This window comes from Macrotis lagotis, chromosome X, assembly GCF_037893015.1.
Source record: "Macrotis lagotis isolate mMagLag1 chromosome X, bilby.v1.9.chrom.fasta, whole genome shotgun sequence".
Lineage (NCBI taxonomy): Eukaryota > Metazoa > Chordata > Mammalia > Peramelemorphia > Peramelidae > Macrotis > Macrotis lagotis.
The window spans coordinates 392,336,409-392,480,587 of record NC_133666.1 but is presented as its reverse complement, the minus strand read 5'-3'; the positions used below and the strand labels follow the sequence as shown (position 1 = coordinate 392,480,587).

General features: G+C 35.2%; 3 protein-coding genes and 1 non-coding gene across 8 annotated transcripts; all 4 read right to left on the bottom strand.

The window, feature by feature from the left end:
• Positions 1-29,651: 29,651 nt before the first annotated feature.
• On the bottom strand, positions 29,652-29,756 carry LOC141503745 (U6 spliceosomal RNA). Its single transcript, XR_012473067.1, has one exon. It is a non-coding gene; the product is annotated as a U6 spliceosomal RNA (small nuclear RNA).
• Positions 29,757-57,502: 27,746 nt separating this feature from the next.
• On the bottom strand, positions 57,503-108,324 carry IMPA1 (inositol monophosphatase 1). 4 transcript variants are annotated; one of them, XM_074208192.1, is made up of 10 exons: positions 108,238-108,324; positions 99,450-103,846; positions 89,408-89,476; positions 88,556-88,689; positions 86,575-86,679; positions 80,555-80,600; positions 75,786-75,894; positions 74,032-74,140; positions 60,697-60,848; positions 57,503-58,997 (listed from the first exon to the last, which is right to left on the bottom strand). In XM_074208192.1, exons 3-10 carry the CDS (start codon positions 89,468-89,470, stop codon positions 58,882-58,884), a joined length of 834 nt encoding a protein of 277 aa, XP_074064293.1. In that variant the 5' UTR covers positions 89,471-89,476; positions 99,450-103,846; positions 108,238-108,324; the 3' UTR covers positions 57,503-58,881. The 4 variants fall into 4 exon arrangements, with proteins under 4 accessions (XP_074064293.1, XP_074064292.1, XP_074064294.1 ...); XM_074208191.1 differs by lacking the exon at positions 99,450-103,846 and having other exon boundaries at positions 108,238-108,314; XM_074208193.1 differs by lacking the exon at positions 108,238-108,324 and having other exon boundaries at positions 99,450-107,603.
• A 4,855-nt stretch (positions 108,325-113,179) lies between these two features.
• On the bottom strand, positions 113,180-116,314 carry SLC10A5 (solute carrier family 10 member 5). The gene has a single exon (XM_074201211.1). It carries the CDS (start codon positions 116,187-116,189, stop codon positions 114,867-114,869), a length of 1,323 nt encoding a protein of 440 aa, XP_074057312.1. The 5' UTR covers positions 116,190-116,314; the 3' UTR covers positions 113,180-114,866.
• A 4,531-nt stretch (positions 116,315-120,845) lies between these two features.
• Positions 120,846-142,073, bottom strand: ZFAND1 (zinc finger AN1-type containing 1). Of its 2 annotated transcripts, none has more exons than XM_074208272.1 (8): positions 141,940-142,073; positions 137,484-137,526; positions 135,394-135,433; positions 132,322-132,449; positions 132,145-132,236; positions 129,415-129,536; positions 128,275-128,430; positions 120,846-128,177 (listed from the first exon to the last, which is right to left on the bottom strand). In XM_074208272.1, the coding sequence occupies exons 1-8, from the start codon at positions 141,992-141,994 to the stop codon at positions 128,010-128,012; spliced, it is 804 nt and encodes a 267-aa protein (XP_074064373.1). In that variant the 5' UTR covers positions 141,995-142,073; the 3' UTR covers positions 120,846-128,009. The 2 variants fall into 2 exon arrangements, with proteins under 2 accessions (XP_074064373.1, XP_074064372.1); XM_074208271.1 differs by having other exon boundaries at positions 120,848-128,180; positions 141,940-142,071.
• Positions 142,074-144,179: the final 2,106 nt, after the last annotated feature.

Here is a 144,179-nt window from a genome sequence, read left to right as displayed (position 1 = left end):
GTAATAAGATGCTTTCAAATAATTTGGGGATGAACTAGAGTCAGAAAGATTCTTTTTTTCTGAGTTCAAATCTGACTTCAGACACTTACTAGCTTTGTGACCGGGGCAAGTCACTTAATCCTGTTCGCCTCAATTTCCTCATCTGTAAAATATGCTTAATAAGGAAATGACAAATCACACCACTTTGTTTGCCGAGAAAACTCCAAATGGGGTCTTGAAGAGTCAGTCATCATCGAAAATGACTGTACAACAATTATTACTTTTACTGGGGTTACTAATACTATCACTACTTCAAATATTACTCTATAACTATTATTACTTTTGCTATTTCTGTTACTACCACTATTATTACTATTATTACAACTGGAAGAAATAGTAATATTAATGGTAGTAGTTAGCAGTAGTTTGTAGTTTTATTTGTTAATAGTGGTTTGTTAATAGTTGTAGTAGTAGCTGTAGAAGTTGGTAGTAGTAATAGTAGCAGTAGTAGCAGTAGTAGTAGAAGTAGTAGAAGTAGTAGTAGTAGAAGTAGTAGTAGAAGTAGTAGTAGTAGAAGTAGAAGTAGTAGTAGTAGTAGAAGTAGTAGTAGTAGTAGTAGTAGTAGTAGTAGAAGTAGTAGTAGAAGTAGTAGTAGAAGTAGTAGTAGTAGTAGAAGTAGTAGTAGAAGTAGTAGTAGTAGAAGTAGTAGTAGTAGAAGTAGTAGTAGTAATAGTAGGTAGTAGTAGTAGTAGTAGTGTTGAACCCAAAGAAGCGAGATGAAGACCAAGCTATGAATTTTGGGGAGTACATTTTATTACCAATGACTATATGGGGATACTTCCTCAAAGCACACAGCACCAAGTGTCCAGAGAACAAGGTTTTTATAGTATTTGGGGGGGGGGGTATTGTGAACAAGCAGGATACAGAAGCAGAGATAGCAGTTAGATATATTTCCTTGTCAGACTGTTACAAACATATGCAGACATATGGCCTAGTATAGATAAGGGGCTATACTAGTACTGAAGAGGGCCAGGGTCCTTGTGTTATGTCTCAACAAGTTTCCCAAGACAGAGGGAGTCATGTACTCATGGGCTTCCCACAGGTTTAAGGGAGTTGAATTTACTATCTCATGGTTCCTACTGCATCTGGGGGAAGGGGAGGCAGTCTTAGGAGGAATCAGGAATCTTACAAATACAGCAAAATGATTAAGGTTAACAAGAGTGCTTTGTGAATCTCAAACAAATTCATAATTTATCTCATGACCCCCAGAGTAAACATTTGAGTCCTGTCAGATTATTCTCAGATCCAACATGTGCCTAGCCAAAGTTATATTTCTGAGGAGTTTCTCAGGGCCCAGGAAGATGTTAAAGGCCCCTTCTGTACAAGGATTACACAAATATTGATATTGTACTTCAGTAGTAGTAGTAGTAGTAATAGTAGTAGTAGTAGTAGTAGTAGTAGTAGTTGTTGTTGTTGTTGTTGTTGTAGGTAGTAGTGATGAGTTAAACTGCAACTTGGTATTGGAGCTTATGCCTGACAAAGGCCTTGAGATTTAGAATACAAACCTAGGAAAAATTCCCCTCTAAGACACAGGCTTGAAAAAAAATTCCTTCCTTCCCATTTGACCTTGTGATAAGGTATGCCTGAGAAGACCTTGTGATATAGAAAAGCATCTCCCATCTATTCCTGAATAGATGAAGGTGCCTTTCTTTATCTAAGTTCCCATCTCATTCTCAGACTAACTCTAAAAGAGAGTTGCCTCTTCCCTTTCAGTCTCTCCCACAGCTTCTGACCCCTTAGCTCACTCCCCTAACCCTTTCGCCCAGGAAAGCAACAGATCAAAGATCTTAACATCTAACTATGTGTTAATTTAATGGGGGTCAGATTTTCCACTTCAACTCATCTTTCTCTCCCTAAGACAGACTTTCAGCTTGACTTGTGTTGACTATCTCATATCACTCCCATTATAAATAATATCAAATAATTAAAACTTGGCTTCAAGGGACTCCTTTTGTTTATAGGGTGTTCTCTCAACTGGACACCAAACCAGGGTACTGTGGCCCTCGAGCAAGGGACTTTAGCCTCCCTTGTCCAAAAAACAAGACCCCCAAATAGCAGTATTGGTAAGTAATAGTAGAAGAGCAGATAGTAGTGAAGCAGTGGTAGTAGTAATAGTTTAGTAGCAGTAGTTGTAGTGACTACTATTATTCTCTACATACTTCTATTTAATAGGCCTTTCTCTGCACACAGATAATATCTTTCTTCATATGTCCTCTATAGTTAATTGGGATATTTATAATATTCAGAATAACTTACTGGCACAAAGTCATTTTTAAAACATATATTGCTGTTACTGAATACAAAGTTCTTGGTTCTGCTCATTTCACTTTTTATTATTTTGTACAAGTCTATCCATGTTTTTCTAAGATCATTGAGCTCATTATTTATTAAAGTTTAGTAGTTTTCCACCATAATGTTCAGCCATTTCACATATGATAGGCATCCCTGAAATTTCCAGTTCTTTGATACCACAAAGAAAGCTGCTATAAATATTTTAGAACATATAAGCTCTTTTCCTTTTTCCCTAATTATCTTAAGAAATTATGATACTGAGGGGAGGCTAAGTGGCGTAATGGATAGAGCACCGGCCCTGGAGTCAGGAGTACCTGGGTTCAAATTCAGTCTCAAACACTTAATAATTACCTAGCTGTGTGGCCTTGGGCAAGCCACTTAACCCCATTTGCCTTGCAAAAACCTAAAAAAAAGTTAAAAAAAAAGAAATTGTGATATTGAATTAAAATTTAATTTAATTTGAAAAGAAAAGAAAAGAAAACACAGAAAGCTTGCAAATCTCCAGCCTATCCCTGGATCATGGAATAACACAATATTCAATACCCCAAGAAAGCAGCAAAGCAATAGGACCAGCCTACACTTTCCCTCCAGAAGTGAGGTATAGTCCAATACTAGCATCAAGTCTAAAGACAGGAAGTAAGAAGGAAGAATCATTACTATTATTTTTACTACTATTACTTACTACTACTACTACTACTACTATCGCTACTTCAAATATTACTCGATTACTATCAGTAATTCTTCTAGTACTGATCATGAATATGAAACTGTTGACCTCCCAGTCGGATACCCTATACTACCAAATCCTTTTCACATAAAGTGCTTTCAACTATCGTGAAAGTGATTTTTGAAAATGAGAAAAATCTTTTAGGCAAACTCTGGGACTAATTAGCAAAGTGATCAATAAGCGATGAACAGGGGCAGCTAGGTAGCACAGTGGATAGAGCACTGAAACTGGAGTCAGGAGTACCTGAGTTCAAATTCAGTCTCAAACACTTAATAATTACCTAGCTGTGTGGCCTTGGGCAAGCCACTTAACCCCATTGCCTTGCAAAAAACCTAAAAGAAAAGTGATGAACAAAAGATTGCTGAGCTATAGATACAGCTCAACTGATGCAAAAATTTTGACTAAGTTTTAATAAAATGTATAGTAACCTGCTGACTTATAAACACACCACTTCTAGATTCTTGAATTTCTGAGTTTGGCATGATCTTACTCTTTTCTTGATTTCTTATTAAAAACAACTTTTGAAAAAACTTCCATCTTCCATTAGGAGAAGAAAAGATATCTTGTCCATACTTTCTATCAAGATCAAGGTGGAATATTCCACAAGAAATAAAGTGTGATGGAATCAAAACTGTGAAGACAAAAAAAACCAAGGAAAGCATTTAGCAGAAATCCAGTAGAGATAGGATACACTTTCCCTTTCATCTTGGATTATTCCCTTGTATCAATCACCAGATATAAGAAAGTAAACTATAATCTGTGCAAAGCATAATCAAAGTCCATTATCACTCACTGTTAAGTATCACTGTTCAGTCATACTTTCAAACTAAATTGAAGGATTAGAAGTTGAAAGTTTGGAAAACCCTCACAAGCTTTGGCATCAAAGCAACATTAAAATCCCACACAATACTATTTGACTTTATTGGAACTGTTTGAGAAACCAATCCCAGAAGAGAGAGATCCTAGAGGTCCCAGGCTCTTTTCTCTCTGTAGTTCTTTTTTTAATTGATATTTTATTTTTCTAAATATATGTTATGAAATTTTTTCAATATTCATTTGTATGCATATGTATATTTTTAAGTTACAAAATTTCCTTCCATCCTCCCTTCAACAACAGTCAGGTTAACATTGTACATACCTATTTTTGATAAACATATTTACAGATAGACATTTTAGGTATAAGGAAATAGTATTAAGGGAAAGAGTTACATAAGAGATAATTTTTATAAAGTGCTCATCAGATTCTAAAGAGTTTTTTGGGGGGTTGGTTTTGTTTTTTTTCCTTCCTCTGGATGTCCAAAGCCAGTCTAATATGATTGCCCTAGCTCTCTGAACTGATCCATAAGGGTTGATCATTTCACAATGATGTTGTTAATGTGTACATTGTTCTCTTGGTTCCCTTCACTCAACATCAGATACTGTAACTCATTCCATGCTTCTCTAGGGTCTGAACATTTATAGTTTCTTATAAAACAATAATATTTCATTGTATTCATAAACCATAACTTGTTTAGCCATTCCCTAATTGATGGGTATCTCGCTGTAGTTCTGCAATCATACCAGGGAGAGTTATCTGCTCCTTTATTTAGGCAAAATGTAATAAATTCAAATGTATTCCCTCTAGGCTGTATTCCTTTAACCAGGTACATTGAAAGTGAATGATGACATTGCATAAATTCCTCCAGAATAATTAAATATGGTTTTCTTCAGCAGGTTTGGGCAATATACTGTTGTGCTAACATAGTTTGCTTCATACTGATTTTATAATAGTAGTTTTTTAAAAAGTCATTTGAGTAATAGGCTATGGGGTAATGAATTATAGTAACCCCATTAGGCTGTAAAATTTGAAAATTTTATTTAAGAAAGACCACCAAATACTAAGCAAGTGCTTTAAAAAATGATAAGCAATATTTAGTATTGTCAACAACTGTTGAGGAAGTGAATTTTAGGAAAGGTATATATATATATATAAATCTCAAGATAACATGCTAAAATCTTAGATCTAAAGTACAAGGGATTTCAGAGACCATCTAGACTTAACTCTTAATTTTCAGCTCAGGACATCTGGGCCTAAGGATCTTGAGAGACTTCCTCAAGATCACACAAGTAGTATGTTTCAGAGGCAAGCAGCAATATCATTCATATGCTATATCCATGTAAAATTAGAGGCAGGAAGGCTTTCCTAGGAAAGACTTTCCTCTAAGAAGACTTTCCTTATTCTTGTCTATTCTCTTCATCCCTTCCATTAGCAATGATCTCTTCTCATTTTATTATCCTGTCTTTGCTAATCTTATCCCTTTCATCCATATAGGAACTAAATAAATATTTGTTGGATTGAATTATTCCCAACTCTATATATCTAACCTTAATTTCTCTCCTGAGCTGCTGTTATCTCTACTCACATATCCTGCCAATACCTCAAACTCATTATGTCCAAAAACTGACTTTCTTAACCTTTTCCCTAAATCTGTCCTTTCCACAAACTCCCTTATAATCCTATTGAAGACAAGAGCATCAACTAATCCTATTATTAGTGGGTACTATCAAACAACCCAAATCTGAAATTTCAAAGTTATTGTTTTACTCTTTTCTCTTCTTAATCCCCTTATAATATGCAATGTTACAATTTTACCTCCAAAATATCTTTCATCTTTGTCCTCTTCTCTTTATTCACATGGTTGCCATACTATTTCTTACCTAATTACCTCTTTCATATTTAACATAGTAATGGTTCTATTTGGGATGAATTTCTTTGTTTTTATTTTTCTTTTTTTTTAAATAATCAAACATTTTTTTCTTTTCCTCTCCTCCACTTAAAAAAGAAAAAAAGAAAAACAGACTAGCTCATAATAAATGAGCATAGTAAAAAAAGAAAAACAACATTCTCATATTGGTCCACAAATGTGTATACCATAATGCATGTTATTTTTTGTCAAGAGACAGATAGCATTCTCCATCAGTGCTCTGAAAATATTATTGATATTTGCATTGATCAGAGTTCTGGAGTCTTTCAAAATCTTTTGTTTTATAATATTGATGTTATAGTATAAATTCTTCTCTAGGGTCAACTCACTTCATTCTGCATCAGTTCAATCAAGTCTTCTCAGGTTTATTTGAAACTGCTCCTCCTTCTCTTCTTTCAACGCAACAGTATTCCATTATGTTAATAACTATAATTTATTCAGCTGGGGGAATGCCCAAAATAACTGTAATTTGTTCAGTTGGGGGAATGCCCAAAATTTTCAATTCTTAGTTCTTTTGCCACTACAAAAAGAGCTACTTTAAATTTTGTGTGTGTGTGTGTGTGTGTGTGTGTGTGTGTGTGTGTGTGTGCACATAGGACCTTTCCTTTTTTTTAATCTCTTTGTGGTTTAGATCAAGTAGAGGTATTACTGAATAAAAGAGTTTATTAACTTTTGGAGCATAGTTATAAGTTGCTTTCCAAAAATATCCCCATAAATTCATAACTCCACCAATAGTGAATCAATAAGCCAAGTTTCCAGGATCCCTTCCAACATTTGCCATTTTCTCATTTTTGTCAACTTTGCAATTCTGATGCTTTGACAAGTATTGAAATGTTATGCAAATGTAAAGATTTCTAGTTATTTTACACCCTGCTTTCAAGGTATTGTCTTCAAAAAATACTTCAAACTATACATCAAAAATAAAATCATAACAATACAACAACAATAATATATTTATGTAGTATTTATCACTTTGCCTAAGGAACCTAGATTTTTCTACCTCCAAATACAACCCACTATCTACAACTCTGTACTATATCTCCTAAGCTTTAAGTAAAAGAGAAAAACCCCCACCCCCTATAGAATCTGATGAGGAAAATAAAATGAACTGGTTTGCTATCTGTACCTAAGTAATGAATTGCTTGTCCTCAAAAGCTTGTTTGCAATCTTCAAATATTTAGTGTATTCACCTCTGGAAGAAGGATTAGTCTTATTTTCTTGGCTTCTATGAATAGGATTAGAACCAATGTGGGAAATAGCAAGAGGCAGATATCAACTCAAGATAGGGAAAGATTTCCTAATAAGTAGAGCTGTCCAAATATTCAATGGGTTGCCTGTAAAATTCTAGTAAGAATTTAAGATTATTTAATATTTTTATGAAGTTTCCATCAAAATGTTCCTGATATTCACAAAGAAGTCAGATACCCATTTGTTGGGAATAATGGAGAAAGGATCCTTGGTTTCTTCAAAGTCAAAGATCATTCTATGAAGCTAGACTTTTGTCAGGCACCCAGCATTAGTATCAAAATAGAATCTAGTAAATCATTAACACCAAAGTGTGAATTATTTTAAATTATTAAATATCTTAAGAGGCTTTTCTTAAAAGGAGAGAGAAAAAAACCAACTTATTTTTATTGCTCTTTTGTTCTTATAATCATCTTCACTAACATATTATATTCTTCTCTCCTTCCTTCCTGGAAAATCATCCCTTGTAAGAAAAAAGATTTTAAAAGGAAGAAGGACAGAAAATGCAATTCAGCAAAATCAACCAATACATCATCCATTTCTGACAGGCTATGCAATATTCTACACTCATATTTCCCTATTTCTGAAAGAAGAGATGGTATATTTTTTTCTCCTCTTCACTGGGAATACTTTACAATTTTAAAGAGAATCAGTAGGAATAAGAATACAAAGAAATTCATAATGTAAAACTTCAGATGCTTTGTCTCATAGGGTTCAGAAAGTATTTCTGGGCCCAGGGCCTTCCCAAGTGCTTCTCAAGTAAGATCCTACTTATTCTACTAGTATGTAAGACCAATTCAGACTTCCCAGATGACTTGTTAGCATACTGTAAGCTTATTCTTACTCAGTCACAATCCCAAACTTTCAGTGAGCAGACCCCTCAACTCTGGAAGGAAGGTATTAATCAGAACTTGAAATAGCTAAGCAACATCCCTATTCCTCTATTATTGGAAAAAACCTTCCCAGACTCTATCTCTAGATGATACATTGGGGTTCTCCCTTGCTAAAGGTTTTAGATCTGAGAGCTGACCTACTTAAGTACTGTTATTCCAGTTAAGCAAGTAGGGAAGCAGAGAATCACAAAGATGTCAGAAGGTGTTAGTTGATTCAGCATAATTCATGAGGAAAGGTTTCTTGTGGTAAATTAATTACTAGGCACTACTACCTCCACTTTACCAGTTCCTGTGCTTAGTGGCAGAGGATTGCTTATTGAGAGATTACTTTTGTAATCCAGATTTCTACATGCAACTTTAATTAGCTTAACTGGGAATTGATGCCAAACTGAAGTCATACTGGGCGTGTAAATGTTCCTGCCTTTCCTACAGTACTAAGTCAGTCTTTTCCAACCATTTCATAAAAAAGCAATGAGAAGTGGTTAGGGGCTACAATGGATAGAGCACTGTCCCTGTAATCAGAAGGACCTGAGTTCAAAAACCAGCCTCAGACACACCTAGCTGTGTAACTTTAGGCAAGTCACTTAACTTCATTGCCTTGCAAAAGAAAAAAACAAACAAACAAACAAAATAGCAATGAGAACATGAAAAATGAAATTTATGAGTTCTTTTTTTCTTGACAATAGAAAAAGATGCACTGACATTTATATTACCCTTGTTCGTTTACAAAACAATGATCCTTTCAATGACTTATATAATTTAAAATCTTTAGCTTTTTAATGTTCCGAAGGCTTCTGTGAGTCACTGCATCATTAAAGACATTGGAAAGATTTTCTAAGACAAAAGGCAATTCCTTCTTTCAAACTAAGTGTGTACAGAATTGACCATTCAATCAGCAAGAATTGATTAAGTATCTGCTATTTATTGTCACATTGGGCTTAGTCTGTGGGAAGTCTAAAGGAAAAGATATAGAAATCACTACAATCACTTTCTGGGCTGGAATCAGAAAGAACTCCATTCAAATTTACCTCTGATAACTTTAATTGGATTACTGGGTTAATCTCTTAGAACCTGTTTTTCATCTATAAAATGAGGATATAGTCAATCAGTCAATAAGAATTTATTAAGTACCTACTATGTTTCAAAGAAAGTCAAAAGACAGTCCCTGCCCTAGAGGAATTCACAGTCTAATGGAGAAGACAACATGCAAATAAATAACAAACAACAAGCTACACACAAGATAAAAAAAAGATATAATCAACAGAGAAAAGCCACCAGAATCAAGAGGGATGGAGATAGGCTTCCTATAGAAGAGTACAAGTTGGGGGACAAGATGTAAGAAGACTGGAAAGGGTAAAGGTTAGGTTATGAAGGGTTTTGAGGAGATAGGGAGCTACTGAGGTTTAAGGAAAAGGTGACATGTTTACACATGGGCTTTAGAAAAATCAATTTGGTGGATTAATGGAAGATGGATTGGTGTGGAGAGAAATTTGAGGAAGATAGATCTATCAGCAGTATTTCATTTATTACATGAACAATGAAATATTACTATGCTATAAATGATAAGGTATATGATGAATAAAGAGAAATATGGAAAGTTCTACATGAAATGATATAGGAGCTTACATGAATTAAGTAGAATCAAGAACATAATATACTCAATAAGTAAACACTACAGGAAAAAAAACACTCCCCTCCTCCCCCCCAGAAACACACACACACACACACACACACACACACACACACACACACACACACACATAAAATCAAGAGTTAATATAAGAAAAATATAAAGGTTAAGCATGACTCATATGATAAAAATGATAAAATGATAAAAATGATACCCACCTCTTCCTGGAGATGAGAGGTCCCCAAGTTTTACACAATGCACATGGTTTCAGACTTTTTCAATGTGTTAATCAATTATATTCATTTTCTTCCTCTTTAAAAAAATATTATTTGTTAAACCTGTAAGGGGGAAAGACAAGATACTGAGATTAACTATGATGGCATAAAAAACAGAAGACATCAGTCTTATTTTTTTTAAAAAAGCCTAAATATATCACTCTCCAGATTTTACTATGAGCCAAGCACTTTGCTAAAGTGCCAAGGATACAAAAAAAAAAACAGCAAAAGCTAGCTACTGCCCTCTGGGATTTTACAATCTAAAGGGAAAGTCAACATGTAGATAGATGATAGATAGATAGATAGATAGATAGATAGATAGATAGATAGATAGATAGATAGATATGTGTGTTTGTGTATATAATAATTAACAGAGAGAAGGCACTAGTATTAAGAGAAGTTAGAAAATGTTTCCTGGAAAAGAGAAGACTTGATGGCACTTAAAGGAAGACAGGAAAGTCATCTCAATGACCATCTCAAAGTCATCTCATCTCAATTGCTTCTAGCATAAAATACAAAGTTCTAAGCTTGATATTAAAAATCCTTCACAATTTAGTTCTAGTGACTTGAGATTCATAGATGCAATTTTTTTCTTTTGAAAGATTCAACATCTGTATGTAAATTTTGGTTTCCATTTATTTATGGCTTTAAGTTTGAGTCTCCTTTGAGATAATCAATTCCATGTTATTTGTCCATCTTTTGAAGAGGAACAATGGCAATTTAAGGTGATGACTTCACTTGTGTAAGAATTGGATTGCAGTGAAGCAGAGCTGCTTAAAATCATCAACCTCACTCTCTCTTCCAAAGACCATTGAAGTTCTGGGATGCCCTGGATAACCTGGGCATCTTCAAAGTCTAACTACATTCTAAGCATTCCATAGTCACCTGCTTCAATCACCTACTTGATCTTTGAAACAAATTGTTCTCATTCACATATTCTACCAAAGGAAGTCTTCACATGCCTGAGATAGACATCCCCCTAATTCACCAATGGTTTTAAGACCTGTCAACTACTCTTAACTTAGTACAGCCCTTCCATTGAGCTAGTTTTTATCACAGTGTGCACATGCTACAACTTCTTGGAGTAACAAATGAGAATTGGGTGAAGGTGAATACCAAAGATGGATGAGCATCCCTGAAAAGGGCATGGCAAATCCTCACAAAAGATATGGTAGTCCTATCGTCTATACTAGTCTATACTTCCCTAATTCTCTACTCAGTGAAAAATTAAATGCCTTTGACGTTATAGATATAATGTATTTGGTTTTTCATTCTCAATAAATGAGGTAGGGGGCAGGAGAATGGAGAGAATTTGGAACTAAAAATACAAATCTTTAAAAAAGTAAATGCCTCAATAATTATTGCTTTTAATATATACTTTAAAATCTGGTAATGCTAAAGCTCCTTCCTATGCATTTTTTCCAGTATTTCCTTTGATATTTTTGACCTCTTGTCCTATATGATAGTAATTATCAAAACTATCTGGTACTGGTTAATAGAAAGATAGATCAATGGAATGGAGTAGAAATACAATTTACAAGTGCAAATGAATATAGCTACATTGGATTTGACAAGTATAAATATTTAAATTTGGGGACTGAGTTCATTATTTGGTAAAAAAAATTGTTGAGAAAACTGGAAAACAATGTAGCAGAAATTGGGCATTGACCAATATCTTACACCATTTACCAAGGTCAAAATGGATACATGACCCAGATATAAAGAGAGAGATCACAAGAAAATTTAAAGAACAGGAATACATTACCTATTAGACTCATGAATAAGTAAACAAGTTATGAATAGACAAGAGATAAAGAGGTGAGATGTGAAATGAATAATTCTGATCACATTAAATTTTAGAGGTTTTATACAAATATTTTTTGTCCAGTTTCTCCCTCCTGTCTAGAATGCATTGTTTACTCAACCTCAGTTTTATCAGGATTCTGAGCTTCCTTCAAGGGTTAGTTCAAATACTACCTTACACAAATTACTGTTGTTGTTTGTCCTTCTTTCTACACTTCGGGGGGTGGGGATGTGAGGCAGTGTGGTTAAGTGACTTGCCCAAATTTACACAGTTGAAGCCACATTTGAACTCAGGTCCTCCTAAATTCAGAGTTAATGTTCTATCTACTATATTACCTAACTGCCCCCTATTTGTCCTTCTTTCTAGATGAGGACTATGACATCAGGGAAGTGATGCCATGACATGCAAGTGAATTGGATTTCTCCTCCAGAACCATCTGAGTCCAATGGACTGGAGACAGTCTTTTAAGGCTGAGGTCTTTCACAGGTCACAGTTTGACAGAGGTAATACCCATCCAGTGACTGAGGTTAGATAAGAGAGAGATGAGATGAAGAGACCAAGAATAACCACTTTTACCTAATCCAAAAAAAGTTAAACTGGGAGGATAAAACTTTCAGGGTTTCTCAGTGATTAAGGCAGGTAAGAAAGGCAAGAAGCAAAGAATCACCTTTACACAATGTTGTCTTCCTTCTAGGATGATTTGTAATATGATGATCCATTCATTGCTGCATATACTGGTAGAATGAAAGTTCCTTGAGGGCAGGAACTGTTCCTCATGTTGTCTTTGTATCTCCAGTGCCTTTTATACTATTTTGAACTTGCAATGGATTTCAGAAGGATAACCAATGATTAGAGCACAGTTACCCCAAACAAACAGACCTATCAATGTGCTATATGCAAATTATACTGTAATATTTTCAATTATGGTATTTTTTCATCATAGCATTCAACAAGAGATTGCGGGATTGGTGCTCTCCACGTCTTCCTTTCTGTTTCTGGGCATCATTGATTATGCAAAAGTACATTCTACTGATCCACTTGTATTCACAAATCACTACTTAACTCACAGAACTTTCACTGTCCTTTTGTATCCCACTCAACTAAGGCTAAACATTTTGGGATATAACAAAAATGCCATCCAGAAATGTAATATTTCTCCTTAGATTGTCTTTATTATCCAAACAGCCATTCCATTAGATCTTTCACTTGAAAAAGCAGAGATCATATTTTCCAAGAGCTCCTAGGAAAAACTTTAAAAAACTTTCTCCTTTCTGCTAATGCACTAAATAATGGATCATAGGGACGAGACAAAGGGACCACAATCAGAAAGTACTAGTCTTAAGCACCATGTGATCCAGTTCTTCATTCTAGAAACAAGGAGAAATATGAATCAAAATAATGTCACTTAGAAACAAAAAGAATCAAATCTTGACCAGTTGTTGCATTTCTTTTTGTGATCAAAGACTTGTTTCATCATGAAAAATATACAAAGAATAATAAATAGTGGAACAAAAAATTAGCCAAAGATATCTTTTCAGAGACATAAAACATCTTCTAAGGAAGCATTTATCATCACCTAGAGCAGGATATTACAAGCAAGTCCTGGGGCCAAGTGACTTCATCTGACTTCCTACCAGTTTCATCAGGTACTCCACATTAATTTTATTGAGGGTGATAGTTTCATGTCTTTTTATCCTCAGTAGTTATTGTCAGACACATTGCACTATCAACAATTACTTCATGTTCTATAGTTGTCACATTGTAACTATGTGGGGAAGGATACTCAGTGGAATGAAATTCAAAATGCACCCAATCAAAATTAGAGATTGTCAATATTTTTTCCCAACTAAAATCTTTTTCCTTTGCCTTGTAGTGATTTTAAAGTGAATATGCACTATGTGCTAGTGGAATACAAACTGTAAAATATCCTGTCAAAATACAAAGACTGGTACAGAAGTCCAACAATGGATGTATGGCTATCATCCAAAGACCAGCCATGTCCTTTAAGAGCCTCATCATCAGAAGGTTGACAACCAAGCAGACAGTCACATATGAAAACATATATTAAAACATAGAGAGATAGCAATCCATTTCTACTCACAGGATGAACTCACAGTCCTTTCATTATATTGCAGTATTCATACTTTAATGATGTTATGCCCTAAATTATTTGAGGATGTTAAAGTTTTTAATGATTTAATGCCTACATTATTCTATTGGACTTATTTGAAATCCTACAGAATTGATATCACAAGATCACAAGTTTTCAGAATAGGAAGGGACTTTGAGATCATCCAATTCTACTGATACTTTGGCAGACATCCTTTTTACAATATCTCAGAGAGGTAATCATTTGACTTATACTTTATGGAACTCTCATGGTAAATAGTCCTTGACCAGGTAAGACAGCCCATTACACTTTTGGATGATTCTAACTAGGGAAAAATGTTTCCTTGTATCAAGGTATAATCTGAATTTCTTCAACTTGAATCCATTACTTCCTAGTTCTGCTCCCTGGAGCCAAGTAAACCAAAACTAACATTCCTTCCAAGTGACAGTTCCTCAAATAAACATTTATTTAGTACTTACTGAAAGCACTGTGCTAGATAGCATGTGAGAAAATAAAGCATTGGATTATAATATATCCAAAGAGTTTATAATACAGTTGCAGAGATAATATAATTGGATTTCAGAATTGTTAAATAGTGTGAGAAAGAAAAGTTCTATAATGATTCAAAGAAGGAGATGCATATATAAAGAAATTATCTTATCCAACAAATATCTGAGCAGGAACAACTCTCACATACTGTTTCACAAAAAGACCTCCAGTGATGGGAAGCACACTGCTTTACAAGACAGTTTACATGCATTTAAACTGATTTTAATGTTAGCAAATTTTTCATTATACTGAATCAAAATCTGTCAATCGAATTTCCATTCATTGCTCTTAGTTCTTTCCCCTTCTATGTGCAAGCTAAACAAATCTTATCCCTTTTTCAATAGATTAAATATTCAAATAGATCTATGAGTTCATCAACTCAGGGGTTCCTTCCCACAATACAGATTACCACCCATTCATGCCTATCTTTTGTGACTCTCATTCATATCCTTCTAAAATTTTGCTACCCAATGTGTTGAAGGTTTTTCTCACTTTCTCTCAAAATGAAGAAGATACTAATGCAAAAACTAGGCTATCTATCTTTTGTGCCTGACATATGGAGAAGCTTATCTTATCTTTCTGCATGTTCTTCAGAACGCCTTACTGGCTCTGTTATACTTTGCTCACACCCATCACAATTATATTCAAATGACAAATTTATTTTTCAAATACTTGAAAACAGTTATCACAATCCCATTTTCTTCTATTCTCTAGACTAGTTTCTTCAGCCATTATTCAATATAATTTCAAGTTCTTTTAAAATCCTGGTCCTCCTCCTAGAAGCAAGAAGAGTTGTCAAGAGCCTTTCTTATGGTATATTATTTCACAATTAGAAACAAGAGGGAAGAGATGTAAATGAAAAATAAGAAGATATAAAGAACGGAATTTTTCTCAGCTTACATTTTCCTTACAACTCAGGTAGTTGTTTCATTTCCTGTAATAATTAGAAATAGAATAAACTACCTGATTCTTAATTCTATGCTATTTTTGGAACAGAAAATTTAATTAATGTTTTTGGTTCTCATGAAATACTATTGACTCCTATTTGTTTGAAGTAGAGCTAAAAGTCTATTAAAAAGCTTCAAATCTTCTTACACTCATTATCATATAATTACAACTACTCTACCTGAATTTCTGTAGTTGATTTTTTGAATCAAAGTATAGGACTTTACATTTTTTCCTCACTAAATTTCCACTTATGAAATTCAATCTATCATTCAATTCTGTTGAACTCTTTGGATCTTGATTTTGTCATCCAATAAGTGGCTATTCCTATGTTTTGTGTCATCAAACAATTTGATGAGCGTACCATATATGCCTTTATACAAATCACTAATAATTTTGAAGAAAATTTATTCCAAAGATAGAACACTAGTACATTCTACTAAAATCTCCCTATGGATTAATATTAATCTACTGATTATTATTCACTGGACCTGGTCCTTTACATAAGCCTACTATCATCCAGCCTATAACTCTCTATCTTGTCCACAAGACTATCAGAAGAGTGTTTATTTTACTGAAATTCACTATTATGTCTAATTCATTCTCAAAGTCTATTCGCTTAGTCTAATTCATTAAATTAATTCTATTGGTCTGATAACATTATCAATGTTATTGCAATAGTGATAGGTTCCATAGTATCAAAAATAAAAAGCTGGTCTCAGAATTAGAACACCTATCTAAACACTACCTCTGTCACCTATTGACTGCTCTGATACTGACTACCTTGTCTTCTTTTAGGTTCTAGCTAGAATCCCACTTTCTGGAAGCCTTCCCTAATCCCTCTTAATTCTAAAGCCTTAGCTCTTATTTTTCCTATCTATAGCTTGTTTTGTATTTGCTTGCATGTTGTTTCTCTCATTAAATTTCAAGTTCTTGAAGGGCAGGGATTCCTGACCCTTATTTTGTATCCCCAGAATTTACCACATAGCTGGAATAGCATAGGGACATAATAAATGTCTTTTGCCTGATTGAATATGATTCTGGGATAATCACTTGATCTCTCAATGCACTAGGCAACTTTTTAAGTCTGTATACTGAAGAATAGTTTCCAGTTTACAAGAGGAAATTTCCTCCCTGAGAATAATATACAGCAATAATATCATATATACATACTCCAGAAAATATTTATCCATTAATGGTCATATTTTGGGCTAATTTTCCAAATAATGTCCTATTCTTTAACACTTAACTCATGCATATCTCCATCTTGCCCAAAAATAGCATTGCCAACAAGTGAATCTCTTACCAAAATCGAGGCATGTTTGAATGAAAAAGAAGTAAGGTCAGATGTGATCTGTTCTTGAACTCATATTAGTTTTTACTGAGCATTACTTCACTTTCTAAGTGTTCACAAACCATTTCTTTAGTAATATATCCTAATTTTTTTACAGAAATTGAAGAGATCCTTTAAGATAACACACTGACAAGGTAGAATTATCCCTGGGAAGCATTCAAAGATCTTCACTTGATAGGAGACCATTGTTGAAAATCTTATTTAGCCAAAAATTACTCATTGCCTCACTCTGACCACCTAGATTAATCACCTTGTTTTAGAACTCACATTACTAGATTCTGTCACATACACCTATTCTACTTTTTTATGGTTTTCTTCTGTCACTGTCCAGATAATGAGATCTCTTGAGCTCTGGCTCTGTTAACTTCATCTTCTATCTGTCATTTCCAGTTTCTGCTAAAAGTCAACTGTCATTCTTTAAATCATTTCTTTTTTTTAATTGTTTTTTGAATTTTACAATTTTCCCCCCAACCTCGCTTCCCTCCCCCCCCCCACAGAAGCGAGTCTGATAGTCTTTACATTGTTTCCATGCTATACATTGATCAAAATTGAATATGTTTAGAGAGAAATCATATACTTAAGGGAAAAAATAACATAAGAGATAGCAAAATTTCATAACATAACTTTTTAAATCATTTCTAAAACGATGTTACAGCATATCCATTCACCAAAATCTGTCTAGCTGGTGAGTTTCTCCTGGTCCTAGACAAAGTAGTGATCACAACAATAATATTAGCATTTACATAGCACTTTAAGGATTACAAAGCATTTTATAAGCATTATTTCATTTTATCCTCATAGCAATTCTGATGGGTAGATGGTATGATTTTCCCCATTTTACAGATGAGAAAACCAAGACACACACAAAAAAACAGTCACATGGCTTATAGGGTCTGAGCCAGAATTAGAACTTGGATTTTCCTGTATCTACTGTCCCACCAAGCTGCCTCTATACCATCTACCTATCTCAAGGTAAAGCACCATCAATTCAATTAAACAAATAATTAACAGTCTGTTTTTATGCACAGCATTGTAATGAACTCTAGGAAAAGAAAAACAAAAGTAAACTGAACAGGTTTACATTCTGTTGGAAATAGAAGTGGAGAGGATAAAATGTGTGTGTGTGTGTGTGTGTGTGTGTGTGTGTGTGTATATAAAGTCTAGTTTAAAGAAAACTGAAAGTAGCACTAACAATTAAGGAAGGCTCCTTGTAAAGGGAGGCACCTAGGTAAAGACCAAACTTTTAGATAAAGAAGAGTATTCCAGGCATGACAATTTGTCATGTCTTTAAGGGAGGAGACGAATGCTAAATTTGACAAAAGGGTAAAAGTTCAATTTGACTGGAAAAAAAGATGGATGAAGGAAAACAGTATTAGGTTATTCCTGTATCTAATGAGATAATGAATGTAAAATCATTCTATAAACCTTAAAGTTCTAGATAAATGTTGGCTGTGGATATTATCATGGAAAAGTAGGTGAAAATCAGATTATAAAGGACTAAATATACCAGGCTAGGAAGAAAGGGGTCATACTAGAAAAGCACATACAAAACTGGAAAAGGAGAGAATTGAAATCTTTGATAAATTAATAGATAGTAAAGGAGAGCTTAATTGATTTAAATATAATAAAATCTCAAGAGTCAAGATTTTTAAAGATAGTAATTATATACTAGAATATCAAAAGGATTTTACAATCTGATCATGCAGTATTGACAATCTTGGAAAAATTGTGATAATCTTAATACTAACAGATTAGAAATAAATACATTGCTCAACAGTCAAAAAGGGGAAACAATTAAGATTTCATGAGCCATAACTTAATGAACTCAATGTCAATTCCTTTAAAAAGAAATATAAATTAGAATGAATTATTAAACAGATAATTTGTGAATACTGAGAAAGGAAAGGGCAAGCACTTGGAGCTAAACTGAATTTACTAAGAATCTGCCAAATTCCTGTTTGTTTCCTGATAGTACTACCTTTAAAATGCCCTTGATCTTTGTGAATAAGATGAAACTATTACATGGTATGTTGGCATACTTATAATAATAGTTGGCAAATAGAGCTTTGGGTTTCACAAAATTTTCTGCATATTTTATTTCATTTAATCTCATAACAACCCTGTGAGATCTGTATTTCAGATATTGTTATTACCATTTTCATAGAATGGGAGAGGGGGGATTAGAAAGGATATTTAGTGGACATCCAGTCTAGCCATATACCCAGTGTAGCCCCTGAAAAAAGGACTTCAGAAACTATCAACCCCAGCTACCTTCCTCATTCCTGCCTTGAAAAAAGAATCACTTCTACAACAATATGTAACATATTTATAGACAATGTCCAAGGACCGGATACTTGCTATTTACCAAGAAAGCCTCATTATACTTTTGGATACATTAACTTGCTAAAAGAAAGTTAGGTGGTTCATTGGAAAATTTGCTAGGACTGCAATCAGTATCACCTTAGTTCCAATTTGACCTCAGACATTTACTAGCTGGATGATCCTGGACAAGTCATTTAAGCATGTTTACCTTAACTGATTGGAAAAGTGGAAATGACAAATCATTTCAGTGTCTTTGCCAAGAAAACCCCATATACAGTATTAAAATGCTATGGTTCGGACAGCTAGGTGGCGCAGTGGATAGAGCATCAGCCCTGGAGTCAGGAGTATGTGAGTTCAAATGCGGCCTCAAACACTTAATAACTACCTAGCTGTGTGGCCTTGGGCAAGCCACTTAACCCCATTGCCTTGCAAAAAAAAATAGTTACAAAGAGTATTACTCACAGTATTTTGGGGGCAGCTAGGTGGCACAGTGAATAGAGCACCGGCCTTGGAGTCAGGAGTACCTGGGTTCAAATCTGACCTCAGACACTTAATAATTACCTAGCCGTGTGGCCTTGGTCAAGCCACTTAACCCCATTGCCTTGAAAAATCTAAAAAAAAAAAAATGCTATGGTCCATGTCAGACACGACTGAATAACAACTTGCTAAAAAGGGTTTTGTTTACATGATGCCTAAATTTGCCTCTTTACAACTTTCACCCAATGGTCCTGGTCCTGATTCTGCCTTCTGGAAGATAGCAGAATAAGTCAACTTCCTTGTCCATGTGACAACCCTCCAGATACTCGAAGAGAATGATTTTGCCTTTGTATTCTCTTCTCTGAGCTAATCATGTTTTGCTTCTTCAGCTAATTTTCATGTGGTCTGTTGTCTTAAGATCTTTCTATGATCTCTATTGTGAAAATTTTCTCTTAACATAAAGCTTCTAACTTGTGAAGCAGAGAAAATGAACTCAGTGGAAGGTCCTAGAAAGGAGAGCTCTCATTCCACTCTGGCATGCTGCTCTTGAAACCTCTCCTGGGAGGTACCACTATGTCTCTCTACACATTAATCACGCATAGCACTTTCACTTTTCCTGGAGTTGATCATTCTCTTTGGACTTCTTCTCACTCTCTATGGGTAGTCAAAGTCCCACTGATCCAGATGCTGAGAAAGAAGCAGACAAAGCAGAATGGGGCTACTTCAGTAAAACATATAACTTTAAAAACATACATGTGTGATTAGATGATATGAGAGATGTAGCTAGAGCTTAGAACATGGGGGAAAAAATTGAGACTTTATTTTCAAGCTAAGTGGGAGCTCTTAATGTGCCACAGAAGCCACAAAAGTCAATGCAAATTTAGGTTTCATTAGTAGAAAAGATCAAGGAAGGTTTCGCGTTTCTTCTCTTATCCACTCTGATTTGATCACATCTGTGATTTCATGTTAGTTTGTGGCACTAGTCTTTTTTTAAAAGAAATATTTTGACAAAAGGGAGCACAGTGAATGGATGAGAAGAGAAGAGTGACTACAAGAATAGTGGAAAACCTAGAAACCATGTTGTTGCTTCTTTTAATTTATTTAATTTAGAAAAGATTTTAGAGTTTAAAGCTATAACACCCTATATCTGTATGATTTTCAGATTCAATTGGTTCAAACTCTTGATGACCCAATTAGAATTTTCTTGGCAGAGATACTGGAATGGTTTGTTATTTCTTCTCCTGCTCATTTTACATATGAGGAAACTGATACAAACAAGGTTAGGTGACTTGCCCAGGGTCACACAGCTAGCAAGTATGTGATACCAATTTTGAACTCAGTTCTTCCTGACTCCAGGTCTGACACTACCACTGTGGCATCTAGTTGCCTTCATATTTTACCCCACTTTTCAAGTGTCTTCACTTTCCCTAATTCATCCTGTCTATAGCTTATTTATATACAGCTGTTTTCATATTGGCTCTCTCCTTAGATTTCAAGCTCCTTGAAAGCAGGGATTATTATTATCTTTTTATATTTCTTTATATACCCAGATCTTAGGATAGTGACTTACAAAATGTAGACACAATAAATGCTTGTTAAATGACTGAATGACTGACTAGAACAATGGGAAAAATCAATATATTTGGTGTTAGATTATCTTTTCTGAATTCTGAATCAACTTTTTGTCTAAGTGACAATAGGGAAGTTATAATTCCATTTCTTGGGCCTTGATTTCCTCATCTGCAAAATGAATAAATTTTATAAGGTTAGTTCTAAAGTCACTTCCATTTTTAAAACACTATGATCCTAGGTAAATTAGTAAGGTTTTATTATTCCCATTTTGCAAAGGAAGAAACTGAGACTTTGGGGTAGTAACTTACCCAAGGTCATTCAAGTAGTTGGTGTCAGAGCCATTGAATATACCATTTTGCTATTGTAAACTTTTAGCTTTCCTTGACAATAAACAGAGAAAAGGGCGTCTGTCCTAGATATCATAGACATTTAAATGATTAAATATATTAAAATTTTAGAATAGTAGATACTTAAATGATCAGTTGTATTTAAGTTTGGAATGTAATCACACAAAGGCATGGTCAGTTCTCCTCTTTACTCAGCCTTAATCCCCATCCACATGGACAAAACTGACAGTAAGGCCCTGATTAATAGTGGATAATTAGAAGCTGGCTCTATGGGAAGAATAATTTTAAAATGACAAGTGGAAGCCATTAGGACACAGAAGGTTGGAATTGCAAAAGTTTCCCTTTGGGCAAAATGGGTATAAAGATTACATGATAGCTGCTCTTATCAAACTGAAAACAAATTCTTATGACACAGAGCCTACTGGCTTGTCCTGGTGTCTCTCCCACACTAAGAAAATCTTTGGAAACAGAAAGAATAATTTAATGTCTGATCTTTCTCAAGGGAAGACTAACATAAAGATTGTCCCTTCACTCACATTCTTCTGCCTTATAAATGCTGGTATTAATATGTAAGTCTGGTCAGAGGAGAGGAATTGTGTCCCCAACCCTCCATAGGAATATGTAGTTAAAAATTTTAGAATCAAACTAATTAATTCTTTTTGTGACTTGAGTTTTGAGTCACCCCTGTCTGTAGTGACCAAGAGGAAATGTCATCCACCCTAATACCCTAACCCCCTTTCCTTCCAAAAACCTTCTGGGCAGAGCTTTCCTGCCTCTTCCCTAAAAACTACTCAATTGTGTCTTTGTTCACAAGAACACAAGAATATTCATGTCTAGATTTTTTCCCCTTAATTCACACTTGTTCCTAGGCATTTCTGATGGGGGCACAAGCTCAAATGGCAATAGGCACCACTAGGAGGGACTCCCTTTCTTGGTCTCCTTTGATGTGTGACTTTATTCTTACCCTTCAACCTGGCTTTACTCTCTCAATTCAACCAGTCAGGGGGAAGAGAACCTCCAGTACAGTGCTGGAATGGTCTTGGAATACAAAGGCAAAAATGAAAGTGTCTTCCTCAAAATCCTGGCACTCTATGAAGTGAATTCATTGTTCTTGAATTTCTCCTTTTCTACTTTCTCCTCCTTTGTATTCTACTACTACCATAGTATCAAAGACTGGATGAGAAAAATCTTGATTTATCCTTACCTGTAGCTCACTAGGATTAAGGTTTGTCCTGGTGATATAGGCTTTATTCTACTTGGAAATGAAGGGGATTGTAGATTCTGAATTAGGTTTAAAGTGAAGCTAAGCAACCAAAATCAAAGCAATTAGCATGAGCCAATCAGGAACATCTCCAAAGGAGAAGACTTTGAATGAGGAATTGTCTGATAGAGAGGGATTTTAGGAAGAGTATTTGAGAGCCACCCTACCTTCTCTTCAGTAACTTTTAAGATCTTTGGAAACTTGGTTCCATGGAGGCTTCTCCTCCACCCATCATCAGGATAACTATCAACAATTGTTTCCACCACATACATCTTCATTCAGGGTCAGTAAGCATATCTTCACAAGAGAACAGAAAGACATAGGAAGCTATACTTACTAACCTTCTTTGTGTTTGTGTTCACTTTGTGATATATATATATATTCCAGGAAAGCAACTGATAGTTTGCAAACCTAGATTCTAGATGTTGCATTATGCCAGATATGAACCTCTCCTGAGAAAGGATCAGTCTTAAAATGTGACCGAAAGTAAGCAGTCTCCTTGTTTAAGGAGGGACCAGAAATAGAAGGAGATGGAGAGGGAAAAGATCAGAACAAAGAATAAGATAGAAACAGTACCATGTCCAGGCAATAATAGTAACTCTGGGGATTGAATCTAGACTTTGAAAAAAAAATTGCAAATCCATTGCAAAATGGATTGCAACACTGCAGGTACAAAGGGTTGCCTGTTTCTTAAGTGACAACCGGCTAGAGAAGGAAGAGGGGAAATTATTCACTCCATTTTCAGAATATTCCTAATGGGCAAACCACCATCCCAAACACCGTGACAACTTTCAGGGGAGTGTATCACTTAGAGCCTACATTCAGGGAATCTACAGTTTCAGTTAAGAGCTCTAGATAATCAAGCAATTGGAAAACTAAATGTTCTTATCTGACTTGATTATAATTTGTCATCTAGTATGTGAAAATAGGAGACACCAACTATTGAAATTTCTTCTGTCATGGTATTTCACAAAAATCATCATCAAATATGTCCCTCAGTCACCAAAGGCTATAGAGAAAAAAAAAAAGGAAGTGGCCCCTACCTGAAGTCCTTCCTCGTCCTCTCAGAAGCTGAGCAAGAGAATGTGTTTCTTTATTTTTAATTGTAAATAGTATTTATTTTTTCAATTACATGTAAAGACAATTTTCAGCATTCATTTTTAATAAGATTGTTGAGTTCCAAATTCTTCTCCCTTATTCCCTCTCTTGCCCTCTCCCCAAGATGGAAAACAATCTGATATAGGTTGTGCACGTGCAATCATGTTAAACATATTTCCACATTAGTTATAGTGAAAGAAAAACAGAGCATAGTTATAGTGAGAGAAACAGAACTAAAGGGGGAAAAAAGCAAACAAAAAACAAATTGAAAATAGAATGCTTCAATCTGCATTCAGACTCTACTAGTTCTTTCTCTAGATGTGGATAACATTTTCCATCATGAGTCTTTTAGAATTGTCTTGAATTATTGCATTGCTGCGAAGTGCTAAATCATGATGTCTCTTAAGAGTAAGATACATAAGGGCAGCTAGGTGGCACAGTGGATAGAGCACTGGCCCTAGAGTCAGGAGTATCTGAGTTCAAATGTGGCCTCAGACACTTTATAATTTCCTAGTTGTGTGACCTTGGGCAAGTCATTTAACCCCATTGCCTTATCCCCCCCCCCAAAAAAAGAGTAGGGTACATGTAAGACCTTGTGAAGCAAAAATATGGATCCTAAAGAAAGTATTATGAGGAATATCCACTGCATTTCTTTAGAGCCATACTGTTAGGTACTTCTTGGTATAATACATACATACATATATTATATATATATATATATATATATATATATATATATATATATATAACTGATATAACTTGAAACAAAACTGTCCTATGAAACTTGAGGAGCTTTATTGAGGAAGGTTATGATATTTACAATGCTTAGTTTTTGCTAGAAGTTCTTAATAAATGCTTTATTCACTCATACAATCATAGACAGGAATAGATTACAGTCAATAATGAAAGTCAATAATTTCATAATTGAAAAGAATCTTACAAGATACCTAGTACAACTGGGACCCAAATAGACTTAAAATAAGATTAAAAATATATAAAGATTCACAATATCAATACTACAAAGACATATAATTTTATCATTCTACCCATGCAGACTATAATTATAAAATAACAATTTTGGAAAATCTTCAGAGACTTAGAGAGGTTAGAAGACTTGCTTACATTCATGCAAGTCTATGTGGCTCAAAAATTCTCAAATTTCTCCAGTTTGGCATATAGTTGGCACTTACATAGGTGCTAGATTACAAAATAACATGCTATCTGAGTTAGAAGAGACCTCTAGCCATCTAGTGTTCAACCTGTACCTGACCAAGAATTCTTTCTATCCAAGTTGTGCTGTTAACTCAATCTTCTTTTTTGTTTTGTTTTTTCTAGGCAATGGGGCTAAGTGACTTGCCCAAGGTCACATAGCTAAGGTAATTGTTAAGTGTCTGAGATCAGGCTTAAACTCAGGTACTCCGGACTACAAAGGCGATCAGGAGGTCAGGAGTATCTGAGCTCCAATGTGCCACCTAGCTGCCCCTAGTTACACAATCTTTATTTGAAAACCTCAGCAAGAGGGGCAGCTAGGTGGCACAGTGGATAGAGCACTGCCCCTGGAGTCAGGAGGCCCTGAATTCAAATCTGACCTCAGACACTTAATACCTAGCTGTGTGGCCTTGGGCAAGCCACTTAACCCCATTGCCTTGCAAAAACTAAAAAAAAAAAAAAAAAAACAGCGAGGACGAACCTCTCCAAGCAATAAAATTCCCTTTTTGTACAGCACTAACTTTATTAGGATGGGCAGGTTGGACTGGCTTTGAATTGAGGAGGACAGGGCTTCAAATCTAGTCTCAGTCACTTGCCACTTACTAGCTGTGTAACCTTGGGCAAGTCACTTAACCTTGATTGCCCTGCATCCATTGTCCTGATTCATATCTGGCCATTGGACCTAGATGGCTTCAGAGGAGAAAGTGAGACTGGTGACTTGGCACAACATCCCCCTCACTCAAATCCAATTCATGTGCTTGTGATGGCATCAGCTCACTGACGTCATGATCTTCTTTGAAAATGAAGGACAAAAAACATTATCAGGAAAGTCACTTAATCCTGTTTATCTCAGGTTCTCCTCTGCAAAAAAAGTGGAAAAGGAAATTACAATCCACTCCAAAGTATGAAGTAATTGGAACTATGGAACAACAAGAACAAAAATCATTAGAATGCTTTTTCCTTGCATTGAGTCAACTCCACAAATTCTAACTCCACAAAGTCTAACTCCACAAATTCTCTTATTTCTCTGCCTATACCTTCTGGGGAAAACTGAACAAATCTAGTTTCCTCAGAGTATCTGGGTCCACTGGTCAGATATGAATCAGGACAACTGGAGCTCTGGATTGAAGGCAATCAGGGTTAAGTGACTTGCCCAACTATTAAGCACCTACTCTTTGTAAAACACTATTCTAAATACTGGAGATACAGAGACAATAATGGACTAGTTAGTCCCTGTCTTCAAGGAGCTAATACTTTAGTGGAAAAAAACTCTGATGTGAAAGTTTTTGATTTGGGAACCTAAAATAAGCCTTGGAATGAAAAATATTTAAAAGGGAGAAAGTCTTAGAATGAGAAATGTTTATTTTTCCCTCCTTGTATAATGAATGAAAGGAATACTCCATTGTATTTGTTAATGCTTTACTAATGTAGGAAGACATCTTTACATTTGTTTCATTGAAATGGATATTCTGACAAAATACTGTAAAATAACATAAAATCTAAAATAGATGTGCCACCCTGTGGTGGCTCAAACTGGCAATTTTCTTGATTTTTAAGTGTGCTTAAAGTCTTCTATAGGATCCATAGGGATAGTTATAACTCATAGCAAAACAAAAATTTGATACTTATGGGGGCCTGTTAGGTTAACAGAATAAAACTGTTCTATGAGTAGAATAGAAGAATGGGAGAATGGAAATTTTTTCTTTTTGGCTGTGTTCACAAGTGTTATTTCCATTGCAACAATGGACAAATGTTAATTTTCTAAAGTAGTATGACAGGGATCTATCATGTCCCTTGAACTATCTAAAATTTTATCATGTTTTGAAAAAAAAGGCATGGATGGATAAAGAAAGATAATATTGGAGACTGGGAGTAGTATTAGGGAAAGACTATGGTCTTTTTTTAAAAGAAGCATAAATGAAACGTTTTTAATTTGACAAAAAAGGCATAGATGTCATGCTTATCCAAGTTATTGATGATACAAAATTGGGAGAGAGATAGTCACTGTATCAGGTGATAGAAGATGAATTCAAAAAAATTAAGGTTAAAAGAACAGTTAATAAGATAAAAATAAAAGAATAAACAATTTCCACAAGTATATTTTTATGAGTAGTTTTATCTAGACAGCACATCAAGATCCAGGGATTCTAACTACACACTCAGTATGGCACCAAAAAACACTAATGTGATCTTGGGTTGGATTTTAAGCCAAAGTATTCAGAGGTAGTAAGACTGGTTGATTCAGTAGAAAGAGTGCTAGGCCTGGAGTCAGGAAGACCTGAGTTCAATACTGCCTCAGTCACTTACTATGGACCCTGGCAGGTCATTTAACATCTGTTTGCTTTAATTCAGTAGAGAAGAAAATGAAAACCCATTCTAGTATCTTTGCTAAGAAAACCTTAAGAACAGTATAATCAGTGGGTTCATGAAGAATCAGATGCAATTAAATGACTGAACAACCCAGAGAAAGGGAGATGGCAGTCCTACTGTAATCAAGTCCTATTCAAACCAAATCTAAAGTATTTTATTCTCATTCTGGGTATCACATTTTAGGAAAAACAGTGATTTGCTAGAGAAGAGCAACTGGGGATGACAAAGAAAATGGAGATCATGCCTTTAAGAACTGGTAATTTTTAGCTTGGAGAAAAGATTTGTCTTCTCCAAGTCCCAGTTCCTCATATCTGGAATTAAAAGGGAAATGGTTTTCCCTTCAAACTCCAAAAGAAGAATATAACAATAGTATTTTTCATTTACCTAAGGGTATGGAAAAGAGAACAGGATTATTCTATTTGGTTCCAGGAGGTAGTACTAGAAGCATTGGAATGGTAATAATAAGAGAGGGATACTTGAACTTCCTAAAAGAAAAAACTTCCTAACAATTAGTCTAAAAGTTAAATGAACTACCTCACAAGGTGAGTTATCTATCATTGAAGGTCTTCAAGTGATGGCATCATTAGTACTTTCAAAGGATTTTGTAGTCCACCAAATGTTAAACTACACTGCTTCTAAGGTTCTTCTGAACGCTGAGAGTTTTTTATTATGATTCTTTGGATAAAACAACACAAATCTCTCTTCATACAGTTACATCTTATATTAATGTACTTTTCTTAACTCAATCAATAGATAAGTAAACTCTGGGAGAGAGAGACTGCAAGGACTGAGAAGGACTGATTAGAGAGCTTATAACAGTCTTTAGAAAAAAAATCAAGAGGACTCTAGGGAGTTGTTTAAGAACAGCCAAAAGAAATGGCTTCTCCAAGACCTCTGGAAGTAAGACCTCTAGGCAACTAGAAGATACTATAGACTATAGGGACATTCTCAAAAAGGATGGGATATATAATGCCATGCACTTACATAATGTGGGGATGAGAGATAATTAATTAGTGATCTTAAACATCATAGAGAGTAAATATAATATTTCAGGCTAAGAAAGACCTCTTTTTTCCCATAAAGTCCAGATCTTTCAGGAGATTAATAAAAACTCCTGAATTTCCTCTAAAACATTCCTGGTATCTGCATTTTGCTTCAATCAATCTTTTTTTAAAGTACCTGTTATGTACCAAGTTGCCAAGCATAAAGATACAACAGCAAAAACAAAATAATCACCCACTTAAAGGAGCTTATTGCAGAAAAACAATTATATATGCAAAGAAGAAATGCAAAATACAAAATAAATACTAATTATTGGCAGAGGGAGTAGATGTTAATGGACCATTCACTACTTAACAAGGGCAGTTAATTCAATGGGGAATTTCTTATTAATTTCCTTTATGATAATTTAAAAGTCACCTCATAATTTCCTTCCATTTGATCCTAATTCTGTCTTTTGAAGCAACTACTTTAGAATGTCTGTCTTCAAGTTTCATCCTAAATATTTGAAGTCACCTATAATAGTCATTACTGGCTAAATATTCCCAAGTTAGGGCAGCTAGGTCATATAGTAAATAGAGCACTGCCCTTGAAGTCAGAAGGATGGGAGTTTGAATCCAGCCTCACTTACTATCTGTGTGACCTTGGGCAAGTCACTTAACTTTGATTGCCTGAAATTCAAGGACATCTCCAGTCATACTGATCCATATCTAGCCATGGGACTCAGATGACTCTGTAGGAGAAAGTGAGGCTGGTGACTTAGTACAGCTGTCCCCTTACTCAAACCCAATTCATGGGTTTGTCATGCCATCATCTCCCTGATGCCAAGTTCTTCTTCAAGAGCAAAGTACAAACATCAAATATCCACAACTTACTAAACCATTCTTATATTTTTTTCTTCCAAGGACCATCTGGAGATTTATAATATCATTTGCAGGTCATACAACATTATCAACTTGAAAATTAACCTGCTAGACATTTAATCAATTCACCTCTAAAAAGAGCCTAGATCTATTGAATTTCAAGTCACACCTGCAGTTGCCATTGCAGCATCAGATCAAATTATTTTGTCAGGCTTATAAAAGCCCACAGACCCAACATTCCAGTCCCTGCCAAAGATGATGAGATGGTTTCCAAAATCATTTCCATCTCATCTTCTTTTGGACATGCTCTAGTTTTTCAATTTATGTCTCAAAATAGTGAATTCATAACTAAATAAAATAAACCAAATGTTGTGATAATAGTGTCCCAATTCTTTCCTTGATTTGGAACCTATACTTCTGTCAATAGAGCCAAAGCTGCATTAGCTTTTTCAAATATATAATAAATTCTTCATGTATTTCAAAACTGTACTTCATTATGAACTTCCTTATGTTCTTTCTGTGATTTTTAAAAATAGAACACTTCATGAATGTGAACATTATCCTTGCACAGGGATCATGCTAATCTTCTCTATACTGTGTGAATCTTAGCATACATGTTACCAAATTAAGTACTTGTTGCTTTTTTTAATAATGTTCTTTTTTTTGATATCACTTTTACTAACCCCTTCTCTACCATAACCTCCTTCCCTCCATTTCCCCTTCAAATTCTCTGAAATTATCTTTTTAATCAATTTTATGATATAATAATAATAATAATAATGTTCAATTACATTTATAAGCAATTTCTGTAGCTTTTTCCCATTACCTCAGAGGAAATCCAAGGTTCTCCACTATATATTAATTCTATTCTTTGTCCACTCCCTCCCCTCCCATCTTTGATCCCTCTTTCAGGATTAGGAAATTTGTTTTGCTTGTGACTATTCACTCTCTAGTTTTATCCTCCCTCTTAATCACCCACACCTTCAATTTCTGATTATTTTTCTGTTGAGTTTGGTGTAAATCTATATCTTATAGTTTGTGACTGTCGTGTGTGTGTATGTGTGTGTGTGTGTGTGTGTGTGTTAAACACTATTTTTGTCTATTTCAGGTAAGAAGTTTATCTGAAATTCACTCTTTCAAACCCTTTCTTTCATTTCAACATATTCTTTTCATGCATGCCAATTCATGCAAGTTTCATTCATTTTTTTCTTCCTTTCTACTTTAGTGTATTCTTCCTTTTACCATCCTTTCTCTTTCCATGTTGATATATTCTTTTCATGCATTTCAATTGTGAGAAGCAAGTTTCATCCTTTTCCCTTTCTACACTGGTGTATTTCTCCTTTTGCATCCCTTCTCTTTGCTCTCTTCAAACTCTCAAAAGAGGATCTCCTCCACTGAACCTTTTATTTTCTTATTTAATTCCCTCATTATTCTTTAAAATTTTTAATTCTCTAAAGGGACACATTTTTTTCTGCTATATTATAACATTAGTACAACATTATCCTACAGTTCTTTCCTATTTGCTTAAATAAATTCACCTTGCTGTATTTCTCTAGAATCTTAATGTTTGTATTTCAAAATTCTATTTAGCGCTGATCTTTTCATTAGAACTGCTTGAAAAGTTGCAATCTTTTTTTAAAAAATAGACATTTTATATGTGTTGCTCATAATAAATTTGTGTTAATCTAAACCCCCCCTAGGTTTTTTTTTCAGGATAGATGTCTATAAGTTAGTTTAATTTATACATGTGAAATTCATATTTTAAATCTAAATGTTAAACATTACATTTACCTTTGACAAATTTCTCTTAATCTGATTCTTTCATTTTGATTTTTTTAAAATCCTAATTTTGTCATCTCTTGCACTAGTCATTCTTCTCATTTTTTTTATCATCTGCAAGTTTACTAAGTTTCAAGTTGCTGAGAAAAAATGTTGACTATGATAGCATCAAGGATGCATACTTTTCCACAACTTCCTCTTTTAAGTGATCCTTAACAAAATGCTTTGCATATGATTATTCATCCAGCTATGATTCCACCTAATTATACTTTCATTCTAGCTATATTTCCTCCTAATGTCCACAATGATATCATGAAACTTTCTTCGGAATGCTTTGGTGAAGTCCAAACATAGTTGTCTACAGCATTCCCTTGATCTACATTTCTAGTAGACCTAACAAAAAATCAGTACTAATCCAAATTATTTACTAGTTATAAAACAAAATGTAAGGTACAGAAACTGTCTTTGTTGTTGTTTTACCATATCGACCTTAGAGTTTGAAATCACCAAAATTTGGCCTGAAAAAATAAGATACAATATTTAAGGATATCACCAGATTCAGCACTTAATTGCAATCCATCTATGAAAGAGAATAGTACCAGTTTTTAGAATGTAGATATGTATGCGTTGTTATATTGAAATTAAAATGGACAGTCTCTATCAGTATTATTTACAATGATTTTAAAGAAAAAATATAAAATTTTCATAATCTAAAAATATACCTGAAAACATGAGAAAAAGTTAAACCAACATTTGAACATATTAAGGCTAGACCGGAAGAAATCATTCTTAGAATTGAATCACCCTATTAAGTCTTCCTTATTTAAGGTCCAGGTTGGTCAAATAGTCAACTAAATGATGGTAGAAGGGAGACAAATCTATGGTGTCAACAGTTGCAAAAATTCAAAGGATTAAAGATTTCAAGGTAAACAGGCCCTTACAAGTCCTCTAATCCAATCCCTTAATTGTACAGATGAAGAAACTGGGACCCAGAGAGGTTAAGTCATACTTAGGAAATTTGAACAAAAACAGAATTTGAATTCAGATGGTTTGCTCCAAATCCTGTCTACTTTATCACTTTGTGCAGTGCTCACAAGATCATTTAGAAATACTTCAAGGGACAGAACTCCTCTAAATATGCTTATTTTGAATTTTAAAATACCATTTGCTTTAAATTACCTCAATTCAGCTTTTGACTTGTGCCAAAACCACAACCTTGGTTTATTTTTTGAAAATCTACCTTTTGTTCAGAGAGTGGGTGGTAGAAACAAACACAGGTGATTCCATAAGACATTTCCCACCCCGTCTCCCCACCCAAGAGCCATCTCTTAAAATTGTTTTCTATCATCTTGATAAATAATAGTTCATGAGGAGTACTCTACTTTGATCCTTGACTATATTGATTGCTAAAACTGAGTCATGAATGATTAAACAATGACATCTTAATAAAATGAACTTCATTCAATGGTGTATGCAAGACCAAAATTCTTCAGACTTTTAAATGGCCTGCTGTATGACCTTCAGTCAACTTTAACTCTGACATAGTATTAGGATTTTAACTTAACAAGAGTTACTAGATGTCTATTAGGACATTAACCATAACTGAAATAGATCTTAGTTTCATCAACCTTAAAATAAAGTTGTCCCCCTATTCAGTTAAATTCCAAAAGTTCCTTATTACCTCCAGGATCAAATATTAGCTCCTCTATTTTGCCTTTTAAAGTCTTTTAAGATCTTCCTACCTTTCTAGTCTTCTTACACCTTTATATAGTCCAATGACATTGGTATCCTTGCTGTTCCTCATGCATTACACTCTTTCCACTGACTGTCACCCCTCATGCCTGGAATTCTCTCCCTCATTAGCTTCATCCCCTGACTTCCTTGATTTATTTCACAATAAAATCCCATATTCCATAAGAAATATTTTCCATTCATGATTAATGCTTCAAGTTTAATCTTGTATATATATCTTGTTTATACATAGTTGAAAATGCTGTTGCCCCATTAAACTGAGTTTCTTGAGAATTGCTGTGTTGTTATCACTGGGGGCATTTGGGAGGATTTTCTTTTTTCTTTCCTTCTCCCTTTCTTCCTTCACTCCCTCTTCTTTCTTTTTCACCTTTCTTTGAATCTCTAGCAATTAGCACAAATACTTAGCACTTAGTAGGTATTAATGCTTCTTAATTTGACTTAAGTCATCAGAATTAAAATAATTAAGTTAGAATAGATGATGTCTCTTCCAATTCAATCATTTTGTGATCTAGGAGTTTTTCAGAAACTGTGTAAATTGGAAATACATTATCTAACCTTGAAAGAAAGAAGAGAAAAATCATCTACTGTAATATTTTATATTCCTTAACCCCATTGCCTTAAATAAATAAAAATATAATATTTTATGTTCACCATATGTCTAAAAATCAGAACTAATGTCCTTCATAAATGCTAGTATTAGTTCCATGAAAATGAAAACAGAGAGATGCTAAGCATCTTAACCAGACATACTGGGTATTGATATCTGAGTCTGTATTAGAATCATAGTAGTCAAATTATAGTTTGTTAATTATCCTCTTGTGCCTTTCATTCAGTTCAATTCCCCTTGACAAGTATTTATTGAGAATCTACTATGTGTTATTACCATTAGAAAATATTCAGGAAATGGAACAAACCTAATTTCTGCTCCTAAGGAACTTACAGTCAAGATAGACAAAAGCAGTAAATGGATGCTAAATGTCAGTAGCAGTTTGCACAGATACTATTTTAATACATTATCAATATATGCTTTCTGGCCTTGCTCAGAACATTTATAGCAAAATGTTACTAGCTTCTTTTTATTGTTCAGATCACTATTTTATTCATGAAGGGAGAGTTCTTAGTAAAAAAAAAAAAAAAGGAAAGTCTTATTCTCTGAGGCCAAAGCATTCCCCAGTGGCATATTAAAGAAACTAATGATATCCCAGTGGATTTGAGGCATTGATTTTAAGCTTTCTTCTTCAGAACCAAATGAAACAATTGCAAACCAGGCTCAATACAGAGCAATTACTAAAATGAGTGAAAAGAGAAGAAATAATAAGGGAGGATTCTCAAATTAAGAATATGATATTTTACTTAGTCAAGAGAAAAGATAATTCAAGCTGTCAATCTCTAAAAATCAAACAAAACCACAGAAACACACAGACACACATAGACACATAGACATACAGACACACACACACACACACACACACACACACACACACACACACACACACACAGTTTAAAGGGGGGAGGAAAAATCACCTTAAACTCACCTTACCACATTATGTGGTAAGAACATGAAATTGTTTTCAAAGAGAAAAACACTTCCTCTCCATTCCATTTCATCTCTCTTACAAAGCCATGCTCAGATAATGCGACCCCAGTAATAATCAAGGTCAAATAATCAAGGCTCCATGATGTTAAGCCTGTGTTCCTGCCAACTTCCTCTCACCTCAAACCCTGACCACATTTCTGGCTGTTTTGTCTTGGCTTGCCTGAATGTCTAGTTGGGACAGGACTTTCTGGTTTGGGCCAGGAAGTTAATTTGTGTTAGGGATGGGCCCCTAATGAACTTGCTCATGAATTCTCCATCTGAACCATCTTTACAATCACCCCAGGGGTCTCTTCTATTCAAGAAATCTGTCTTAAATGCCTGCTATGGTAGAAGGCAATATGATAACCATTCAGAAATAAATAATTGCAATCAACCACTTGGAATAGAATATAATGTTTTTTGTATCCTATTGCATTATAAAGGTTAAAAAGGGACTTAAAGTGATACATTGGAAATTAGAGAAAGATAGGGAAAACATACAATTTCTTTTATTTAACTATGAATATTTATTACAGTGGTTTTGCTTTGGTTTTGTTTTCACAGAAATGTTAAAGAAAAAAATTGTTAACTTAAAAACATGTAAAGAAAAGAAAATATATAGGTTAATGAACACTGAAAAATATATTGAGTGAATTTATACATTATTTTCAAGCAATGGGGAAGCTAGAGATATTGATATGACAAATAGAAAAGAAATCATGAGATTTAATAATAATGATGATGATGATGATGATGATATCTGATATCTATATAGTCCTTAGAAGTTTATAAAATATCTTACATATATTCTCATTAATGCCTCATCACAAACCTATGAAATAGGTACTAAAAGTAATTATTATCCCCTTTTAGGGGTGGCTAGGTGGCACAGTGGATAAAGCACTAGCCCTGGAGTCAGGAGTACCTGGGTTCAAATTCGGTCTCAGGCACTTAATAATAATTACCTAGCTGTGTGGCCTTGGGCAAGCCACTTAACCCCATTTGCCTTGCAAAAATAACCCTAAAAAAATTTTATCCCCTTTAACAGAAAATAAAGTGAGGATCAGAAAAGCTAGGTGGCATGCCTATGGCCACCAAACAGAAAGAGTTGTAAAAGGAATGTGAATCTAGGTCTTCCGATTCTAATACTGATTATCATGCCTATTCATTTCAATTTGTGTCCTCTCTGCAAATTAGTTAATGAAGAATTTCTGGATGAAGTGGAATCTTGGAAACCTGATAAATGTCAGGGATGAAGAGATCATTCCAAGTATTTCAAAAGAGGAGATTATGTTAAAATAATAAATTTATAAGACATCTTTGGCGAGAGAGAGAGAGAGAGAGAGAGAGAGAGAGAGAGAGAGAGAGAGAGAGAGAGAGATACGATCCCAAAGAGTAGGTTTTAATTGGCCAAAACTATGCTAAACAGTGCCTACTTGAAGTCTATGGCTTAATCCTAAAGATGAGAATTATTTTAGAGATATTCTGGGGTGGGGGTGGAGAACAACTCAGAAGGCTTTGGCAACAGTTGAGATGAGTGGGCACTGGGTTTTGAACTTTAGAGGATTACAACTCATAAAAAATTTCAGGTACCTGAGGTATTCTGATCCCTTTCCTTGTCAGCACAAGAGAAAATTTTTATCCCCATTACATTCTGGGAAAAAAACCAGCAATATCCTTTTGAATTATATGTTGCAAAGTTGCCTCTTCTGAAAAAAAAAATGGAATAAGTTAGGATTTGGAGATCAAAAAGAGAAAAATAACTTTTGGTGGTTTAAATAAAGTTTTTTAAACTAGCACTTTTTCTTATCATATATTTTCCTTAGATATTCATTTTCTTTATCTTCACTATGAAAATGTTGTGAAGTTTTCATCATGTGTTGGTTAGGATAATTTTATTTAGACCCTTCTTGTGTAGAATTAATCAAACCTGTTAGAATGTAGAAGATAATATTGAATGACTTTGACTTAGGCCATCATTCTTCTAAAAAAAAAAATCCAGCAACCTAACTTGTCAATGGTATATCTCAAAAAGAGAATTAAGCCTGTGCATAGAATTGGTATATAGAAAAGTCAAGTCAACAAGTATTTATTAAGCATCTACCATGTACTAGGCAATGTGCTAAGTATTAAGGGTTAAAAAAAAAAGAGGTAAAAAATAGTCCCTACTTTCAAGAAGCTAATAGTCTAATGTCAAGCCAGTGGAAGAAGAAAAAGAAGAGAAGTGGCTTCAGATAAAGAGAATTCACCTTTCTCAAAATACAGGAAGATGCTGTAAAAGAAGGTTTGATAATTTATCACCTATGTACTGGAACTTTCCAATAATAACTCAAACAAACTAGGTCCATCTTATTGTTCATTTGCAGTTTTTTCCTGAGGTGTATATATCAATTTGATGAACTCTAATGAGGTATCTATCCAATTGAACATCTGGATAAATGACATTCTTTATTCTGATATTTTTTATTAAATGGATAGATAAAATTAAATTCTTTGGAAAATTATCAATCTCATTTATAATGTCATACACAAACAGAGCAGGTGTGACCAATTTGAGGCCTTTTAGAGCACATATGCCCCCCTCCAGTTCTTTCAAGAGTCCTGTATCACATAACTGGAAAATAAAGCAACAGGTGAGCATATGCACCAACATTCTAACATCACAGACCTGTTTTAACCCTTAATGCAATTCAATATTTTCATGTAACTAATGTTGATTCAGTGTCACAGATTATCAGATTTTTTTCTTTTTTCAAAAGATATGCATATAGGAATTTGGATCTTTAATTTAAAATGTTATATGATACATTGTAATTGTAATAGACAACTTTATTGCATGGAGCATTAATTGCTATTTTATCACAGAACTCCGAGAATACATTTCAAGATTTGAGAAAATACCAACTGCATTTCAGTATATTTGCTACTCTATTCTTAGTTGATATCAACACATTGTCTACACATTTACAAATAGAGTGAATAGAGTTTGCAATCAGATATGCAATTTAAAGAAAAATGTATTCAAGTGTCTTTGAAGGACTGTTATAAATTGTACCTGTCTAAAGAAAAATATCCAGCATTTCATGAACATATCCTGTTCAAGGTATCTCTTTTGGGAAGTATATACTTGCAGGTAACTTTTTTCCAATATGAAGTAAACAAAAAAGTAAAAACAGACAAAAATTTCAGATGAGCACCTTGAAAATATTTTTCACATTATTACAACCTTTGTCAACCAGATATAGGTGCACTGGTATCAAAAAAGCTGGCTCAATGTTCATATTAAAAATGGTCTATTTTTATTTTTCTGTTAAAAGTAAATGTTTTATTATACTCATCTTTATTACATAATTATATTTTATCATTATATTCATTGGTAATATGGATTACATTGCATTCATAAATAAATATTAACAAGTTTTTGTTGGGTTATGCAACCCAAAAGAGCTAAAAAGTTGGACACCCATGCTCTAGACAGCCTCTAGATGCAATCCCTTCTAGATTTGGGTTCTACACTCTACTTCTATGATTCTACGGTAATCTGTCTCCCAAAGTACAGCAATCCCCAGAGACACTGCAAATATTTGGACAAAACTCCTAAGGCTCTCACATGGTACATTGCAGGGATCATGGCATGGAGAAGTTCAGGGAGAAGGAGAAAGAGAAGTGGAATTCAAGAGAAGCAGATGTGTTCTTTACAAGGAAGATGTGGAGGGATTTGTTTTCCCACCCAGTGGGGAGCTATGAGAATCTTACAGATACTATAAACTTATGGAGTGCAGCCACCTGTCACAGAGTACAAAAATACCCAGCTAGCCTCTGATTTAAATCTCAGAGAAACAAGTCCATGATGATGATGATGATGATGATGATGATGATGATGATGATGATAATGGTAACTCAAATAGAGGAACAGAGAGAGATTAGCAAGCAACAGCACAACCAGATCCATCTGACAAACCACTAGAGTAACTTAAGCTATTGAGAGTGTCCCTGAAGAAAAATTTACAGAATTACCTAAGAGACAGTGCTAGGAATTGTCTGTGTAAAGGGAGTCTTGCATGTGATTGCTTATGTTTTTGCTGCATGTTTGAGAACACTTCTTTGATTTTTTTTGTTGGCTGTTAAATTCATTTGTTAGTAAAATAACAATCTGCAATTGCTTTTGCTCTGTTTATTTGCATATACTCTAATGGTTACACTGAGGTTGCTTTTATGGGCTCATTGGTATTGAAATTGCTACAACTAGCTATCTTTGCTTTGTTAGATTTGCACTTTGTTGATTCACAATTTAGTATTATTTGCTTTGTACTACATATATGATTTTGCTATGCCCTGAATGTAACTTAAGCATGTTTTCACTGACACTGTCTAATGATTATTTTTTTAAGACGCATCAACTCTTTAAGGTCCTTAACATAAGGAACATTAAGTGATTAAAAAGGATAGAATAAGTGCTACTCTGTAAAGGAAAAATTTTAAATTAGTTGCCAATCATGTATGGTGTTGCTGCTGGCATGGGTGAGCATTTTGATAAGCTATTTAAGTAGAAAAAGAACTTTGTTTCAATAAATACACCCATAAAAATTTGGAAGAAATTTGGACAGTTTTGGGGAGAAAATGATCTGTGATATAGATTGAATTCTCCGATATCTTTGTTAACACTGCAAAAATGGTGACTGGTTTTTGTGAATTTTTTTACATTACAAAAAAGCAGAAAAATATCTTCTATATTAAAAACAACAACAAAAACTTGGTAAATATGAGAATAAAGAAACATAGCTTCGGGGTGGCTAGGTGGTGCAATGGATAAAGCACCAGCCCTGGAGTCAAGAGTACCTGGGTTCAAATCCAATCTCAGACACTTGGTAATTACCTAGCTGTGTGGCCTTGGGCAAGGCTCTTAACCCCATTTGCCTTGCAAAAACCTAAAAAAAAAAGAAACAAACAAACAAACAAACATAGCTTCATGGACACCAAAGAGATTGATCATGATGTTGTTCACACAAAGTAGGTTGTGTATCTCAACTAATTTACAAGGTGCCTCACAAGAAGTTGTGAACATATCAGATAACTTTATTGATTCAATTAATCAAAGATCATAATTTGATAAGAGTTGAATGAAAGCTGATGCCATGCAGAGAATCAATCCCCTCCATGATGTTTAGCTAAAACAGTGAGCCCTGATTTGAAAAACAACATTAAACTAGCAAGGGCAAACTCCCACTGAGCTGCTCTAGCCAGTCCTTGCAGAAGCAATTGTATGACTCTAGTATGCCTTTTCTGAAAGGTTACATTGAATCTATTTTGTATGTACTTTGTATATATCTATAAGTGACTTAGTGGATCAATAGTTATATGACCTGCTCACAACTACTTTAAACATTTGATTGACTCATAACAAAATAAGAATGGTCGTCACCTAAAAATGTATCAGGTTCTAACATTTTAGTTACATTAACTGGAGTTGAGGGATTTGAAATAACTCTCTTACATTTGCATGGCCCAAGTATGAACAATTAATATCTAATTATTTTTCTTTATTTCTAAAAAGGATGTTTTGTAGTATCATTCATGTGGGTGTTTTGGTAAGCAGATTTCCACATATTTTATACATTCTAATAGGAACTTCTTATTCTCTTTTATTTCTGGGTTTTGTTCATAATATACAGAAAAGTTAGAGATCTCTTGGGGAGGAGTTATTCTATATTCTGCTACTTTACAGAAGTTATTAATAGTTTCAATTAATTTTAGTTGAATAGGGTTAATCTAAGAAACCCATCAAATCTTCAAAAGACAATCATTTTATTTTTCTTTGCCTATGCTTATTCCCCAAAATATTTTTCCTTGATTTCAATATTGAATTCAATAGAATTTTAAAAATCATATTAAATAACAGTGATGTCAACAGACAATCCTTGCTTTATCCCTCTTTTATTTCTTATTAAGAAAGTCTCTATTATAAATAATCCAAGCTCTTGGTTTTAGATAGACATTATTATAATGAGAAAAGAAAGGGCCATTTATTCTAATACTTTAAAATGTTTTAACATAATTGCATATTACATATTATCTTAATTATCTGAATATGAAATAATTATGTGATTTTTATTTTTCATTAATATGGCCTATTATGATTTTGGTTTTCTGAATACTGAACCAGCAATGTATTAATTATTGGTATAAATCCAATATGATTATAGTGTACAATATTTTAAAATAGTTTTTCAAAATCTTTGCTACTATTTTCTTCAATATTTTTGCATTGGTATTCATTAGAGATATCAATCTACACTTTTCGTTCTCTGCATTACCTCTCCAGGTTAGGTATAAAGACCATATATGTCCCATAGAAGGAGGTTGGTAAGATTGCTTCCCTCTCAATTTCTTCAAATATTTTATGTAACATTGAACTTAATTTTTTTATTATTTATTAGTATTCATCTGTTCAAATTTGTACATATATTTCCCCCTCACCGTTTGGGAATTTATTGATGGCCTAATCAAATTCTTTTTCCTGAGACTGGGTTATTTAAATTATCTTTTTTAGAGTTCTGGACCTTGATTCAGGAACACCTGCTTCCTGCAACACCTACTAAATGTGTATCCGGGCAAGTCATTTAATATGTATGCCTCAGTTTCTACAACTTTAAGATGGGATTAATAATAGCATCCATTTCTCAGGGTTGTGAAAATCAAATGATATAATATTTGTATAGTGTTTGGCATATAGTAAACACTTTTAGTTCTTGTCTGTTAACATAATTTATTGTTTTTGCAAATATTTATCTATTTTATTTAACTGTCAGTTTTTGGCATGTAATTTTTGTCAAAACTTTTTCTAATTTATGTTTTCATCTGTTGTGAATCATTTTTCCAATTTTTAAGTATGGTAATTTAGTTTCCCTATTTTTAATCAAATTATCTGATGCTTTATTTTATTCATTTTTTCTTCAATTTTAGTTTTACATATAATTGTGTTTTGTTTTCAACTTATCTTTTTCTCTTTGAATTTTAGGATTCCTATTTTTATATTTAATTGATTTTTTGGTAATATTTGGAACTTTTCTACTTTTTTTAATAATACAACCAGTTCATTGAATAATTGTGTTTTTTAAATAGATATTTAAATATAAAAATTTTTCCCTAATGATTGCTTTGGCTATATTCCAAAAAAATTTTGTATAGTGTTGTAATTTGCTTTGATGAAATTATCTATTATTTCTATGATTTATTCTTTGATCTACATATTCTATCTTTTTAAAATTTTTTTAAAATTTTTATCCATTTGTATATGCATATTTCCAAATTACAAAATTTCCTTCCTTCCTTCCCATCTCCCTTAACAACCAGGTTAGCATTTTACATACATATGTTGTTAAACATTTACAAATTAGTAATTTTTGGCATTAGGAATTAAGATTAAGGGAAAGAGATACATAAGAGATAAATTTTATGGGGCAGCTAGGTGGCGCAGTGGATAGAGCACCGGCCTTGGAGTCAGGAGTACCTGGGTTCAAATCTGAACTCAGACACTTAATAATTATCTAGCTGTGTGGCCTTGGGCAAGTCACTTAACCCCATTTGCCTTGCAAAAAACCTTAAAAAAAAGATACATTTTATGAAGTATTCATCAGATTTGGTAGGGGTGGTGGTGGTGGTGGTGGTGGGGTTCTATATTTTATTTTGTTTTGTTTTTCTTCCTCTGGTTGGGGATAATATAGACCATAACCAATCTAATACAGTTGTCCTAGATCTCTGGACTGTCAAGAAAAGTTGTGTCCTTCAAGGTTTTCATCTCATAATGTTATTGATGTGCACATTGTTCTCTTGACTCTACTCTTTTTGCTCAGCATCAGATCCCACAAGTCATTCCATGCTTCCCTAGAGTCCAACAATTTATAGTTTCTTATAGAACAATAGTATTCCATAGAATACATGTACCATAACTTGTTTAGCCATTCCCCAATTGATGGGCATCCCTTCAATGTCCAATTCTTTCCCACTACAAAAAAGAGTTGCTACGAACATCTTGGAATCTGTAGGACTTTCCCCCCTTTTTTTAAAAATAATTTCTTCTGGATATAGACTAGAATTGGAATTGTTGGGTCAAAGGGTATGAATAGGTTTGTTGCTCTTTTGACATAGTTTCATATTGCTCTCCAGAAAGGTTGGATCTGTTCCCCAATTCTCCCACAACCTCTCCAACATTGATTATCTTCCCCTTTTTCTCATCTTGGCTAATCTAATAGGTATGAGATGATACCTCATTGATTTTATTAGTGCAAAAATGTTTAAATTTAATATAGTCAAAACCATTCATTTTGCAGTTTATAATGTACTCTAATTCTTGTTTGGTCATAAATTTATCCCTTTTCCACAGATCAGATAGATTATTTCGTCTATTAATTTATCTATGGTATTACTCTTTATGTCTAAATCCTGTGCCCATTTTGATCTTATTTTGGTATAGGGTGTGAGATGTGGATCTATGCCTAGTTTTTGCCATACTATTCCAGTTTTCCAAACAATTTTTGTCAAATAGTGAATTCTTATCCCAGAAGCTGATGTCTTTGTGTTTGTCAAACAGTAGATTACTGTAGTCACTTACTGCAGTTTCTTTTGATTCTATCCTAATCCACTGATACATTACTCTATTTCTTAATCAGTACCAGGCAGTTTTGATGACTGCTGCTTTAAAGCATAGTTTGAGATCTGGTAGAGCTAGGCCACCTTCCTTTACAATTTTTTTTTAATCAGTTCTTTTGCTACTTTTGTTTTGTGCTCCAGATGAATCTTGTTACTATTTTTTCTAGCTTGGTAGTTTTTTGGTAGTTTGATTGGTATGGTACTGAATAAGTAACATAATTTTGGTAGAATTGTTATTTTTATTATATTAGCTTGATCTAGCCATGAACATTTGACATTTTCCCAGTTATTCAGATCTCATTGGGTGAGGAGAGCTTTATAATTGTGCTCATACAGTTTGTCTTGGGAGGTAGATTCTCAAGTATTTAATGGAATTGTTTCAAGGAGTTTTTTAGATGATTTTCTCAGGTTCTTTAGGTATATCATCATATCATCTTCAAAGAGTGAAAGTTTTGCTTCCTCATTGCCAATTCTGATTCCTTCAATTTCTTTTTCTTCTCTTATTGCTACTGCTAGCATTTCCAATACTATATTGAATAGTAATGGTGATAATGGGCATCCTTGTTTCAACCTTGATATTGATGAAAATGTTCTGAGTTTGTTCCCATTAAATATAATATTTGTTGATGATTTTAGATAGATACTATTTATTATTTTAAGGATAACTTTTATTCCTAAACTGTTTTTTAATAGGAATGGATGTTGTATCTTATCAAAGGCTTTTTCAGCATCTATTGAGATAATCATATGGTTTCTATTGGTTTTATTGCTGATATATTTAATTATGTTGAGTGTTATCCTAATGTTGAATGATCCCTGCCTACCTAGTATAATTCCAACTTGATCATGGTGTATTATCCTGGTAATAACTTGCTGTAGTCTCATGCTAAAATTCTATTTAATATTTTTGCATAAGTATTCATTTGGGAGATTGATCTATAATTTTCTTTGTTTTCCTGGTTTAGGTATCAGCACCATGTTGGTCTCATAAAAGGAATTTGGCAGAACTCCTTCCTCTCCTATTTTTAAAAATAGTTTATGTAAAATAGGAATTGTTCCTTAAATGTTTAGTAGAATTTACTTGTAAATTCATCTGGACTAGAAGATTTTTTTCTTAGAGAGTTTATTGATGGTTTCTTCAATTTATTTTTCTCAAATGAGGTTATTTAAGTAATTTATTCCCTCTTCTGTTAATCTGGGAAGTTTATATTTTTGTAAATATTCGACCATTTTCACTCAAGTTATCCAATTTATTGGTAGATAGTTTGGCAAAGTAGCTCCAAATTATCTCTTTAATTTCCTCATCATTGGTGGTTAGTTCTCCCTTTTTATTTTTGATACTGGTAATTTGATTATCTTCTTTCTTTTTTTAAAAACTGGATTAACCAGAGGTTTGTCTATTTTATTGGTGTTTTATTTATGAGATCAATGGTTTTCTTGCCTTCAATTTTATTAATCTCTCCCTTGATTTTCAGAATTTCTAATTTGGTATTTAATTTGTCCTTTTTCTAGCTTTTTTAGTTGCATGCCTAATTCAATGATTTCCTCTTTATTTTATTCATATAGGCATTTAGAGATATAAAGTTTCCCCTCAAAACTGTCTTGGCTGCATCCCATAAATTTTGGTATGATGTTTCATTATTATTATTTTCTTGGATATAATTATTGATTATTTCTATTATTTGCTGTTTGATCAACCATTATTTAAGATAAAATTATTTGATTTCCAATTAGTTCTTGGTTTATCTTTCCCTGAACCATTATTATATGTAATTTTTATTGCATCATGGTCTGAGAAGTGTGAATTTTTATTTCAGCCTTTCTGCATTTGATTTTAAGGTTTTTGTTCCCTAGTACATGGTCAGTTTTGGTGAAGGTGCCATGTACTGCCAAGAAAAAGATATATCCTTTTCTATCCCCATTAAGTTTTCTCTGGAGGTCTATCATATCTACGTTTTCTAAGATTTCATTCACCTTCTTAACTTTCTTCTTATTTATTTTGTTGTTAGAGATCTAATCTAGTTCTGAGAGAAGGAGATTTAGGTCTCCCATTATTAAAGTGTGTTTTTACCTTTTCAATGAAAAGAAGTAGTTGCATTTTTTAACATCTTTTGAACTGGAATGTTTAAAGAGGGAGAAATCCATATTTTCTTCTAGGATGGATGAAAATAATCTGGGTTTAAAGTCATCATAGGGGGCGGCTAGGTAGTGTAGTGGATAAAGCACTGGCCCTGGAGTCAGGAGTACCTGGGTTCAAATCTGGTCTCAGACATTTAATAATTACCTAGCTGTGTGGCCTTGGGCAAGCCACTTAACCCCGTTTGCCTTGCAAAAACCTAAAAAATAAAAAATAAAATAAAGACATCACAGACTCTAATCTGTTGGATGAAATATCATCATAACCTTTGGACTCATAAGAAGTGACATCTTACTGAATCAAATTTATAAAAATGAGTCATTCTCCAATTGATAAATGGTCAAAGGATATGAATAGGTAATTCCCAGACAAAGTAATCAAAACTATCTGTAATCATATTTTAAAAAAATGCTCTAAACCACCATTGATAAGAGAAATGCAAAATAAAACTCTGAGCTACCACCCTATATGGATCAGATTGACTAATAAGTCTGAAAATGAAAACAATGTTAGAGGGAATGTAGGGAAATTGAGGCACAAATTAATGCATCGTTGATGGAGTTGGGAAGTGATTCAATCATTCCAGAGAGCAATTTGGAATTAGGTCTAAAGGACTATAAAAATCAAACATATCCTTTGATCCAGCAATACCACTCTGCTAGGTGTCATAGAGATAAAGAGCAAAAAGGAAAAAGATATATGTACAAAAAATTTACAGCTTCTCTTTTACTGGTGGCAAAGAATTGGAAACTGAAAGAATGCCCATCAATTGGGGAATGACTAATACAAATTGTGCATATGATTGTGATATAATAACATTATACTATAAGAAATGAAGAGCAGGATCCTCTAAGAAAACCTGGAAAGACTTAGATGAACTAAAGAAAAGAGAAGTGAACACAACGCATTAAAAGCAATACTGTATGATGATCAATTTAAAATGACTTAACTATTCTCTGCAATACAATGATCCAAGACAATTTCAAAGGATTTATGACAACAAACAAATGCTATCCATCTCCAGTGAAAGAACTGTTGGAGTCTAAATGCAAAATTGAAGCACACTTTTTTTTTACTCTATTTTAGTTGTTTGTTATTGTTTGGTCTATGTTCTCTTTCACAGTATGACTAATATGGAAATACATTTTGCAGAAGTGTACAAGTATGCTCTATGTCAAATTGTTTACCTTCTCAATGAGGGATGAGGGGGAAGGAGAGAATTTGGAATTCAAGATTTTAAGAAACTAATGTTAAAATTGTTTTAACATGTAATTGGGGAAAAAACAAAATATTTTTAAAAGGAAAAAGTAAATCTTTTTTTATAAAATACGTATTATTACCCCAAAACCCTTTTTCTAAATTTTGCCTTCTTTCAGAGAAAAATGGAAATATGCCTGAAGAGCAAAAGGGGGAGTAACAAAAAACTTTACATCTCTTCTGAACTTGGTAAACACTACTTTTATGCTTTTATGACCAGTTAAGGGAGTAGGGGGAATGAGGCAAATGACTCTGCCTTCTGATTTATTGCTCAGACTCACCTCCTGCAGATAGCTAAGAAGGTGAAGAAGAGTAATTGCCACTCCACAGAGCTCAGTTACCACCATTTTCTTAATCTGTTCTACTGCCATCTTTACCTTGTTCATTACCTGTCATCTCCCAATATCCAAAGGTAACCAAAGGAAGCTAAGAGCACAATATCTCTTCTACAAATCTATTAACCTTTCTCTGTTGGTGTGTTTGAATGTCATTACCAGTGTTTGCACATTAACAAGCTAATAAGTTGCCAAACATAGACCAGTAAATATTGATACAGTCATCCTGCAGCTTGGAGTACTTCTAACTGTAAATATGTTTGTCTATTTAGGTTGCAGATTTGAACAGGTAATTGCAAAGGTAATGAGGCAGTATTAAAACATGTTTCCCTCTCAATCACCTTTCAGTATTTGGGTTGGGCAAGCAGGAAAGTTAAATATCTTTACCCGCAGCTGCTGGGCTGAATCTTCTCCTGGCCCTGCAGATGTGTTTGGAATTTTTTTAAAAAAGAATTGGCAATTTCTACTGTTTCAGATTATTTTCATATAAAATACATGTCAAAGGAGACCTCACTTTCCTATAAAAGATCATCCTATACCAATGTAAGTAAAAGAAGGAAAAAAAAGAACCTTTGGAGAGTCTATCACAGATCAAAACCCTTATAAATAACCTTAAGTTCTCTTGATGTCTACAATTTCTCTGTCAGGTTGTGCGACATAAAGTATGACAATTGGTCTCGTGTTCTTATCTTGCCCTTCTCACAAGTTACATCCAAAATTGATTGTCAACCTCCCATCTCAAGAGTTCAAGACAAATTGTACTATCTCTATTTTCATTTTACACCAAAAAAAACCCTCGAAAAACCTGACCCTAAATTGGACATATCACTTAGATTATGGTCTAGAGACTCCTCAAAGAGAAGTCAAAGTTTCCTTTATTGCTTTATATATAGTAGAAGAGACTTCTCAAAGGGAAGTTAAAATTTCCTTTACTGATTTGTGTATAGTATAAGATCTATCAGTAGCCAATAAATGAATAAATAAGTTTATTTCAGATTAAATAAATAAAGTTATCTGAAGATTTATTTGGATTACTGAGTAGAAGGATGAAATATGATTCCTGTTATTATTTCTATTGTCATTAATGGTGTACCAACAATTAGTATATGTATATGTTAAGGCTCAGTTGTAGAAATCAAATCATTTGCAAATATACCAGTAAATTCCCAATTGACCTCTTACCTTAAGGAGCTTAATCATTTTATTTTAATGGTTCATTTCTTATTAAGGATTTTAAAATATCTATCTTCTTTATTTTAAATGATAGATTGTATCTCATATAAAAAAAAGAATCAAGTGTCTATCTGTACTTGGTCAGATCCTTTCTAACAAGTTGGAGACAAAGCCATTCCAGGGCAAGGACTTTAATACCAGTACATAAAGAATGATGTAGCGTTGTGACAAACTAAAGAAATATTCAAAAGAAATCCCAATTATAACATAGAAGATGTATCAGTCTCTACTTGAACCTCTGCTGAAAGAAAGCTCACCACCTCTCAAGATAGCCCACTATGCTTTTGAATAGATCTTATGGTTAAACTAGTATTTTTTTTAGCCCTGATAGCAAATATAAATTACACTGCTTCCTAGTTTTTTATATGTATTATGTTTTCCTGGGGTTTTCTCTTTTTTCAAGCTAATCATGGTTAGATTTCCTTCATTCAATCTTCCTAAAATGACCTCAAGGTCATTTATCATCTTGGTTGCCCTGTTAATACTCAACCTCTAATCAGTTCCTGTCTTAAACTTCAAGTGGATCACAGATGAGTTTTGACCAAGATAAAGTACAAGATACAGATTTTTTTTTTTTGGTTGGGTTTCCCTATCTCATTTAGGCTGAAAATTTAGCTATTCATAGGCCCAATTGTCTTCCATAGCCTGGAAGCTTTGATTTGTTTCTTAACTAGGTCAGTTTGCCTCTTCTTAGGTAGACAGGTCCCTACCCCCATCTTTTTCCCATACAATGAGTCCACCACACTGGTGGGGCATCTGATTGGCATCCTCTGCCAACTCTGCCTCTCAAGTAATAGGGATTATAGATATCTGCCACCATACCCAGTTGCTACAGCTATTTTTAGATTACTTGTTGTTTAGCCACACTTCCCCTGTCTTCTACTTGTGAAAGTGGATTTGTGAACCTAGAAATAGAACTTCTACATCTATCAAATTTTATCTTTTTGGAGGCAGCCAATTATTCTGGGCTGCCAAAATTCTTAGTTTCTGATTCTTTGAGTGAGTTAGCTATTGCTCCTAGTTTTGTATTACCTGCAGATATGAAAATCATATTTTCTTATTTTCTTATCTGAGTTATATTCTACTGCTGGTATACAATTAAATAGGAAGCCTCTCTCTTCATCTCCTCCAAATCCTTGCAGGAGGAGGAGTAGGGCCCATGATAGCTCTGGTGTGGGTCTAGACATGAACTTACAAGATTCAGGTCGAGTAGAAATGTACTCACATATGCAAGGTTGTGTTTTAAGAATCTACTAAATTTATTTTTGAAAACTCAGACTTTTTATAACATACTTATCTCAAAGAATGACCAGTTAAAGGAGACCCAATTTCACAATTTCCTGGGTAAATTTACAATATTTGTTCTTAGAAATCTGTATACTTCATCTGTCAGAAAAACCTTCACAACCACCTCTGGAGCCACAGATTATCCCAGGTCAGGGTTCACTGGAAAGCCAACAAATCCATATAATATGCAATAATACATACATATCTCTGATGGAAAATGTCACCAAGTATATGTGTAAATCATTCCCAGGAGCTGGCCCTCTACAGAGGGGAAGGGTTGTATTAGATTCTTGGAGTTGAGAAAGATCTGTTCTCTACCTTAACTCCCCCCCCCACCCGCCACTGTCTGCTATATTGTCTGAATGCTGTTGCTGTTATTCAGTCATTTTTTTCAGTCCTGTCTAACCCTTCATGGCCGCATTTGGGATTTTCTTGGCATAGATGCTTAAGAGTAGTTTGCCAGTTCCTTCTCCAGTTCATTTTACAGATAAGGATATGAGCCAAACAGTGATTTGCCCAGGGTCACAGGGTGTCAGGGCCAGATTTGAACTCACAAAGATGAATCTTCCTGATGCAGGTCCAGGATCCTAAATGCACCATCTAGCTGCTCACTATATATGTGAGCAAACTGAATTTTCAGCATAGAAAATTAGAGCAAGTTCTCTGGGTTTAAAGAATATACACCTAAGGGTACAGAAAGAAAGAAATCCAAAAGACTTGGGGTGGCTAGGTGGTGCAATGGATAGAGCACTGGTCCTGGAGTCAGGAGCACCTGAATTCAAATCCGGCCTCAGACACTTAATGATTACCTAGCTGTGTGGCCTTGGGCAAGCCACTTGCATTGCAAAAAAACCTAAAAAAAAAAGAAAAAAGACTTCAACCATCTTCACAGTTATATGCATCTGCTCAACCTGTCCCACATTTCACAAGCATATAAAATAAAGATATAGGGAATGACAACCACAATACCCTGCAGTGGATATACATTGGGGTATCCACAATATTACTGATATTGTTCTTGAATGTGATAAGGGATCAATTGAAAAAGGCAAGATTGGATGCCCTCTTCTAAGTGTTAGATATAACATTTATAAGTGTTACATTCCAAGATAAGAAATATATATATATATGAGTATTTTATAAAATAATAAATTAATAACTGGCCCTTGTATAAGACTTTAGAGTTTTCAATGCACTAGATTGTTTCATTTGAGCATCAAGACTCAGAAAAATTAAGCCACTAACCCATGGCTCACATACCTAAGGGAGTTAACCAAAGTCTTCTGACTCCAAGTCAAGCATTCTACTATGCTTGAATATCTCTTCAATAAATATTAAAATTATGGGGTATAAAAAACACTGGTAGAAAATATGTTACAAATGATTCTTTCTCTAGAGATCTTAGAATATTTTTTGAGGAAATGAGATTTCCATTGCACAATGTCTAACATCCTATAGTAAACTCTCAGTTATCTGTTTAAATGGGGAAAGTGGAAGAGAAGTGATAATATGCATAAAGGACAAGCAGATATTCTCCAAATACAATGCTATTGGACATTATTTTTCAACTTGACTTATTAGAACTTCAAGTAATATCCTTAACTAAATCAGTTTCCTCAAGTTTGTTTCTGTTTTTCTCTAAAGACACTAGGAAATTATAACTTGGTTCAAAAGTAAGTTTATCAGAAGAGATCTGGAACATTTATTGAGTTATGAGCAACCATTGAAGAAAAGAAGGGAAAGGATGCAGGAATCAGAATAGCCTGATGCTGGAATTGCTAACACATTTTGGGTGGGTGAGTTGGAAGGTCATCTATAGCATTTGATGAACATCTTTATCCCTGTTTTGAATTAACAGTCTATTTTTTTTAGGTTTTTTTTTTTTTTGCAAGGCAAACGGGGTTAAGTGGCTTACCCAAGGTCACACAGCTAGGTAATCATTAAGCGTCTGAGGCCGGGTTTGAACTCAGGTACTCCTGACTCCAGGGCCGGTGCTTTATCCACTACGCCACCTAGCCGCCCCTAACAGTCTATTTATTGACTAAAGTTCTGTGAGTTCTGATTTTCTTTAAAGAATTGAGTGGTTAAGAGTTTAACAAACAGGGATGGCTAGGTGGCGCAGTGGAAAAAGCACCGGCCATGGAGTCAGGAGTACCTGGGTTCAAACCCGGCCTCAGACGCTTAATAATTACCTAGCTGTGTGGCCTTGGGCAAGCCACTTAACCCCGTTGCCTTGCAAAAAAAAAAAAAAAACAACTTATTCTGAGAGGCCACTTGGAATGACTGATAGATTATCTGATCCAAAGTGATTTAAGTTCTTCTTTTTCTCCTTCCTTATTTCCTACCCCATATCATAGTTATTTGTGTCTGTGTGTGCGCCAGATTATAGACTCCATGAGGAAAGGGACTATGTCATGTAAATAAGTTATTTCTCCTTCCAACTTGTACAGGGTTCTCTAAATAGTAGATGTTTTGATAAATGTTTACTAAATTGAAGCCATTAAAGGAGATGAGAAATATTTTTGACATAAATAGCCCAGAGAGACTTTGAAATCTCCAGCTCAAGACTCTTTTTCTGCAGGAAACCTATTCCACTACTCCAAACTATTTTAATTTCTTCTGGGTTTCTCCTTAAATACTTGTGGTCTATACTATATACTTTAGCACTTGATTTTCTATTACTCAAAAAATTTCCCTCCACCTGAAGGACAATCGCTACGTCTAGAGATAGTAAGTGATACTTGGCAAGACACAAACTCAGATAACTCTAATATCTACAAGTGTTAAAAAAAAAAAAGCATGATTACTTTTCAGGTTTATTTCAGGAAAGCATTGAAAAAGTTAAAGTATTATATCAATTGAGTAATTATTGATGATTTGAAATACATGGTATGGACATATGAGACACTATAGCCCAAGCAATCTTGAAATTGTAGAGAACCCATTTCTTCTTCTTAATACGTTCATTTTATCATTTGACTGGAAGGTACTCTTAAGCTCTTTATTTATTTATTGAGAGGGTAAATCCTGGGTAAAAAGCATACAATCAATTCAAAGAAGCAATATGTATTTAATTAGAGAGGAATCCTCTTTTAAGGCTTAATTGTTTAAGGGAACAATTGTCAGTTAAGTTTCTAGTTATTTTAGGGAGTGATTTGATCCATATGGATCCAAAATATGATTGAATTCAATTGAATCCTACATTTTTTCAATGAATGAATGATAAACACTTTGAAAATATTATTAAATGTCAGCACCATATAAAAAGAACTGGAAAAAAAATCTTCAGAATAAGATTCCATTTCTTATGTGTGGTCTGCCACCTAGTGTTCAACAATAGAAATGAAAAATAATTTAGAGCGGCAATTCCCAACCCAACTTTGAGAATAACAGAAAACATTTAGAATTTGAAGTATGAAATATATTTTTTATAAAGAGTAGATATGGCTTCATTGTAAAACTAAAAGTACAAAAAGACTATCTTAAAAATTGATAAAAGGGACAGCTAGGTGGCGCAGTGGATAGAGCACCAACCCTAGAGTCAGGAGACCCTGAGTTCAAATTTGACCTCAGACATTTAATAATTGCCTAGCTATGTGACCTTGAGCAAGTCACTTAACCCCACTGCCTTAACTAAATTAAAAAGAAAATCAACAACAAAATTGATAAAAATATGAAATTGGGGTAAAAATTAAAATGAATCCAAAATGGGGATTATTTTACAAAGGAGGAAGACACTTTAGTAGAATTGTATCCCTCCTTCATGGATAATTGTAGGACCTATATATTGCAGCTTTCTTACTACCCGGCTGGATTGCAAGATCCCTCTCTACTAGTACTCTTCCCGGGGCCAGAGACTCTTTTCTCTAAAAGAGGGTAGAGCTCTTGATTTACAGTTAGAAGATATCAGTTCAAATCCCACCTCGAACATTTACAGATGTGTGACCACAGACAAATCATTCAACTTCTCCTAGACTCAGTTTCTTCATTAATAAAATAGGGACCACAATAATTGTGGTATGTAGTTTAGAGAATTGTAGTAAAATGCAAATGCTAATTATTATGGGGCAATAGGTAAGATAATGATAATAATTTTGTTGTTGTTATCTGGTAGTTTGTCATATCTGATTCTCTGTGATCCCATTTGGGGTTTTCTTGGGCAAAGATACTTAAATGGTGGGCCATTTCCTTTTCTAGCTCATTTTACAGATGAGGAAACTGGCAAAAAACAGGGTTAAGTGACTTGTCCAGGGTCACATAACTAGGAAGTGTCTGAAGCCAGACATGGACTCACAAAGATTAGTTTTCCTGACCCCAAACCCTATATTCTGTCTGCCTAGCTATCCAATGATATATTAACAGCTGGTATTTATATAGTGCTTAATATGTTATATGCTTGACTGTGCTAAGCACTACCATTATTATCTCACTTGACCTTTACAACAACTCTGGGAGGAAGGTACTATTACTACCCCAATTTTATGGATAAGGAAACTGAGGCAAACAAATGTGATTTGCTCAAGATCACACATCTATTACATATACTACAAAAAAGATTAAGGGAATTAATGGAAAAAATGCAAAGAAAGGTAGCCTAGGTGTACCAGATTTGGCAGTCATGAGGGAAGGAAGATGGGGGGGGGGGGGGAATTGTAAAACTCAAAATAAATAAAATCTTAAAAGAAAACAAAAAAAAGGGGGGGAAAGTGAAATAAAGCTAAAAGTATATGGTAAAAAAATAAATTGGCAGTCATCTAAACTGTTGGTTCTGGCTAAGAAATAGAGTGATGGATCAGTGGAACAGATTGGGTAAAAAGAAATAGTAGTAAATGACTATAAGTAATCTATTGTTGATAAACCCAAAGACTCCAGTTTCTGTGATAAGAACTCATTCTGACAAAAACTTTCACTGGGAACACTACAAAAGAGTATGATAGAAACTAGGCATAGGCCAAGATCTCACACCCAAGATAAGGTCAAAATCAGTACATAATTTAGACATAAAGGGCAATACTGTAAGCCGATCGGGAGAACAAGGAAAAGTTTTATCTGTTAGATCTATTGGGGGGGGGAGCAATTTATGACCAAACAAGAGATAGAGAACATTATAAAATGCAAAGTGGGTAATTTTGATTACATTAAATTAAAAAGATTTTACACAAATAAAATCAGTGCAACCAAGATTAGGAAGGAATGCAAAAAGCTGAGAAGCAATTTTTACAGAATTCATTTCTAAAATATATAGAGTACTGAGTCAAATTTATAAGAATACAAGTCTTTCTCCAATTGATAAATGTTCATAGGATATGAGCAGGCAGGGTTCAGATGGAAGACATTAAATCTATCGAGTCATATAAAAAATGCTCTAAATTATTATTGATTAGAGAAATTCAAATTAAAATACTCTAGGTTACTACCCTTACACCTATCAGCTTGGCTAATATGACAAAAAAGGAAAATAATCAGTGTTGCAAAGTGGGAAAACTAGGACACTAATGCATTGTTGATGGATTTGTGAATAGTTCCAACTATTCTGGAGAGCAGTTTGAAACTATGCTGAAAGGGCAAGAAAACTGCACACCCAAAGAGATCATAAAAAAAAAAGAGAAAAGGACCCACCTGTACAAAAATATTTTAGTAGCAATTTTTGTAATGGCAAAGAAATGGAAATTGAGGGGATGCCCATCAGTTGGGGAATGGTTGAACAAACTGTCATATATGAATGTGATCAAGTATTATTGTTCTGTAAGAAATCATCTGCAAGTGGATTTCAGAAAAACCTGGAAAGTGAACTGATGCTGAGTGAAGTGAAAAGAAACAGGAAAATATTGTACATATTAACACAATGCTAAAAGACTTATGATGTGGGGTGGCTAGGTGGCGCAGTGGATAAAGCACCAGCCCTGGAGTCAGGAGTACCTGGGTTCAAATCCGGTCTCAGACATTTAATAATGATCTAGCTGTGTGGCCTTGGGCAAGCATCCCATTTGCCTTGCAAAAAAAACTAAAAAAAAAAAAAGAATACAAAAGGAGAAGAGAAATATACTAGCTAAAGATGGGAAAGGAAGGTTAAAGAAGATTGCCTCATCCAATCTAAATTTATTGAGTACTCACTACATGCCAGATACAATTAATTTTAAAAACAGTACAATTCCATAATCATTTTAAGTGCCAACTATGTGTCAGACACTATGTTAAGCACTGGAGAAAGATAGTTCCTTCCTTCAAGAAGCATCAAAAAAAGGGGGAGAGGGATGGGGGGGAGACAACACACAAAAAGAGATAGGAAGAGGTAGAGGAGAAAGAATGGGAAAGTGGGTGGGTGGGGATACATCTTGCTCTACAGAGCTAACATCAGGCAGAACAGTAGATAAAGAGTTGAAAAGTTCACTTTTTTCCTCTATAGTGGAAGAATTTGTCATTCCCTCCAATCAGAGGGAAAAGGAGGCTGAGAGAGATGGAGTCCATTAAGGCTTGAGTTGGCAGCATAGTAATGAGGTGAACCTGGAGGTGCCCAAGTAGAAGTCTACACAAATGAGGGGGTGAGAGAGCTCTCCTCTGAGTTGGTCAGAGGAGTGAAGAATATACACATACACAGAGTTGGGTAGAAAAATATACTTCACTCAAAAAGGAAATAGGAAAAAAAGGAAAGAAGGGAGAAGAGGAATTATAGGGAAGATAGATTAAAGAAAAGGAAAGAGGTGACACAGTGGATAGTGCCAGGCCTGGTGTCAGGAAAACCTAAGTTCAAATTTGACCTCAAACACTTAACTAACAAACTTAACAAAAACTGTGAGACAAATCACTCAACCTTATTTTCCTGTTTCCTCACCTATAAAATGAGTTAGGAGTAGAAAATGACAAATCACTCTAGTGTCTTTGCCAAGAAAACCCCAAACTGGCTCAGAGTTGGACACATCTGACTCAAGAACAAATGAAATTAGAAATGATGTGTGATATTCCTAACTAGCAATAATAAAAGGAAATACTATAATTGTGCTGTAGAAATTTCAAGACCTTTCTATATTTTCCATACACCATGATTTTTTAAAAACTCCTGATCTAGTTTGAGCTGAAGTTGGTAGTATCCTTTTGTGCCAAAGTGCCCCTGAGAAGCAAAGTGCTAAACAAAAGGAGTTTCTGTGGAATGACCAATATCAATATGGTGGGCCCCTGAAAATAAATAAATACACTGCCTTAGGAGTTGTCAACTGGTCTGAGTCAGAAATGGCATTGATCAAGGCTCCCATACAAATCAGTAGAAAAATTAGTCCATGACTACCTGATACCTTCCAGCCTGGAGGGAGATAAAAGGCTTTAAATCCTTGAATCAAATGGGATTTTTTCATATTTTTCATATTTCAACTTGTTAATATCATTATTTTCTTCTTTGATACAGATTGAAACTCCTTGACATTTCACCATGTATATAATATTTATCTATGTTCTCTCATAGACCATCTTATCTTATGAAGGATCTTTCCAACATGCTGAAGGCTTTCCTTTAGGTCTTTTTACATTTAGATAGTATTTATACAGCATTTAGATAGTCCATAACTTAACCCTTGCTCTCAGTATATAAATGAAATTTCCTTTTCCAATTATACATTTCTTTGATGAGATTCCTTATGCCACATCTGTAACTGCAGTTCAACAGACACATCAATGTGTTCCTTATCTCACCATTCCCCTGTGATTTATCTTCAATAGAGGTAACATACCAGTATGTAAAACTGGGACAAATATTGCAGTTGGATGAACTAGACCAGGCATCAGATAGTGCATAGTTAAAAGAGAGTAGGCTAAACTGCATTTACTTCTAACAAGTTCCTCCTGGATGCAAAAACCAATCCTTTCAAGTATAAGTATTTTCCTAATGGTGCTAAATTGGGTAGAACTTTAAAAACCACAAAGTTCAGTTTTTTCATTACAAAGACAAATACACATAAATGTCACTGATCAATATTTATGATGAGTATTCTTGTCACTGATTTTTTTAAACTTTCAATGACAAAACAGTGTCTTTAAAAGTTAGCATAAAAATATTTAATCAGAAGAAATTGTGGGCTAGTGGAAAGAATATATGTATGCTAGTAGTCTAATGGAGAATACAGGACTTCAAAAAAGAAAATAATTATAGGAAAAAAATTGTAGTTTCAATCTCATTAACTATAAGATAAAAATAATTACATAATTGATTTTTTAAAACTCCATAAAATATGAATATACTTTTAATAATTTCCTTGAGGAAAAAGTCTGACTTTTGTCTTTGTGTTCCAAGAACCTAACAATGCCTTGTACAAAGTTGATTCTTAATAAATGTCATCAAACATGCTGAATTTAAATATCATTACTTTTTATTTATTCCACATTTATAAGTAAAACAAACTGAATTTAAAAAAAAACAACTCTATCTTGGAATAATACAGTATACGATGTTTTAAGTACTTGTACAAGTCAACTGTACAAGTATAATAATTGTATATATTTTAGTATCATCTATTCAACATACAAGACAATGAATATAAGTCCCTATACTTTGAACATTTTTAACACTTTAAAAAAATTTCCAAATTTGAAACACACTCTAGTTTTACACAAAGCTTCTATATTTCATTGACATTTCAAGTTATGGCTTTGAATAAATTAATCCCTTTTAAAATATCTATTAATCAGTGCATATTTTCCTTTTTATGAGGAGAAAGAAGCTAAAGACAGTTGAGGAAATTGAACCTACAGATTCTCCTGGAAGTAGAACAAAAGAACTACTTTCAGAAAATACCAAATAGGACAAGATGAGTCTAATCTATTTGTATTTTAATGTTTATAAATACAATCAATATGACTAGAACTATCAAAATGCCAAACTGGATAAAAGATTCTTTGGAAGATCAAAATAGTATCAAATATCTGATCCAAGGAATTTTTTTCTAATTTTTTCCATTGCTTAATTTGGCATTCTTTAAACATAGCCTTGCCTTGGCAATCTGAAGTAGGATAGTCACCAAAAATTTAAAATAAATTCTCCCAATGACTGGAACAATTATTAAGTAGTCACAAAACTGTATTAATTTCAAAATACCCCTAAATAAATATAGTTAAATATTTATTTAAATGATAAATATCTAGTCATTGAGTAAATTCTCTTTAATAATTAGACTTTGGTCCCAAATAAAATCTATTTTACAACAATTATTTTGATTCTTGAATTTCTGCCTTCAAAATAAGATTTAAGATTTAAGATTTAAGATCCAAGTTTCATCAGACATAATTATCTAAGGAAAAAGATAGTTTTTCAGTCTTACAATTCAATGAAATATGGATTTGGCAGTCCTAAGAATTTTCTTCCTACAGAAATTTAACTTAAGGACAAATAACTCGCTAAATATCAAGTTAATAGGATATTCTGAAAACAATATATTCCAGAGCTCCTCCTCATGAGTTCTCCCTATTTCCATTGACTAGATAGTGAATATTTTATAAACCATATTTATTTTGAAGAGATCCTTCCTCCCTTTCTTGTATTCCTTCCTCTTAATAACCGTTTAAAGTTAAAAGAATGCCTTCGGGTACTTTGCTAAGTAAGAAAATTCTTATTTTTATAATCTTGAAATCAAGGACAGTTTAAAATTGAAAGAGGCACTACACATTTAAGCTCAACTTGCAGCTGGATTTGAATGATTTGCCATCCCCAGTATGTGACAAGGTGAAAAGCAGTTTTCGACTAAATCATGCACTCAAACCAGCTCAATTATTCTTCATCATCTCGTTGAAGAGGTATTAACTGGATTTCTTTGGAAATTCTTTCTGCCAAGGCTCTGCTGCTTGCAGCAATTACTCTTCGTGACATCAAGTCGAAAGGTCCCCCTAAAATCAAAATCAAGCACATCAGTGAATCAAATGCAGTTCAAGAGAGCTCAAAATAAAATGAGGATTCATACAATACAATCAATTATACAATGTTTTATGGCTTACTACAGCCTTTAAAAATTATAGGGCGGCTAGGTGGTGTAGTGGATAAAGCACCAGCCTTGGAGTCAGGAGTACCTGGGTTCAAATCGGGTCTCAGAACTTAATAATTACCTAGCTGTGTGGCCTTGGGCAAGCCACTTAACCCCATTTGCCTTGCAAAAAAAAAACAAACCTAAAAGAAAAAATTATATCTCCTAAACACCCATGGTGTTTAAGTCTTATCATCAGTTAAATGGGATTCCAAGACTTGCTTATTTTATATGCCCTGTAAATATTCCATTCCAAAGTCTGGAAAAAGAGATATTTATATGTCAGTCAAACTTCCACAAATCTCTCCCTCCAACCCTTCCATTCTCTTGCTGACTCTTTTCCTTGATCTATTAGCTACCTTTGATCCATATCACTTACTAACTTAAAAAAATTTTTTGGCTCAAAACAGTTATATGACTTCTATTATTCTAATTCTTTTTTTAATGCAAACAATCTAGAAAGAAAAGAGAAGAAAGGTAGGTAAAAGAGTTTCAGTTCACTAAATTCAGATAAAACATAACTAGTTACAACTACTATTCATCCAAAAGCACCAGAGAGAAAATCTCTCTGAGCCCAATGGAATTAACAAAAAATCTCTGGGCTATTAATAATCACTCTGAGAAAGCACAGATATAAATCAAGAAATCAATTCAGAGCTATCACTAGTCTCCCAAACATTTTTTATTTTGGTATTATGAACAATTATAGATTTCACCAAGATAAAAGTTGAATTAATCAGTCAGCAAGCATTTATTAAACACTTACTAAGTGTGAGGCTAAGGACACAAAAAAAGGTAAAAATTGTCCCCACCCTCAAGCAGCTTACACTCTAATGGGAAACAAGCAAACTACTAATGAACACAAGGACATTACAAGTAAAACAAACATAAATTTTTTTTGAAAATATATTTTTTATTATGTTGTCCTCATGACAAGCTAGATCCCATTTGGGCATTTGAATAAGAATGCTGGGTTTTTTTTTTAATGATCTTTCCCTAATCATAGAATTTTGAATTACATTAACTTTTTTTCCTTTCCTACTAATAATTTATTTTGTGCAAGTGATATTTTTTAACACATTACTAAAATATTCTTGTTTAAGACTAAACAAAATACCCCCTCCCCCCAAAAATATGACCCTCATGAGAAATAAAGTAAAAGAAAGAGAAAAAAATGTGTTTCAGTCTATGTTCTGAGACCATCAGCTCTGTCAAAGAAAGGAACTAACCTAGTGGGGAGGAGAAAAGGAGGAACAGATCAGCAAAGTCATAAAAAAAAAAAGCCAGTATTTAACATTAAAAAAAAAGACAAATATTAAAAGGATTTGTGGATTAGGGAAGGAGGCTCAAAAAAGGCTGAAAGTTCTCTGCCACCATAAAATTTACTGGTTAGGGGTGGCTAGGTGGCATAGTCGATAGAGCACTGGCCTTGGAGTCAGGAGTACCTGAGCTCAAATCCAGCCTCAGACACTTAATAATTACCTATGTGTCCTTGGGCAAGCCACTTATCCCCATTGCCTTGCAAAAAAAAAAAAAAAGAAAAAAGAAAAAAAAAAGAAATTTACCTGTTACATCCAAAAGCACTCCACCTGCTTCAGTAATGATAACAGCAGCTGCTGCCATATCCCAGCAGTGAATGCCCATTTCATAATATGCATCTGCTCCTCCACTTGCAACAAGGCACATATTTATTGCTGCTGTACCAACACCTCTTATCCTAAAGGACAAGATTTTAAATAAAATTTACTAAGAGTCTATTTGAGGTTTTCTTGGCAAAGATACTGGAGTGGTTTGCCATTTCCTTCCCCACCTCATTTAACAGATGAGGAAACTGAGGCAAACAGGGTGAAGTGACTTGCCCAGGATAATAGAGCTAGTGAATGTCTGAGGTTGAATTTGAATTCATGTCACCCTGATTCCAGCCCTGATGCTTAATTCACTATAATTTAGCTGCCCCATCGTTTCTACTTCACTAGACTAAAATATTTTTAGATTCTTCCATAAAGCAGATCATTGCTAAGTTTTATTCTACTAACAACAAATTCTTTTTTTAATTATACTTTTTTTCAATCACTCAAACTTCCTTTTTAAGATTGTTCTCACTATCCTCAATTCACTTTATGGAATGCCATTTAAATATCTATTATCCATCCATTCATGGAGTAATTAAGTAATGCAACAAGAAAAATTAATTGTGTTTCATTTCTTGATCCTGTGTATATATATATATCTACAAAAATAATGAAACAAGTGTTGCTCTAACAAAACAAAATTATTTAATATGGTTTAACATTAATTAATGAGAGCATTTCACTAATAATATTTATAATATTAACTAGTAAGGATATATTGCTTAGGAGAAATAAAAATGGTATGTTTTCTTTAAATCTCACTAATTGTAAGATTGTCAGTCATCACATACTTTTAGATCTATCAAACATGAAATGATTAGCTCATTTATAATATATAAAAATATCAGTAAACATATAATATGTAATCATATAATGAAAATATGATTTTGGATTAGAAGAAATACCAATGTTAGACTAATTAGAAAAAAACAAACTTTAAAAAGCAACACAGTATCACAGGATGAGTCATCCTAAACTGAATTGTATCATTATTCTTAAAAACAAAGGAAACAAATATAAAATAGCAAAGGGACCAACAATTAAAATGAGGCTCAGTTTCATTTTGAGAAATTGTAAGAGAGGAGAGCAAATATCATCATTTTGAAAAAAAGGAGAACAAAGGGAAGCCAAGTGGAATCTACAAGCTATAAGCTTATCTTGAATTCTTGGCAAAATTATAGAATTTTTTTTAAAGTATCATCTACCCAAAACTTAGGAAAAAATAAGAGGAACTAGGTCTTAAAACAAGGACGCAGGAGACAAGAACGGATCATGTCTTAGGCACTCTCTCATAAAACTCATAAGCTAAGGACTCTAACTAAATTTTCAAGAGACAGAACCACAGAGGGACCTAGTGAGGCAGTAAACTATATTTACTCAAGGTAACCTGGAAAAGAGCAAAAAGGCTCTGCTCCCCGGGGTTGGAGGGGCTGCCCGCCAGAGGGGTGGCCCGCCAGAGCAAAAGAACTTCAGCCTCCAGGAGGCAGCCCCAGGGCGCTGGGAGCCACAGCTCACAGCAGCAAGGGAGTTTCCTGAGGTGCACCCCAGGGAGTACTGGGCACAAATTGGGGGAATAGTGGGGGGACCTCTGCCAGAGGAGCACATGAGGCCCAGCCCTCAGGGCACACAGCAGGGCCACTGCATTCCAGATCCAGGAAACATAAGCAGGCGGAGCCAGTAAGCAGGAGCCCCCAGGGCATGAGCCCATTGAGCTGAGGGAGGGGAGTGAAGAGAGAGAGACTGCAGAGCTCTGTCCTCTGCCCCAGGAACAGGACTCTGAGGTGACTCTGAGGCTCTGACCACATTCAGATCCTGATCGAAGTCTAGGCCCCCCATAGAACAGCAGGGCCCTCCCCACCTCAGTCCCATAGCAGAGGGGGGCACATATGGTCATTCACAGACCAGGAGGGCGGACAGAGCCTCACATACTGAGACCCTTGTGGGAGTGTCCCAAAAGCTCAGGAAGCACCCCCAAAACAGGCTTAGGCTGGGAAAATGAGCAAGCAGAGAAATAAGAGGAACACAATTGAGAAATATTTTGCATATGAGCCCAAGAAGGATCAAAACACTCAATCTGAAGATGAGGAAGCACAAGCTCCTGCATCTAAAGACTCCCAAGAAAAACAGAAATTGGGCTCAGGCTATGACAGAGCTCAAAAAAGACTTTGAAAATAAGATGAAGGAGTCAGAAGAAAAATTGGGAAAAGAAATGAGAGAGATACAGGAAAAACATGAAAATGAAGTCAGCAACTTAGTCAAAGAGACCCAAAGAAATGTTGAAGAAAATAGCATGCTAAAAACCAGCTTAGGTCAAATGGATAAAACAGTTCAAAAAGTTACTGAGGAGAAAAATGCTTTAAAAAGCAAAGTTGGCCAGATGGAAAAAGAGATAAGAAAACTCTCTAAGGAGAACAAAGAATAGAACTCAAGGAGATTGAAGAATTTACCAGAAATCAGGAATCAATACTTCAAAACCAAACAAATGAAAAATTAGAAAAAAATGTGAAACATCTCACTGAAAAAACAACTGATATGGAAAACAGATTTAGGAAAGATAATTTAAAAATTATTGGAATACCTGAAAGTCATGATCAAGAAAAGAGCCTTCACATCATTTTCAAAGAATTACTACAGGAAAATTGCCTTGATATTCTAGAAGTAGAGAACAAAATAGAAATGGAGAGAATCCACTGATCCCCCCCAAGAAAGAGATCCCAAAAAACCAACCCCCAGGAATATTATAGCCAAGTTCCAGAATTCCCAAGTCAAAGAGAAAATATTACAAGCAGCCAGAAGGACACATTTCAAATATCATGGAGCTGCAGTCAGGATCACACAGGACTTAGCAGCAACTACACTGGAAGCTCATAGGGCTTGGAATATAATATAATGGAATGCAAAAGAGCTTAGAATGCAGCCAAGAATCAACTACCCAGCAAGGCTGAATGTCCTCTTCCAAGAAAAAGATAGACTTTCAATGAACCAGGGGAATTTCAAATGTTCCTGTTGGAATGGCCAGAGCTGAACAGAAGGTTTGATCTTCAGATACAGGACTCAGGTGAAGCATAGAGATTGGAGGAGAAGGGGGAAAATAGGAGGGACTTGATGATGATGAACTGCATGTATTCCTGTATAGAAAAATGACACTGATAATACCCATATGAACCTTCTCAGTTAATAGAGCAGGTAGAGGGAGCTTTTATAGTTGAAGCACAGGAGAAAGCTGAATTTGAAGATAAAATATGGTATAAAAATGGAGTCAATAGAAAAAAAGGGAAATGTAATGGGAGAAAGAAAAAGGAGAGGGGGAATAGGCCAAAATATTATATATAATAAGATTTTTCTTTATTACAATAAGCTATTGGAAGGGGATATGGAAGGGGGAAGGCAAGGGGGAATGAGAAATCTTTGCCTTCATCAGAGGTGGCTAGGAGAGGAAACAGCATATATACTCAATGGGGTATAGACATCTGGAGTAAGAAGGGGAGGACAGGGGGAAGGGGGTGGATGTGAGTGATGGAGGAGAGGATGGACCATGGTGGGGAGAGTGGTCAGATATAACACATTTTCTTTTTTACTTCTTGCATGGGGCTGGGATTGAAAGGTCTGTCCGAGACCATAGGGCCAGGTGGATTCTGGGCCTAAGGGGTGGTATGGGGGCTCGGGGCCTCTTGGCCCCAGAGCCAGGGATCTGTCTGCTGCACCACTGAGCTACCCTACAGCAGAGTCAGAGTGAAAAGAGAGAGAAAATATAGTACATAGTAGTGGAGAAATATGAAAGGAGGGAGTTGCGATCAGAGATGGCAACGGTGGAAAAATATGGAAGTAACTTTTGCCATGGACTTATCATAAAGAATGTGATCTACCCACAACAGAGTTGTTGGTGTTGGATCAAAGACTCAAGCACATTTTTTTATTATTATTATTTTTGGGGGGTGCAGGGCAAATGGGACTGGGTGGCCTGCCTGGGGCCGCATAGCAGAGTGATCATTGGGTGTCTGAGGCTGGATTTGGACCTCGGTGCTCCTGGCTCAAGGGCCAATGCTCTGTCCGCCACCCAGCCACCCCTACTATTATTACTATTTTATTTTATTTTGGGTCTTTTTTCTTCTTTTTTTTGGTTTTTGCAGGGCAGTGGGGTTGGGGTGGCTTGCATGTCACACAGCTGGGTGATTGTTGGATGCACAGGGCTGGATGTGGGCTCAGGTGCTCATGGCTCCAGGGCTGGTGTTCCATCCATTGCACCACCTGGCCATACCTACAATTATTACTCTTAATTTTTTTAATCTTAATTTTTTTTTCTCTCCTCTTTACTTTATCACTCAACAAGTCTATATTTATGGGGGGAGGGGTACTTCGCTTACTCTTAAACAAGAATATTTTATTAATGTAAAAAAATTATTTGTACAAAATGAGAATAAATATTAAATAAAAAAGGAGGCAAATTTGACTTTATATTAAAAGAATAAGATCTATGGCTAGATTTTGACACTAGATTAGTATATCTAATTCTAGCAGTACCCAAACTCTTTAGTCTCATGACTCTTCTACACTTCTAGAAAATTACTGAAGACCCAAAGAACTTTTGTTTATAAGATTTATATTTTTAAATATTTACCATATGAGAAATTAAAATTGATAAATTTTAAGATATTAATTCACTAATAAAAAATTCAATTTACAAAGGCAGCTAGGAGGCGCAGTGAATAGAGCACTGGCCCTGGAGTCAGGAGGACCTGACTTCAAATCCAGACTCAGACACTTAATAATTACCTAGCTGTGTGACCTTGGGCAAATCACTTAACCGCACTACCTTGCAAAAAAACAAAAAAAAAATTCAATTTACATATCAACATAAAAATATTTTTATTAAATATAACTATCTTTTTAAAAACAAATAAGAATGGCACTGATTTGCATATTTTTGCAAATCTCTTTAATGCCTGGATTCTCATCTACTTTTTTGCATTCTATCTGTTGCAATACACTGTTTTGGCTGGTCTATACAGAAAATCCTCCTAAAAGAAATATGTAGTTGGAAAAGAGAGGAATAGTTTAATAGGAATAACAACCTATTATTATTATTATTATTATTATTATTATTATTATTATTATTCAAATATTTTTGACCTCATGGACTGCCAAAGGATCTTGGAGACTTGGTCCACAGACCATTCTTTTAAGAACTGTATTTTCCATCAGCAGTTTCAGAGATCATCATGCCACCAGGATAAGGTAGTCACCTAAAATCTTATCATTATGCAGATTGACTCAGTTTTTAATAATCAACTTCGAAATTCCCTCAGTAGCCTCTCCTTCTAACTGAAGGAATAAAGGATGAAGCAATAGACTCTTCACAAAGTTTTCCTTTATAGAGGCATCTAAGAATTCTCTAGGTTAACTTTCCAGTTTAAGGATCAGATCTCTGCCCCCAGTACTCTGGTTTTCTCTCTCTTTTCAGCTTTCTTTTGTTTTCCTTCATTAGATTGTAAGCTCCTTGAGGGAAGGGGATATCTCTCTTTTTTCTTTTATATATCCCCAGTATTTAACAAAGAGACTGACATATAATAGTTGCTTACTAAATGTTTATTAAAAAGAATTGTTTCCTTAGTAAAAAGAAACAGAATAGGTATGGGGCGGCTAGGTGGTGCAGTGGATAAAGCACTGGCCCTGTAATCAGGAGTACCTGGGTTCAACAGTCTCAGACACTTAATAATTACCTAGCTGTGTGGCCTTGGGCAAGCCACTTAACCCCGTTTGCCTTACAAAAAAGCCTAAAAAAAAAAAAAAGAAACAGAATAGGTAAAAAGGGAAAGTAGTTTTAAAAAGTTTACAAAAGTGTGGCAATACAGGACTGAAAGTGGGGCAAACATGAGAGAACTTGTTTGAAAGTCAGTTGAGGTTTATTTCCCACTAAAAAGGGGAAAGAAATGAGGACTCTGGGAAACAACTTAAGCAAAGTGATAGACACTTGCAAAAAGCAGAGCAATTAATAAGATCTTCACTTTATTTAATAATAATTTCATCCTTCAAATGGTAGAAGAACAAAAAAAGGCTAAGCTCTCTTCTGAATATGATTCTCACTAACAGAGAGGAGCTGGTTGCTAGGGTGGAAATGAAGGGAACCCTATTGGGAAGGGACCCCCTCCCTTCCTAAAGTTTGTGATACAGAAAGACAGGACATCAATTTTTTCCTCTCTAATGTTTTCTTTCTTCTGTTTGGATTTGATTCTTCACTCACAATATGATCAATATGAATCTATTCTTTACCTTGGTTATAAATGTAGAGCCTATATCAGATTAATTTCTATCAGGGGAGGGGGAAGGGGAGGGAGGGAGGGAGGAAGAAAATTGTAAAACTCAAAATCTAGCAAAAAAAGTTTGATAAAACTACTGTTGCATGTAGTTGAAAAAACAAATACATAAAACATAAAAAGAAAGAAAGAAAGGACATCAAGGTAATGTCTAACCCATATCTTACATTGGAAAAGAAGATTTCAAAGACTTCAGAAGCTAAAGAGGTAGGATGACATAGACTAAAATTCTATATAGGAAATTATCTCAGGAGGGATGAGAGATGCTCAAGAACAGATTCAAAGGGAAGCAATGATGAAGAAAAAACAGAATTTATCTGAAGACTAATGTGGATTCAAAACTGGATGACTAGACTCAGTGATATAGTTCAGTGTTAGTATGTCAGGAATCTCTAGTAGAGGATCTGTGCTTTGCCCTCCACATTTTATTAATGACTTAAATAAAGGCATAGATTGCATAACCATAAAATCTACAAATGACAAAAGTGGAGTTAAATAATACACTAGATAGAAAGTCAAAATCCAAAAATATCTTGATAGTTATACAACTGTCCTGACTTTAATAAGATAAAGTTTAATAGAGAAAAATGTAGTCTTGTGCTTGAATTCAAAAAATTAAATCCTAAGTATAAGACAGCATGGTTAGACAGCAACTCTAAAAAATATATGGGTGTGGTGGAGCTAAGATGGCGACAGGAGTACAGCCTCTCTTCAGTGCTCTCTCCAAAATATTTCAAAAACCTTAAAACTATGACTCTAACTAAATTTTCAAGAGACAGAATCCACAGAAAGATCCAGTGAAGCAATTCTTTAGTCCAAGGTAACCTGGAAAATAGGGGAAAGTTCTGTTCCATGGAGTTGGAGGAATGTCAGTCTTTTAGGAACAGTCCCAAGGTACCTGAGAGTGCTGGCTCCTAGCAGCAGAAGCAGTTTCCTGATCTGCACCCCAGGGAGCACCAAGCACAACTTGGAAGATCAGCAGAAAGACCTCTGCCAGAACGAGTGGGATAACTAGGCCAGCGAGGCCCTCCTCATGAGGCCATGGCCTCCTCATGTGGCTGTGGTCCTCATCACAGCCCAGATCCCAGGAAATGGAAGCAGGCCAGTGGAACTGCCCAGCAGGCAGCTGTGCCCTAAGTGCTCAGCCCACGGAAGTTAAGGGTGTGGAGGGAGACTGCTGAGGTCTGTCCTCTATTCCCCGGGATAGGACTCTGGAGATTTAACCATATTCAGACCCTGATCATAGTCTGGGCCCCCCATAGAGCAGGGACACCCCTCATAGCCCCAGGGCAGAAAGGTACACCTGTGGTCATTCAACAGACCAAGAGAGCAGTCAGACCCTCACTCCTTGCAGGGGTGTCCCAATAATACTCAAAAGTTCAGGAAGCACCCCAAAACCAGGCACAAGCTGGGGAAATGAGTACACAGGAAAAAAAAAAGGGAACTGACCAAAGACAATTACTTTGGTCCCATGGAGGACCAAACCACACAATCAGAAGATGAGAAAGACCAAGCTTCTCATCTAAAGACTCCAAGACATATAGAAGTTGGACTCAGGCTATGACAGAACTCAAAAAAGATTTTGAAAACCAAGTAAGGGAGATAGAAGAAAAATTAGAAAAAGAAATGAGAGAGATGCAGGAAAACATTATAGAAAACAAAGTCAGCAACTTAGTCAAGGAGATCCAAAATAATGCTAAAGAAAATAACATGTTAAAAACCAGTTTAGGTCAAAAGGATAAAAGAGTTCAAAAAGTTATTGAGGAGAAGAATGCTTTATAAAGAAGAACTGGCCAGATGGAAAAGGAGATAAGAAAGCTCTCTGAGAAAAACAAATCCTTCAAATGTAGAATGGAGCTAAAGGAAGCTGAAGACTTTGCAAGAAACCAAGACACAATAATTCAACACCAAAAGAGTGAAAAACTAGAAGAAAATGTGAATTATATCCTTGAAAAAAACAACTGGTCTGGAAAACAGATTCATGAAAGATAATTTAAAAATTATTGGGCTACCTGAAAGTGTCATGATCAGGAAAAGAGCCTTGACCTCATTTTTAAAGAATTTATAGGGGGGCAGAGTCAAGATATCGACAAGAGAGGATTGTGTAATTTATGAGGGACTTAATGATGATGAACTGTGTGTATCCCTGCATGGAAAGATGATACTGATAATATTCCTATAAACCTTCTCATTTAATAGAGCATGTAGAAGGAGCTTATACAGATGAAGTATTCCATCTTGTTGTGAGTTCTACTACTTTAGGGGGAAAAAAAGTAATTTTTAAAAGGTATTTAGAGTGGTTATTGGGTTGGGGGGGGCTTGAAGGTCCTTGTCTTTACCCGCCATCTTGGTTCTGCCTCCTGGAATATTATTTTTATTTCTCAGCATCAATTAAAAAAAACAGTCCAGAGGTAATTCAGAGGAAGGCAATATGAAAGTTGAAGGTCCCTCAACATCATAGGAAGATTATATTAAAAAACTAAGCATGGAGAAAACAGAAAGAAGAAATGGTACCCTAATCAAGTATCTGAAGGGCATTCTATTAGTCTTCAAAAGACAGAATCAGATTTGCAAAAGAAGTAAATTGAGATTTGATAGCAGGGAGGATTTCCCCCAAATAATAACTGCTTAGAAGGCAGGATGGATTGCTTCAAGAAATAAGAGAGTTGCCCCACTTTAGAGAATATATACGTCTGTGTGTGTGTGTGTGTGTGTGTGTGTGTGTGTGTGTGTGTGTGTGTGTATCTTGTCAGGTATGGTATGGTAGGGATTGTTTTGGGCTCCATAACTATTGTTGCTATTCTTTGTCCTTCATTCTCAAACATCAGGAAGGTGATGCTACTATAGTAGAGGAAATAATGAACAAAGAAATATGCTTTATAATCAATCTATTCCCTCTGCATTGAGCATGGAGCTTATATTCTAACATTACTCAAGGCAATATACTTCCCTATCCTCACCCCTTTGTTTAAGTTATTGAGATGAGGTCAATGAATAAAGTATCTTGCCTTTGCCAGGCAAGAACTACTGGTAATCCTATCAACAAAACAATGGATTCCTGTCCTAATCTGAAAGGATTAGTCTATTGACTCTCTTCCACAGATTCCTCTTTATCTCTTCACTCTGAACTACCTTCCCCTCCCCCCATTTACCTAAGAATCCTTTAAAAACTCACCCTCAAGTCAGTTAAATTGCTCCTCTTCCTTTGTGTAGTTAACCCTCTCTTGGGCTCCAGGTAGTCTGTTGAGCTCCTAAACCTTTCCTTACTGCTTATCCTGGTGCATTTGATTCAGCAGTGACTTCTAACTATTTTTATCTTTCTCTCCCTTAGCTTCCTTTTTATTTTGGTTTTTGTAAGGCAATGGGGTTAAGTGACTTGCCCAAGGTCACATAGTTAGGTAATTATTAAGGGTCTGAGGCCAGAATTGAACTCAGGTAATCCTGACTCCAGGGCCAGTGCCCCATCTCCCTTAGTTTCTGCTAAACCACTGCAATACTTAAATCTTTTGGTCCCTAAATACATGTGGGTCAGGATACTTTTCATGAATTTATCACATTCAAACTCAAAACTAAATTATGCTAAAAATATTTTCTAAAAACATCTTTAAAACTCATTTTTAAGTTTCTTCAATTGGCCCTATACGATGACATACATGTGAATTGTATTTAAGTGAAGAAGGGTTGTAAAAAGTCACCCACATCATTTTCTCCTCCAAAGTCATCTTGGTCCAGTGGTCAGACAGAGATAAAGACAATTGGAGAAAACTCTGGATGCAGTGGGAGACCTTCATCTTTTTAAGCTAAGGTCTTTAATAGATCAGTAAAAAATCAATCTAGGAGGGGAAAACTCAGGGTTTCTGGCCAAAACAGAAACAATTAGTATTTATACTCAATCAGATCCATCAGAGCAAAAATAATGACCAAATGAAGCTTTGGCCTGGGGCCAATGGCCACTACATAAGAGTGAGAGCCAGAGTGATTTGAGTTTAAGGCATGGACCTTAAAAAAAAGAAATTTAGGCTAAAAACCTCAGGGTATCTTGGGATGTTTGAGTGATCAAAATTCATTCATTCTCTCTCTCTCCTCTCTCTCTCTCTCTCTCTCTCTCTCTCTCTCTCTCTCTCTGTCTCCCTCCCTCCCTCCCTCCCTCTCTTCCTCTCTTTCTCCTTTCCTCTATCAACATAAGATATCACACCCTTATCCACAAGTGTTCTGCCCAAAAAGAAATGTCAACTTGGCTACTAGATGAACACAGAGTTTTTTCCAAATTCCCAAATACTGGGTATCTGTGGATAGTTAGTTACCTTTTAGAAAGGGATTCATCCACAAATAATAAGTCACACAAAAATAACTTCATTTTGGTTTTTAACAGGGTTATTATAAGACTGTTAGATGAGGAAAATATGAAATAAAATTTTGCCTAGGTTTTAGCCAAGCAATTGATCGACTCTTATCCACTCTTTTGAATAAGAAAAAGACATATGGACTAGATAACAGTATAATTAGATCTATTTGGAACTGATTGAATAGCCAAGTGAAAATATCTCTTCAGGCTTTTATGAGGAGATCTCCAGTAGAATGCCTTTGAAATCTGTGGTTGGTTCAGCGGTTTTTAACATTTTAAATAATGACTTGGATAAAGACATAAATAACTACTTAGAAATTTTAGATGATATATCTGATACTATATTTGACATTAAAATCAAGTCCTCAAAAGTTCTTAAGAGACTAGAGCATTGGGTCAAATCTAAGTGATACATTTTTAAAATCTTATAGTTGAATTAAAAAACCATAAAAGCAATTACATAGGCTGTGGCTAAATAGTCATAAAAATGAAAAAGATCTGGAGTTTTTTATAAACTGAAAACTCAAAACATCAACAGTCTGATAAAACAGAATGTTCTAAGTCAGCACTGGGGGAGACAAGTGTGGCCAGAAAGAGGGATATGACAGATGGCCCTACTGTATTCTGTCTTTATCAAAGGACATATGTAGTACTGCTTTCAATTCTTGGTGCCATACCTTAGGAAGCTAGCTAGTTGAAGCTAGCTAGCTTACAATAGCTTACATTTACATAGTGCCTACTATCTGCCAGGCATTATATTACAAATATTTTTTTACTTTACAAATATTTTATAAATATTACCTCATTTAATCCTGACCACAACCATGGGAGGTAGGTGCTATTATTATTCCCATTTTAAGAGTTGAGAGAAAACTGAGACAAACAGATTAAGTGACTTGCCCAATAATACACAGCTAGTGAAGTGTCTAAGGTTGGATTTGAAGCAATCTTCCTGGCTCCAGGCCCAGTACTCCATGCACTGTGACATTAGCTGCTTAGAATGCTAACAAACAGGGAAGTTTCAAAGAAGAGTGACCAGGATGGTGAAGGACCTCAAGGCTATGTCAGTGAAAAATCATTTGAAGAAAAGAATAAGCTTAAATTGGAGACAAGAAAAGGAAGACATGATACCTATCTTCAAGTGTCTGAAAGACCTCTACAATGAGATTAGACTTGTTACTCAAAATGATAGAACCAGTAGCATGTAACTAGTTGCAGAGGATAAGGAAAAAGCATTTTAACAACTAGAGCTATTAAATTAGTATAACTGCCTGGAGATAACACATGTAAAGAGCTTTACAAATCTTTAAGTTAAATAAATTCTAGTTCATTACCGTCACTGGACAGTTTCTTGGATGACCAATTATCAGGTATATTGGAGAGGGAATTTTTTTTTCAGATGTGGGTTGAACCTAATGGTCTCATAAGTTTTTTCCTTTCAATTGTTGAGATTCTCTAATTCTAAATACTCCCCCAAAAGCCTGCTACACCAAAGGAGTAGAGTCGAGAATGCCACTTTGCCATATACTATGTAGGGAAGTAATATATTTTTAAACAAATTCAAGCTCTAAAACTGAACAGTTGTCCTATTTTCTCTTTAGTTACCTTATTAATAATTCTAACATCCATTCAGTGACCTAAAAATCAAGATTTACAGCTTCCCCTGAGTTTCTTGCAATACCTCAAAGTAAATTTTCTCCAAATGAATATGTAATCATGTGGTATAATCTTTGTAAAAGTAAACAACTACTATGTAATTGTAAAAACAGATTCTCCATTTAAAACAAACATGCAGATTGAATTCAAGGAAGGACTAGAGGACCTCAAAAGCTTCCTTCAATTTTTTGTTGTTTTTTGAAAGGCAATAGGGTAAAGTGCCATGCCCAAGGTCACACAGCTAGGTAATTAAGTATCTGAGACCTATTTTGAACTCAGTCCTTCTGACTCCAGGGCTGGTGCTCTATCCACCTCACCACCTAGCTACCCAATCAAAGCTCCCTTCTATAATCTAAAATCTGGTAAGATTACAAAATTGGAATCAACTCTAAAGAAGTTGTCAGAAACCATAATGAATGAAATAGCTGGTTTTCCTAAAGGCACATTATTATTATCATCATCATCATCATCTTATCATCATTATCATTATTATTACTATTAAATTTTGAGAGCCCCAAAGTCTAAAAAAAAGGCAAAATTTACTTAAAAATTTTTTTAAACCTTCTGTCTGCAAAATATTCAAGGAAAAATTCTGAAACTTCAAAAATTAGGGTTTGGGGGGGGTTTAGGTTTTCTGCAAGGCAATGGGGTTAAGTGACTTGCCCAAGACCACACAGCTAGGTAATTATTAAATGTCTGAGGCAGGATTTGAACTCAGGTCCTCCTGACTCCAGGGTCAGTGCTCTATTCACTGAACCGCTAGCTGCCCCCTTAAATATTAAGTTTTAAGCATTTTCTCTACATAAACACTTTAAGATGAATGAATAAGAATGAAACCACATTTTAACTTTTTCTATATTGAGATCTACAATTTCTGGAAAAAATTCATTTTTACTCTAAAATATCAAAATTCTCTGAAGCTGAAGCTTTCAATAGAAGATGAGAATAGCTTACCCATGAATAGGAATACAAAGAAGTCTCTCCATATTTGAAAGGACAATTTTTACAATTTCTGGTTCTCGGCTAGATCCTAATTCTGTCACCAAAAGTGATTTAGTAATATCTAAAAGGAAGAAAAATGGATTAACATTAGAAACTTGAAATTTCATTATCTTGAATTTGGAACAAAACACAATTTTTGATTTACAATTCAAACTAAATCATGACCTAAATTCCTCTATACTTTTTTCCATCAAACATGTCTACATTTCAACCCACAAACTTTTGCTTTTAACAACAGAAGACTTATCAACATTGTATAGGTCATTCATTACCTTATGGAATATCATGGGCTATAAAAGCTAGAATGATAACTCCTTTTACACAATAATAATATATCTAACTAGAATGCTCTAAATAATGAGAATTTGGAAATTAGTTCTGCAGAAATAAGTTTACTTTCCTAAAGTTACTAAAGTTAGCTAAAAAAATGTCATGCAAGGTTATGCTTGCTCAAATTAACAATCAGAATATCCATCCAACAGGCAGGACTCGGGATTATCTAGGATTTTCTTGAACCCCAGGCAAGCATCAACCAAATAATAATTACAAGCATCTTAAACCCTCATAACTCCTACTATTTTTGTAGTTGACATAGGAAGAAGCTTTCTGATCTTGGAATAACTCACTGAAATCAATACAAAATCATGGATGCCTGACAACTTGCCACTTCATCAGTACTAGTTATCCCAATGCTAGTTTTAAGCTGTTAGGAACCTTTGGGATTCATCTAGTCCAATGTCAATGTTTTATAGATGAGAAAACTGAGGTCCAGAGAAATAAAGTAGTTTGTCCAAGGTCACACAAGAAGTAAACTACAGAGCGAGGATTTGGACTTCAAATCCAATGTTTTTCCATTGTACTGTTGTTGAGTTGCACAGGCTGGGGCAATTCCAAATCATATTTGCTTTGTCTCTTTCCATGATGGGTATTAAAAGCTGAGCCATAACTAGAAATAGGAAAAGGAAAAAATACCAAAACACTGGAAGGAAATCAAAAATCTTGTATCATAGTATCCCCTTGTACACATTCATATGGTTCATTGCTTTGGGGATTTTTGTTTTTTGTTTTTTGCAAGGCAATAAATAGGGTTAAGTGACTTGCTCAAGGTCACACAGCTAATTATTAAGTGTTTGAATCTGAATTTGAACTCAGGTCCACCTGACTCCAGGGCAGGTGCTCTATCCACTGCACCACCTAGCTGCCCCATATACAGTTCATTGTTGATGAATACAATGTACCTCCCCAAATCTTTGGTAGCCTTTGGCTAGAATCTTTCTAATCCTTCAAAGCCCAATTCTGGTACCATCATATCTTTTCATTCTTATCTTTGTATCCCCCAGCACTATGTCTAATGGCTGATATATATAAAAGGTTCCTAAATAAATAAATGCCTGTTGAATTAGCCTTCCCTGATTTTACTAACTGAAAATAATTTTTCCTTTTTAAGTTTTTTACAATACTAGATCTTTGTTTTACCCTTATTACATTTTACTCTGCATTTACTTGAATATTTCTTGTGGACAGGGTTCATGTCACTTTCATTTTTTTATTCCTAGTTCATATCAAATCCTTGTATATAGTTACACTGTTTATTGGATTGTATCATTTGGAAAATTCAAAATATAATAAAAGTAATTCAAAACCTTCTAAATAACTCATAAACATCTATTTTCTTTCTAACACCAAAAATTACTTAATGAACTTACCTTCTTGTCCTGACACCTGAAGTTTTTGATCATTACAAAAAGCCCCTTTTCCTTTACGACCAGTATACATTTTATCTTCTATACAACTGTATACAACTCCAAATACTATCTACAGAAGAGAAACAAATGTAAAATGTAGCAATGAACTTTGTGTGTTATTATTTTTAAAGAAATTTCAGCTGCAAGAGAGTATAAATACATATAATTATTTTGGTGATCTGATAAGTGATTTTATTATAGAAAATTCCTGCAGATTTTTAAAACTTTTTCTTGTTTTATTTTTTTGTCGGTTTTTTTCCAACATGACTAATATAATTGCCTTCTCAAGGGGGAGGGGGGACAGGGAATAAAGAAAATTTGGAACTCAAAATTTTTCAAATGTTAAAAAAAATTGACATTAATTAGGAAATATTTAACAAAATTTTATGTGTGTATACACACACACACACACACACACACACACACACACACACACACACACACACAAAGTGTGTATAAATGTAAAAGAAAGGAAAACTACTCCTACTAATCAAGAACAAAAGGTTAAATGACTTCCCCAGAGTCACACAAGCAGAATGTTGAAGGAAAGATTTTTAACTTAGGCCTTTCTTACTCCAACCCCAGTACACTTTATCCACTTCTCCATGCTGCCATTCCATGCTGCTACGTGTTTACTTAAATAATATAATCTGGTTAAATTACTTAATTGCTGGATATTTAAAGTGTAGATTTCTAGACAAGATTGAGTTTGAAAAGACTTAAGGTCATTTAGGCCCAGTCAGGAAAATAAAATTAAAACTTCCAGCCTATTCCAAAATTTCTTCCAATTTCCTGGAAAGTGCCCTCTCATGATGTGTCCTCTTGTTGGAACAGGATGCTCTTTCCTTCTGCAGTCTTTTAAAAACACATGTGTCTAAAATTCATTAGCTTGAGTATTCCTTGTACCTTGTAAAGAAAGATTTGACCATTCTTTATCTATGTACTAGAAGATCATATGGGGTAAGAAGTTAATACTTGAGGAAGACCATCATCACACTTTATATGTTGAAACTATATGTCATATATTGTATCACCATTTTGACTTAAAATGTGCATATTATTTTTCTGAAGAAATTACTGTGGTAAAAGTTCAATTTTAACTTTTAAAGGGATCATTTCAAAGAAATTGTGAAGATGATTATGAACTGGTTGACTTTTAAACACACAAAATGTTCTCATATTTCAGTTTATGATTAAAATGCTATTTTGGCTAAACTAAGCAGTTAAATTGATTTCAAAAGTAATAAAATGAAAGGTAAATCTGATTCTAACATTTAGATATGGTAATAGTTAGCTAAAGAATAAAAATTTGGGTTAACTTTTTTCATATACAAAAGTTTAATAAAGGGTGAATGATGTTAGCCCCTATGATGAATGTAGGCATTTGGCTTCCACAGAATGTAAGAGGAGATTATTAGTTTAAAAAAAGTGTATATACATATATGTGTGTGTGTGTGTGTGTGTGTGTGTGTGTGTGTATCCTCAAATATTAACTTCTTACCCCCATTTGACACACACACACACACACACACACACACAATACAAAAACTGTGGGTCTGCCTGTGGCTACTAGGAATATCAATGTAAGACAAAAGAAATGACCCTGACCCAACACTGAGGTGAGTGAAGTCCCCTCACCCAACATTAAGCCTCCTTACCCAGAGGGACATCAAAAACTAGCTCCAACTAGTTAAGGGTTGACCTAGGGTCCTAGTCCTCTGCAAGTGTGCTTGCTTAATGAAGTCCATACATATTACTGTCTATAGCACTGGGTATTCCCAGGCAGTCTCCCATCCAAGTAACCAGGCCCGACCCAGCTTAGCTTCCTGTATGGGCACATAGATGGCACAGTGGATTGAGCACTGGTCTTGAAGTCAGGAGGACAGGTGTTGGAATCCAGCCTCAGACATACTTGACTTTCACGAGCTGTGTAACCTTGGGCAAGTCACTTAACCCTGATTGCCTCACATCTAGGGCCATCTCCAGTTATCTTAATACTTATCTGGCCACTGGATCCAGATGGCTCTGGAGGAGAAAGGGAGACTGGTACTTTAGCACAGCATCCCCTCTCTCAAATCCAATTCATATGCTTGTCATGGCATCACCTCCCTGATGAAGGACAAGCATTATTATTATATTACTATACACTCCCCTGTGCTCATCAGTATAGTGACCAGGGTAGGGAAAACATATTATTAGAGAGTGGTATGAAGTGAGCATATTGATCAGATTGCAATTTAATCAATGGCTGACTCAAAAGGGAGGAGAAAGCCTTTCGAATTGCATAGAAAACTCGATATTGTGTGAGGCAGCTGGGTGGCACAGTGGACAGAGCACCAGCCCTGGAGTCAGGAGGATCTGAGTTCATATTTGGTCTCAGACACTTAATAATTTCCTAGCTATGTGACCTTGGGCAAGTCACTTAAACCCTATGCCTTGCAAAAATCAACAAAACAAAACAAGACTAGACATTGTTGCCATCTGGGGTTTTTTTCAGCTAGGGAAAAGTTTTTGTTTCTGCAAAAAAGTTAATTAATAAAAAATTATTTTAATCCCTGGATAGTTATAAGTTATTTATAACAGCTCCTTTTTAAATAAAGTGCTTAATAGTATATGATGATTGTCAATTTAGTAAAAATGATTATAAAACCCATGTCATTAATGCCTTACCATCCTAAATGGTATCTACTACAAAGTACCTTTCTAGTATTCATATACTGTAGGGGTTGCTCTTAACACTTACCATAAAATTAATTTTACCAAAATGTTAATTGCATTAAATGTTTATTCTTTAAAATGAATGTATTGTTTAAAACCCATAAATGCCTCATTTCAGTTGTACTATAAACCATTGACTTCTGTGAAATACTTTTATTTTGTTAATACTTTAACTACAGATGCTAAAATGATTCTCTTAGTGGTTTTTGAAGACTATATATAATATTCTAATATAATAAAAATGTAAAAAATTAAGAGTAATATGATTTTAAGGAGGGCCTTCTTCTGAAACTACTTCCTTCCCTCATTTTCTTTCTATTCTTTGACTTCCTATAAAGTAAGAAGTTTAGGAGGGGAGGTGGTCTCTTATCTGTGATTCCAAACTGGAAGGTAGGCCCTACACATTCATTTCTTCTATATATCAAGCTCCCTGGCTTATTACTAGTTATAGAAATTTTCCAAAGCTTCCTTCAGACTTCCTACCTAAACCAATCATTATCATCTAAGAGATGGCCATGATTTAAAGGAATTCCAATGGTCTTTAATTATTATTTATCAATCAGTTATATTCATTGAGAGCCTACTATCTGTAAGTGATCTCACTTATTAGAACGAAAGCTCCTTTAGAGCAAGGACTTTTTTTAAGTCTCTCCTCTTCCCCACCCCTCAACCCCACCCCCAGAAATTAGCACAATACCTAGTAGATAGTAGGAGTTTAATAAATACTAGGCTAAGAGGAGAATAAAAAGGAAATCTAAGGCAGTATCCATTGTTATTAGTTTCCAGTCAATCTGAGGAACTAAGATAAATGAAAGAGGACCCAAAAGTAATAATCTGTAATAATCTTTGCACGGATTGATAAGGGATCACCTCTCCAATCTATGCTATTTACTGCCCCCAAAATGATCTTCCTAAAATATTAAGTTGCATATGTTGCTTCCTTGTTCAACAATCTCTTAACAGTTTCCCATCCCCAGAATGTAAATTCCAGACTCCTTAACTTGGCACTCAAGACTCTTTCTAATAAGGTCCCAAGCTAAACCAAGTAGTATGATAGACACATTGTAAAACAATCTTAGTTCTTTCAAGTACTAAACCACATAACATCTCTGTTTCTTTATCTATAAACTGAATCGGACTAGATGACCTCTAAGATCTTTTCAACCTCTCAAGGCTTTTCTCCTTACCTTGTCTTATTTTACTCTCATTAGTCCTCTATACAAACCCTCCATTCTTGTCAAATTGTTCTAGTAGTCCCATCCTGTGAATATACCTTTTATTTTCCCACCTTTATACCCTTATTCCTGGTCTCTATTCTGTACCCCAAAATCTGTTCTCCATTTCTAGCTATTCAAATTCTATACAATTCAAATAGTATCTCCTCAATAACCTCTTCTTTAATTATCCTAGATTACTACTTCTCCAATTGATTTCTTGTATCTATCCTCTCTCATTCCTATTTTATTACATTTTGCTTTATATGCATTGTTTATATGCATTATCTTCTCGCTTAAAGTAAATTCCTGGTAAGGGCTCATTGTATGCCCCTTGTACTTTGTAGGTAATAGGTTGTAAACCAACAACTATCTACAGATTAATCTGGTGACAAAGGCCTAAGTAAAAGTTAAAAGGTTAATACTGATGTTGCAAAATATTCCCTTGTCAGGAAATGCTATCAAAATGACTTCTGACGTCATTTTCTTTTAATCTTTGTTTAAAAATTTCTCATTTACAAAATCAAATAAACTGGTTTGGATTAAGCAAGTTCATACATTTCTCTCAGAGTTTATTAAAATATTTCAAGACTAATTCTTATTTTCTTCACCACTGTAAAGATATGAAACATAATTAACAATGATTTTCATTAAAATACTAAGAAGTTAGCATTATTTTTCTCATACATATATATTAGCCTAAATTAATTGTAGTAAAACTCAGAATTCTTTTCCCAAGAAAATAACCCATAATTCAAGACAAATTTCAATGCCTATAAATTTAAAACACCAACATACCTTTTTTTCCACAACAAAGCCAATGGAAACAGCTACAAATGGAAATCTTTAAAAAAAAAAATAAAGATAACAAGTATTCCAAATAAATAAAGATTGGTTTTTGCAATACTGCATGTACAACTCTATATTGATAGCTTCAAATAATACAGAAAAAAGACAAAATATTATGGGCTTTTTTTACAAAAGAAAAATTACAATATGATACAATGTTTATCAATCATCTTTTAGCTATATTTCAAAATGACTTAATGAAATCTGGGAACATATACTTTTTCCAAAAAAAGTCTTAATCTACTTAATCTACTTTGATTTAATTCAAAAAAGTTAATTTCTTCTTATCTGCTTCTCAGGACTATCTAATTCTTTCCAAGTGTCTCCAAGATGAATACAAAACTGAAAGTAAAAAATGAAATTTACATTTATCAGATATGTCTGATGTGCAGATTCCTTTTAACTGACTACACTTATCTAACACAAAGGAGAGCGATTAGATTTTGAGGTTAAAAAAAAGGCAGAGTGATAGTGATTTACCAAAAAAAAGAAATATATCAGTAAAATATATTTCAAGTTTGCATAAGAGAATAAAAGAAATTGTAGGAGACAAAGATAAGCTGTGCAATTTTGGAACTGCCTCTTGAATTTGTTAATTGTTAAAACACAATGAAATTTACAACTTCATATATATATACAATCCTCTTTTTCTGATTCTCTGTATATAAAAACAATCATGTTTGTAAGTTCATAATAACAAAAAAAATTTTAAAAGAGTCACTGATAGAACATTATCTATTAGACTTATGGAGAGGAGAGTTTATGAATAAACAAGTGACAGAGAAGCAAAATGGTTAATTTTGATTAAATTAAAATAAAAAGGATTTGTACAAATAAAAGAATGTAGCCAAGAGTTGGAGGAAAGTAAAAACTGGGAGAAAATTTTTAAGGACAGTTTCTCAGATAAAGGTCTCATATCTCAAATATATAGAGAACTTTGCCAAATTTCTAAGAATATGAATCACTGCCATTCTTCAATCATTAAATGGGCAAAAGATATGAACAGACAATTTTTGGAAGATGAAATCAAAACTATATATAGGGGAGGCTAGGTGGTGCAGTGGATAGAGCCCCAGCCATGGAGTCAGGAGGACCTGAGTTCAAATTCGGCCTCAGACACTTAATAATTACCTAGCTGTGTGGCCTTGGGCAAGCCACTTAACCCCATTGCCTTGCAAAAAAAAAACAAAATATATATAGTCTTATAAAAATTATTGATTAAAGAAATGTAAATTAAAACTACTTTAAGAAATTATCTGCCATCTATCAGATTGGTTAAAATGATAGAAGGGGAAAATGACAAATGTTGGAAGAGATATGTGGAAAAACTGAAACACTAATTCACCATTGGTAGAATTGTGAACTTATCCAACCATTTTTAAGAGCTATTTGGAATTAGGTACAAAGAGTTATAAAACTGTGTATATCCTTTAACCCAGCAATACAACTATAAGATCTATTTCCCAAAGTGATCAGGGAAAAAAGAAAAGAATCTATATATTCTAAAATATTTATTGCAGCTCCCTTTGTTGTGGCAAAGAATTGGAAACTGAAGGATACCCCTCAACTAGGAAATGGCTAAACAAATTGTGGTATGACTAGAAAGGAATACTACTGGGCTATAAGAAATGATTAGTAGATTGATTTTTAGAAAAACATGAAAAGATTTAAATGAAATAATGAAGAATGAAAAGAGCATACAAAACCAAGAAAACACTGTGTACAGGAAGAGCAAGGTTGTTTGAAGAAATAATTGTGACGGTGGCACAGTGGATAGGGCAAGAGCTTTGTAGTCAGGAGGACCTGAGTTCAAATTCAGCATCAGATACTTAATAATCACCTAGCTGTGTGACCTGGGGCAAGTCACTTTACTCTATTTTTTTACCCACTTTTTTTACCTGCTTTATCCCTTGCAAAAACAAAACAAAAAAATTAACTGTGACTACATATTATATTAAACTACAAAGAAGGAAGATGCTATTCACTTCCAGAGAAAGAAATGATAAATAAAAGCATACATAGTATTGGTTTAAAATCTCTCTCTCCTTTCTCTTTCTCTCTCTCTCTCTCTCTCTCTCTCTCTCTCTCTCTCTCTGTTTTGCACAAAGACATTCCATCTCCTGGCTTCTCTGACTGTACCCTAGGCCTTGAATGCTTTCCTTCCTTCCCTCCCACTACTGATCTTCCTTCTTTACCAGTTAAAATTCTACCTTCTATAAAAAGATTTCCATAATATCTCTTAATTCCAGTGTCTTCCCTCTCATACATAACTTTGTATATTTGTTGTCTCTCCCATTAGATTGTAAGCTTCTCAAAGAAAGTAACTAGTATTTGACAATTAGTTTAGGAGTACAGTTAATTAAAAAAAATACCTCTCTCCTCATTGCAGAGAGGCAGAGAATAACCAGGGAATATTATATATAGAGTCAAGTGGAACTTGTAACAAAACTCAGTATTTCAATTAGAAGCCTTACTTATAGTCCTGGAATCCACACACTAGAAATACCTGCACCCCAATGTCTCTATCTCTGATTGAGAGTACCTTTGGCTCCCTTCTCCTCTCCTCCTTTAAGATCCCTTTTATGTTTATTCCCCCATTAGAATGTAAACTCCTTGAGGGTAGGGACTGGATTTCATTCTTCAAGTATTTGTATCTTCATCATTTAGCACCCTTGCTGGCCACACAATAAAGACTTAATAAATGCTAACTGATTGACTACTGGTGAAATACTGATATTTTTACTTAACTATTTTCCTTTATTATGAGAATTCAGCTTTCTTCTCTTTTAGAATATTAATTTTAATACTCTTAGCAATATATTTTTGTTATCAGGACAATTCTCAATTCAGTGAGTGATATCATATCATTAAAGGAACTACAGATTAAAAGCTTTTCTTAGTGAAAGAAAGTATAATATGAAAGTATGCTTTTTATAAAGGCAAGAAGCAGAAGCTAGCCCATGAACCTTCAGTATATATCTGATAAGGCTAGGAGTCCTAACCAAAGAACCTAAAGGATAAGAACATCACGTACCAAGTTTACTTTCATTTTCTTTTATGGTATATGAGGGAGACATGAAGTCTGTCCCTTTTCTCTCTGTATATACTGTTTCACTTGATGAACTCATCAGTACCAATGGACTCAATTATTATCTCTGTGCAGATGATTCTCAGATCTTTAAGTCTAGTTCTAACCTTTCAACTGACTTCCAGGTTCACATCTCCAACTGTCTATTAGACATTCTGAAATGGATGTCTAGGGGTGGCTAGGTGGCGTAGTGGATAAAGCACCGGCCTTGGAGTCAGGAGTACCTGGGTTCAAATCCGGTCTCAGACACTTAATAATTACCTAGCTGTGTGGCCTTGGGCAAGCCACTTAACCCCATTTGCCTTGCAAAAAACCTAAAATAAATAAATAAAAATGAAATGCATGTCTATTCATAGACATGAACTTTACATGTCCAAAACTGAACTAATCTTTCCTTCCAAATCTTCCCCTCTTCCCAGCTTCTCTATTTTCAAGGGTTCCACCATCTTCCCAGTCTCACCAACTTAAAATCTAGATGTCATCCTCAACTCCTCACTCTCTTATCCTGTATCTCATCAGTTGCCCAATCTTGTCCTGTGAAATCCTCAAGGACTAATAAATGCCTTTACCATTTGAAACATCTTTTGTGTGTAATACTTTCTCTCTTCTGACACTGCCATCATGTTGCAACAGGCCTTCATCATCTCACACTTGAACCATTTACAACAGCCTTCCTACCTCAAACGAATTCATCCTTGGTTTCCCCTGGCTTCCTTCAGGACTCAATTAAAGTTCTACCTTCTGCAAGAAGCCTTTTCTGGTTTTCCTTACTCTTGGTGCATTTTCCTAATCTATTCTATATATTTGTAGATAGATGTTTGCTTGTTGTTTCGCTCATTAGTTTGTAAGCTCCTTGAAAACAAGAACTATTTTTTTGCCTTTCTTTGCACAGTACCTTATAGTAGGAACATAATAAATGCTGGTTGACATGACTTGAACAAGTCAACAAATCCATTGCCACTACAAGTAAATCTTTTTTCAGAATCTCTGTGAACTATTAAGAAGGCAAAATGACTAGTTTCTTTTGTAATATTGCATCTCAATACAAAAAAAAACCCTTATTTATCTTCTAGCAAAGCCACAATACTGCTACTTAATACCAAGAATTTAACATAACTCAGGTTTAGCTTAACATTGAACTTTAGGGGTGGCTAGGTGGCATAGTGGATAAAGCACTGGCCTTGGAGTCAGGAGTACCTGGGTTCAAATCCGGTCTCAGACACTTAATAATTACCTAGCTGTGTGGCCTTGGGGAAGCCACTTAACCCCATTTGCCTTGCAAAAACATTAAATGCCACTTCTGGTGATTAAGCACTTCATAGTCATCTCTGTGAGAGAGGAAGAAGTGAGTTCAAATCCTCTTTCTGTTACTAGCTATATGCCCAAGGTCAAGGCATTTAACCTTTCAATATTCCCAGGAGATTCTCTGAAACTAAATTTCAGAGAAATTGTTGACTTGTATCACCAGAGAGAGTTGCCATCCCAGAAAACCTTGCACTGATGAAATCAGAGGACCAGGCCAAAAAAAAGTCACAATTATGAAAGCACAACAATACTACATGTAGATAACTTCTATAAGGAAAGTTAAACAATAGAAAGCAACAGAAGAAGGAAGACAAGATCAGGAAAACAAACAAAAAAGCATTCATTAAAAGTTAGGATTGGATTAAACATGAAAAGTATTGAGACCATTCCTAAAAGTTCATCAGAGAAGATGGGAGGATACTGGAAGAGTCGCACTGGTAGATCTTTACATCTCAGAGGGGTGTGGAGGATGTGTATGGCACATTTTTAGGTTTAATCTGAATATTTACCTTCTTCATTAACTTTTAAAGTTTATCAATGAAACTTAAGGCCAGATCTGTTCCATTTGCACATCTCTGAGGTGTGAATATTCATGCTGAAAACATGGCAATTGGCGCTCAAGAAGGCTCCAGCACATGCCTGGCCACAGGTATTACAAGAATTACAAATAAGTCTAAACACATTTTCCTTTGAGGTTATTCATTGTTCATATATTTAGGGCCTGAAAGAACAACCAAAATCTCCTTGTCTAAGGCTTGCTTTTTTACAGCTTTATGTGAAATCAAGACAACTAAAATAGAAGAGATAATGACAAAGGTCAGAGATCCATTGTAAACTTCTCATTTTACACATGAGGAAACTAAGGCCCATGGAAGCTAAATTACATGCTCAATTCACATTGACACTGTCAGAGGATTTAACCCAGGTTTTTTGATTCCTTAGCCAATGCTCACCCCAGTGTAAGTGCTTGCCCCCATGCCAAAAAAAAAACTACTCATTTAAGGAAAATAAAATTGATTCTCATTAGTAATAATAATCTTATTATATGATAATGATTTCAAATATTTAATAAGAATGAGTCATATTTCCCTAAAATCCCTTCTTCTATTGATTCTTCCTTCTGAACTGTACTGGCTCCCTATTCCCTGTCTATTCTCTCTACCCTCTTCCCATTTTAATTCCCTAATCTCTCAAAAGACAATGAAACTTTTAGAGAACATATTGTTCCATATTTAAATTTTGATTTGATTCTAGGAAGGAATAATATATTACTATATTGCTAACTGAGAATTGACTGAGAAAATAAAATATTATTTATTAAAAACAATATTAAACATTCTAATAAAAAGTTTAAATAGGATTTTTCTAAATATTGAAATGTTAAAAATTTTAGAATTCCAAAACAAAATCCCCAAAGCATACAATACAAAAAATTAATAACAATGATGAATAAACAGATGATATTATATAGAACCTACACTTACAAAGTCCTTTATACTCATTAGTTCATTTGATTCTCATGAAACATGGCCAAAAAATTTCCACTTGATAGTAGAATTATTGGAATGATACATACCTATGAACAAAGTTAGTAGTTCCATCAATAGGATCAATTATCCATGTGGGATTATCAGTCAAGACACTATATTCCCCAGCAGCTACTGATTCCTCACCAATGAAACTAAAGGATAAAAATATCAAATATTACTAAGTTCCCTTTACTTTTGTTTTCTTAAACACATTTCACAAACTCAGCAGTCTACTTTCACAAAATCTTACAAACTTAGAATTACAGATGTAGAATTGGAATTGGCATCTAACTGAATGTCTTAACTTTACAAATTAATAAATGGAGGCCTAAGATATGACTTGCCAAGATTATAGTAGCAAAGCCAGGTCTTTGAACCCAGTTCCTGTAACCCCATATTCAGCATTCTGCCTGCTCATACTCTCCTCTGCTCTTGCTCTCTGTTTCTGGAAGATGTGCAAAAACACAGATCCTATTCTGTGCTGGTCCAAGTTCCTACACAGTCTGCAGGACTCAATATAGATTCAAAGTTAAGATAAAGGAGCTGAAAAATACATTGGATATAAAGAAAAAACATAAAGAACATCAACAGCACAGTGACAAGAAGCAACCAGAAATCAAACCAAACACTCAAGGTACTACTTGGATCTGTCTAAAATGGGTAGGGGAACCTTGGTCGTATTGGTCTGGAATTGCCAAGGAAACTGCAAGTGGAACTCGAAATTCAATAAGTCTAGTAGTTTTTTAGGGATGAATTAATTAAATGTTTGGTCCTTGGCAGAAAAAAGGTTTCCTACCCCTAATCAAGATAAGAAGTTATCTTAATGATTGTCAGACTTCTGTCAGTGGGGATCTCAGTTCTTTTATAAGCCTTCCTTTTCTACCTCAGTTTAATTCAGCAGCATTCACTTTTCCTGGAGCAGACCTGGTACAGGGTTCCCTTGTGGTGACACAAGGCCAAGATGTAATGATCAGATCAACATTTAATAAAAGGGAGAGACTTAAATCAATGCAAAGAACCAGGCAAAGTGGTTTGAGAAATCTAGAGACCAAATCATCCAGGGCAAATGACTTCACCTCTGGTCTCAAGTTTCCTTCTAACTCTATGATCCTTTTTTAAAGCTCTTCTTCCCACTTGCTCCTAGATTTGTTTCCCTCTGCTAATTGCTATCCCCAGAACACAGTTAACAGGAACACAATAGGTATTAATAAATGTATGCTGATTGATAGCTAAGGGTACAGTTTTTGTTAATGTAAAAAAGCTGTGATCACAGCTAAGAATAGACATTAGTAATTAAGGAAATCATGACTTGAATCACATGCATGAGGGTAACAGTTATTTGCCCCTCTCTCCCCCACCTCATAAAGTCAATTCCTTCTACCTGCAACATGAAAGTCTTCCTGCCATGATTTGAAACTCATTTCCCTATTACCTAATAGCTTTGACTTTCTCTCTATCCTGGGTGCATCAATCTGAAAAATGGATTTGAGTTGTCATTTTCATCCTCCCTTGCTCCCCCCAAAAGCCTCCATTTGTCCCCATCAACTACATTTTTTCATGGGTCAAAGATAGACAGACTTATCATATTCTAAATTATATTCCATTGCAAATAATAAGATAGCAAGCATCAGTGGTGATGTTTGTCCTTCATTTTTGAAGAAGGCCATGACATCAGGAAGGTGATGTCATGAAAAGCAAGTGAATTGAATTTGAGTTGGGGGAGTACTATGCTAAGTGACCAGCCTATTAAATAGAAATCTGGCCTACACATCAATATGACATGGATTCAAATCCCACCTCTCCCACTTACTAGTTGTGTGGTCCTAGGCAGTAATTTAATCACTCAATAATCCAAGCAACACTCTAAGAGTATAAATGTCAAAGTAGCTTCCAATTTATTGGTACAAGGTACTTCCTTACCAATAGTTTCCTCCTACAACCAAAAGAAAAAAGTTCCAATGCCTCCACCTCTTTATATTTCTACATTATTTATACTCTGCATTCCTATACTTGAAATTGAAGAAATACCTGTGAGAAGGAAACCTCTCCCTTATGGCTGAAAGCATCATTTTTTCAACTTTTTGATCAGTGGCTGTAACCAGATCTGCTGGAGAACTCTTCATCATAACAGCCATCTCATTTTTTAAAGCTTCCCGAATCATCTAAAGAGATTGTTTTTAGTAAATACATGGGGAAAAAAAGATGAACTTAAAAGAAGAAAAAATGCAAATTGCATGAAACATTAAACTAATTCTCAATCATACCTACAGTAATCAGACCTTAATTTAAATTCACATAAAATTAGACTTTATTGGTCATGGAAGGAAGGTTACAACCAGAAGGAACCTTAAAGATGAGGTGATCCCTTCCTTCATTTTATAGCTGATGAAACTGAGAACTAGAGAAGAGTAATTTTCCAAGGCACATGATTAATTAGTGAAAAAGCAGAGACTAGAAAGTCACATTATCTAATCCAAGTTCTTTTCAATAATTATAAATCACGAGTATCTAAAATTGGGTTCTTTTTTAGACTCAACTTTGTCATCTTTTCATATATAGCAGCAGTATTTTTTTAATCCAGGAAGTAGAACATTTATTTCTTAGAATTCAAGTGATATTTAGCCCAAAGAAAAGTGAGTTTCATTAATATTTTTAAAAGTCAGGGCAGCTGGATAAGAGCACTGGCTTTGGAGTCAGGAGGACCTGAGTTCAAATGTGCCCTCGGACACTTAGTAATTACCTAGATGTGTGGCCTTGGGCAAATCATTTAACCCCATTGCCTTGCAAAAAAAAAAAAAACCCAAAAAATATTTTTAAAAGTATCATTCAAAATAGCAATATATATTGTGTACCCATCCATGTATATGTGACTCAAATTACCTCTCCAGCTTTTCTTGCTAGGGTTATTGCAAAATCCATGCATTCTTGCCAAGGATCAGCCATCTTCTCCTGTATATAATTAAAGATATGTTAAAAAAAAAAACTATAAATTACCAAAAATACTAATCCAACTGAAGAATATGGTTTTTCAAAAGTTAACCCCCAAAATATCCTTTAATTACAGATTTACTACCTTTTCATCTAAGAATTCTTAAAATTTTAAGATATTACTATATTTTCTATATTCTTTTTCCATAACCCAACCCCATAATTTTATAGTTTAAGGTAAGAAAGTCTTAGAGACTTAATCAAATGGGGGAAAATAAGGGTGCTTCTTCTAGCACTCTATGATTTTTGACCAAGTTCAAAGATTTATTTTCCAAATTTGTTATTATTTATTTTTGACTTTTTTTTTAGGTTTTTTGCAAGGCAAATGGGGTTAAGTGGCTTGCCCAAGGCCACACAGCTAGGTAATTATTAAGTGTCTGAGACCAGATTTGAACCCAGGTACTTCTGACTCCAGGGCAGGTGCTTTATCCACTGCACCACCTAGCCGCCCCTATTTTTGACTTTTTAAAAAAATTTGAGTTCCAAATTCTCTCCTTCCATCTAGCCCCTGCCTCAACCACTGAAAAAAGCAATATATCAATTATATATGTGAAATCATGCAAAATATATATCTATATTAGTCATATTTAAAAAGTAAAAAATATTTTAAAAGTGAAATAATACTTCTATTTTTTTACTCAAGGTTCAAAAGTTTTCTCTTTAGATATGAATAATAGTATTTTTCATCATGAATCCATTGTAAGTGCTCAGACAATAGTATTGGTCAGAGTAGCTAAGTATTTCACAGTTGATCTCATTATTTCTATTACTGTGAACAATGATCTCCTGATTCTTCTCATTACACTCTTCATCAGTTCATACAGGTCTTCCCAAATTTTTCTGAAACCAGTTTGCTCATTTCTTATAGCACAATAGTATTCCATCACAATCATGTAACACAAATTGTTCAGGCATTCCCCAAATGATAAACATTTCTTCAATTTACAATTCTTTGTCAGTACAAAAAAGAGCTGGCATATATACTTTAATACATGAGTTTTTTTTTAATCTCTTTGAGATACAGATCTAATAGTGGTATTACTGGATCAAAGTTCCAAACTTTTACCTAGAATGATTGAACCAGGTCCCAATTCCAAATACTAAATGACTATATGGACTCTATAATACTAAATAATAATAATGGACTATATAATACATATGCTATACATTATATAATAATTGGACCCAATGTGTTCCATTGATCTACAACTCTATTTCTTACCCAGTACCACTAGGTCACCTGTCTTCATGTTTTCTCTTTGTTTTTGATTTTTTTAATATTCTTGATTTTTGATCTTCCAGGATAAATTCTCTTATTTTTTTTTCAGGATCTACAAAATGATTCTTTGGTAGTTTGACTGGTATGGCATTGAATAAGTAAACAAATTTAGGTAAAACTGCCATTTTTATTCCATTGGTTTTGCCTTCCTTTGAGCAATACTTTCCTAGTAGTTTAGATCTTTGTGTGAAAAGTTTTATAATTGTATTCATAGAGTTCCTGGGATTATCTTGGCAAGTAGATTCTCAAGTATTTTACACAAGCTGTAGCTATTTTAAATGGAAATTCTCTATCTCTTTCTTCTGATTTTTGAAAATTAAATATTGATTAATGATGAGTTTATTTATATCTTGCAATTCTGCTAAAGTTGTTAATTGCTTCAGCTAAACTTTTGGTTGATTCTCTAGTGTTCTCTAAGAAAACCATTATATCAACTGCAAAGGGTAATGGTTTTGTTTCCTTATTGCCTATTTATATTATATGCCTATTCTTCTCTCATTGCTATAGCTAGCAATGAAAAAGAGTGATGATAATGAACAGCCTTGCTTCACTCCTGATTTTACTGAGAGGAATCCTAGTTTATCCCCATTACAGACACTGCTTGCTCTTGGTTTTAGAGAGATATTACTTATCATTTTAAGAAAAGCTCCTATATTTTCCTATATTTTCTAATAGTTTTAATTGTTTTATTTTGTCACAGGATTTTTCTGCTTTTATTTAGATAATTATTTTTGCTATTGATATGGTCAATTACACTAATTCTGAACCAGCTCTGCATTTTTGGTATAACTCTCATCCAGTCAGAGTTTATTTTTTTAAATATATTGTTAACATATTTCCTTTCTAGTATTTTATTTCAAGGCAGCTAAGGTGGCACAGTGGATAGCCCTGGAGTTAGGAGGACCTGAGTTCAAATTCAGCCTCAGACATTTAATAATCACCTGTGTGAACTTGAGCAAGTCACTTAACCCCAATGCTCTGCAAAAAAAAAAAAAAAATTACATCAACATTTCCTTTTAATTTTTTTAAAATTTTTAAAAAATTTTTATTTAAGGCAATGGGGTTAAGTGACTTACCCAAGGTCACACAGCTAGGCCATTATAAGTGTCTGAGGTCGGATTTGAACTCAGGTACTCCTGACTCCAAGGCCGGTGCTCTATCCACTGTGCCACCTAGCTGTCCCTACATCAATATTTCAAAGGAAATTTGTCTTTTCTTCTTGTTTTTGCTCTCCCTGATTTAGGTGTCAAAACAATATTTCTACCATATAAGTAATTTGATAGAACTCTTTACTTTTATATTTTCATATAGTTTACATAGCACTGGAATTAATAGTACTTTAAATTTTTGGTATAATTCACATGTAAATCCATCTGTTCTGGGACGGCTAGGTGGCGCAATGGATAGAGCACCGGCCTTGGAGTCAGGAGTACCTGAGTTCAAATGTGTGACCTCAGACACTTAATAATTACCTAGCTGTGTGGCCTTGGGCAAGCCACTTAACCCCATTTGCCTTGCAAAAACCTAAAAAAAAAAAATCCACCTGTTCAAAGAATTTCTTTTCTTGGGGAGTTCATTTATGACTTGTTCAACTTCCTTTTCTAAGATAAGGTTATTTAATATTCTATTTCCTCTTCTGTTAATCTGGGAGATTTATATTTTTTGTAAATATTCATCCATTTCATTTAATCAGTTTTCTGGCATATAATTGGGCAAAATAGTTCCTATTGATTGCTTTAATACATTTTATTCAACTTTTTCATATTTGATACTGGCAAATTTGGCTTTTTAAAATTCAAATTAATCAATAGCTTTCAATCTTTAGGATTAGCATTACTGTCCAATTAATTTTTAATAATATTTTCTTATTCATGTCCTTTGACCATTTATAATTGGGGAAATGACCTGTAACCTTATAAATTTGATTCAATTATCTATATATTTTTAGAAATGAGACCTTTATCAAAACCCCTAGCTGTGAAAATTGTTTCCTGGCTTTCTGTTTTCCTTCTAATCTTGGCAGCATTGGTTTTATTAGCGCAAAAACTTTTTTAATTTAATATGATAAAAATCATCCATTTTGCAATTTATAATGTATTCTAATTCTTTTGGGGTATAAATTTCTCCCCTTTCCATAGATCCAACAGTTAAGTATTTCTTGATCTATTAAATGGTCTATGGTATGATCCTTTATGTCAAACTCCTGTACCCATTTTGACCTTATTTTGGTATAAGGTGTGAGATTTTGGTCAATGCCTAGTTTTTGCCAAACTATTTTCTAGTTTTCCCAACAATTTTTGTCAAATAGTGAGTTCTTAATGTCTTTGGGTTTGTCAAATAGTAGTCACTGCAGTCATTTACCATTATTTCTTTTAAACTTTTCCAATTCCATTGATCTATTACCCTATTTCTTAACCAGTATCAGGCTGCCACCTTATAGTAGTCTTAATTCTGGTAGAGCAAGACTACCTTCCTTTACCTTTTTTTTTTAATCTTTCCCTTGATATTCTTAACTTTTTGAGGCACCATATAAATTTTGTTACTCTCTTTTCAAGCTTGGTAAAATAGTTATTTGTCATGGCACTGAAAAAATTTAATTTGATAGAATTATCACTATTATTATATTAGCTAGACCTAACCATGAGGAATTGACATTTTCCCACTTGTTTAGATCTGACTTTATTCGTGTGAAAAGTGCTTTATAATTGTGTTCATCATAAAGTTTCTGGATTTGTCTTGGGAGGTATATTCCCAAGTATTTAATGCTGTCTATCTCTTGCTCTTAAATTTTGTTTTAGAAATGCTGATGATTTATGTAGGTTTATTTTCTATCCTACTTTGCTGAATTTGTTAACTATTTCAAGTTTTCAGATGATTTTCTAGGGTTTTCAAAGTATGCCATCATATCATCTGCAAAGAGTGAGAGTTTTGCTTCCTCGCTGCCAAATCCTAATTCCTTCAATTTCTTTTTCTTCTCTTATTGTTAAAGCTAATGTTTTTAATTTTTTTTCAAAAGGCAATGGGGTTAAACAACTTGACCAAGGTCACAAGACTAGATAATTATTAAGTATCTGAGGTCAGATTTGAACTTAGGTACTCCTCACTCCAGGATCAGTGCTCTATCCACTGTGCCACCTAGTTGCCCTTAAAGCTAACATTTCTAATACTAAATTGAATAGTAATGGTGATAATGGGCAACCTCGTTTCACTCTGATCTTACTGGAAATACTTCTAGTTTATCTCCATTACATATATTTGCTGATGTTTTTAAATACTGTTTATTATTTTAAGGAAAACTCCATTTATTCCTTTACTCTCTAGTGCTTTTAATAGGCATGGACATTGTATTTTGTCAAAAGGTCAAAGGATATGAATAGGCAATTTACAAATGAAGAAATTAAAGTTACTATCATCATATAAAGAAATGCTCCAATTCATAAATGATTAGAGAAATGAAAATTAAAACAACTATGAGGTATCACCTCACACCTATCAGGTTGGCTAAGATGACAAAAAAGGGGGGAAAAATCAATGCTGGAGAGGTTATGGGAGGATTGGAATATTAATACACTGTTGGTGGAGTTATGAACTGATCCAACCTTTCTGGAGAGTAATGTGGAACTGTGCCCAAAGAGCAAAGAACTAAAAGCCTTTGATCCAGCAATACCAATACTAGACCTATATTTAGAAGAAATTATAAAAAATGGGGAAAAGCCCATATGTTCCAAAATATTCATAGTAGCTCTTTTTGTTGTGGCAAAGAACTGGACATTGAGGGGGATGCCCATCAATTGGGGAATGGCTGAACAAGTTATGGTATATGTATGTTATGGAGTACTATTATTCTGTAAGAAACCATGAATGGTTGGACTCTAGAGAAGCATGGAACAAATTACAGAAACTGATACTGAGCGAAGGGAGCAAAACCAAGAGAAAATTAGACACATTAACAACAATATTGTGAGTTGATCAATCTTGATGGATGTAGCTCCTCTCAGCAGTTCAGAGAGCCAGGATTTACCCAGGAGACTTGTCATGGGCAATATTACCCACATCCAGAGGAAGAAACACCAAATCAAACCAAACAAAACAAGCCTACAGCATCTTAATGAACACCTTAATTCACTTTTTTTTTCACATTTTCAGTCATTTTTATTCTCACTACCTATTGCTAATAGACATGGGTATGTGTATTACAGACCTCAGGAATTTTTTTTTGGTTTGTTCTTTGCCTAGATTTATACAATCAAAATCTTTTCCATCATATAACTATACATAGAATTTCTAATAGTTTTTTTATTTTACAATTTTTCCCCTAATTTTGCTTCCCTCCCCCCCACAGAAGGCAGTTTGTTAGCCTTTACATTGTTTCCATGGTATGGAGAAATCATATCCTTAAGGAAGAAACATAAAGTATGAGATATAGCAGAATTACATAATAAGATAACTTTTTTTTAATTAAAGGTAATAGTCTTTGGTCTTTGTTCAAACTCCACAATTCTTTCTCAGGATACAGAGAGCATTATCCACTGCAGATACCATCTCATTCAGTTTTTAAAAAATGTTCTTTCCTATCTCATGGTTGTCTTTCTTTTCCCTTAGTTTTAATTCCTCATACAGTAAATGACTATTCTGTAAACATGTTAAACACAAATGAATTTGTACAATGTTCACCAGACTGTCATTGAGGGGTGGGGGTGGGAAGGGAGGGTGGAAGGAAATTACATAATTTACAAATATGCAAATGCATGTGGATGAATATATAAAAACTTTCATAACATGTAATTGCACAAATAAACTATCAATTGGGAAAAACAAAGATAAATAATATTTCTCCAATTTTATGTAAGAACAATGTTTAGCATTCATTTTTTATAACTTGAGTTCCAAATTTTCTCCTTTCCCCCCAGCTTCCATGAGACAGTAAGTAATTTTATATAGGTTATACATGTGCAATCATGGCAAACATATTTCCATGTTATATTGGTGTCCTTCATTCTCGTAGAAGACCACAACATCAGGAAGGTGATGCCATGGCACACACATGAAATGGACTTTAGTAAGGTGATGCTGTACTACATCACCAGCCTCACTTATTTCCTCCAGAGTCATCTGGGTCCAGTGTCCAGATATAAATCAGGATGACTGGATATAGCCCTGGATATTAGGCAATCAGGGTTAAGTGACTTGTCCAAGGTCACACGGCTAGTTAATGTTAGAGGTTGGAAAACTCCTGTCCTCCTGATTTCATGTCAATGCTCTATCACTATGTCATGAAAAAAAATACATACTTAAACCCCCACCACCACCAAAATAAGTAAAAAAATAGTATGCTTCAATCTGCATCCAAACTCCATTACTCATTTCTCTAGAAGTGAATACCATTTTTCATCATGAATATTCTGAGATTGTCATGGATCATTGTGTTGCTGAGAAAAACTTAAGTCATTCACAGTTGATCACCACACACTATTGCTGTTACTGTGTACAATGTCATTATTTTGCTCACTTCACTTTAGCAGTTCATGTAAATCTGTCCAGGTTTTTCTGTAATCAGCCTGTTTATCATTCTTATAGCTCTGAAGTATTCTCTTATAATCATATTCCAAAGCTTATTCAGCCATTATCCAGCTAATGAACACCCCCTCAATTTCCAATGCTGATCTAGTAATATTTGTGAGGTAAAAGAATATACAGTTTTATAGCCCTTTGCTCATAGTTCCAAATACTCTTAATATTGGTTGCCTCTATTCACAACTCTACCAAAAGCTACCATTAGTGTCCCAATTTTTGACATTCTCTCCAATATTCATCATTTTCTACTGATAACATTCATATGAAACTTCTCATTTAATAGAGCAGGTAGGAGGATTTATAGATGAAGCACAGGAGAGAGCTGAATTTGAAGATATATTGTAAAAAGGGAGTCAATAGCTAAAAGGGTAATGTAATGGGAGTAAGAGAAAGGAGAGGTGGAATAGGTTAAGATATTTCATATAGTAAGATTTTTTTATTGCAATGATATAGAAGGGGGGAAGTCGAGGGGGAATGAGGGAACCTTCACTCTCATCAGAGGTGGCTCGGACAGGAAACAGCATATATACTCAATGGGGTATAGTAAAAACTAGAGTATAGAGTAAAAATATAAAAATACAGAGTAAAAAGGAGAGAAGGGGGAACGGGGGAAGGGGGGATGTAAGTGATAGAGGAGAGGGTTGACTGTGGGGGAGAGTGGTCAGATATAACACATTTTCTTTTTTACTTCTTGCAAGGGGCTGGGATTGGATGGCCTGTCCGGGACCACAGGGCTAAGTGGTTACTGGGCCTTAGAGGTAGTATCTGGCCTCAAGGCCTCTTGGTCCCAGGGCCAGTGATCAGTCTAGCCACTCAGCTACTCTACAGCACATTTAAGAAGAGGGACAGAGTGAAAGGGGAGAGAAAATATAGTATATGGCAGTGGGGAGGTATGAATGGCGGGAGCTGCTATCAGCAATGGCAACAGTGGAAAAATATGGAAGTAGCTTTTGTGATGGACTTATCATAAAGAATGTGATCCACCCGCAAGTGTGCTGGTGGTGTTGGAACACAGAATGAAGCACATTTTAAAATTTTTTTTTATTTTGATTTTTTCTCTCTTTTACTTTATTGCACATGAGGGTCTATATTTTTGGGGGGGGAGGGGGTATTATGTTTACTCTTATACAAGAATAGTTTAGTAATGTATAAAAAACATCATTTATACAAAAATTAAAAATTAATTTAAAAGATTAGGGGGGAAAATTGTAAAACTCAAAATAAATAAAATTTTAAAAAATTTATCATTTTCTTTTTCTGTCATATTAGCCAATATGACAGGTAAGGGGTGGTACTTGGCAGCTTTTTTTCCCCACCCAAGTCCTTAATGAGAGTTATGTTTAATATTTCTTCTTTTCTGCATTTAATGATGTTTTCATGCCTTGATCAGTCAGTTTTTATGATGGTGCCATGTACAGGAAAGAAAAAAATATACTTTCTATTCTTATTCAATTTTCTCCAGAGGTCTCTCTTAACTAACTTTTCTAAAATTCTATTTATCTTCTTAACTTCTTATTTTATGGTTAAGATTTATCTAGTTTTGGGGGCAGCTAGGTGGCACAGTGGATAAAGCACTGGCCCTGGAGTCAGGAGTACCTGAGTTCAAATCCGACCTCAGACACTTAATAATTACCTAGCTGTGTGGCCTTGGGCAAGCTACTTAACCCCATTTGCCTTGCAAAAACCTAAAAAAAAAAAAGATTTATCTAGTTTGGGGGGAATATTGAGGTCACTGAATAGTATAGATTTACTATTTCTTCTTAACTCTTAATTTTGTTAATTTAGGTGCTCTATCATTTTGGAGTATATGTTTACTATTGATATTACATCCTTGTCTATTACCTTTTAGCAATATATAGTTTCCCTAATTATTCTAACTAGGTCTATTTTTACTTTTCTTTTGTCAGAGGTCATGATTGTTACCTCTGCTTTTTTTTTATTTCCAGTGAAGGCTAACAGATTCTGTCCCAGCCTTTTATTTTGGCTATGTCAGTCTTTCCATTTCAAATGTGTTTCAATTATGGTTTCTAAGCCATTCTATTTTATATATGAGTTCATTCTATTCACATTAACAGTTATTACTATCTACTTATCTTTCTGTTATTACTTTGTCTCTCCTCAAAAAAAGTCTATTTCACTTCTGATCCCTTCCTAGTAACAATGACCTCCCCCTTGATCACCATTCCCTTTTCTCTTAACCTCTTCCCTTCCTACTTCTGTGTTTGGTAATATAGATTTCTATTCTCAATTAAGTATATGTGTGAATGTGAGAGGTGTGTCTGTGTGTGTGTGTGTGTGTGTGTGCAAGTGCATGTTCCCACTTACAATCAATTCCTATGAAATTGAAGTTCAAATATTGCCCACCACTTCCCCCCAATTATCCCTCCCTGATAAAAGCTCTTCTTTGTGCAGCCTTTTTAAGGTAATTTCCCCCATTCTTCCTCTCCTTTCCCCTTATCCCAGGAAATCACTCTCATTCCTTCATTTTTTAGAATATTCCCAATAATAGATTAATACTCATGCCCTATATATGAAATCCTTTTAATTGCCCTAATGATAAAGTTCTCATATAAGAATATAAATAATTTTATAAATTCTATATTTAAATATTTAAATTTTATAAATTCATAAAGTAAAAAATTTAATCTTATTAACTCCTTTATGATTACTTTCATTTTTACTGTTTTAGCTTCTCCTAAGTCTTTTGTTTGAACATCAAATTTTCTAATCAGCTCTGGTCTTTTTATCAAAAATAAGTCCTATTTCATTGAGCGATCTTTCTTCCCCCCCAGAAGGATTATACTCAGTTTTGTTGGGTAGTTATTTTTGGTTATAATCTTGGCTTCTTTGCTTTCTAGAATATCATAATCTAAGACTTCTGCTCCTTTAACACAGAAACTGTTTGCTAAATACTGTGTGATGTCTGGGTTTCATGATATTTAAATGTTTCTTTTTTAGTTATTTGCAGTATTTTCTCCTTAACCTGGGAGCTCTGGAATTTGACTATAATATTCCTGGGAGTTTTCATTTTGGAATCTCTTTCAGAAAATAATCAGTAGATTCTTTTGATTTCTAACTTACCTTCTAGTTATAAGCCACTGGGGCGATGTTTCTTCATAATTTCTTCAAATATGACATCTAGACTCTTTTGTAAGCTCAAGTTACCCAATAATTCTTAAAATATGTCTCCTCAATCTATTTTCCAGGTCAGTTATCTTTCCAATGAGGCAATTCTTTTTTTTTTCTTTTTTCATTCTTTTGACTTTACTGTTTCTTGATGTCTTATAAAATCATTAACTTCCAAGTGCCCAATTCTTCTTTTTAAGGAGTTCTTTTCTTTAGTGAATTTTTGTTCCTTTTAAAGTGGCCAATTCTATTTTTTAAGATATCTTTTTTCAGTATTTCCATGCCTCTTTTACCAAATTGTTAATTCTCTTTTCACAATTCCTTACATTACTGGCTCTGTTTGCAACTGTTTTCACCTTCCTGTCTTCTGAGTTTGTCATCATAGTACCTTTTTACAGTCAGGTTCTTTTTTTGCTGCTTGTTTATTTTTCCAGTCTATTTCTTAACTGAACTTTCTGTTAAAGTTGGGCTCTTCAGGTTTTTTTCATGATTCTGTTTTCAGAGCTTATTCTTGGAGTCTTTCAGTACTTTCAAGGTAGTATGATCCAGGGAAAAGTGTAGTCACTGTCCTCCTGGTCTACACTTTGGTCTTTACTCAGGAAACACTCCTGTACACCTTCAGCCACAAGCACTAACACTCCTCTCCCTGTTTTTTGTGACCCCCCTAATTGCATATGGGCAATGAAATTGACAAAAAGCACCAGATTTTGTGCCCAATGCCAGAAAAACTTCCTGTAATCTCTTTCTCACCCTTACCATCTCTAGGGTGAGAATCTTGAACAGAAGTTCATAGCCAGTGCTGCCACCATGGGCAGCCTGGACCTATCCCTTTCTAACCCCAAAGTTGTCATGAACTAGAAAAATGTCTCTCTTCTGATCCTTAGTTTGACTATGTCACTCTAGAATTTGAGTTAATGCATTGTATTAAAATTATTTGGGGGGTGGGGTGGCTAGGTGGCATAGTGGACAGAGCACCAGCCCTGGAGTCAGGAGTACCTGAGTTCAAATCCGACCTTATATACTTAATAATTACCTAGCTGAGTGGCCTTGGGCAAGCCACTTAACCCCATTTGCCTTGCAAAAACCTAAAAAAAAATTGTTTGGAGGGGAATGTTGGGACAGTTTCCAGTTGGTTATATTGTTGTCTCTATTCTACTTGGCTCCACTCCTTGGACTGCTCATTAAGATTTAAACTAGATACCTCTAGAGATCTTAATTCCTCAAACTTATTAAAGATGTTATTCTAGTGCAGACATTGAACACTTTCATAGTTGAAAATATTCATATCATCTCAAAGGATGCCAGAGACTGGGGAATGAAAGGAAATAGTAGAGATTCTAAAGGTGGTATATATCAGTAAAGTCAAATTCAACTATAAATGGATTTCTGGCTACATACTGATTTAGAAAATCACAATAAACATTATTCATGTTATACTGTATTTTCATTTATTTTATTAAATATTTCTCAATTACATTTCAACCTGGTTCCCAACTTCACTTAAGAGTTTTGTGGGGCTTCAAGTTTAACATCTCTGGTTTAAGAAAAGAGAGAAAAGGTGAAAAAAAGTTTAAGAGGAATAAGCTGAGAATATTAAAAAAAATAAATAGCTATTAAGTACAAAGGGAATAGGATCAAACAATACAAAAAAGGCAAAAAATGAATTTATGAAAGGATTATTATTATTGTTACAAAGAGAAAAAAGCATTTATGATGCCCCCTCTACAAGATCTGACTTTTTAACTAACTTCTCCAAAATGAAATCTAAGGAAACTAAAAATAACTAACCAAAAAACATAACTAAAGTTTTAAAATACTATCTAGTGCAATAAATTTTTAAGGTGTCTGATATAGGACAGAACTGTCAGTTTGTTTATAAAGAAGTGGGAATTTTTTTATGTATAATTTTCTATGAAAGGATAATAACCATAATATTTTGTTTGCCTAAAGAGAAAATATAAATCACATATGGTAGACTACTTATTACTGTCTTAAGAAACCTATACTGCCTTGCCTCTCTGCCCCTTTGCTCAAGTCTTTTCTTTAACCTGGAACCTTAAGGAAATGGGATGAGTCTGCAAACAATTAGCCAGTGAGCTTGGCTTTGATTCCCAGCATAACTCAAGACATGGTATTAAAAGGTTAATTATTAAGTATTTAGAAAGAGAAATAATAACCACTGTATGAGAATTTTAGATGAGAAAATTTCAGCAGCCATCTTATCTAACCCATACCACAAAGAAACCCCCAATATGATACACTTGGCAGATGGTCAGGTATATAAGATAGGTATAGGATACAGAAATACAAAATTCTACTTGTACAGAGGACGTGTCACAAATTTCTGTATCCCTATTTATATCTCCCCTGAGCTTCATTCCTGCAGCAAAAGTACCTTAGGCATTTCAAACTGGATGTCTCAAAGATATCACACACTCAACATGTCCAAAACTGAACATTTTATCTTTTCCTGAAAATCTATCCCCTTTTCCAGATTTTTCTATTTCTAAAAAATGCACCACCATTCTACCAGTTTCCCAAATTTGTAACCTGAGTATGTTATCCTTGACTCCTCACTTTACTTCACCTTATAAATTCAATGGGTTACTGAATCATGTTTCAACTTCCTCAACCCCTCTGAAATCTGACCCTCTCTGCTAACACCTAATAGAGCTCTTTAATATTTGTTAAGTATTTCATATACATTATTTTACTTAATCCTTATAACAATCCTGTCAGATAACTGCTATTATTATCCCCATTTTAAGAGATAATGAAATAGGAGTCCAAGAGAAGTTAAGCTCCGGGTCACAAAATGGTTAAGTATCTGAAATTGGATAAATATGTAGTAGACCCTCTTAATATGGTTGATAGTAATATTCCTCCAGCAGCATGTAGCAGTAATCAAGTAGAAGCAAAAAAAGACAATAGTAAAACCAATCCAGGGTAGGAATTTGGAAAGGGATAAATGGTGACAAAAATCAGATGACAAAGAATTAGACAATAGAAATTGAACTGAAAATCAAGATTTCAAAGAAGGAAAGTAAAGCCTGAGAATCAACAATGGTCTAGGAAAGCAGGAAAGGTGAAATGACGGAAGGTTACTGTGAGACAGTAACCTAGGGCTTGTGGATAATAGCAATCAGGATCTGGATGTGTGGATCTACATGAAAGAAAGATGATTGAGTGGTGGTTTTGTTAGGGGGAAATGGAAGAGGCAGTAAGGAACAAGAAGCACATCTACTCCCTCTCCTGGTCTAGTATGCCAAGGGACATAAGAGAAGGTAATCAAGAGAGTGGTCAGGGACTGTTTCTGGATAGGATAGGCTTCTGTAATACCAGGAAGATAAGAGAAAGGATGAAGTTTAACACCAAAAGTAGTTAGCAATACAAGAAGGTTTCTAACAAGGTAGAGTGAGGGAGGACAGACTGAGAATTTAAGAGGTAGGATTAATATGGATGGGTAAGAAGGTTTGGGGAAATGATATCAGAAGTTTTCACCTAAGACTAAATCACAGCAGTTCTGCAAGGAAAAGATAACCACATTCTTCACAGTAATAATGGTACTGTGTTATAGTAATGTTATAGAACTCAACTCAGAGTAGATGCAATTATCATTCTTAAGGAAAAAGTGAGAAGTGGGGTGAGGATGGAATAAGTCAAGCTCACCTCCCTATAGTTTGCAGACTGTTTACTTCCCTTTTTTTTGAAAACCTAATCATTTTGTCTTTGTCTCCATCTTTCAAATGTCACTGATCATTTCAGCATTCATATTCTTCTGTTTCTTTCAGGACCAAAGAACACAGTTCATTCAGAGATCTGAATCCAGCAATGATATCTAATGCTCTCTGAAATCTACTTACTTATGTTGAACACCAATTTCCCATTAAATGCTTTTGTTCTCTCTTTTCCAATTCAAAGGTTATTGTATTTGGCAGAGAAAACAGAACCAATAAGAACTCTACTTTCTCTTTGTTGGGACACTTATACCTCAACTTCCCTCCTTCCATGATCCACTTTTTATCTCAGTATTGCTAAAAATATAAAATTTTTTTAAAACCTTTTTTTGTTCAATTCCTTCAAAGTCTCAGATCTGAGCTCCAGCATTTCTGGCACTATTCTTACAGTAATACTCTTATAATTTTTTTTTTTAACAATACTCTGTTACTTGCCCTTGCTTCCATCTTCTGTACATATCTTTTTAATATATATAAGCTGGTAGGTAAATCCCCTGTGCATCCACATCAATCACTCCAGACAGTTTCTGTTTTTTCTTCCTCATAAGGACTGTTTGCGTTTGTCTTCAGAATTTCACTGTTGGGAGATTCACACCTCTCCTGGACTGACTTCCCCTGTAGAAGTAGCATGGATTCATCAAGAATAGTTTATGCCAAACTAACTCCCAATCCCCTTTATCACCAAATAATTAAATTGGTAGTTCAGAGGAAAGACAAAGACATTGACAAATGTCTTGTCAAATTTCTGCATATGATATCTGCATTACTATCTTGTGGAGAATACCAATTGTACTATAGTATTTTTAGGTAAACACAGAAATGGTTCTATGATCAGGCCCAAACAATACTAGGCAGATAAGAATTTATAAGACTAATAGACAAATGACAACCTATAAACATGGGGTGTTCCCAGGGTTCTTTTCTTGGTCCAGCTCTATTCAAGTTTGGGGTTTTTTTTAGGTTTTTGCAAGGCAATGGGGTTAAGTGGCTTGCACAAGGCCACACAGCTAGGTAATTATTTAGTGTCTGAGGCCAGATTTGAACTGAGGTACTCCTGACTCCAGGGCCGGTGCTCTATCCACTGAGCCACCTAGCGGCCCCTCTATTCAAGTTTTATCAGTAACAGGCAGGCTTAAAAAACTGGCCAATGACACAAAACTGGGAAAGCAATAGATGGAAACCAGGTTTTAACTACCAGAATTTTAAAAGCTAGAGCGGTATAAGTGTTTACAAGATAAGATTCTAGTAAACTGAAATTTAATAGGGACATGAATAAAATAGTATACTTGGTTTAAAAAAATTTAAGATTGGGATGGTGTGATTGTATAACAATTTGTGTGATAAAGAAAATCTGAGGATTTTGTGGACTAAATTAAAAAAGAGTCAACAACTTGGCATAGCCGACAAAGTTAATGTTATGATAGGATAAATTACCAAAAGTACAAGGTGCAGTTTACTAGCTCCTCTGATCGACCTACATTGGAATTAGAGCTTTCTATTCTGCTTCATTTTAGAAAGTTCTTCAGCAAACTGCAAAATGTGAAAGGGTGATGAGACATAGGGATTATGCCATATTAGATTTGTCTGAAAGGTATGATGTTTAGTTTGGATGTAAAGGTTAAAGGGGACATAGATAACAGCAGAAAGATTAACATTTTCTTTGGAGTATAGTCAGGACAATGGGAAAAGTAGGTAAGGACCTAATTTAGACTTCATATAAGGAATAATGTCCTAACAATTAGAGCAAATGAAAAATGAAATGGCCTGCCTCATTATGGTGGATCCCCTGTCAGGTTTGTAAGTAGAACCTATGACTACTTAAATGCTAAACAGATATTTTGTTACATGCACATTTTTTGATATTTTATATGTTTCATTGTGCTAAATCCAAAAATGCAAATGGAATTTTTCTTTGAGGTCCAGGTAAATATTTACATTAATTACACAATATGAGGTGGTAATAAAATGAATCAAGTATGGTTTGATTGTAGAGAGTAATGAGAATTCACTAATACCAATTTATATGCTAACTGGCAAGAAGGCTGAGATAATCAGACATGTAGTGAAACTCAATATTTAGCAAATATTTGTTGGTTGTATCCTAAGTGTCATTTAGTAAACATCTATATTGTTTCTGTTTCTCAAGTATTTTGTGCTTTGTTGATGTGAAATTATTTAAATTCTCAGTATGCTTCTTGGGTATGTCAACCATTTAAATAATTTGTTACTCCAACTTACAAATATCAGAGACAAAATTTTACTATCTAGATAAGAAAATGTAATAAATTCTTTTTTGGTTTGAAAAGAGGTAACCACTATAGCCCTTGGACCTCTCATTTATACTATTAAACTATTAGGCTGGATACATGGATCTCCTCACATGTTCTTTGCAGTTCCTATATTTTGGAAAGAACAGAAAAGAAAAATTCAACATACGGCTATTTTTGCTTAATAATTATATTCGATTACCTACAAATCTAAATATACTGTTCAACAACCAAATCTATCACCTGAGATAGATTTTAACAATAGAAACTCAGAATTTGGATGAACCTTATGATTCAAATTATAATAATCATGTATTAAGAGATCGGCAAGGTGATCCTCAGGTGCAAATATCCTCAGATATATATATTGTGTGTGTGTGTGTGTGTGTGTGTGTGTAAAAACTCAAAACATACCTGGACAAGCTTGCTTAAGACTTTAAACTCATCCAAAAATTAAGGTCAACTTTTGCCTTTCTAGACTACATGGCTGCAATCTCCCATAAGAGGATTAACATGAAACTTCCACTGATCATTAAGTATAAAAACTATGTTTGGCATTATTGGTGAAGATCTGAAAAATAATGCACTTACACTATGATTACAACTTGGACATAGCAAATATTTTGCCTTTATTTGTGAAAATGAGAAGAAATAGGTAAAAAAACCTCACTGCATTTGAGGAAAGATCAAATGTATTAGCCTAAAATGAAATAATCATTATAGGAAAAGAAAAATATGACAAGTCAACCACTGGTTAGTATTTTAAAATTCCTTCCCTTCTGCAGAGCATTATATTTGGCTTAATTTTTCAAGAGACCAAAGATGATGCAGGTTTTGTCAAGGTGAAAAATCAAAATAAAAAAGGTTTTATCTAGGAAAAAATTAATTTTTTTGGAATGAGTAAAACTCAAAGAAGAGATCTCTGGGGGGTCCTCAAATAAGAAAAGAGATAAATGACAAATATTTTGAGAAATAACTGAATTTAACTGAAGATGCTATATAGAAATCATTTTTAAGTGACCAAAAATATCTGGGTAAACTACAAGGCAAAAATATCAAGAAACTGTTGATTACCATTGCCAAATAACATGGCAGAAGATCCATTAATTTTATATTTGGATTTCTTCATGGAAAACCCAGGTGCATTTGTGAAGAATGCAATAGTTCCACTAAATAAATCCCTAAGAGTAAAAATGGAATATAAGCATGACTTTCAACTGCTGGATACTGAGGAGGTATATTCTATTCCACAATAAAAATATAACAGGAAATCACCAGTAGCAACATTTTAGATGACTTCAAAGAGTAAAGTTTTGTTTTTTAAAAAAATCATTTTTCAAAAAGTACTCAACTGTGATTTCCTTAAAAATATCAGGTAAGGGGCAGCTAGGTGGTGCTGTGGATAGAGCACTGGCTCTGCAGCCAGGAGTACCTGAGTTCAAATCTGGTCTCAGACACTTATTTAAGGTGTGGCCTTGGGCAAGTCACTTAACCCCATTGCCTTGCAAAAACCTAAAAAAAAAAGAAAAAGCAGGTAATAAAAATGATCTAAAGTACAAAATTGTTAGTCTAGACAAAAAATAATTTTATTTTCTACCAACACTAGCTCAAATGACAACTTCTTGATGCCTCCCCTGGTTCTCCATTACCAGAAATCTTTTTTCCCCCCTACTGTACTTCCTGTAACAATCCAGTAAGAATGAAGTACTAACATGGGGCGGCTAGGTGGTGTGGTGGATAAAGCACCGGCCCTGGAGTCAGGAGTACCTGGGTTCAACTCTGGTCTCAGACACTTAATAATGACCTAGCTGCGTGGTACTTTGCCAAAAAAAAAAAACAAAACTAAAAAAAAGACAATCCGACCTCAGACACTTAATAATGACCTAGCTGTGTGGTGCTTTGCCAAAAAAAAAAAACTAAAAAAAAGACAATCCGACCTCAGACACTTAATACTGACCTAGCTGCGTGGCCTTGGGCAAGTCGTTGCTTTGCAAAAAAAAAAAATCAAAGCTAAAAGGCAGACAACTGATTAGACTGACGGTGTAAAGAGGAAGCGCGAGCGGCTGGGTCACGCACCGCGAGGCCGGCAAGGGCGGGAGAGGGGCCTCGGCCCGGCGCCCTACCGCGCGCTCCGCCGCCCGCCCCGGCGCCCTACCGCGCGCTCCGCCGCCCGCCCCGGCGCCGCTCCGCCGCCCGCCCCCGCCGCCCGCCCCGCCGCCGCTCCGCCGCCCGCCCCGCTATCGGGTGTCACGGAGCGCGCGGTGCTCGGGCGCGGCGTCGCGTCACTAGAAGCGGGGAGGCCCACGAGCACGCGGGGGCGGTCCGCGCGCTCCCGCCTCCCTGCGCTGGGCCGACACCGGGGGGATGGCCTCCCAGCAGCGCTCGGGGAAGGTGCGAGACTCGGTCCCCGGGCCCCAAAGGCAAGCCTGGGGCCAGGGAAGCCGGGAGCGCGGCGCTCAGGACCTCCCGCGGGGGGCGAGGGGGCCGGCGCCCTCCACTCCCGTCCCGTCCCGTCCTACCCATGGCCGCCCGCTCCGCCGCCCCTCCCCCTCGCCCACGGGCCGCCCCCGGCCCCAGTGCGCAGGCGCCGGGGTCAGGCCACCTTCGTCGCCGCCCCCTCCCCGCCTGGGCAGAGGTGGGGGAGGGGAGGAGGGAGCAGCCACGTGGGGCGCAGTTGGCGGGGAAGGGGAAACTCGGGCACCGGGGTGGGGGGATGGGCAGGACAGCCCCGAATCTCACCTCTCAGTCCCAGGCTCCCGACCAGCCCTCTCCAAAGTCCTTAGAATCCGCGCTTCCGGATAGGAAACCGTTCCTCCGTGGGACAGGAAGTCCCGCCTTCCTCTTCGGAAAGCCCGGGAGGGCCTCCTGGAGGCTGGGCCTGCCCCCACTCTGCTTTCTGTCCATCGCCATCTCCCTCTCCTCCGCTCCCCTCCTTTCCCCTTCGGTCCTCGTGGCTCTGCCTCTCCCTCCATCACTTTCCTCTCCTGCCTCCCTGAAGGCCGGGTTCAAGTGCACCTGACTTCACCCATTTACTACCCGTGCAGACCTGGCCGAGGGGGTTCATCCCAGCTGCCTCAGGCCTTCAGCCGGGAGATGGAGATAGATAAAAACAACACCTGCTTCCGAGGTCAAAATGACATCACGTTTTAAAAGACTTAAAAAACTTAAAGAACAACGTAAATGCGATTATTGGGTTTATGTTCACCAATACTCTCCATTAACCTCAATTTTTAGTTGAATCCTTCAGCAGCCATTTATAGTGGTATTATAGGCAATGCAAATAAAACAAGAATAAACTGGAAAATGTTATTACTAACAGATCAGTAAAATTATTAGATGCTTTGTTTGAGGACCTTTTCATGTCATATGACCCAAAAAAATGGGATTTCTTATTCTCTGAAAGGTTCCTTTCATCCGTTTAATTTACATTTTTTTTTAGTTTTTGCAAGGCAATGGGGTTAAGTGACTTGCCCAAGGCCACACAGCTAGGTCATTATTAAATGTCTGAGGCTGGATTTGAACTCAGGTACCCCAGACTCCAGGGCCAGTGCTCTATCCACTGGGCTACCTAGTTGCCCCTAATTTACATACTTTTTGCCCTTCTTTGATGACCCCTTTGGTCTTTGGGCCAAAAGAAATGAGCCAGTGTTGTACAAATATGAAGTGTTCCAAAAGTCTTAGTGAGGTTTTAAGCTCTAGTAGCTTTACTACACAAGTAGAAGCTACACTATAGTAGTAATAACTGACATGGGGAATTTAATGTTGATGAACAATGCTTTTATTCCCATCCTGAGCTTGCCTTCCAGAATTTCCTTTAAAGAAAAAAAAGCAACTAGATTTTTAATTTTTTTTTTTTTAGGTTTTTGCAAGGCAGATGGGGTTAAGCGGCTTGCCCAAGGCCACACAGCTAGGTAATTATTAAGTGTCTGAGACTGGATTTGAACCCAGGTACTCCTGACTCCAAGGCTAGTGCTTTATCCACTACACCACCCAGCTGCCCCACAACTAGATTTAAAAAAAAAAATTGTAGATGATGGTGTTGCTTTTGCACTTTTGACCCATTTTTGCATGATTTGTCTACTTCCCTTTTTTCCATGGTGCCATAAATTTATAGCTGGAAGAGATGTTAAAGGAGATCTAGACTAAAACTAATATATTTCTAAAGAAGAAATTGAAGCTAATTGACCTGTCCAATGATACAAAGATAGTAAAAGGCAAAAGTCAGGGATCCAAATTTAAGGCCCCTGATTCCAAATCCATTGATCTTTTCACTGTACCACATTACCTACTTTAAGCCATATACATATTTGATATATATTATACAATTTTTGGAGATCAAATCATCATTGATCATATTCATCTACTCACCAACCCATTATGTCTTTCTATTTGTTTCCTTTAAGGTCACCTACACTTTTGATTTTCTGGAATTATGATGTTGAATGATCCAATGAATTGGGAATATATTAGTATTAAACAAATTGCTTTTGTAGCAGGGAACATATAGTATTATTGAAACTGCTATGTAGTTTCTGAAATTCATTTCAGCCTTTTCGCCTTCTATTCAATTCTGTGTAAAATTCATTCATCATCTCTATGAATACATATCAGAGAGGTTATAGTCATACAAACAATAAGTATCAGGCAGAATTTGAACCCTACCATACTCTGTTATGACCCCAAGGTCAGCACTATTTCCACTGTACTATATTTCATCTAAATAATCCTCTTCATAAACCTATATCAGATTACTCACTGCCATGGAGAGGGGATAGGGAAGGGAGAGTAATAGAAAAATGTGCACCTCAAAAGCTTACAAAAAAGATGAATGTTGAAAACTATCTCTGCATGTAATTGGAAAAAATAAATTATTATGCTACCATACATAATAGGAAATATAATTTAAACACAAAATATGCATGTGTTTATATAGTATTGTTCCTAAGATTTCTAAGGTAGTTTAATTATTTTATAGAAGGGAGGTTGAAGACAATTCTGAAAAGATTAAGATTTACCTATAACATTTTCTTATTGATCCTATTTATAATAATGTATTATATTTATATATAATTAAATAGTTATGATAAATTTATCATTTATAATCCTATAATTTAGAATTATAAAGTTATCTCTTTCACATCATGGGGATTAGGCACATAGCACCCCCTTGATCTGGAATATCTGTGAAAAAATTTTGACCCTCCCTTTGCACTAAAGAAGTCTGAACTATTATGGTATTAAATATATATATGTTCATATTATATAAAGCTATATATATTTTTTATGCATTATTGAATTTTTAAACTTTTTCTGCATCATCTGCAGGCCTTCACAAGTTGTCTGAAGCTTCTGCAAAAATCCTCCAAAATTCCCATTTAATTTTTTATGCTGACCCATAATATATTGAAACAATGATGGGGGAAAGTCTCAGTGTAGAAAGGATCACTATAATTGATTTTGTTCTGTAAATAATTAAGCCTTGGTTCTTTCTCTTTGAACTTAGTTCAGAATTCAACTGGTTTGTAATGGGTTGAATTTAAAAATCCTGCTGTCATGCCTCAAGGAATTTAATTGACCTTGGAGAATATGCAAGAAAGCAAAGGATTTTTTGCACCTGGTATCTTTATTTCACTGAACTCTCTTTTAAAAATGTCTAATTTCTATCAAAAACCTGAAGCACTCTCTCTCATCTGGACTCAAAGAGTACTTCTAAGTCTCATGAGAAAAGAAGAAGTCCTGGGAGTGGCATTGCTAAGTCCCCATTACCATGTTGACCTGAATTCCATGATGTTATCCACCCTCTTCTGTTCTTTGTTCCCCAAAACCTACATACCGGGAACTATTCCCTTGTTCTGGATCTTTGGCATAAGTGGAGGAAAGCTGTGAACCTATTTATTGACAAGTAGTCGGTCCCTACTAATAAATGGAGATCAGTTTCAGTTTCCTTTTGTATTAAAATTTTATTGAGGGGCAGCTAGGGGGTGCAGTGAACAGAGTCAGGATTACCTGAGTTCAAATCCAGTCTCAGACACTTAATAATTGTGTGGCCTTTGGCAAGCCACTTAACCCCACTGCCTGGGGAAAAAAAACCTAAAAAAAAATTTTTATTGAAATAATTTTTTTTTAGGTTTTTGCAAGGTAATGAAATAGTTCTAATTTGATGTATCTGTGTGAATGTCCCTTCTACAGGTACAGTTTTGGATTTTGTTCTAATCAGTTAAAGACTTGGTAACAGGTACTTTATCCTGATCTAAGAGTAAATATGATAGGATCATACTCTTATGCTAAAAAGAACCTCAGAAATCACATGATTACCTTCATTTGTACCATAAATCTTGGCTATGTAAAACATTGCATAAAAATGTATTCATTAAATCTGCTTTATAACATTAATCATAATACAGATAAAATTCTATGGGTCTGTGAGCATACAATCAATAGTGACTTAACCAAGTGCACTCCCATTTAATTAGCTTATCACTGTTAATAAGTAGCCTGCTATGACACATCAATAAAAAGTATATAAAACGATTTGTAATATTTTGAAGTCTCAAGTTCAACTCCCAGAACCACTTCTTAAAGTGAAAAATTGCTCTAGGGTGCATAATCATAAATAACCACCTGATCATTGATCTATTGAGGATGATGGCAGTGTTTTTACCACCCCGCATTCAATACCCTTTTAGAATTAATGATCATTTAGTCCATCCTCATTTTATTGGTGAGGAAACAGAACCAGTGACATTTTAATTTGAGTATGATAGAGTCTGATTGGAATCCAGGTCTTTCCTATTTGCCTGGGACTATGTTAAGAGGCTGAGTACTCACAAAAAAGCAAAAACGGTCCCTGTCATCAAAAGAGCTCATATTCTAGTGGAAGGGATACAATGTTATACACACAAGTAGACACTTATAAACCAAGTAAATGAAAGTTAATTTCAGAGGAAACTCAGTGGTGAATTAAAGTTGAGGATGAGCAAAAGAAAATATCTCCTGCAGAACAGAAAATTTGAGCTGATTCTTGAGAGAAGTTAAGAGGCAATGATAAGGACAGAGAACATTCCAGGTAAGGGGGAAAGCCAATGAGTTGTTTAACATGAAGTTAAGAGATGTAATGTGGGATATAAGTTCTTTACATAAAAAGAATATAATACAGTCAAAAGGAACATTAATAATTATCTATTAGGTTTAATGGAACTAATTTTGACTATGAATATATGAATTCTTCGAAGCATGAACATACCTTGAGAGCCAAATGCTTTGAAAGAAATCAAATGAAAATAGATTGGAACTATTTCCACTGAAAATTTAGAGCTTGTTTTACAGAAAATTAAAATATAATATAAATCCTATCCTGTTTTTTACTCATATATGACAACTATTGTTATTCATTCATTCAATATATATGAATTTTGAACCCAGGTGTTTCTGACTCCAGCACTATCTACTACATCAAATATCTTAAGAAAAATAGAAACAAAATGTCATTAGAGTACCAAGGAAAATGAATGACATAATGGAGGAAGTGGGATTTGATCTAAGGTTTAAGGGATTAAATGAATTTTTTTATTATATAAATATTTTGTTTTCCAATATATACAATTTCTACTTATCATTTTTGTAAGGTTTTGAATTTTACAATTTTCTCCCACCCTCCCTTCCCTCCTCCCACTCCCCCCACAGAAGGCAGTCTGATAATCTTCACATTGTTTCCATGCTATACACTGATAAAAATTGAATGTATATCCTTGAGGAAAAAAAAAAATTAGAGATAGCTAAATCATATAGTACATAAGACAACTTTTTAAAAAAATTGAAGGTAATAGTCTTTGTTTAAACTCCAGTTCTTTCTCTAGATACAGATGGTATTCTCAGTCACAGATACCCTAAAATTGTCCCTGATTATTGCTCTGATGGAATGAGCAAGTCCATTAAGTTTGATCATCATCATGCCCATCTTGCTGTTAGGTTGTACAATGTTCTTCTGGTTCTGCTCATCTCTCAGTATCACCAGTTCATGCAAGTCTTTCCAGGCTAATGAAATGAATTTTAACAAATGTTGAGGTCTACATATCTTCTGAGCAAAGGAGAAAGAAGAAAAAAAAATATGTGGATACCCAAATCCATAGTAATACAATAGTTAATTTGGATTAAATTAAGAAGACACAACTGACTGGGAAGGTTCCCAGAGGCTTGAATGCTGGTCTAAGGATTTGGGGTTCTTCTGTTAAATTAGTGGTGACGAGTCAATGAAGACTTTGAGAAGGAGTACAAGATTATATATCATAACTTAGAAAGATTAGCATGATAGAAATGTGTAGGAGTCTGTTGAATTCTAACCAGGTAAAGGATAATGAGGGAACAAAGAAGAGTGGTAATGACCATGGAAGTGCCATGGTGCTAAAATCTACAGGATTTTTCGATAGATTGAATAGGGGAATAATGAGGGAGAGGGAAGAGGAAGAATATTGTCAAGACTGCAAACCTAGATGAGAAAGAGAATTATCAGCACCATTTATAGATATAGGTAGTAAAAGTTCCCCTTTGGGGGGCAAAAGATGATGAATTTTGCATGTGATTCATCAAAATTCAGATACTGGAATTCAAAGTGTACATTATTTTATTTAGTAAGCATATGCTTCAGTGGATATAGAGTTGGACCTGGAATCAAGAAGACCTGAGATCAGATTTGACCTCAGACACTTTGTTGCACGACCTTGGGCAAATCACTCACTTTCTGTCTATCTCAATTTTATCTAAAATGAAATTAATAATAGCATCTATCAGCTAGAGCTGATATGAAGATAAAAATGAAATAATACAAAGTATCTTACAAATGTTAAATGTTTATATAATTAATATTTAGGATAACATAAGAGGATAAAAGATTCATTATACAAAATTTTAAAAAATATTTTTCTTTTGATGAAAATGAGAATCCAAATCATCCAACTCAAACCCTTTTTGTTTGTCCTTTTAAAAATGTACCAAAAGGAAGAAAAACTACTTACTAGGCTGGAATTCAGTTGTATATTACTAAGTTATTTATTATGTCATTTTATGGCTTTTTTTGGTATGATTTGGTTTCTTTTGATTTTGGTAAACTTAGCTGGAAGTGACTGCTCTGCCTCTGAATTCCTATAGAAGCATATCTTCCTCCCATCTCTTTTAACCTTTACTCAGTGTTGTAGATATTTAACATTTACATTTAGATCTTTTAGTGTTACTGTTCTTTTTCTCTTAAGTCTTAAATAGACTGAAAGAGTCTTAAAGGCTAGGACAATTATTGGTATAATATTTTATTCTCTCCAGAGCCTAATCCATGAGAGGTGTTCAACAAATTTTTTCCAATTACTTATAAGAATTTATTAGACCAAAGATTTTAGTTTTGCATCTTCTACATACAGAAAAATAATTTTCTTAGTTTTGTATAACAGAATCATAAACAACATTTCACAGCCAGAACACATGGCCACTGTAAAAGGAGCAACTGTTGCTAAATCTGCCTTGTGTTGTGGAAAAGATAGCTGAATAATGGCTAGTGCTAGGAAACTATTTAATGCCCCACCTTCAATAGCAACTGTTTTGCAAACTGGAAGAGGCAACATAAACATTTTAGAAAAAGAGTATCCAAATAACAAACCCAAAGCAGGAACTAATAGTCCCATGAAAAGTACCTCCAAGTTCATTGTTTTTGTAAATATTAATCCCATCCTGAAACTCAAATATATTCCTGTAGACATTAACACAAAACTAAAAGGTTTAATTATTTTCTCCAGGTAGTTTGCCCATTTGGGTACTTTACGCTTAATGATTACACCTATTGATATTGGTATAACTATGAAAAGGAGGGTTGTTATGATTTTAGAAATAGGAATATGAAGTGAGCCATTCAGCCCTAAGATTCTACTATAAATATATGAATTTAGAGGCATCATTATCAGTGCTAATAATGTTGAAGCACAAGTCATCACAATGGCTAAAGTGACATCACCTTCCAGAAGCAGAGCAAAGAGATAACCTCCACCTCCTCCAGGACAGGTACAAGTCATGATAAATCCAAAAGAAAGAGTCTGGGATAATACCAAAACCCTAGTAAAAATAAATCCACAAAATGGCATGACAAAAAACTGTATGGCTGCACCAAGAAGTACTGGTAAAGGTTTCTTCCATACAATCTGGAGTGTCTCCACTTCAATCTTGCAGCCAAATGCACATTTATTAAGAAATATCATTGGTAAAATCAGCATTAGGGCAAAGCTGTCAAAATGCAAAGATGCCTGTGAGAGAGTCTCTGTTTTCTTGAAGATCACCTTGATTTGAATATTTTTTATCTCTTCAATGAGTTTATCTTGTCCACCTACAAAATCCCATAGTTGAATGGTTAAACTTGTCTCACCTGCTCTCTTTGTTAGTAGATTTATTTTAAAGTTTGTTACCTCTGAGGACATCTTAGTCACGTTTACCACTTGTGCCACTTCCAGATCTTTTAAAAATACAGAAAGATAGCTTCTGTCTGACCCAGGGCTCTTGTAGTTTGATCTCACAATGATTGCTTCTTCTGTCTTCATGTAAAGCAGGAATTTGGTCTTGTCTAGACTCAGAAAAGGTACAAATGACTTCCGCACTTCTCCCAGGGATATACCCAAGATTTGCAAAACTATAAGTTCTATAATTATTTTAGAAAGCATAATTTTCTCTTCAGCTATTAGACCATGAAAAATGGTTCAGATTTAAAAAGGAATTTAATTTTTTCTGGTAGTCCAGCTCCTGGTTGCTTTAAGTTGCGGTAAATAATGAATTGTTTTTTGCTGGACCAAAGTTCAGCAAAAGGGAGGAGAATAATCTCCTGGGCTCTTCAAATAAACATAAGGGTATCTAGTGATATAACTTGTTTAACCTGAAATCATTTGATAAATAAAAGGAGCAGTGTTTTAGCAGTTGTAGTTTTCTATTATGTAATATAATCTTAGTAAATAAAACTACCTTAAAAATCTTATAAACAAAACCAAAAACTCTGTAATATTGAACACACAAAAACTTTTATTCAGTAAATGACTTTTGAAGGAAGGATTAAAATTTAATTAGAAACTAAATAATTAAAGATTTTGTCAAAAAACAAATCACAGAAACAATGGAAAATTTAATTTAATGGAAAATGACAACAAAGAAATACAAAGCAATGGATATCCTTAGAGAAACATGTAGACCTCTAAATATATCCACCAACAAAAGAGAAAACTAGGCATGCAAATAAAAAACTGGAAATTTCTTACTAGTCTCTACCCTTGTCTTTTATGTGTTGTTTTCTCCCATTAGAATGTAAATTCCCTGAGGAAAGGGCTTGTCTTTCTCATTGTTTTGTTCTCCTAGTATTTAACACAGAGCTTGACACACATAAGAAGCATTAAATATATTTTTGCTAACTTAACACAACCAGACACGAATCTAGGAAGTCTATTTTAATACATTTGATTACAGTAAAGATCCAGAAAGATCTAGATAGAGATGATAGTTCAAATTTAATATAGCAAAATGTAGTAAGGACAAATGTAAAGATCTATTCTTGGGCTAAAAAAAAATTAAATTTCATCAGTACAAAATGTAACACAACTTTTTTAATAAACTAAAAAGCTTAATATAAGTCAGCAGTGTGACATGACTGATAGAAAAGTTAATGTGATCTGAAAAGCAAAATAGTATGAAGGAAAGATACTAGAATTAAGAAAGAGCTGGGTTAGAGTTCCAACTCTTAGTAGCTGGATGACTATGAGCAAGGCATATACCCTCTCCAGGTCTAATCTGTAAAAAAGGGGTAATAGTACCTTTAGAACCTACCTCCTAGGTTTGTTGTGAGGATCAAAAATTATTTTTAACACCAGGAAAGTACCAAAAGTTTGGAAGATGGTATTGATAGCCTAGAGATTATAGGAGAAGTTGTATTCATCTTGGAGCCTGAGAGGCTTGCTTGATATTCTTGAAACTGAGTGCATTCTATTTTTGAGAGACTACCTCAATCATAGGGTATTACTATAATGTGGGAAGACTGGATAATTGGAGGAAGGAGTTATTTAATTCTCTACCAATCCTATTTTCACATTGTTTTGGTGTTCTCAACCCTAGGGTATAAGTATAGGTCTAAAAGATTAAGTCCCTGGGGACAGTAGAGGGCTAGTTGAGAGAGAGTTGTTTTGACCATTCATTTATTCAATATATATTGTTAGGTTGAATCATCGCTTGGGATCATTGTGTGTGTGTGTGTGTGTGTGTGTGTGTGTGTGTGTGTGTGTGTGTGTGTGTATGTGTGTATGTGTGTGTGTGTGTGTGATAAAAATAAAATTTTCAGACTGGATCTGAGCAAAAGAAAGTTTTTACATACTCAGAGAGAGAGGAGGGCTCACTTAAGTCAGAGCACCACACTGAAAGCACAAGAAGTTTGGGTTTTAAAGTTTCCCCTTCCCCTTCTCCCTAACTCTCCTCCCCTTTAGCCTATTGGCTGAGGTTTTAGAGGTACAATCTATTCATTGAAGTTTACCCCAGCAACAGTCACAAAGAAAGGATGACATATTGAAGGGTTAATATCCATTCTGATCCTTACAAGGCCATATGCTGGGCCCCCAAGGGTCCCCATGAACTTGGATGCTTTTGTATGTGCCCAATACTCCCTCCAGGAACTAGCTATTCCTGGAGGTTGAATCTTGGGAGGGTTGGCTACCCACCCAGAGGTTCAATGTTTAATTAATTTCATAACTTTGGCCATGAGTCTTCCCAGGTCATGAATGTACTATTCACGTGGTCATGCGCATACTCTTCACATGTCCTAGTTAAGTGCCAAAAATGCTTATATAAGCCTATTGGCAGTGTGCCACCATTGTCTGGGACCCCTTAAAAGTACCTGACATTGAGCAGCCCCTCAGAGTTTTGCCCATGGAAAGGACGCTTTGCCTGGGACATTTTCCCAGTCGTGACTCTGAAAGGCTGTGATTTGGAACTCCCCAGCTGCTGTTGATTCAGATGTTGGTGCTCCCCCATTGGTGATATTTTTCTTTTAATATCTATCTTTATGTAGGCTTTGCTCTTCTTTTTATTATATTGGGACTTATTGGTTACTTTTGCTATAAAACTGATTTATTTTTACCTCTCTTATAATCACTTTATTAAATATACTTTTTGTTTGTTTTGTTGGTGTAAATGTGTCATTTTGTAAGAGCAAATAGAAACCAAAACTCCTTAATCAAACATAATTGGAACATCATGAACAGGATCACTCCACAAAATGCTTTTTTTTTAAAAAAAATTGTAGAAAGAGATATGTATATACTGGGTTGGGAAGATTTACAATATTCATCCCTTACTAGGGAATGGGCATATGGCACAGGGCCACATGAAGATAGGGGAAGCCCTATGAAACAAGGGTCTCCCACAGAAGTAACTGAATGTTTGAAGCAAATAACTGTGGAAAAAAGGCAAAGGAATGGCAGGAGTCTGTAGAAGGAGGTGGGATCAGAGAGATAAGGTTGTGGAAGGAATTCTACAATGTCAGAACTTTATTTTAGGAGATCAGGTGTGCAATTATCAGAGTATACCTGAAAAAACCTGCCGTTAGAATGTCACAGTTTAAATATAGGAAGAAAAAAGGGAAGACAGAAAGTTTATACTGTGGTGGGGGATGTAGATACATATGATTTAGCTCTGGTTGGAGCAGCCGCTATAATACCTTAGGCCAGAAGCCCCCCCCATACAAAAAATTTGATAATTACATTGCTGCTTAGTGAAGCAGGCAAGCCTCTGGCAGAAGTTTTGAACAAAATCTCCCAATTAGAGAACTCAGGCAACTGCAAGTATACTGATGGCAATAAATCTTAATATAGAAGTGGTGAACATGCTGCTGGTCAGTATCAATAAGTACAAAAATAGAATGTCCCGAAAAGATTTTATTGCCCTGCTATGAGCAGCAGTGGATAGGCATAAGATTAATGGATTCCCTGTTTCTGACTTGTTCAGGATGAATAAACAGAAGAAAGGACAAGAAAGTAGAACTAGGGAAATTAGAGCCATTCCATCTGCACCCTCCCTCTACCCACATTTGACCTGTCTTAAAGGAGAATAATAGATAGGGACCAAACCCCAGTAAGAGAGATCAGACAGAGGAATTATCAGCTTCTCATAAGATTAATTAATTATAAATTGGAAAAAATGAACAGACAACTTACTAAAGTTTGTTTTGTTTTGATATTGGGGCAAGACCTCTTTGATGTATGGCAATCCTAGTATATTTAGAAATGAAATGTCTGTTAAAATTACAGGCTTGGGAGTAAGAGAAATTTAAGTAAAACAAGTTAAAATAATGATGAAGATAAGTTATTACCTAAAAAAGGAGTACTCAGTGATGATTGTTCCCTTTTTCCCAGAGTACATATTAGTTAGTACATTTTAAGGGGGAGTGACTATAAATTTACCTAATGAGAAATTATTTTTGCTAAAGTAGAAGGACCATCACAATCTGTAAAATTTTAAGTATACAATGGAAATAGGGACACAGAAAAATCTTGCCCAAGAACTAGTAAATAGAACTATGACTGTTTAACTATAAAAGTAAGGTTTTGAATAAGTCATTGGATCTGGTCAAGAACAGTATGTGTTAAAATAAAAGAAGAAGAAGGGATGAATAAAGTCTGAAATAAGTTTAAATAACATGTTAAGAGAAAGTGCAGGGGTGGCTAGGTGACCCAGTGGATAGAGCACCAGCTCTGGAGTTAGGAGTACCTGAGTTCAAATCCGGCCTCAAACACTTAATAATTACCTAGCTGTGTGGCCTTGGGCAAGCCACTTAACCCCATTGCCTTGCAAAAACCTTAAAAAAAGAAAATGCAAGTTGTGCAGTCTGAATACTGGATTTAAGGACCTGTGAAGAGAATAATGAAAGGGGTGCAAGGAAAAATGAAGAGGCATAGAGAAGGTTGGCTTTTTTTTTAAGTATAACAAATTTATGTAAGCTAAAGTATGTAGAATGAAGGTAGGAGAAGTTTGACTTTGTATAAATAAGATATTGTTTTGGAAGTTTTGAAAATTGATTTTATATCAATGTAAAGTGGAAAAGAATATAGAGAGCTGTGAATCAACTAATAAATTATGGAATTTCTTCTGGGATTGTGCAACCCAGATTTGTACTAAATTGAGATGTGTTCTTAAAAGTGATTGGGGGGGCAGCTAGGTTGCACAGTGGATAGAGCACCGGCCCTGGAGTCAGGAATACCTGAGTTCAAATCCGGCCTTAAACACTTAATAATTACCTAGCTGTGTGGCCTTGGGCAAGCCACTTAATCCCACTGCCCAGCAAAAACTTAAAAAAAAGTGATTGGGGCAATTAAAAAAATTTAACATTAAACTGCTACCTGTAGGAGAGAACTATACTTTTGAACAACTGTTAGCTGCATATTGGGCATTAGTAAAAACTGAACAGCTCCCTTTAAATCATTTAGTTCTGTTAAGACCCCAAATACTTATTGTGAGATGGATAAATGGGGACTCTGTTCTCTCATAAGATAGGACATGCACAGAAGTCAGTATAATTAAATGTAAATGGTACAAACAGAACAGAGCTAAACCAGGAAAATCTGGTGTCTCTCCCCTGCTTGAGAAAGTGTCTGAATTAACCTCAGTGCAGTCTCCACTGACCACTCCCACTCAGAAGACAGTTTCACCAGTCAAATGGAATCAAGGATTTGATGCCTTGAGTCCTAAACAAAAGAAACACACTTGGTTCACAGATGGCTCTGCTAAATATTTAGGAGAAATTAGGCATTGGAAGGCTGTAGCAAATAATGTTTTAGAAAGAATAGGAAAGCAGTCGGTGGATAGAACTGATGACTGTATATCAAGTATTGGAACAGGAGAATGGGAGACCAAGTCATATTTTTTAGACACCTGGGCAGTAGCAAATGGCCAAACCACTTAGATGCCCATGTGGCATGCAAAAATATTGGGATTTTCATGGGAAACAAGTTTGGGGTCATGAAATGTGGAAAGATGTATGTATTTGGGGCCAGTATACTGTCTCAGCCTTTCATGTCGATGCCAGTGTGGACACTCCAGAACATGAGTACAATAAATATGTAGATGGTTTGGCAAAGATTGCAATCATGCAATTGCTCCTAAAAATTTTCAGGTGAGGAACTTGAAGATTTATTGAATTTGACCAGATGGCTCCACATAACTGCAGGACATCTAGGACCCCAAGTGTCTCACAGGTGGGGCCTTGCTCAGGGCATATCAATTGCCCTTTCACTGTTAAGACAAATGATCAATTATTTAAAGTCAATTATTTAAAGAAAGACCAATTCCCATGGGTCGGCTCGGTGGCACGCAGTGGGTAGAGCACCAGTCAGGAGTACCTGAATTCAAATCCAGTCTCAGACACTTAGTAATTACCTAGCTGTGTGGCCTTGGGCAAGCCACTTAACCCCATTTGCCTTGCAAAAACTTTAAAAAAAACCCTTCATAATTATCTCAACTAAAATGAACTAATGTTTATGGCCAGAATGTCCTCCCAGCTTGCAAAAATAGTTTTATCAAAAAGCAGGTGACTCTAAGACTCCTTTGGAATGCAAAGTTTTCTTTCTTTTTTTTTAAGTTACCTCTTTTATTTTTTAAAAAATTGACTTATTTTGAATTTTACATTTTTTCTCTTAATCTCACTTCCTTCCTCCACCCCCCCCACAGAAGGCAGTCCACTAGTTTTTACATTGTTTCCATGGTATACATTGATCTAAGTTAAATGCGAAGAGAGAGAAATCATATCCTTAAGGAAGAAACAAAGCAAAATTACATAACTTTTTTTTAAAATTAAAGATAATAGCTTTTGGTCTTTGTTCAAGCTCCACAATTCTTTCTCTGGATACAGATGGTATTCTCCATTTAGATACCCCCAAATCGTGCCTGATTATTGCACTGATGGAATGAGCAAGTCCATTAAGCTTGATCATCACCCCCATCTTGCTGTTAGGGTGTACAGTGTTCTTCTGGTTCTGCTCATCTTGCTCAGCATCAGTTCATGCAAATTCTTCCAGGCTTCCCTGAATTTCCATCCCTCCTGGTTTATAATAGAATGATAGTGTTTCATCACATATGGCACCAGAGTTTATTAAGCCATTCCCCAATTGATGGACAATCGCTTCATTTCCAATTCTTTGCCACCACAAACAGGGCTGCTTTGAATATTTTTATACAAGTGATGTTTTTACCCTTTTTTCATAATCTCTTCAGGGTATAGACCTAGTAGTGGTATTGCTGGATCAAAGGGTATGCACATTTTTGTTGCCTTTTGGGCATACAGAATGCAAGGTTTTCTTGACAAAAACATTTAACACCAGAGGACTTCAGAAATTTTACACACAATAGGATCATATAGAGCTAAACAGGGATGCAGAGTAAACCAGTCAAACCAGTCAGTCATCTAGTATTTATTAAGCATCCACAATGTGCCTACTGTTCTAAATCCTGGAGACACTTAATAGAAAAGTCAAACCATCCTGCTCTCAAGGAACTCATAGTCTAACAAAGAGACAACATGCAAACAATCTTGTACAAACAAGATAGACATAGAATAAATCAAAGGAAGAAATAAAGAATTGGGAAAAGGTTTCTTGTAGAAGACAGGACTTTAAATGGGTCTTGTAGGAAGCCAGGAAGTAAGGATGGAGAGCATGAGAGGCAGCAAGTCCAATTTTCTAGTTTTGTGAGAAAACTGAGGCATAAGGTCACATAGGTGTAACTAGCAGGATTAGAATTCAGGTCTTCCTAATTCTAATCTGGTGCCCTGTTCTCTATATTAGTGATGCAGAGAATTGAATATGGAAAAATTATAATCAGAAACAAATTCTGTAATTTTTTAATGCTATTAAATCTGGGAATCTTGTTAAGGGTGTGGAAGGTTCTTTGCTTTAGAGATGTAAATTGATTCCTATTGTCTCAATTGTTTATTGTAAAATTTGTATCCTGTTTCCTCATTCCCAACACCCCCCCAACCTTCTACCTGGTTTCAGTCATGTAAGGGGGGGAAGGATTTCCCTTTTTGCCCTCAGTGCCCAGATAAGGGGCAAGACTATAAAACCTGGGCTGTATGTCTGCTTTGGGACAGTCTGCTCCCTGGTCCAGCAGCTCTCCTTTACTGCCTTTATCCCTGTCTGTCTGTCTCTCTCTCTCCTGTTTACCAAGCAACCACTTCCAGCCTTTTGTTATTCACCCTGTCCTAAAGTGCTTGTTGACCCTTTGCAGAAAAGATATTTGTAACCTGTTTACTTTGCCATATTTTATAATAAAATCCCGAGCAGTTAAATTCCCAGAGCACCTGAATTCCTTCATCTCTTAGTAAATCTTGATTTGATTAGTTGCCCAAATCCCATCTACTACATTAGGAAGGTAGAAGATGCTGGTCTTTTTTCTTTTTTTTTAGAAGTCGTCCATCCAAACTATGATGTTCCCAGACCAAGCTTGCAGGCAAATAGTGTGAAATTGTATCTCAGAAAAATGAATACTACTATTCCTTATACGGATCAATCAATCAGTCATCCTTTGATTTCGCTCGTAATCCCTAAGACTTTTCAGAACACTACACCTTGCCCTAGTGTATTAACTAGGTTAACTCCTTGAAAGAAAAAGTTCTCATTTTTTATATCTGCATCCCATCTTACACTGTGACTAGTTTATAGCAAGCACTCAATAGTTTTTCATTCATTTAAAAAAAAGATATGATAGTCAACTCTAGCCAGCTCTTTGCAGCTCCGCCCCACAGGCGCAGGCTAGCCTCAGGGCCAGGTTCCATGGGAACATGTCCTTCAGTGATCCTACAACCACACCGAGCAGAGTCCAGCTGTCCATTTCCCTGAGTCTTTCAGTCCCTCTCACCATAGTTCCCTCGCAGGGTCAGGAGAGGGCCCCCTCCTTCCTCCCCATGACTATGTGCTGGGGTATCCCAAGTGCCTTCACAGAGACATTTCATAACTATATATTGTGTCAGTAAGGTAAAGAGAACATCAGGTGAGCATTAGATTGGGAGTAGAGAAAGCAAGAATGTTCCTGCAAGTAGTTGCAGTAGTCTCAGTTCTGCAAAGCAATCTCTGGATACCACTGAAGGAATGCCATAACAAAGAAGTACAGGCCTTACATATCACTAAGTAATCAAGCTGAAAAAGGGGATGAATATTACATGTACAAAGATGGGAGTTGTTTTTTTTAATCCAAACTCAACAACTCAGAGATCAAGAGAAAACCTTCCAGACACCATTAATGTTTTGGTTAAGAGAAGCTTTTCACTGATTAAAGGACATGAGGAAAAAACAAGAGCTTGAAAATATTGGGCCACAAAATCTTGCAGGTATCACAGTCCTTGGAGAGAAATATGAAAATCTCAAACCATCTTCATTGTTTTTTGTGGATTCCTGAAACAGACTCACTTGAGAGTCAGATTCTTTTTGAACTCCAAATCCGAGTGTTTCAGCAACAACTGCAGCTAAATTAAAAGATGATTTCTCATTAAGATAACTATTCCTCAGGCATCTTCTACTAATGTGAAAATTAACTTAGACTTGAATATAAGCTTGTTCCCTGCTGTTACATGCCTTAATCTTGGTTCTCAAGCAAAGCACTATTATTGATCATTCTTCCATTAAGCAGATGCTTATGAAAAAAGACATAAATGAATCAATAAATAAACAGGTTTGGACTGATAATCCAAAAGATGAAGCTACTGAAAAAAAATGATTTTTATGCCATTGAAACCACTGAGAGGCAGAGGAGCCAAAAGGATGACTGAAAAATAAAGTGAACACTGCTCCCAAACCTCTTTTGATAAAGAAAATGCTTTTTCCTTTCTTAATCCTTTCTATCAATGGAGGCTCTGTAATTGATAAGCCCCTGGATCTGATTAAATTTCAAGTATTGTCATCAAACAGTCAAGGCAACAAGGTTACTGGTGCTTATGAACCAATAAAAATGAAAGACTGGGACAGAGAGATTGTGAACTTGTCCCAGGTTCTTCAATTAAATCCTTGTAATTAAAACATAAGCTCTATAAATCATCCTTAGAAAATATCTACTGAAGTATAAATTCAGCAGATCTTTCTCAATATAAAATGGATGGTAATTAATATTAGGAAGATTATGAACATGGGATTGTAGGTTGATTATGAAACTTTTAAAAATTAAGCAGGAACAGAAGGGAGAGAAAAGTCATGAGAAAAAGAAAAGTGAACAGCTTATCAGAATTATTTGATCAAACAAAACATGAAGAATATGAATCCTATTTGGCAGATAGTAAGCCAGAAGAAAATCTCCAAGTAGATGATGAATTATCAGTTGAAACTAAAGTCATGAAAAATACCTGATAAAATCAAATGAAAAACATTTTTAAAATGATGTAAGATAACATCTCAAAAGTTTCCTTCTCATTGAGGTGGTACAGATAAAAGATGAAAAATGGCATGAATACATGAAAAGAATGTGAAATTTATTATGCCCAGAAGAGCATTCTGGTCAAGATACCATTTCTGCTATATTCTTTCTAAAATACTTGAAAACTTCTGGGAAGTTGGGTTTCCTTCAACTTAAACCTGTATGGACAGAAGATAGTCATTCAACCTACACTTGAATATCACTAGCAAAAGGGAAGTCAATAATCAAGTTAATATATATCAAGTGACTACTGTGTATCAAGCACTGTTCTAGTGCTAGATATTAAAATAAGTCTCTCAACTCAAGGAGCTTACAATCTAATGGGGAAAGACAAACCAAAAAGGAGCTAAAAAAAAGTTAAGAGGAAGGGGACAAACAAGAGGGTACCTAGAATTGAAACCAACTTAAGAGTATCATCAGATGGAAAATGTTGTCTGGAAAAGTCTGAGCCCTTTTATAAAGGGAAGTCTTGGGAGTTCACTGCTCTGCCCTCCAGGAGAAGCAACTGAAGATGCTGAGGAAGAGGTGGGCATCAAAGCTGGATCAGTAACCATTATGAAAAAAATCCCCCCCAAAATCCAAAACAGCTTGCCTTCCAACATCCTTATGAGGATGGGAATTGTTTCATTTTTATATTTGTTGTCCCAGTTCTCAGCACTATTCTTGGCACAATGGAAGGACATAATTATATGTTGAATTGAACTGATATCGGAAAAAATCTTATTCAATAATGGATTGAATGATAAAGTGAGGTCCCTTTGAGATCGTGTTTTTTTTTGCTTGTCTGAAAATACATTTCATTAAATCCTTCAAAAAGTCTTGGTTACAAAAAGACTGGGAAAATACAATGATTAATCTTCCTCTTCCTCAACAAGATGACCTTACCTCCACCTGGGGGCATTTCACTACATAGATAGTACTAAGTGCTGGAGATGGAAGCAGGGCTAAGGGATTACTTGGTTTGACAACTCATTCCAAAAATTAATAAAGACCTAGAACAAATATATATAATCCTCTAAGATCACATGGCTTGATAGTGGGCATCTAAGCTTCCTGACTCCAAGACTGGTTCACCTTCCCCTATACCATGATGCCTCAAGCAAAACAAACAAAAAAGCCTTTTTACTATTTCACTGGATCCCTCCAATGGCATGGGGCAGAAGGAAATCTCATTTTAAAGATGAGAAAAAATGAGTCTCAGGAAGATTGAATAATTTGTCCAAAGCTAGAGACAGCAAGTACCTGAGTGTTGAAAGCATACATATTTTTGTATCATACTCATTAAATGCCTTTTTGCAATGGGTAAGATCATTCATGTAAAAGCGGATTTTTGTTAAATCAATTGTTTTGCATTGAATAAAAACTATTAAGCTCTTGACACAAATTTCTTTTGAAACTAACCTTTGTCTTGGCATGAGTGTAATACTGGAAGTTGTCTTCCTCTATACCTTTCCCTTCTGCCCCTCTCACCTACTGGAATATTAAATTAGAATTCCCACCTCCCCTCTTCCCATCCTTTAACTGTAACCCATAGTCCCCTTCCCTCTCTCAAGGCTATTGTCAATTTCTGTCATGTTGAACTTTTAATATTTAGTGATAATTCTGGACAGGAATGTTTTCCCCAATCCCAATATTTGGTATTCCTTTCATCTTCAGCCCAAACAGGGCAATTATAAGGCTCAAATGAAGTAACATATTATAGAGCAAACTTTAAAAGTTATTATTATTCCTATGCCTCCTCTTTTACCATTATTTCTGGTGATGAAGTTTTAGACAAAGAACTATCATCCATCACAAAATGTGACCTATGTGTTATCTCTGTACACAGATATAGTGATGCTTAAAATTTGAATTTGTTTTTCAGCCACAAACTTACTTTCAATGTCATTTTCAGTAATATCACAAAAATATTTTATATTAAAAACTTCTTAAACAATGAATCAGTGTTATAGTGGAACTAAGCTTAAAATCACCTTTCTTTGAAGAGTGATAGGGTTAATATTTAATAATTTAATTTTAAAATATAGTTTTCCTAATGATTGTGGGTTGTCCTTGGATAGCTACTTTAAGTACGAATCAGCATTTTCCAAAAATTGTTCATCATTATTAAGATATTCTAAGATAATATTTCCACCATTATATAAAGGGCAATCTTCATTAGTAATCCAGGTGTCCAAAGACTGATCTGAAGGTAAGGCTTCTCCTGTTGCAATGTTACACAATCTTAACTTCTGAAAGAGACAAAAGTACAATTAGAAATTGCTTTTTTGAGGAAAGGATCTACCAATTTTCATATGACAATTACAACAAATTAGTTAATATTACCTTGGCCATTGTTTTGTTGTTCTCATTTTTAAGGTTGGCCAATGAAGCTGCAAAATCCACGACTTTGCCAATACTCCATTTACAACAAAAGAACATGGGCTTGCTTTTCTCCTTGCTCCCCTTAGGTAAGAATACCTGAAAGTAAATTCTTTCTGTCTGCAAAAATGAAGTTAAAAATGTACACATTATGTATTTCTCTTGGCCATGAGAATGTCATTTTTTAAAAAGGAGAAACAATAGTAGTTTGAAGTTAAGAGGGGAGAGAAAAAGATGTAACTAGGTGGAACATCAATATAGAAATGATAATGGGAAAGTGATAACTAGAGGGTCTTTTATTAGTGATTAAGAGTTCAGCCAAGAAATAATGGGAGTCAAAGTACCCTTCTTCTAGATTTTTAATGACTTATTAGTTATTTTGATATCTCTCCTTCCAGAGCAAAAAACCACAACTGGAAAAAATGTGAGCCAACAATTTTAATTTCATCCAATGAATTTGTTAGAATTTGATTCTATTAAAAAGTATTAGAAAAGTAGCATTTACTTTATAGAAATTCATTTTGAAACCTGCTCTGAAAGAAGTTATTTGAGTACTGAAAAGAATTGCCAAAGTTAAATAAAATAAAACCCCTACTTTTTATAAGTGGGGTAAATAAAGTATAGAGAAGTTTAATGATTTGCCCAGATAGAGAGAAACTTAAGAAAAAACTCCAATTCAAACTCTTGATTCACAGACCACTTATACATCCTCTACAGCCTACCACTTCTGGCAATTCAAATAGAACCCAGTTCTCATGACTTCCAATCAAATTGATTAGAGAATTCAACTTAAGATTTGAAAAACTTTATATTAAAGAAATGTCTGTATGTAAAAGCAAATTACTGTTATAATGAAAGTCCATTTAAAAAAAGTTCTAGTACTAGAAATAGTACCATTAGTTTAAACAGATAAAAATAAAAATTCCAATATGGTTATAATAATAAGGACATCTTTCCCCTTCAGATGCACATACACACATATGGCTTGAGCTTATATGCATGAGTACAAACATGCACACATACACATTCACCCACCCACCTTTGAAGTTTAATAATATTTGCTGTAATGGAGTAACATAAATTTTTAAAATACTTAAGCCCTACCTGTGGCAAAGATTTATCTCCATCAGCATGCATTTTTAATTTCATCAGTGCAACTTTTGCTGCAGTTTCACTGTTCTTTGCACCTCTGCGACCTTTGCTAATTACTGCCCCTTTCTTAGAATCTGAAAAAAAAAATTAGTACCGTAATATCATAGGCTACATTTTCTAGTTTCATTACAAGTGCTTAATAATAAATGAAAACACTAAGTATCATTCACAAATTTAGTTTATAATACCTTTAAGAAGATTTTATATTTACTAGGCAAAATGGTAAGGCAATAATCACCACTGAAGAAAATTTCTATTGAAGTTGCCAGGAATTATTCCTTGCCAGGAATAACTGCAGAGTTTGCACAAAGCAGAGAACTTTGCATTTCTGTATATTCTCCTTTAGAGGATTTAGAGTCCATGGAACTGAGTTTAAATTCTGAATTAGCTACTTTATTGCTCAAGTGTTTTAGGGTAAATTATGTCATCGCTTTGATTCTCAGTTTCCTTACTCATAAAATGAGGGGTCTGAATGAACTTTTAACATGCCTTTTTTCACCTCAAGAGTAAGACCCATTTTTAGTAACATGGAAAGATAAAAGAAAATATATACTTTATTTAATAAACAAAGCAAATAAATAATATATCTTTGCAGTGTAGAGAGTGCTTGGGTCAAGTAGATGGGAGTTCAAATCTGGTTTTAGATACTTATCAGATGTGTGACTGTGGGTAATCACTTAACCTTATTATGTTATTGTGTTATTGTGTCTCAGTTTTCTCAAAAATGTAAAATGGATAAAATAATAGCACTTTCCTCCCAAGATTATTGTGAAGATAAAATGAGAGAATATATGTAAAGTGCTTTATAAATCTTAAAACACAACATAAATGGTAGCTATTAGGATGATAGTTATCATCCTCAAGGATGTCGTCCTTCACTCTCACTCTCAAGAAGACCATGACATCAGAGGGTGTGATGCCATGACAAGCATATGAATTAGATTTGAGTGAGAGGGTGCTGTGCTAAGTCACCAACTTCACTTTCTCCTTCAGTCAGTTGGGTCCAGTGGGCAGACATGAATCAGGATGACTGGAGATGGCCCTGGATTTGAGGCAATCAGGGGTATGTGACTTGCCCAAGGTCACAGAGTTAGTGTCACCCAGACAAAAGGCTGGATTCTAACTCCCATCCTCTCTTTCAGGCCAGTGGTCCACCTAGGTTTTATTGACTCATTGATAACATTTCTCACCTACTTTGTTTTGAACAATGAATTCTGATAGCTATCTGGTCAGAGTCAAGATTGTATGGTCTTTAGATTGACACCCCAAACTGTAGATGACAGAATTGAGAGGAACCTCAGAGGTCATCTAGTCCAATCCTCTTATTTTAGAGATGAAGAAATGATGCCCCTGGAGGCTAAATGACTTATCCAAGATCACACAGGACAAAGGGACAGAGCTGGGATTTTGAAGCCTGGTTTTGTGATTCTAAATATTTTCCCCCCAAGTACGATCTCTATCCCAAGTAATAGGACTTCAGAGATGAAAGGAACTTCAACAGCCTAATACACTCATATTTTGTAACCTGTGAAATTTCAACCAAACTAAGCAGCTCATGATGGATAAAATGAAAAGGATGATTCCATGCAATTTTGACTCAATTAGAAGTCCTACTTCTAGGAACCACCTAGTGGTGGTTCTTCAACAGTAAATCAACATGTGCTTAATCAAGCATCCATTAAGTGCCAGGTATTTTACTAAATGATGGGTATACAAAGAAAAAAGCTTAACAGGAAGTTCCCATTATGGGGGAGTCATGTAAGTATATATATTAGATATATACCAAGTAATGTCAAGGGAAAGGCATAATCAACTGGGATGACCAGAAAAAGGGCTCAGGCATAAGATAGCATCTTAGCCAAATCTCTCATATACATCACCTTCTCTCCTATAACTCAGTTATTACCCTGATGCAAATCCCTTTCACCTCTCATCTGGACTACTACAATAAGAGACTTGGTAGTTTCCCTGCCTCCAGTCTCTCTCCACTGTAGTTCACTTGCATTCAGCTGCCAAAGTTGTCTTCAAAAAGTACAAGTGAGCATCCCTTATTTAGTAAACTCCAATGACTCCCTAACACTTCCAGGATCAGATACAATTTTTAAAGTCTTTTATAATCTAACCTCTTCCTAGGTCTTCCTACACATTACATGCATTTTCATTGGCTTCCCCTATGCCTGGAATCCTTTCGCTCCTCACCTCAGGTTTCTGGTTTCCTTTGTTCAAGACTTAGCTCAAATTTCACCTTCTGCAGCAGGGCTTTCTCAGTCTCTCTCCTGAAAATCATCTTCCACTTATAATATATATCTTGTTTATACTTATTTACATGTTGTCTTCCACACTTCCATGTTAGCTCCATGATAGTATTTTTTCTTTTCTGCCAATGTTTAATTAGACTTTTTGATTAACTCTGGACAGGTTCATGAAGCAAACAAGAACTTTGGCAGGCAAGAATGAGCAGAGTATAAAAAGTAAAGAAAATCAGCAGAGCCAAATACTTTAGATCTTACCTATGATATATATATATATTTTTAGATTTTTGCAAGGCAAATAGGGTTAAGTGGCTTGCCCAAGGCCACACAGCTAGGTAATTATTAAGTGTCTGAGACTGGATTTGAACCCAGGTACTCCTGACTCCAGGGCCGGTGCTTTAATCCACTACGCCACCTAGCCGCCCCTTACCTATGATATCTTTAACAAGCTGCTGTGTGACAGACATCCGAGCCTGGGGAAGTTCCAGTTTTTCACATTCGTGGTCTGATTGATGCCGGTGTCTACACAGAAGAATAGAAACTGGTAAGTCCACAAACCTGACAGAATCTAAAAATACCTACAATTTTTGAATGATCCAATGGTCACCTAAGGCAAAAATTCTTTTCACAAAAGGGACATAACACTGGTACGAGCTCTTTTCCATTGCAGTCCTTGTATGAACACGGGTAAGATGAATGGTCATCGGTCTTCAATCTCTCACTTTTTATGTTCACCTAGAAAAATACAAAGGAAAAACATGTCCTTGTAATTCATAATGTTAGGAAATCAGATTTTACTTAAATTTAACTCAAAAGAAATAATTTTAATAATACATTAATTATAGCAATTAGCTAAATATAACAAAATTATTTTCATTAATACATCTTTTTGTCAGTTTCATATTTATATGCTTACTCCACAATTTTTACTTAAATTTAACTTGATTCCCTACCTAAGTATCTGTTAAATTAAATGATCCATCACTGAACCTTTTTACAATAAATTTTGTATTAATGAAAAAAATTTAACTTGAAGAAAATTTTAATATTACATTAATAATAGCAATTAGCTAAATATAGCAAAATTATTTTTTTCATTAATGTCATCTTTTTGGTCAGTATCACATTTGTATCCTTACTTCACATTTTAGATTTTAGTTCTTGGAAGGTAGACACCATGTATTTTTAGATCTAACATGTTAAATTACTACATATCCAGCAGAAAGCATAATAAATTTATACTGAATTGAAGCAACTAGGAGAATGTTTTTGATGAGACCCTCCATCACTCAACAAAGACTAAAATATGTATACAATAACCAAGCTTAAGGAAATATTCAACTCAATATTACATTGTCTTCTTTTGCTTTGTGATATACTCACTCATTGGGAGATATTCCCAAAAGATTCAAAAACTATGGTCAGATAATATAAATCTCAAAAATATATGTTGACTAAAAAGGAAATTAGCTATACTGGTTTTGTTCTCTACCCAGATTAAACCCAGTGTTTAAATTTTTTAAACTGTATAATTTTTTTTAAAAATTACTTAACTGTAAGAAATATAAAAATTTAAGAATCATTATAAAACTTCATTCCATGCATATTGAACTTGGTATCCCATATATTAGGTTATCCCTTCACAGAAGTACAAAGGGTGAAAGGAAACAAGAAAGCCTTCGTACTTCCATACTCTACCCTGGCTCAAATTTAGGCATTGGTAAAATCTCTAAGATGAATTTAGGAAAAATACTAACTGAAAAAAATGAGTAACCAAAGAGTCTTTTTTCCATCTCAAAGCTTCTACCTTGGGCTCTGGACTAATTAACATATGTTCTGCCTTCATTATTTTTTTTAGTTTTTTTTTTTGCAAGGCAATGGGATTAAGTGGCTTGCCCAAGGCCACACAGCTAGGTAATCATTAAGTGTCTGAGGCCGGATTTGAACTCAGGTACTCCTGACTCCAGAGCTGGTGCTCTATACACTGTGTCACCTAGCCTCCCTGCCTTCATTATTTAATATTTAGATTCAAAGAGTTCAGGATATAGTTACAGATACTAAATTTTATGAAGGAAAATAGATCAACATGAATTGATTTATAGACTATTTAGGAAACACTCTAAATGTATTTAATGAAAGCACTTTTATTTTTATTCTTTAAAAGTTTTGAAATCCAAAATGACTATCATTCCTATGGAAACTTTATGACTGCAATAAGAGATATATTACTTATGCTACATACAAAAAACTACCCCTAAACTTATAAGGGTCAAATTTTGACCTATCTATTCTTCATTTGTATAAATGAAGAAAGTGATATTTATTGATGCACCTTCATTGTCTACATCATGCTACACATTCAAAGAAAATGATTGTACCATTTACTTAGCATTTATGAAAGTGTTTCATCTTAAATTTTCTTTTTCTAAATATAAAGTATGTGCTACTAACTCAAGTCACCTTGTTCTGAATATCCTGTTCTGATTTTCCTTCAGTGGGCCTGGAAGAATCCTGTCTTAAGTTCTAGAATCTGTAAAAGGAGCACTCATCTGCCTGCACTCTTGTTGTTTCCTCTTATGAAAAAGAACTTAATTGTCTTCTTTTCTCCACTAGAATATAAACTTCCTGTAGGCAAGAACCAAAACCCTTAGACTTTTTGCCCAGAACACCTAGCATGGTATTTTATACATAGCAAGAACTCAATAAATAGCTGCTGAAAGATAAATTATACAGTAAAAACTCAAATATCTGGATGTTTTTAAAATCTGTACTCATGTGGCATTATACACACATAAAATATCAAGATCAAAAACTTTATTTCTCATTGTTTATCTGTTTCCATACTGTGCATTATAGAGACTAAATCAGTTTCTAAAAATTTACTTACTTGCACTTTTTCCTCAGTATCCTGCTATTGGGCTCCAGTAAAAAAAAAATCAATCTGTATAAATTTAGGTCAATAAAATGCCATTTGTTTTACTGTGGACCTTGTCAAAGCTAACACTTGTTTAACTGTGCATTATAGAGACTAAATCAGTTTCTAAAAATTTACTTACTTGCACTTTTTCCTCAGTATCCTGCTATTGGGCTCCAGTAAAAAAAAAATCAATCTGTATAAATTTAGGTCAATAAAATGCCATTTGTTTTACTGTGGACCTTGTCAAAGCTAACACTTGTTTAACCACTTAATGTGCATTCAGGGTCCAAACTTTTAGGCACTCAGGATATCATGGAGTTAAAAAAGTTCTGAACAAAGTCTGGTAACCTGAGTTCTGATCAACTGTGTCACTGTGTGTTGGCTAAGTCAGTCTGAAAATGATGGGTTTCTCTTTCTAAAATTTTTTCCAACTTTGAAGTCCTGTAATTTCAAGATTGAACTCTTTAATTTGAACATGCACAAAAAGTATGACCACAAAATCTGTATATATCAACATATGAAAGTAATTTTTCTTAAAATGAACCGCAGTGGAAAAAAAATAAAGGGGAGAGAAAGTCAATTTTCCACATGTTTAACTAGCCAAATTTTATCTAAGATTAGAAGAAAAAAAAGAAACTACAATTCCTGATGTCAATTACTCAGCCTTTATGTAAAAGAGAAAGATAGTAATCATGCTTTAAATAGAAATGCAAAAGAATGTTTTAAATGAGTTATGGGAAAAGAGTTAACATGCTAACATACCTCAGAACAGCCATGAGACTCCCTGCTTCTGTGCTCAAGACTTAAACCAAAACAAAACAAAAATTTAACCATTAATCATGTACAGCAGTAATGTCAAACTCAAACAGAAATAGATCCCTATAGCTTTGTTACTTAGAAAACAATAAATTAACATTATTTATGTTGTATTGCATTTTTATCTATTTTGTTAAACATTTCTCAATTACAGTTTAATCCGGTTTGGCCCCCATCTGGGATTTCTGCACCAACCCTGGAGGAGGACCTGAGTTTAAATTCAGCCTCAGACACTTGACACTTATTAGCTATGGAATGAATACTGGCCAAGTCAATTAACCCCAAATGCCTGGTCAAAAAAAAAAATTAAAACAAAATCTTTCTATCTTAAGAAAGCTGGGAAACAAATTTCACTATTAGTGTTTCTGACAAAGAACTTGTTTCTAAAGTATATAAAGAAATGAGTCAAATTTACAAGAACACAAGTCATTCTCCAATTGATAAGCAGTCAAAGGATATTTACAGGCAATTTTCAGATGAAGAAATTAGAGTTATCTATAGTCATATAAAAAATGCTCTAAATCATTACTGATTAGAGAAATGAAATTTAAAACAACAGTGAAGTCCCACTTCACACCTATCAGATTGGGTAAAATGACAAAAAAAGAAAAACAACTTAATGTTGGAGAGGATATGAGAAAACTGGGACACAAATGTACTATTGGTAGAATAGTGAATTGATCCAACCATTTTGGACAACAATTTGCAACTAAGCCCAAAGGGCAATAAAAATGTACATACCCTTTGATCTAGCAATATCTAGTTCTGTTTCCCAAAGAGATCATAAAAAAAAAAAGACCCACATGCACAAAAATATTTATAGCAGTTCTTTTCATAGTGGCAAAGAATTGGAAATTGAGGGAATGCACATTAATTTGATTGAGGCTGGACTTCAGAAATGTCTGGAAAAATTTGCTAAGTAAAGTGAGTCCAACCAGGAGAACAATGCACATATTAACAAGCAACGTTATGATCCTCAGCTCCTCTCAGCAGTTCAGTGATCAAGGACAATTCTAAAGGGCCTGTGATGGAAAATGTCATCCATATTCAGAGAAAAAGCTATAGGTTTTTGAATGCAAAGCAAAGCATAACTATGTTCCCTTTTAAAAACTTCTTTGGTTTTTCTTTCCTTCTCATGTTTTTTTTCCCTCCTTAGTTCTAATTCTTCTTTCATAACATGACTAATAAGGAAATATGTTAAACATGTACAACTTATCTCAGATTTCTTATTGCCACAGGAAGGTAGAAGGGAGGATGGTAGAAAAATGTGGAACCCAAAAATTTGCAAAAGGATGAATGTTGAAAACTGGAAAAAAATAAAATAAAAATAACAGGGCTAGGGATTGGACCAATGATTTCACTAGTAAATACCCTCTGACCAATGCAGACCAGTACTTTCTCTGGAAAGCTTAGTTTTTTAGAGAGCACTAAGAGGCCCAGGGTCATAAAACTAGTATATCTCAGATTAAGGAAATTTCATTAGAAAATTGCTCGCCATTTTTTTTGTGTGTGTATTCTAATAATCATTTCTAAATTTCCTGAAAACTAAGTTATTTCAAGGTTTTACTCAATATATTAAATGCTACATGAGAGATTAACTGGAAAATATTTTCTAAAATATTCATAAATTATAAAGTTCTACTTTATGTTCCAAAATATATTCATGATAGATTAGCTGGCCCGTATTTTGTTCTAAACTTAATAAGCAATCATCATGAAATGCCCAACTTTGACCATCAGTCTTGTACAATGTTAAGGATTACTAATTAACACTGACTCTCTGTGCTGCTATTCATACACTTAACTGGTGCTGGAAATTCAAAAAGTTTAGTAGTGTGGAGAACAAAGGATTCTAAAATGTGGTACATGTCCATGCATAAGTTTTGTTCCAGTGAATAATATAATGAATGTTAAATAACAGACATAAAGTACTGTTTAGAACAAGAATGATCTCAACTTTCTCAGTAAGAAGCAGCCTGGTAGAGACCGTGACACTTTTCCTTCATTTTATATAAAATACTGCGAATATGCCTTACCAGAATATTCCTGAACAGCCATCACACACAAATGGAAGAAAATCTAAAATGAAAAGAAATTTATTTCTCAGAATATGATTTTTAAAATTGTTTATTTTATAGAAAACTAAAAAAGGTAATGATTTCTTTGCAGGTACACCATGTTATACATGACACAATCATATGAAACTCATAAGAGGAAGACAATGGAATTAGAATTATTAGGAATTAAAGGTCTTTTATACTAAGGATGAACGAGAAATCAGAAGTTCTAAGTTTAATTTCCTGATCTGCTTTTCCTGATAATTCAATAAACCACAATGAGCCTCAGTTAAGCGATGTAAATAATAATTATGGATCTCTAACCTACTTCACAGAAATGCTATTATGATAAACTAAGATGTACAGAGAAAAAAACTGAAAAGATGGTTAAAGCAAAGGCAGATAAGAAAACGAATACAAAAGCATGGCATAATTCAGTAAGAATGATACTACAATGCTGAAGTTCAGTATGAACAGAGGATAATACAAAGATAATAAAAGACTTTTTTGTTTTGTACTGAGCTACATTAGGGAAAACTCAGCCAGTGAAGGGTGAGAATTGCTGTTTTATAGCCTGAGATAATGAGCACACTAGAGATAAGAATAAACTACTTGACTCTTATTTTGTTTCTTTTCTTTTTTTTTCCTCTGCCAAGGGAAATGGTCTTTGTACTGAAACAAACAGTAACCTTTACAAGAATAGAGACTTAAAAGGAAAAATGAAAAGAATGGAGAATAGTTAAGAAATCTTAACTTCTATTGCTGGTGAAATTACAGAAGTTTCACAAAATGTATTTTAAAAAATAGCAAAAAAACCCTAAAGAACAAGAGGCCAAGGGGAAGGAGACTTCTCAGAAGTCTTATGCTTGGAAGGTTCTCCTTGCTTCCTTAGAAGTCTCGGCTAAAGTCCTGTCTTCTGCAAGAAACCCTTTTTTTTAGGTGTTTTTTTTTTTGCAAGGTAAATGGGGTTAAGTGGCTTGCCCAAGGCCACACAACTAGGTAATTATTAAGTGTCTGAGACCGGAATTGAACCCAGGTACTCCTGACTCCAAGGCCGGTGCTTTATCCACTACACCACCTAGCTGCCCTGCAAGAAGCCTTTCCCAGTCCTCCATATCCTTAGAGTCTTTCCTCTGAAATGATCTCCAAATTATCTTATATGTAGTGTTTGGAGCATAACTGTTTTTATGTTGAGGCTGTGAGCTTTTTTTGGTGCAGGGACTTTTCTCCTTTCCTGTATTCCTAGCACAGCCCTCCTTCACTTAAATCCAATTTATTCATATGTCATGGTATCACATCCCTGATGTCATAATGGTCCTCTTCCAGAATGAAGGGCAAACAACAATCCCCTAATAAGTGCCTAGAACATAGTAAGTGCTTAATAAATGCTTACTGACTTATTTCATGAATACCTTCAATAAAGGATAGGCACCAAAAAGTATCACAAAAATAAAAATCGATATATTTTCAGGGAACTAGTTTCCAAGGTTAGTAATAATTTCTGAATAAACTATCAAAGAAACACCAACTTGTTGTTTAATGACTACAACAATGAAATTGATAGTATCTTATTGATGGAGTAAAACTTAAATGAAAAGCTGCTAGGTAAAAAGCAATATGGAAAAAGTCTGGAAATGGCAATGAGGAAAAGGGAATATGCCTATTTCTGGCTCAGTGTCAGGAAAGAAAAAAAATGATATTCAGCACTGTAAAGGATAGGTCAGGAATGCAGTGTCCTCTGGAGGAAGTCAGTTTTCTGTGAGTGCAAGTACATGAAAAGAGCTTAGGATGAAGGAAATATTGCAATTAATAGATGTTCCAAGAGGTACAATGTAAGGAGAGTGAAGAACAATCAAGGTAGAGCTGGAAATGAAAGAAGAAAAGAATGGAGTGATAGAAAGAGGAATAGCAGGACTTGCCTTGGCCATTATTGACTGTTTGACATTCATCTATTCTCTCCTTAAAAAGAGTGAAGAAAGAACCATATTAACCCTGGGATAAGGACAAAAGATGCCCCAGGTTTGCCTCATGAGGAGGAAAATAAACCTCCAAATACAATTTTATCAGGGTGAATACAGAAGTCTCACCTTCTCAGCAAGTACAGTGATGGAGAGTCCAGTAACAATCAGGTTAATGACAAGAATCTCAGGATCAACAAAAGCCCACAGTTGCTTGAGCTAAAAGTGGTAATGGAAGATTGTGATTATGTTGTGGTAGTGGCTAAAGTGGGTACAGCCGCTGGGCCAGGTTGTAGGTTCCAGGGCAGTACATTTTGAGCAAGAAAGTCTTCAGATGTTGTCCCTCAGTAGGGACCACTCTTACATTGAAACTTTGGAACTCTTACATGGAAACTTTGATCCCACTCCAGCTCAGTGAGGGGGATGGCAGCTCCTAAAAGCAGCCAAGATTCTTTGCCTATTGTCATATAAATGATATATAATTAGATGGGCAGTTTAGAGTTAATTTTTGGACATATTTACACATATTCCTTTAAGATTGAGAACTACTTCATGAACTGAGATATGAATTTCCCTAATTCCATATAGAGTACGTGTCTTTTCCAAGATTATGCAATAGACAATTAATGATATGTTTCTGTCTAAAATATATATAATTCTTTTAAATACCTTTCCTGTGCCTCATATTTAATTAAAAGTATGGACAAATAACTCCAGATAGATTCACAAAAGGAATGTACTAATGTACTTCATTTGAGAAAGAGATAGAATAAGCTACAACTTACTTGAAAAGACTTCATCCTACTTCATTGGTTTATCTAACTGATTAGACAGACTGATTGCCCCTTGGTCAAAAAAAAAATTCAATGAATAGAAATCAATATTTAAATATCCCCAGCCAAATCAGTCTATTTGAAGGAACTGCCCCCAAAAGAACACAAAATCAAAACTCTATTAGCTGAAATAGTTTTTTTATGTAAAATGGGGATGGGCCAGAAGGACTTAAATCCTACTGTTGCCTGTAGTTGTTGGCTAACAGTTATTGTTATGTCAAGTAAGGAGAAATAAGGTCCTATGTTATAGTGGAAAGAGCTGAAAATTTCAAAGATCTGGACTTACATTTTCAGCTCTTCCACTTACTAACTGTGGTACCTTAGGGACTTAATCCAGGCTTCAGATTCCTCACCTGGAAAATGAGGGGTTGGGCCAGATGATCTCTAAGATCCCTTCTATTTTTAACATCCTGTGATTCTTTGAAGAATCTCCTAGGAAAGACAGGAAAAAGGCTATTCAAAATGGTGTTAATTTTGGATCAGTCTATAAAACACATACTGAAATGTCTACAAGTGGGGGAAAAAAAAGTCTAGCTCCTACTACTTGAGAAGTGTGATTTCCCCAGAGATCAAAGCAGGACTCTAGCTGGCAAAAATGCATGTCTCTTTACAACTGATGTTCCCATCATTTTAGATCAATACAAAGTCTAATTCCTGGGACAAAGTTTTTAATTAGGTCATTTCACTTAGACCTCTTCATTATAATGCAATATAAAGGATTCCACATGAGTCAATTATTAATCTTCCCCTAACAAGGAAATCTAACCCTCCGCAGGTGTGTTGTGACGACAAAATTTTAAAATGTAACATATCTTCCAGAGTAGATCAAAAGCTGTTTGAACAATGGTAAGTTTTAAAGGGATAAACCCTGCGCAGGTTACTCAACTCTGTATGCCTTCGTTTGTTCGTCGAGATAATAGCACCTTACCTCCCAGAGCTTGAAATTATTTTTGTAAAGCCCTTTTTAAAACCTCAAAGCAGTAACTATAGAAACACTAGATTATTAAAATAAACTATGAAAATGTATTTGTTATTCAAATTGCTCATCACAGTCCTCTAAAACTAATCTACTAAAACTCTACATACCCAGGAGGTCCCATACATAGACACAAGAATACGACTAAGAAGATCATAGAGACCATCCAGCCCAGGGATCTCAATCTGGGGTGCGTGAATTTGTCAGAATGATTTCAACATAATCTGTTTTCTCTGTAATCCTAATGTATTTTGTTCACTGAGCCTAAATCATGATCCCGAGGGGCCCCTGAGCTTCACCAGCCTGCCCGAGGAGTGTCCATGCCACAGTTAAGGACCCTCTCGCCAGTCCTGGCTTTAACTCTGCGGATGTGGAAACCGAGGCCCAGGGAGGGCGGGCGCGTCACGCCGGGGCGGACCCGAAGGCCACCGTCCTGCCCGCTACACCCGAGTGCCCCCGCGCCCGGCGGAAGGAAGGCGGACAGCCCCGGGACGGAGCCCGGCAGCGGCATCCATCGGGCTTCACGCGGCACTTGTGGCCCAAGCCCGCGGGGCTCCTCCCAACACGAGGCGCCTCCAGCGGGGCCCCGCCCCAGCCGGCACCCCCTCCCGACTGCTCAGGTCCCCCCGATGCGGCATCGGCGGCTTCCTGAAACCCTTCCGGATTACCTTTCTGCCGGCAGTGCTCCACCTGGCAGTGCTCTCCGATATCCAACTCGGCCATCCTCCGCGGAGCCCGCTAAGCGGAACGGCCCGAAGGGAAGGAAGGCAAGAGCGCGCCGGAAGTGCCGAGGCGCGCGGTGCTTTCTGGGATTGAGGCATTTCCGGCCGCTCCCCTCGCAGCGGGAGGAATTTGAGATTGATGCGGGGGCGGGGCGGGGGGAAGTGCGCATGTGCGGCTGCGGGGGAGCCTGGGTTTGCGTCGACCTTGGATCTGAGCTCCGAGTGTAGAGGCTCGCGTTCCGCGTCACACGGCCTTCGTAAACCTTCCCCGCACACAAAGAGGGTGGGGATTATCACTTGCTCTATAAAGCCAAAAAGCCAGATTTAGTCAGAGACTCAGGGTCTGCATTCGAATGCCGACTCAATTTAAGTTGTTTTTTTAAGGCCACACAGCTAGGGAATTATTGTGTCAGGCTGGATTTGAACTCGGGCCCTCCTGACTCCAGGGCCACTGAGCCACCTTGTCCCCTCTCAATCTTAAAATGAACGAGTTGGACTAGATGTGAATCTGTGATCAGCCATTTAAGCCACATACAATGCTCCAGCTGTGACTATAATAGACGGGTCTGAAAAGGTTTGCAGTCCTGTCTAGGGAAGAGAGAAATAGAATTCAGAACCGGAGGGAAGTGTTAGGGTCATCTTACAGCCCTTGCCTTCAAGGAGTTTGCAATCTAATGGGGGGAGACAGCATGCAGAAGGAGGTGGAAATGGGGGGTGCGGCCAGGTTCAAGCTGAGTTGCCTCCCTGGGGGTTTGGAGGGTAATGATGAGGTGCAGTACCGAGGCTGATGGGATCCCACTGGATGATGATAAGGTTGCCTCATGAAGGGGCAAGGAACGGAGCAACTACCTGCTAGCTAGGAATACTGGAAACCCAAACCTCTTGATGGTTCACATTTTCTATTGACTTTACCAGAATTAGAGTTTTCACCAATATGTTCATCCTCAAACCTCACCTAATAGGAATATGAATAGGATGAAAGGTCAGGACCAGAAACAAGAGGGGAACTCAGCCTTTTCTGGAACACCAAGTGGGAAGAATTAAAGGGCGTGCAATTCTGAGAATCCTTTCAGGAAAATGATCATGAAAAATCTTTTCTGACCTTAATTTATATAAGCCCTTAAGTCTTCTGGCTAAATATCTTCAATTTTTCAAATGATTTTTAGAACCATGGCCAATCCTCTTTCTCTTTATATTCTGCCTCATCTTGACCAATATACAGGAGCCTGAGAAACTACTACTATATCCAAGGAAGGCAACAGACATGCAAATTATCCACTCCCAACCGGGTAGTTGAGGGAAAAATAACTATACAGGACTCTTTCAAAGCACTGCAATTGAAACGAGTACTCTTTAAATTCTTTAAGGAGTATCCATTGGAAGACAAATCTGGTGCCAGGATGGTAATTCCAGCTCCAAAAGTGTATATTAAAGCTGCTGCAGTTAAAAACCTTGGAGTAGGATCTTGGGATGGAGTCACTACCTGTCTCAGTACCTGCCTTTCCCTGCCCCCCTTGTTGTTGCTAGCTGAGTGTACTGAGGGACCTGAAGCCTTTACTTTGAAAAAATTAGAGTATTCAAAACTGGCCCAAATCACTGAATACCCCAGCTAGGAATAATAGAATAGGAAGCCAGTTCTGTTTTTTGTGGTTTTTGGTACTGGGACCATGATTAAGAGGGACAGCTGGTGGCATTCATATTTTACCAATAAAACTGAAATTCTTGGACTAGTGCAAGATAGAGGTTCAAAGAAGATCAGATACCATCTGCCCAAAAATGATGTCAACCTACTGGGCAGCTTCCAGGAAAACAAAAATCTTGGGGTTGAGGAGTGAGGGGAACTATAGAGTATACTATACTGACTATTAGATCATCTAAGAGACAGGTTTGGATATACTGTGTTGTCACCAGTTTGTCACCAGAAAATCACATACTAGCACATTGCCCAGTGTTGCTGTAGCACACTGATGCTCTGAGATATGGAAGGGACCCACATTCATAAGGTCCAGGCTATTACTAGAAGTCCTATTTCCTACTAAATCAGGCCCTGAAGTGATAACAGTTCTGGAAAAGGCAGTGATAAGGATGGCTTTACACAACATTCCCCTTACTATAAAGAACATAATGTGCATGTCATGCCACTTGATGTCCTGGTCTTCTTCCATTGCAACAGACAATAATATCAG

What these genes read in the sequence shown, in the direction of transcription:
- IMPA1 (XM_074208192.1), bottom strand. Translation starts at nt 89,470, where the DNA reads ATGGCTGATCCTTGGCAAGAATGCATGGATTTTGCAATAACCCTAGCA. An exon ending in GCTTTGTTGTGGAAAAAAAG is followed by an intron (nt 75,895 to 80,554) that starts GTATGTTGGTGT and finishes TCTCTTCTGTAG; the next exon opens with ATAGTATTTGGAGTTGTATA. An exon ending in TCAGGTGTCAGGACAAGAAG is followed by an intron (nt 74,141 to 75,785) that starts GTAAGTTCATTA and finishes TCTTCCTTTTAG; the next exon opens with ATATTACTAAATCACTTTTG.
- SLC10A5 (XM_074201211.1), bottom strand. Translation starts at nt 116,189, where the DNA reads ATGCTTTCTAAAATAATTATAGAACTTATAGTTTTGCAAATCTTGGGT.
- ZFAND1 (XM_074208271.1), bottom strand. Translation starts at nt 141,994, where the DNA reads ATGGCCGAGTTGGATATCGGAGAGCACTGCCAGGTGGAGCACTGCCGG. An exon ending in GAAAAGAATTTTTGCCTTAG is followed by an intron (nt 132,237 to 132,321) that starts GTGACCATTGGA and finishes TCTTCTGTGTAG; the next exon opens with ACACCGGCATCAATCAGACC. An exon ending in GCTTGTTAAAGATATCATAG is followed by an intron (nt 129,537 to 132,144) that starts GTAAGGGGCGGC and finishes TTTTTTTTTCAG; the next exon opens with ATTCTAAGAAAGGGGCAGTA.